At 43.6% G+C, this 144179-nt stretch overlaps 1 protein-coding gene across 6 annotated transcripts; it reads left to right on the top strand.

Annotated features, from left to right (window-relative positions):
* Positions 1-51353: 51353 nt before the first annotated feature.
* On the top strand, positions 51354-109653 carry LOC122557524 (uncharacterized). Of its 6 annotated transcripts, none has more exons than XR_006313865.2 (5): positions 51539-51674; positions 63540-63598; positions 99243-99327; positions 105905-106017; positions 109353-109653. XR_006313865.2 is itself a non-coding variant. In XM_087991766.1 (3 exons), the coding sequence occupies exons 1-3, from the start codon at positions 51354-51356 to the stop codon at positions 109388-109390; spliced, it is 444 nt and encodes a 147-aa protein (XP_087847892.1). In that variant the 3' UTR covers positions 109391-109653. The 6 variants fall into 6 exon arrangements, 1 of the variants encoding a protein (XP_087847892.1); XR_015758563.1 differs by lacking the exon at positions 63540-63598 and adding an exon at positions 75992-76089 and having other exon boundaries at positions 51556-51674; XR_015758561.1 differs by lacking the exon at positions 105905-106017.
* Positions 109654-144179: the final 34526 nt, after the last annotated feature.

Below are 144179 nucleotides of genomic sequence, written 5' to 3'. Positions count from 1 at the left end.
AAAATAGTGGGTTGGGGGTGGTGCGCAGGGTGTGACTGATCCTGAATAGAAGATTGGAAAGGATTCCTGATGAAGGGCTTATGCTTGAAATGTTGACTCTCCTGCTCCTTGGTTGCTGACTGATCTGCTGTGCTCTTTCAGCACCACTGGAAAGGATGTTTACCCTTGTGGGTGAGTTCAGGGACACTATTTTAAAATTTGGGGTCACCCTTTGAGGATACAAATGAGGAGAATTTTTCTATCCTATCAGGGGGTTGTGCACATTTGGAACTCCCTGCCTTAAAAGCGAACAGGGGTGGGGCCATTTAATATTTTTAAGATTGAGGCAGACAGGTTCTTGATGGAGGCAAGGAAATCACAGTTATTGGGCCACATAAGAATGTAGAATGCGGAACACAAACAGACAATAGACAATAGACAATAGGTGCAGGAGTAGGCCATTCTGCCCTTCGAGCCTGCACCACCATTCAATATGATCATGGCTGACCTGCCGTGATCGCATTGAATGAGGTAGCAGGTGTGAAGGGTAGAATGGCCTACATCTGTTCCTCTTTTCTACATTTGCACGAGATAAATAACCATATAACTTATTCTTTAATGTGAAGTCTCATCCAAAAGATGGCACTGAAGCATCAGTTGAAGTTAAGGACTCAAGTCCCGGGAATAGAACATAGAACATAGAACAATACAGCACAGAAAAGGCCTTTCGGCCCACGATGTTGTGCCGAACATTTGTCCTAGCTTAAGCACCCATCCATGTACCTATCCAATTGCCGCTTAAAGGTCACCAATGATTCTGACTCTGCCACTCCCACAGGCAGCGCATTCCATGCCCCCACCACTCTCTGGGTAAAGAACCTACCCCTGACATCCCCTTATAAACCTCTATCAAGTCACCCCTCATCCTTCGCCGTTCCAATGAGAAAAGGCCTAGCACTCTCAACCTATCCTCGTACGACCTATTCTCCATTCCAGGCAACATCCTGGTAAATCTTCTCTGCACCCTCTCCAAAGCTTCCACATCTTTCCTAAAGTGAGGCGACTAGAACTGCACACAGTACTTCAAATGTGGCCTAACCAAGGTCCTATACAGCTGCAACATCACTTCACGACTCTTGAATTCAATCTCTCTGCTAATGAACGCTAATACACCATAGGCCTTCTTACAAGCTCTATCCACCTGAGTGGCAACTTTCAAAGATCTATGAACATAGACCCCAAGATCCCTCTGCTCCTCCACCTTACTAAGAACCCTACCGTTAACCCTGTATTCCACATTCTTATTTGTCCTTCCAAAATGGACAACCTCACACTTGACAGGGTTGAACTCCATCTGCCACTCCTCAGCCCAGCTCTGCATCATATCTAAGTCCCTTTGCAGCCGACAACAGCCCTCCTCACTATCCACAGCTCCACCAATCTTCGTATCATCTGCAAATTTACTGACCCACCCTTCGACTCCCTCTTCCAAGTCTTTAATAAAAATTACAAACAGCAGAGGACCCAGAACTGATCCCTGTGGAACTCCACTTGTAACTGAGCTCCAGGCTGAATATTTACCATCTACCACCACTCTCTGACTTCGACCGGTTAGCCAGTTTTCTATCCAACTGGCCAAATTTTCCTCTATCCCATGCCTCCTAACTTTTTGCATAAGCCTACCATGGGGAACCTTATCAAATGCCTTACTAAAATCCATGTACACTACATCCACTGCTCTACCCTCATCCACATGCTTGGTCACCTCCTCAAAGAATTCAATAAGACTTGTAACGCAAGACCTACACCTCACAAATCCGTGCTGGCTGTCCCTAATCAAGCAGTGTCTTTCCAGATACTCATAAATCCTATCCCTCAGTACCCTTTCCATTTCTTTGCCTACCACCGAAGTAAGACTAATTGGCCTGTAATTCCCAGGGTTATCCCTATTCCCTTTTTTGAACAGGGGCACAATATTCGCCACTCTCCAGTCCCCTGGTACCACCCCGTTGACAGTGAAGACGAAAAGATCATTGCCAACGGTTCTGCAATTTCCTCTCTTGCTTCCCACATAATCCTAGGATATATCCCGTCAGGCCCGGGGAACTTGTCTATCCTCAAGTTTTTCAAAATGCCCAACACATCTTCCTTCCTAACAAGTATCTCTTCTAGCTTACCAGTCCATTTCACACTCTCCTCTTCAACAATACGGTCCCTCTTATTTGTAAATACTGAAGAAAAGTACTCATTCAAGACCTCTCCTATCTCTTCCGACTCAATACACAGTCTCCCATTACTGACCTTGATCGGACCTACCCTTGTTCTCGTCATTCTCATGTTTGTCACATACGCATAAAATGCCTTGGGGTTATTCTTGATCCTACCCGCCAAAGAGTTTTCATGCCCTCTCTTAGCTCTCCTAATCCCTTTCTTTAGCTCCCTTCTGGCTATCCTGTATCCCTCCAACGCTCTGTCTGAACCTTGTTTCCTCAACCTTATGTAAGCCTCCTTCTTCCTCTTTACAAGATATTCAACCTCCCTCGTCAACCAAGGTTCCCTCACACGACCATCTCTTTCCTGCCTGACAGGTACATACATATCAAGGACACGTTGTATCTGTTCCTTGAAAAAGTTCCACATTTCCACGACATCCTTCCCTGACAGCCTATGCTCCCAACTTATGCTCCTCAGATCCTGTCTTACAGCATCGTATTTACCCTTCCCCAAATTGTAAAACCTACCCTGTTGCATGCACCTATCTCTCTCCATAACCAAGGTGAAAGTCACAGAATTGTGGTCACCATCACCAAAATGTTCATCCACTAACAAGCCCATCACTTGTCCCGGTTCGTTACCAAGTACCAAATCCAATATGGCCTCCTCTCTGGTCAGACAATCTACATACTGAGTTAGAAAAGCTTCCTGGACACACTGCACAAACACCGCCCCGTCCAATCTACTTGATCTAAAGAGCTTCCAATCAATATTTGGGAAGTTGAAATCGCCCATGACTACGACCCTGTGGCTTCTGCACCTTTCCAAAATCTGTTTCCCAATCTGTTTCTCACATCTCTGCTGCTATTGGGGGGCCTATAGTAAACACCCAACAAGGTGACTGCTCCTTTCCTATTTCTGACTTCAGACCATACTACCTCCAAAGGCAGATCCCCCTCGAACTGCCTTTCTGCAGTCGTTATACCATTTCTAATTAGCAACGCCACCCCCCCCTCCTTTTTTACCACCCTCCCTAATCTTAGGAATAGGACTCAACATCACAGGTATGTACCTAGGAGGTGTGTGTGTGTGTGATCCATGCTGAGTTTTCACTGACACTTGCATTACTACTTGGGTGATTCAATCACCCTTTTCCCAGTGAATGATGCTCACAAACCTGAATGGGGGATGTACATTAAAGACAACCCAAAGCACCTCAAAGCAGCAATTTCCTTCTTAGTAGCATGCAAAACCAGTTATTTCTGCCGTAGGTGAATTTATCAACCTCAAGCTGAGAGATGAATCACCTTACCAGTGAGCTGTGCTCTTTACAAGATCACAGACATCTGAAACCACGTGATCATTTCTTGTACAAGTCCTTGTTACCTGTGTTTTTTTTCAACCAAATATCAGATTAGAACTTTAGTATATGCTGAAAGCACTTACTTGATTGTAGCTGCTGAATTATGAAGGCATAAACCAGGCTGACCTGTATCAAAGTCCCACCATGGTGTCACCCCTCCCGATCACGGTAATCTTCTCCAGTCCCCATAGCTCTCTGAGATCCTGTTCTTTTCCAATTCAAATTTTTGGAGCATCCTACATTCTAATCTCTCCACCATTGGCACCCACGCTTTCAGTGTTTCAATTTCCTTCTGATGTTTTAATGCCTCATTTTCCACCTTTAAGATAGACACTAAAGCCTACATTTTGAAAAAACAATTGGTCACCATTTGATGTGACTCAAATGTGATATTTTGGACTGATAATATGTCGTGTTTGAAATTGACCTTGCGATGTCTGAACACAATAAAGAGGCTATTGAAGTACAACAGTTTCATGTTAGTACACCATTACAGTGCCAAAGGAGCACTGCCATGTTGGAAGTGCGATTTTAAGTTTGAGGAATATAAACACACAAAAAAGGAAGAGATGTCGACCATTCTGCCCCACCAGACTGCCCTGCAATTCAATCAGATCATGGCAGATTGGATTGTTAACTTAAAGCACTTTCCCACCTCATAACCTTTAACCCCTTGACTAAACAAAAATCTAACCGTCTCCACTTTAAAACTATGCAAAGATTCTGTATCCACTGCCTTTTTATTTCAGGAAGGGAGTTCCAATGATTTATGATCCCCCGAAAAAGAATGAAATCTTTCACCTCATTTCCGTTTTAAAACAATGTTTGTTTTTAAACAATGACCCTGCAGGACATTGATTAGGCTCCTTTTGGAATATTGCGTGCAGTTCCAGTCTCCCTGCTATAGGAAGGATGTTGTGAAACTTGGAAGGTTTCAGAAAAGATTTACAAGAATGGTTCCAGGGTTGGAGGGTTTGAGCGAGAGGAAGAGGCTGAATAGTCTGGGGCTGTTTTCCCTGGAATGTTGGAGGCTGAGGGGTGATTGTATAGAAAATCATGAAGGGCATGGATAGGGTAAGTAGACAAGGCTTTTTTTTCCCAGGGTGGAAGGGCCCACAACTAGATGGCATAAGTTTAAGGTGAGAGGGGAAAGATTTAAAAGGGATCGAAGGGGCAGCTTTTTCATGTACAGGATGGATTGAGCTGCCAAAGGAAATGGTGGAGGTTGGTACAATTTCAACTTTCAAAAGGCATCTGGATAGGTATATGAATAGGAAGGGTTTGGAGGGTTATGGGCCAAATACTGCAAATGGGACTAGATTAATTTAGGCTATCTGGTCAGTATGGATGAGTTGGACCAAAGGTTCTGTTTCCATGCTGTACATCTGTATGACTTTATGATTCTAAGTGGCAAGATCTCTCAGAAACTTACGTATCTCAACAAGTTCCATTCTATTCTTTTAACTTCTAACTGATACTAGCCTAGTCGGTCTGACCTATCATAAAAGATAATCCACTTTTTGTAGGTATTAGGCCATTAAACCTTTTTTGTAACACTTCAAATGCAGTCACATCCTTCCTTAAATAAGGTAATAAATATAAGCAGGGTGGAACTGCCTAACATCGTTATGGTCAAAAGGTGTGGCGCTGGGAAAGCATAGCCGGTCAGGCAGCATCCGTGGAGCAGGAGAATCAACAATTCAAGCATGCTCAAAACGTCGACTCACCTACTCCTTGGATGCTGCCTGACCTGCTGTGCTTTTCCAGCGCCATACTTTTTGACTCTGATCTCCAGCATCTCGAGTCCTCACTGATTCTCATCTGATTCGAGTCCTCATCTGATTCTGTGCTGTGAACTTCGCCCAATAGTTCCTCCAAGATTAGTTGTGAATTTCACTGTTTGTTAATTTTCCCAGATGCACTCCGATGTTCAGCGATACACAAATTCAAACAGCAAAGGCAGCAACTGTGCAGATTCTCGTTCTCTCTCTCTCTCTCTCTCTCTCTCTCTATCCTGCACTGTCCTCACCATGTGCTTCCTTTTCTGTTCTTCTCCCTTTTAAACTGCTGTTGTTTTGACTTTTTTTTTCCAAAGTACCAAAACAATGCAACAGAATATAAACCAGTAATTGCTGCTCCTGGAATTCGAGGAAATCACCTCCAACACCAAAAATACCTCAAAAAAAAGGAGCAGCTCTTACAGCCAGAAATTTTAAAGTTGTTTTAAGTCTGTCCAAGAGAATAGCTGCAGTAGTGAGTATAGTGGATTCTTTCTTGATTATATGTTTTTGGAGATAAGTCTCTTGATTAAACTTAAAATATAAGCCATAGCTATTAATTTAACCCAGGGCAGTGTTTGTAGAGGAATAAGATGGTGTTATTTTCTGGGTCTGTAGATTGTGAAGGAACAAAACTGGCCTTTGCAGTGATATGTACTTCTTGTCAGATGTGGGAGTTTAAAGAGAGTTTAAGGGTTACTGCCGATTATATCTGCCATAAACGCTGTTGGATGCGAACCTTATCAGATCGAGTGGATCGGTTGGAGAGACAGAGCGAAGCGATGAGGAATTTGCAACAGCAACAGTATGTGATGGATGGCAGTTATAGGAAGGGGGGAAAGTCTCAGATACAGTCACATAGATGGGTTAACTCCAGGAAGGGTAAGAGAGGTCGGCACCGAGGGCAGGAGTCTTTTGTGGATATACCCATTTCAAACAGGTATGCTGTTTTGGAAAATGTAGGGGGTGATGGATTCTCAGGGGAATAGTACGAACAGCCAAGTTTCTGGTATTGAGACTGGCTCTAATACAATGAGGGGTATGTCGGCTTCCAAGAGATCGATTGTATTAGGGGATTCTGTAGTCAGAGGTACAGACAGACATTTCTGTGGCCAGCAGAGAAAAAGCAGAATGGTGTGTTGTCTCCTTAGTGCCTGGATCAAGGATGTCTCAGAGAGGGTGCAGAATGTTCTCACTAGGGAAAAGGTTGAGACTCTGAAGGGAGACTACAGAGAGTTAGGCAGAAATTTAAAAAGGAGGTCCTCAAGGGTAGTAATATCTGGATTACTCCCAGTGCAACGAGCTAGTGAGGGCAGGAATACGAGGACAGAGCAGATGAATGCATGGTTGAGGAGCTGGTGTATGGGAGAAGGATTCACATTTTAGGATCATTGGAATCTCTTTTGGAGTAGAAGTGACCTGTACAAGAAGGACGGATTGCACCTAAATTGGAAGGGGAGTAATATACTGGCAGGGAAATTTGCTAAAACTGCTTGGGATGATTTAAACTAGTAGGGTGGGGTGATAGGACTCAGGGAGATAGAGAGGAAAGAGATCGAACTGAGATGGATACAGCTGAGAACAGAAGTGAGTCAAACAGTCAGGGCAGGCAGGGACAAGGTAGGACTAATAAATTAAACAGCATTTATTTCAATGCAAGAGGCCTAACAGGAAAGGCAGATGAACTCAGGGCATGGTTAGGAAAATGGGACGGGGATATCATACCAACTACGGAAACATGGCTCAGGGATGTGCAGGACTGGCAGTTTAATGTTCCAGGATACAAATGCTACAGGAAGGATAGAAAGGGAGGCAAGAGAGGAGGGGAAGTGGCATTTTTGATAAGGGATAGCATGACAGCTGTGCTGAGGGAGAATATTCCCGGAAATACATCCAGGGAAGTTATTTGGGTGGAACTGAGAAATAAGAAAGGGATGATCACCTTATTGGGATTGTATTATTGACCTCCCAGTAGTCAGATGGAAATTGAGAAACAAACTTGTAAGGAGATCTCAGCTATCTGTAAGAATAATAGTGTAGTTATGGTAGGGGATTTTAACTTTCCAAACATTGACAGGGACTGCCATAGTTTAAAGGTTTAGATGGAGAGGAATTTCTTAAGTGTGTACAAGACAATTTTCTGATTCAGTATGTGGATGTCCCTACTAGAGAAGGTGCAAAACTTGACCTACTCTTGGGAAATAAGGCAGGGCAGGTGACTGAGGTGTCAGTGGGGGAGCACTTTGGGGCCAGTGACCATAATTCTATTCGTTTTAAAATAGTGATAGAAAAGGATAGACCAGATCTAAAAGTTGAAGTTCTAAGTTGGAGAAAGGCCAATTTTGATGGTATTAGGCAAGAAATTTCGAAAGCTGATTGGAGGCAGATGTTCGCAGGTAAAGGGACGGCTGGAAAATGGGAAGCCTTCAGAAATGAGATAACAAGAATCCAGAGAAAGTATATTCCTGTCAGGGTGAAAGGGAAGGCTGGTAGGTAAAGAGAATGCTGGATGACTAAAGAAATTGAGGGTTTGGTTAAGAAACAGAAGGAAGCATATGTCAGATATAGACAGGATAGATCGAGTGAATCCTTAGAAGAGTATAAAGAAAGTAGGAGTATACTTAAGAGGGAAATCAGGAGGGCAAAAAGGGAACATGAGGTAGCTTTGGCAAATAGAATTAAGGAGAATCCAAAGGGTTTTTATAAATATATTAAGGACAAAAGGGTAACTAGGGAGAGAATAGGGCCCCTCAAAGATCAGCAAGGCGGCCTTTGTGTGGAGCCACAGAAAATGGGGGAGATACTAAATAAATATTTTGCATCAGTATTTACTGTGGAAAAGGATATGGACGATACAGACTGTAGGGAAATAAATTGTGACATCTTGGAAAATGACCAGATTACAGAGTAGCAAGTGTTGGATGCCTTGAAATGGTTAAAGGTGGATAAATCCCCAGGACCTGATCAGAGCTCTGTGGGAAGCTGGAGAAGTGATTGCTGGGCCTCTTGCTGAGATATTTGTATCATCGATAGTCACAGATGAGGTGCTGGAAGACTGGAGGTTGGCAAACGTGGTGCCACTGTTTAAGAAGGGCGGTAAAGACAAGCCAGGGAACTATAGACCGGTGAGCCTGACCTCGGTGGTGGGCAAGTTGTTGGAGGGAATCCTGAGGGATAGGATATACATCTATTTGGAGAGGCAAGGACTGATTCGGGATAGTCAACATGGTTTGTGCATGGGAAATCATGTCCCACAAACTTAATTCAGTTTTTTGAAGAAGTGACAAAGAAGATTGATGAGGGCAGAGCAGTAGATGTGATCTATATGGACCTCAGTAAGGCGTTCGACAATGTTCCCCATGGGAGACTAATTAGCAAGGTTAGATGTCATGGAATACAGGGAGAACTAGCCATTTGGAAACAGAACTGGCTCAAAGGTAGAAGACAGAGGGTGGTGGTGGAGGGTTGTTTTTCAGACTGGAGGCCTGTGACCAGTGGAGTGCCACAAGGATCGGTGCTGGGCCCTCTACTTTTTGCCATTTACATAAATGATTTGGAGGCGAGCATAAGAGGTACAGTTAGTAAGATAGCAGATGACACCAAAATTGGAGGTGTAGTGGACAGCAAAGAGGGTTAGCTCAGATTACAACAGGATCTGGACCAGATGGGCCAATGGGCTGAGAAGTGGCAGATGGAGTTTAATTCAGATAAATGCGAGGTGCTGCATTTTGGGAAAGCAAATCTTAGTAGGACTTATACACTTAATGGTAAGGTCCTAGGGAGTGTTGCTGAACAAAGAGACCTTAGAGTGCAGGTTCATAGCACCTTGAAAGTGGAGTCGCAGGTAGATAGGATAGTGAAGAAGGTGTTTGGTATGCTTTCCTTTATTGGTCAGAGTATTGAGTACAGGAGTTGGGAGGTCATGTTGATGCTGTACAGGACATTGGTTAGGCCACTGTTGAAATATTGTGTGCAATTCTGGTCTCCTTCCTATCGGAAAGATGTTGTGAAACTTGAAAGGGTCCAGAAAAGATTTACAAGGATGTTGCCAGGGTTGGAGGATCTGAGCTACAGGGAGAGTCTGAACAGGCTGGGACTGTTTTCCCTGGAGCGTCAGAGACTGAGGGGTGACCTTGTAGAGGTTTACAAAATTATGAGGGGCATGGATAGGATAAATAGGCAAAGTCTTTTCCCTGGTGTCGGGGAGTCCAGAACTAGAGGGCATAGGTTTAGGGTGAGAGGGGAAAGATATAAAAGAGACCTAAGGGGAAACTTTTTCACGCCGAGGGTGGTACGTGTATGGAATGAGCTGCCAGAGGAAGTGGTGGAGACTGGTACAATTGCAACATTTAAGAGGCATTTGGATGGGTATATGAATAGGAAGGGTTTGGAGGGATATGGGCCGGGTGCTGGCAGATGGGACTAGATTGGGTTGGGATATCTGGTCGACATGGACGGGTTGGACCAAAGGGTCTGTTTCCATGCCGTATATCTCTATGATTCTATGAATCTATGATCATTGTGGGTCTTTCTGCACTAAATGGACCACGCCAATTTAAGAAGGCAGCTCACCACCGAAGGGGAACTTCAGATGGACAATAAATGTTGTCCCTGCCAGCAATGCCCATATTCTCGTGAATACATTTTTAAAAAATGTGCACAATGCTTCAGATTGGATCTCACCAGTGCCCTATATTGTTGTACTCAGTTCCCTTCATCATAAATGATGACATCCTGTGATCTTTCCTGATTACTTGTTGTATCTGTATATTCAACTCCGGGACGCCCAGATTCCTCTACACCTCTTCAATCTCTCACCATTTGGAAAAGGTGTTACTTTTTTATTCTTTCTGCCGAAATGCACAAATTCTCATTTTCCCATGTTACACTCCATTTACCAGATCTTTGCTCACTTACTTAACATACATCTATCCCTCTCCAGCAAGCTAATGTCCTCTTCATCATACTTTCCTATCTGTATATGTGTCATCAATAAATTTGGCCATCATACCCCATGTTCCCTTCATCCAAGTAATTGGTAGAAATTATAAATAGTTGAGTTCCCACCATCAATTTCTGTGGCAAACCACTTGTTACATCTTGCCAACCATAAAATGACCCTGTTATAATTGCTCTCTGTTTCCTGTTAGACAGCTCACCCTCTGTCCATGCCAGTATTCTATCTCCGACACAATGAGCTTTCGTTTTCCACAATAAGCTTTGATGAGGTGATTTATCAAACACCTTCTGGAAATTTCCCACTGGTTCTCCTTTATCCACAGCACATGTTAGCTCCTCAAAAAACTCCACAGTGGATTGCTCAAACATGATTTTCCTTTCACAAAACCATGTTGACTTTTCCTGATTACCTCAAATTGTTGTAAAAGTCCTACGTAAAGGAAATTCTGAGGAAGAGTCACTCGACCTGAAACGTTTACTCTGAATTCTCTCCAAAAGTGCTGCCAGACCTGCTGAGTTTTTCTAGCAATTTCTGTTTTTGTTTCTGATTTCCAGCATCTGCAGTTCTCTCGGTTCTAATTAAACCAGAATTGAATGCAATATTTCAAAAGTGGCCTAACCAATGTCCTGTACAGCTGTAACATGACATCCCAACTCCTATACTCAATGCTATGACCAATAAAGGCAAGCATACCAAATGCCTTCTTCACTATCCCGCCTACCTGCGACTCTACCCTCAAGGAACTATGAACCTGCACTCCAAGGTCCCTTTGTTCAACAACACTCCCCAGGACACTATCATCAAGTGAAAATACCTGCCCTAATTTGGCTTATGTAAATGCAATGCCTCACATTTATCTAAATTAAACTCTATCTGCCCTGAGTTAACCATCTTCAATGTCTACCACATCACCGATTTTGGTGTCACCTGCAAACTTACTAACCATATCTCTTATGTTCACATTCAAATCATTTATATAAAGGACAAAAAACAGTGGACCCAGCATCGATTCTTGCAGCACACCCCTGGTCACAGGCCTCCAGTCCAAAAACCAACCCTCTACCATACCGTCTGTCTCCTCCCTTCAAGCCAATTCTGTTTCAAAATGGCTAGTTTTCCCTGGATTCCATATGATCTAACATTGCTAACCAATCTACCATGCAGAACCTTGTGGAACACCTTGCTAATGTCTACCACTCTGTCTTTATCGATCCTCTTTGTCTCTTCTTCAAAAAGTTCAATCAAGCTCGTGAGACATGATTTCCCATGCACAAAGCTATGCTGACTATCCCTAACCAGTCCTTGCCTTTACAAATAAATGTATATCCTGTTCCTCAGAATCCCCTCCAATATCTTACCCACCACTGACATCAGGCTCACCAGGTTATAGTACCCTGTCACCAGGTTATAGTACCCTGGCTTTGCCTTACTTCAATAATGGAACCATGTTAGACATTGTTTTGTCTTCTGCATCTCACCTGTGGCTAACGATGAAATTTCTTCTTCACAACATATTTTCATAACTATCTCGGTGTCATCTGTAAATTTAGCTACTCTGTCATCAGTCCCCTCATCTAAGTCATTGATGTAATTTGTAAAGTATTGATAGCTCAGTTTGTAAACTGGCAGAACTCGACTCATCACATCCTGCTAGTTTATGCAGAGTATCTGTTTTCTGCCAGCCAGCCAATCTTATCTCCATGTTGATATGTTACCCTTTACATCATGAACTTTAAATTCCATAGTAAACTTTGAGGTGACACTTTATCAAATGATATCTGAAAATCAGCAGGACACCTATAGGCTCCCCTCATACATCGTGCATGTTATACATTCAATATATTGGTTGAACATGTGTTCCCTTTGATGAAACCACGCTGACACTTCCTATTTGTCTGGGTTTTTCTAGGTACGCCACTATAATTTTTTAAATAATTGATTCCAACAACTTCTCCATGACAGATGCCAAAGTGACTGGCCTATAATTCCATGTTTTCTGCCTCCCTCTTTTCTTGAATAGAAGATGAAACCAAAGCATAAAGTATCTGACTAGATACTTTTTTTAAAGACCGTAAGATGATGTCTAACAGGACACAGGTATTTGTCAGCCTGCAGCTCCAATAATTTACTAACAGCAATTTCTCTGGTGATTGTGATTTTCCTGAGTTTCACCATCTTTTCATTTCCTGATATATCACAGCTTCTGGGATATTTTGTATCCTGTATAGTGAAGACTGATGCAAAATACCTGTTCTATGCATCTTCCACCTCCCTAACTCCCATGATTAAATCTTCAAACTCACTTAATATCAGACTAACATTCACTTTGTTATCCCCTTTCTTCTTTATATGTTAACACAAGTTCCTACTCTCTGTTTCTATGTTTCTGTCTAGCTTTATATTATTCTCATATTTTTGCTTCCTTATTAATGCAATGGTTATTTTTTTCTAAAACTTCTGTCCAATCTTCTGACATCAAATGCAAATGATTAAATAGGCAATAACAAACCTCAGTCTGTGTTAAAGAAAATGTTTACTTGTGTATTCTGTGCTGAATCAATATGTCCTGGGAGTGTTCTTCATTCCTGAAGAAGGGTTATACCCAAATGTCGACTTCTCCACCTCCTGAAGCTGCTTGCTTGTCTACTTAGAATTCTAGCATCTGTAGTTTTTTTTTGTCTGATCATAGCAAATCGAAGGAGAATAGTGAAAGTGCTTTCAGTCATGTTGGTGCAGAGGAACTTGGTGAATGTTGGCCGGGACTTTGGGATATTGCCCACCAGACCATTCACGACAAAAGTCAGTGCTGTTGTATTTTTGGGTTCTTGTGCTAAATAGAGACGTAGAGTTTTTACAGCTTGGAAAAAAGACCTTCAGCCCATCATGTCCACACAGTCCATCAAGCATCTTTCTATTCTAATCCCACTTACCAGCATTTGGCCTGTAGTCTTCTATACTATAGTATTTCAAGCACTCATCTAAATGGTGCTTAAATGTTGAGAGTTTCTGTCCTGACCACCCTTTTAGACGGTGAGGCCCAGATACCCACCACTGTCTGGGTGAAATCTCTTTGAAACCTCCTACTCCTAACCTTCAAACTGTGCCCTCTGCTTATGGGGCCAACAACTGGGGGGAAAGTTTTTCCTTACCTATCTGACTATAGCCCTCATAACTTTGTACTTAATTCAATATAGTCCTGCCTTGGCCTTCTCTGCCCAAAGGAAAATAACCCGTGTCCATCTAGTCTTTCTTCATCGCTGGATCATTCCATACCGGGTAACATCCTGGTGAATCTCCTCTGCACCCTCTCTGGTACAGTCACATCCTTCCTATAGTGTGGTGACTAGAACTACACACAGTACACCAGCTCTGACCTAACCAAAATCCTACACAGCTCTATCATAACCTCCATGCCCTTGCTTTCAATGCCTGAACTAATAAAGGCAAGTATCCCACTTGACTTCTTAACCTCCTTATCTACCTGTCCTGCTGCCTTTAAGGATCTATGGACATACTCACCAAGTTCCTCAGATTCTCTGTACTTCCTAGGGTCTTATATTCACATGTACTCCCTTGTTGTGTTAGTTCCCTGATATAATGCTTAATTTTAGCATCAATCACTTAGTCACATTTTCAGACCACACATCTCTTTAAACCAGCTAACTCAGTAGCCGGGTTACAAACAGCGGCTGTTAATTTGTACATAAGTTAGAAAAAAAATGCATGACAATGTAAAGCAGCCATTTGTATGTACACAAAATGTTTGTTTGTTGGGTCTTTAAAATCCCATCCCTATACGGGATTCCATTTGTAAGTCTGATGTTCTTCGTAAATCAGGGATCCCTCTATAACTTGTAAAACAGTTAGATAAATATGACAAGACTCAAACATTGAGAAGTGAGCTCTGGTTATTGAATTTCAATTCATTTGCATATGTCAGATTAACGATCAGGCTTGTTGTGTGATGAATTTCCTTGTGCTGGAAGCTACAGACATTAACATACAGGACGTTGTTATGTAGGCAAAGGAACCCATACCGCACTCATTGGGAAAGCATTCACAGGCACTACCAATCTCTGCTTCATTCTCCATGGCAGCAACCCGAACGGTCAGAGTCAATCTGACTGCTCTGAGAACTAAGACAGTTAACTGTTCCTGTGGCAGCATCAGACCAATGAGACCACACCCCATCAAAACATAAATTGCTGTTCCTTCTCCAAATCCAGTTTTTTTGGCATTCTAGTCAATACAAAAGTTTCAACTTTATGTCTCCTTTTCACAGCGTTAAGTCAAATGTTTCCACGTGATTTTTCTTGTCTTTTTGTCTTTCTTGGATTCACTCTGTCAGAATGAGCTCAGGCAATCAATCAACATGTCAAATCATTTATTATGAAAAGAGTATCAGTACAAACAGCCTACTGAGAGTACTGGGAATGATTGGTGGATTTGAGCAAAACCAACCTGCCGTTTCCTTTTCTGCTTATGACCCTCTTCTTGCTCGACTTCGTCTGGTGGAAAAGCCACAGTGAGTTCTTCCAGCAGGGTCAGACTTCACGTTATGTTCAGACCCTGATGGTGTTCTCAATAATCTGCTTCCTTAAAGATTGGCCTTTGCTTCTGTCAGGTTGTCACCTGTTCAGGTTTGCTGCTTTAAGTGAAAGATAATGGACCATTAGCAGGTACATTGTCAATTCTCTGTTGGTTGGGCCACGTTCAAAACACAAACAGTCTGAAATCATGATTCGAGTTGTTCAGGGTGATGGGGATGTTAATACTAGTATTAACTACTAATACAAAGGAAACTCAATTATCTGATGGACACGGGTAGGGAGTATTTTGTTCGGTTAATCAAATACCTGATAATTGAATGCCAGTTATTGGGTCGGCCTGGTGGCACAGTGGTTAGCACTGCTGCCTCACAGTGCCAGAGACCTGGGTTCAATTCCCCCCTCCCACTGTGTGGAGTTTGCACATTCTCCCCGTGTCTGCGTGGGTTTCCTCCGGGTGCTCCGGTTTCCTCCCACAGTCCAAAAATGTGCAGGTTAGGTGAATTGGCCATGCTAAATTGCCTTCACATCGGTGAAGGGGTAACTATAGGGGGATGGGTCGGTGTGGACTTGTTGGGCTGAAGGGCCTGTTTTTACACTGTAAGTAATCTAATCATAACATCATTAGCCAAGCATCAGGACCTTCCGATCTTAGTCGAACAATCTGAAATTCAGTTAATCAAATGCTGGATAATCGAGGTCCCTCTGTATAACACAATAAAAGTGTAATTTCAGTCCCTGGGATTCTCAATGAAGCCATTTAATATAAATAAGGAACATAAGACTAGTTTTATTTTATATTTTAAAGAGGCTTAACTGTTCCAGTGCTAAAACTCCACAAACTGCTCACTTCAAACCCTGGTGTGCTGAAAATCAATGACACAGGAATACATTTCTTCATCCGTGTGTCACTTCCTCTAGACTATGGAAAGACAAGGGCAACAGATACATGGGAACACCACCACTTGGAAGTTCCCCTCCAAGCCACTAACCAACTTGACTTGGAAATATATCACTGTTCCGTCACTGTCACTGGGTCAGAAATCAAGAACTCCCGAAAGGCATTTCGGCATCTCTACACCATATGGACTGCAGCAGTTCAAGACAGCAACACCCCACCACTGTCTCAAGGGCAATCAGATGTGGGCAAATACATGCTGGTCTTGTAAATGAGTTAAAAATTTATATCATTCCTGATGAAGGGCTTTTGCCTGAAAAGTTAATTTTCTTGCTCCTCGGATGCTGCCTGACCTGCTGTGCTTTTCCAGCACCACTCTAATCGTGACTCTAATCTCCAGCGTCTGCCGTACCCACTTCTGCCTTAAAAATTTATATGACGTGTTGATAATAGCGAGCAATCAGGTACAAAGATTTTAAGGAAGCATCATAGAGTCAGATGGAAAGAAATTATTCAGTTCATTGCATCTAAGTCAGCACTTTGAGGTAAAAAGTAGCCCCACTATCCTGGCTCATCCCCATGGCTCAAATATGTTTCTCTTTGCAACCATACATCCACTGCGATTTTTTGAAAGCTATTGTTGAATCTGTTTCTATTGGCCTTTCAGGAAATTTGCTAAAGTACTGCTTGGTTAACTGTTTATGATATAAATCTATTGGAAGTGGCTCAGCAGAGATTGATACCCTGGGAATGAATGGGTAGCTTTAATGAGGATAGGTTGGACAGACCAGGTTTGTTTCTACTGGAGTTTCGAGGGATGATTTAGTTGCAATGTATTAGATCATGAAAGGTCTTGACAGATGGACATGGAAAGGATATTGTCAAGATTAGAGTGGTGCTGGAAAAGCACAGCAAGTCAGTCAGCATCTGAGGAGCAGGAAAATCAACGTTTCGGGCAGGAGCCCTTCATCACTCCTGACAAAGAGCTCCTGTCCAAAGTTCAACTTCCCTGCCCCTCAGATGCTGCCTGATCTGCTGTGCTTTGACAGCACCACTCTAATCTTGACTCTGATCTCCATCATCTGCAGTCCTCACTTTTGCCATGGAAAGGATATTGCTGCTTCTGCATAAGTCCAGAATGAAGGTGTGCTTTTTTAAAGTTAAGAGTGACTTTGGAACTCTCTTTGCTACTGAAAGTAAATATGTTTAAAGTAGAGGTCAATTTTAGACAAGATTATTGGATGTAGATGGAAATGTGTAATTTAGATTATAAACTGATCAGACACAATCTTATTGAATGGTGAAACCTGCTTGAAGGGCCGAATAGCCTACTGTTGTTTCTATTTTGTATGTTCACAGTATATGCTACTAAGTTAAAGTGGTTGAGATGTCTGAGTATTGTCTCACTCTGCAATGTTGTTTAAAGAGCACTAGTCAAGTTCGGTGAAGTTTCCTTTCCTGTGGTTTGTTGAGATATTTGTTTGCTAATTGGATGTTCAACATTCAGTTCCTCCTCAACATTCTATTTTGCTGATGTCACCTCTGACTGACTGTTAATTATATCAATGACTTCATCTCAGGTGAACTTGTTTTAAATTCCCACTTGTGCATTGGGTTCATTGAATGAGCAGTACAACTGTAGACCAAAGTACCTTCCCAAGGGGAACGTCCATCCTTCAACCAGAAGTTAGCTCTGGGAGCTTGTACCAATCAGCAATTTTGATATGCATGATTTAATTGAACAAAAGTTATGCTTTATGCCTTTATCCTTTTATTTATCACTTTTAATTTGACAGAAACATTTTGACAGTTAAAATAGTGTTGGGGTAAACTTAGTCATTGGTTTGTCAAAAATTTATATTTGACTTGATAAATTGGGCATGACCCATACAGAGCTGAAAAATGTGTTGCTGGAAAAACGCAGCAGGTCAGGCCGCATCCAAGGAGCAGGAGAACTGACATTTCAGGCATAAGCCCTTCTTCAGGAATAAGGAAGGTGTGCCAAGCAGGCTAAGATAAAAGGTAGGGAGGAGGGACTTGGGGGAGGGGCGTTGGGAATGTGATAGGTGGAAGGAGGTTAAGGTGAGGGTGATAGGCCGGAGAGGGGGTGGGGGCGGAGAGGTCGGGAAGAAGATTGCAGGTCAAGAAGGCGGGTGCTGAGTCCGAGGGTTGGGACTGAGATAAGGTGGGGGGGAGGGGAAATGAGGAAGCTGGAGAAATCTGCATTCATCCCGTGTGGTTGGAGGGTTCCTAGGCGGAAGATGAGATGCTCCTCCTCCAGGCGTCGTGTTGCCATGGTCTGGCGATGGAGGAGGCCAAGGATCTGCCTGTCCTTGGCGGAGTGGGAGGGGGAGTTAAAGTGTTCAGCCACGGGGTGGTTGGGTTGGTTGGTGCAGGTGTCCCAGAGGTGTTCTCTGAAACGTTCCGTAAGTATGCGGCCTGTTTCCCCAATGTAGAGGAGGCCACATCGGGTGCAGCGGATGCAGTAAATTATGTGTGTGGAGGTGCAGGTGAATTTGTGATGGATATGGAAGTATCCATTGGGGCCTTGGAGGGAAGTAAAGGGGGAGGTGTGGGCGCAAGTTTTGCATTTCTTGCGGTTGCAGGGGAAGGTGCTGGGAGTGGAGGTTGGGTTGGTGGGGGGTGTGGACCTGACGAGGGAGTTGCGGAGGGAGTGGTCTTTCCGGAACACTGATAGGGGAGGGGAGGGAAATATATCGCTGGTGGTGGGGTCTGTTTGGAGGTGGCAGAAATGACGACGGATGATACGATGTATCTGGAGGTTGGTGGGGTGGTAGGTGAGGACCAGTGGGGTTCTGTCCTGGTGGCGATTGGAGGGGCGGGGTTCAAGGGCGGAGGAGCGGGAATTGGAGGAGATGTGATGGAGAGCATCGTCAACCACGTCTGAGGGGAAATTGCGGTCTTTGAAGAAGGAGGCCATCTGGGTTGTTCGATATTGGAATTGGTCCTCCTGGGAGCAGAGTCGAAGGAACTGGGAATATGGGATGGCATTTTCATAGGGGGCAGGGGGGGAGGAGGTGTAGTCTAGGTAGCTGTGGGAGTCGGTCAGTTTATAGTAAATGTCCGTGTTGAGTCGGTCGCCTGAGATAGAAATGGAGAGGTCTAGGAAGGGGAGGGAGGAGTCTAAGACGGTCCAGGTAAATTTGAGGTTGGGGTGGAAGGTGTTAGTAAAGTGGATGAACTGTTCAACCTCCTCGTGGGAGCACGAGGTAGCGTCGATACAGTCATCGATGTAGCGTAGGAAAAGGTGCGGGGTGAAGCCAGTGTAGCTGCAGAAGATGGACTGTTCCACATATCCTACGAAGAGGCAGGCATAGCTGGGGCCCATGCGGGTGCCTTTGGTTTGGAGGAAGTGGGAGGATTGGAAAGAGAAGTTGTTCAGAGTGAGGACCAGTTCTGTCAGTCAAAGGAGGGTGTCAGTGGAAGGGTACTGGTTGATTCGACGGGAAAGGAAGAAGCGGAGGGCTTTGAGGCCTTCGTGATGGGGAATGGAGGTGTATAGGGACTGGATGTCCATGGTGAAGATAAGGCGTTGGGGGCCGGGGAAGCGAAAATCATGGAAGAGGTAGAGGGCATGGGTGGTGTCCCGAATGGAGCTGGGGAGTTCTTGGACTAATGGGGACAGGACTGTGTTGAGGTATGCAGAGATGAGTTCGGTGGAGCAGGAGCAGGCTGAGACAATGGGTCGGCTGGGGCAGTCAGGTTTGTGGATTTTGGGCAGGAGGTAGAAACGGGCAGTGCGGGGTTGTGGGACTATGAGGTTAGAGGCGGTGGATGGAAGATCCCCTGAGGTGATGAGGTTATGGATTGTCTGGGAGATGATGGTTCGGTGGTGGGAGGTGGCGTCATGGTCAAGGGGGCAAGGGAGCTGGCGTTTAGCTTCAGCGGTGTAAAGATCGGTGCGCCAAACTATCACCGTGCCTCCTCTGGGACACCCACACCAACCAACCCAACCGCCCCAAGGCTGAACACTTTAACTCCCCCTCGCACTCCACCAAGGACATTCAGGTCCTTGGCTTCCTCCATCGCCAGACCATAGCAACACGACGCCTGGAGGAGGAGCGCCTCATCTTCCGCCTAGGAACCCTCCAACCACACGGGATGAATGCAGATTTCTCCAGCTTCCTCATTTCCCCTCACCCCCACCTTATCTCAGTCCCAACCCTCGGACTCAGCACCGCCTTCTTGACCTGCAATTTTCTTCCCGACCTCTCTGCCCCAACCCCCTCTCCGGCCTATCAGCCTCACCTTAACCTCTTTCCACCTATCGCATTCCCAACGCCCCTTCCCCAAGTCCCTCCTCCCTACCTTTTATCTTAGCCTGCTTGGCACACCTTCCTCATTCCTGAAGAAGGGCTTATGCCCGAAACGTCGGTTCTCCTGCTCCTTGGATGCTGCCTGACCTGCTGCACTTTTCAGCAACACATTTTTCAGCTCTGATCTCCAGCATCTGCAGTCCTCACTTTCTCCCAGGGCCCCATACAGGGCCTGAATTGTTTGTAATTTATTCACAGGATGTGAGCATCATTGACCCGGCCAGAATTCGTTGCCCATGGGGGAGTTAAGAATTAATCATATTGCTGTGTGTCTGGACTCACCAGACCAGGTAAGAATGGCCTGTCCTTCCCTGAAGGACATTAATGAACCAAACAAGTTTTTTTTTCCTCAACAATTGACAATGGTCATCATTAGATTCTTAATTCCAGAATTTTATTGAATTCTGCCATGCTGGGATTTGAACCCAGGTCCCCAGAACATTACCTGGGTCTCTGGATTAACAGTCCGTTAGGCCATCACCTCTCCATGATATGGTCTGCAGTGAGAAACGTGGCAGCATCACATGAGAAATCCAGTCAGGACTATCTCAACGTTGAGAACAACTTGCTGCATCTTTAAAGTAAATTTTTGGCGTCAAGGTGAGATTCTTTCCACGGAGGAAGACGTATTGTTGTATGTTAGCAATCTTTTCCTCATATTTGCTTTGAACAGGCTAGATACCAAGATTTCTTAATATGGAAATCAGAAGCATACTGGATAAAAGGGAGTGAAGGAGTTACATTTTCACACAGAAGGAGGTGCATGTATGGAATGAGCTGCTTGAGGAGGTGATGAAGGTGACAATACTTAAAGGTATCGGGATGGGTATATGAATAAGGTTTAGAGGGATGTAGGTTCAAATGCTGGCAAATGGGACTGGATCAGTTCAGGATATATGGTTGGCATGATTGGGTTGGACCGAAGGGTCTGTTTCCATGCTGTACATCTCTATGACTTCAACTGGCTTGGTTCAAAGGACTTCCATGTCAGATGCCAGGCACCAACATTTCAGGGCATGGTCCATGGTAATTGGCTAAATGCACCCCATAATTCTGGACATTGGCATCCAAAATGTGCCAGCTTTTAAATATCCTCATGGTTGATCTCCAACTCATTGACAGGCTACTTCTGATCTTCAATTCAATCTTCATGGGAGGAGGTGAAGGCTTAGCGATATTATTGCTGGACTGTTAATCCAGAGATCCAGATAATGTTCTGGGGATCTGTGTTCAAAACCTGCCCTGGTAGATGATGGAATTTGAATTCAATAAAAAAAATCTGGAATTAAGAGTCTAATAATAACCATGAACCTATTTCTGGATTAGTGGTGCTGGAAGAGCACAGCAGTTCAGGTAGCATCCGAGGACAGGCAAAATCCGAGGACAGGCAAAATCGACGTTTCGGGCAAAAGCCCTTCATCAGGAATAAAGGCAGTGAGCCTGAAGCATGGAGAGATAAGCTAGAGGAGGGTGGGGGTGGGGAGAGAGTAGCATAGAGTACAATAGGTCAGAGGGGGAGGAGATGAAGGTGATAGCACAGGCAGGAGAGGGTGGAGTGGATAGGTGGAAAAGGAGCTAGGCAAGTCGGACAAGTCCGGACAAGTCAAGGAGACAGTGTTGAGCTGGAGGTTAGAAACTAGGATGAGGGGGGGGAAGGGGAAATGAGGAAGCTGTTGAAGTCCACATTGATGCCCTGGGGTTGAAGTGTTCCGAGGTGGAAGATGAGGCGTTCTTCCTCCAGGCATCTGGTGGTGAGGGAGCGGCGGTGGAGGAGGTCCAGCACCTCCATATCCTCGGCAGAGTGGGAGGGGGAGTTGAAATGTTGGGCCACAGGGCGGTTTGGTTGATTGGTGCGGGTGTCTCGGAGATGTTCCCTGAAGCGCTCTGCTAGGAGGCGCCCAGTCTCCCCGATGTAGAGGGGACCACATCGGGAGCAACGGATACAATAAATGATATTAGTGGAGGTGCAGGTGAAACTTTGATGGATGTGGAAGGCTCCTTTAGGGCCTTGGATGGAGGTGAGGGAGGAGGTGTGGGCACAGGTTTTACAGTTCCTGCAGTGGCAGGGGAAAGTGCCAGGATGGGAGGGTGGGTCATGGGGGGGGGGGACCTGACCAGGTAGTCACGGAGGGAGTGGTCTTTGCGGAAGGCGGAGAGGGGTGGGGAAGGAAATATATCCCTGGTGGTGGGGTCTGTTTGGAGGTGGCGGAAATGTCGGCGGATGATTTGGTTTATGCGAAGGTTGGTAGGGTGGAAGGTGAGCACCAGGAGCGTTCTGTCCTTGTTGCGGTTGGAGGTGTTGGGTCTGAGGGCGGAGGTGCGGGATGTGGACGAGATGCATTGGAGGGCATCTTTAACCACGTGGGAAGGGAAATTGCGGTCTCTAAAGAGGGAGGCCATCTGGTGTGTTCTATGGTGGAACTGGTCCTCCTGGGAGCAGATACGGCGGAGGCGGAGGAATTGGGAATACGGGATGGCATTTTTGCAAGAGATAGGGTGGGAAGAGGTGTAATCCAGGTAGCTGTGGGAGTCGGTGGGTTTGTAAAAAATGTCAGTGTCAAGTCGGTCGTCACTGATGGAGATGGAGAGGTCCAGGAAGGGGAGGGAGGTGTCAGAGATGGTCCAGGTAAATTTAAGGTCAGGGTGGAATGTGTTGGTGAAGTTGATGATATGCTCAACCTCCCCGCGGGAGCACGAGGTGGCGCCAATGCAGTCATCAATGTAGCGGAGGAAGAGGTGGGGAGTGGTGCCGGTGTAATTACAGATCAACTGTTCTATGTAGCCAACAAAGAGACAGGCATAGCTGGGGCCCATACGTGTGCCCATGGCTACCCCTTTGGTCTGGAGGAAGTGGGAGGATTCAAAGGAGAAATTGTTAAGGGTGAGGACCAGTTCGGCCAAACGAACGAGAGTGTCGGTGGAAGGGTACTGTTGGGAACATCTGGAGAGGAAAAAACGGAGGGCTTGGAGGCTCTGGTCATGGCGGATGGAGGTGTAGAGGGATTGGATATCCATTGTGAAGATGAGGCGTTGGGGGCCGGGGAAATGGAGGTGGAGGGCGTGGGTGGTGTCTCGAACGTATGTGGGGAGTTCCTGGACTAGAGGGGATAGGATAGTGTCGAGATAGGTAGAGATGAGTTCAGTGGGGCAGGAGCATGCTGAGACAATGGGTCGGCCAGGGTGGTCAGGCTTGTGGATCTTGGGATGGAGGTAGAACCGGGCAGTGCGGGGTTCCCGGACCATGAGGTTGTAAGCTGTGGGTGGGAGATCTCCTGAGGTGATGAGGTTCTGTATAGTCTGGAAGATGATGGTTTGGTGATGGGGGGTGGGATCATTGTCAAGGGGGCAGTAGGAAGAGGTGTCCTCGAGTTGGCGTTTGGCTTCAGCGATGTAGAGGTCAGTGCGCCAGATTACCACTGCGCCCCCTTTATCCGCTGGCTTGATGGTGAGGTTGGGATTGGAGCAGAGGGATTGGAGGGCTGCGCGTTGTGAGGGTGAGAGGTTGGAGTGGGGGAGGGGGGTTGACAGATTGAGGCGGTTAATGTCCCGGCGGCAGTTGGATATGAAGAGGTCGAGGGCAGGTATTAGGCCAGCGCGGGGTGTCCAGGTGGATGCAGTGCATTGGAGGTTGGCGAAGGGTCCTTGGAAGATGGGCGGGAGTCCTGATTGTGAAAGTAAGCTCGGAGGCGGAGGCGACGGAAGAAGTGTTCGATTGCCAATTGTTGGAAAAACCCATCTGGGTCACTAATGCCCTTTCAGAAAGGAAACTGCCATTCTTAACTAGAACATAGAGCATAGAAAAGTACAGCACAGAACAGGCCCTTTGGCCCACAATTTTGTGCTGAGAATTAATCCTAATGTAAAATAAAATAACTTAACCTATGCACCCTTCAATTCACTGCTGTCTCCGTGCATGTCCAGCACTCGATTAAATGCCCCTAATGACTCTGCTTCTATCACTGCCACTGGCAATGCAGTCCATGCAGTCACAACTTTCTGCATAAAGAACCTTCCTCTGACGTCCCCTCTATACCTTTCTCCTAATATCTTAAAACCATGACCTCTCGTGCCAGTCAATCTTGCCCTGGGAAAAAGTCTCTGGCTGTTGACTCTATTGACCTGGTCTGTTCTATATGTGACTTCAGACCCAGAGCAATGTGGTTGATTCTGAACTGTCCTCTGGGCAATTAGGGATGGGCAATAAATGCTGAGCATGGCCAGCAACACCCTCATCCCATGAATGAATAAAGTAAAAGTTCTGCTCCTTTGTACATAATGGTAGTTCTTATTTTTATGTTGCATCAATCACTGAGACACACATCCAGCTCATACAGTGGACCAGGTTGTGTCTCTGGTCTGTTTGCTTTCTCTCTTAATGCCTGCTCTATTTGAACCTATTTGGATGCACACAATATCCCTGCATTACCTTGGCCTTCAGCCAGGGATACCAGGCTCATGTTATAGCTGCCTTGTGTGCAAACACAAAACCGGAAAACTTGCCCTGCTTGTTAGCCGATCGCGGTCTGGTCATGGGGATAACCTGGGGTCAGGGAGTGCCAGCACAATAATCCCATTACCAGCCAGCAATACCAGTCCAGGAACTTGGACACAGTCAGTCAGGGACTTGGTTCAGTCAAGGTCAGATCCTCTCTGCATGTGGGGGCAGTCAGCCAGCTGCCAGTCTCAATGCCACTGTCCTATTGTGCAATTTTCCTGCTGAAATGAGAGGGTGATAAAAATGGGTGACACAACATGGGTGGCACGGTGGCACAGTGGTTAGCACTGCTGCCTCACAGCGCCTGAGACCCGGGTTCAATTCCCGCCTCAGGCGACTGACTGTGTGGAGTTTGCATGTTCTCCCCGTGTCTGCGTGGGTTTCCTCCGGGTGCTCCGGTTTCCTCCGGGTGCTCCAGTTTCCTCCCACAGTCTAAAGATGTGCAGGCCAGGTGAATTGGCCATGCTAAATTGCCCGTAGTGTTAGGTAAGGAGTAAATGTAGGGGTATGGGTGGGTTGCGCTTCGGTGGGTCGGTGTGGACTTTTTGGGCCGAAGGGCCTGTTTCCACACTGTAATGTAATCTAATCTAATCTAAACTGCAATTGGCACAGGTGGAGGCTGTCCTGAGTGAGTGAGTAGGCAGTGTAGAAGGCATGTAGAATAAAGGTGTCAGAGGTTGTGGTGGGTGACAGTGAGTGGGGAAAGATTTTCCCAGCAATATAGAACAAGAGCCTTAGTGGGATGTGAGTGCAATAACAGAGATAGGTTGAGGGTGAGATGGCAGAGAGAAGATGGTAGCACTTATCCTGGCAGAGTGGAGAAGGACATTGACTTTTTGACATAGCTGGGCATTTCTCCAGAAGGCTGAGACCACACTGACCCAAGCAGCATCCTCGGGTCAGACTGTCATGGTCTGGTATCACTGTGGTCCTGAAGAATAGGATATTGCCAAGTCTACACCACCCCACTCACCAACAGCTCCAGATCCATCTTGACTGGCCTGTCCAAGGCAATTGTCAGGACCTGCGCAGGCTAACATGTTTGTCCGAGTGCACAGTGACCTTTCCAAGATGGTACCAAGAGAGGGAACACCAGCAGTGAGCTGTCCTGGCTATGGAATGTGGTAGAATGGGGATGGAATCAAATGAGGGGGCAGAGTAAATGCTTAATGAGGCAAGTTTGGTAAAATACAGTGGGAGATCTCACCAAGCCTCTTGGCAAGAAACCCTCCATGAAACTCAACAAAACTGATGCTTAGCCAACAAAACTTAAGGTTCAGCAGATTAGCTCTGTTTCTCCCTCCTCAGGCTTTATCAGCCCTTTCTGGTTTTATATCAGATTTCCTGCGCTACAGTATTTTATTGTTACTCTGTCGTAAGACGGTTGGTTATTTATCATACCTTAGGCATGTTAAATAAGTTTTTTTTATTCTTGCTGTTGACAGAGATCCCCAGAGGGGCTGAGAGTTTCCAGAATTTTTCCTCAACTCTTTCAAAGCATTATATAATGAGATGGAGGCAGGATTTTCCCTTGTTAGTCTTGCTAAATTGACACTAAGATTCACTTTTGACATTTCACAAGTGTTAATTGTGCAGTAACTATCTCAGATTGGCCTCACAATGAGGAACGTGTATTGTGCAAATGAATGAACAGTTGGACAGCAGTATTATTTATCGCCAGTCCCTTTCAATGTCTCCTCTCCATGTTCTTCTTCAAGGTATATTGGACGAAGAAGGTTACCTCAGAGTACAACAGGATCTTGATTGGCCAGTGGGCTGAGGAGTGACAGATGGAATTTAATTTAGATAAATGTGAGATGCTGTATTTTGGAAAGCTAATTTAGGGCAGGATTTGTACACTTAATGGTAAGGTATTTGGGAGTGTTGCTGAACAAAGAGACCTTGGAGTGCAGGTTCATAGTTCTTTGCAAGTGGAGTCACAGGTAGATCAGATAATGAAGAAAGTGTTTGGTATGCTTGCCTCTTTTGGTCAGTGCAATGAGTATTGGAGTTGGGAGGTCATGTTGTGGCTGTACAAGACATTGGTTCGGCCACTCTTGGAATATTGTGTGCAATTCTGGTCTCACTGCTATAGGAAGGATGTTGTGAAACTTCAAAGGGTTCAGAAAAGATTTACAAGGATGTTGCCAGGGTTGAAGGGATTGAGCTATCGGGAGAGGTTGAATGGATATTTTCCCTGGAGCGTCAGAAGCCGAGGGGTGACTTTACAGAGGTTTATAAAATCATGAGACAAGTCTTTTTCCAAATGGCGGAGGAGTCCAAAACTAGAGGGCATAGGATTAGGGTGAGAGGGGAAAGATTTAAAAGGGATCTAAGGGGTCATCTTTTCATGCAGATGGTGGTGCATGTATGGAATGAGCTGCCAGAGGAAGTGGTGGAGGCTAGTACAATTACAACATTTAAAAGGCATCTGGATAGGTATATGAATAGGAAGGGTTTAGAGGATATGGGCCAAATGCTGGCAAATGGGACTAGTTTATTTAGGATATCTGGTCGGCTTGGATGGGTTGGACCAAAGGGTCTGTTTCTGTGCTGTATATCCGTATGACTCTCTGACTCTAATTCTTGTTTGAAGACAGGTCTCACCCACAGTGGCATGATCCCAGGAGGAGGCAGGTTATAAATCCACCCTACCCACAATACAATGCAAATCCCATCATGTTAGTACCCATTTGATACACACCAGCCAGTCACCCTCGCCCAATTAACTTGCTTAAATCCTATTACATTTTGAACTTTTCCCATTTCTGAAAAAGTGTCATCGATTTGAATCTTTAACTTTGTTTCTTGAAAAGAAAGTACATCTTGTTGAAACTTTGCATCTTGGACAACCTGCAAGAAATACCAAAGTAAATGGAAAATAATAGTTAAATAGGAAGAAAGCGCGGTTTGGTTGGAAAGTGAACCTTGATTGATTGAGGTGATACCATGCAGAGTATACCAGCCAGATGCTTCTCCATGGCACTAATCATCAGAGTCCATTTGCCAAACAATAAGCACTCTCCTCCCATGAACCACAAATGGTTGAATTGATATTCTTGTAAATTGTCCTGATGAGCGCAAAACAAAAAGCTTTGACAAAATCTATTTTTTATCAGCAATACTCAAGTTCTGCAGTACTAAATGATTATTTGCATTTCCTCAGATGCTGCCTGATTATTTCAAATGTTTTCTGTTTTTTATTTCCAATTTCTAGCAAATTTAGTGCTTTGATTTTGTAAAACAAAAATCAAGATGATTGGGTTATTTGTGACATTGCTGACTGTGATTAGAGACAGAAAAGACTGTAGCTGATCAAATCCAGGGTAGACAAGCAGGATCTGAATAAGGGTTACACCCAAAATGTTGATTTCTCCACCTCCTGATGTTGCCTGGCTTGCCGTGCTCTTCCAGCCTCTTGCTTGCTAATAATAGCACTTTGCTATGAAGAAATTGTTTCCTGTGATTCCGCCAGTAAAACTGTACCATGGTAGAATTCTATCAGCTCTTTTGTGCTTTGGGACATTCTGAAATGAGAAAGGAATTTATCCAAATGCAAGTTTTTAATTTCTCTGTACCTCAACTTTACTTACAAATAGATCTCTAGCTACTTTGTAAATATTCATCACATCATGACCGATAGTAAATTGTATGAGAAAGTTTAGTTTTCCTTTAAGGCTAAATTAACAACGACTCACTGCTTCCATTATTTCAAAAAGGTGTAGTACCTCTTTTAATTCACAAGCTGATTAAACAAGCAGAATTGTTTAGATCTATTTAGAAACATTTTATTCAGCTGAGACATCTTGCTCTGTGCAGCTTAGTATTGTTATTTAATATTGCTATTTAAGTATCAAATTTTTGTTGATCTGTATGAATTGCCTCTGTTTTGGTGCTTATCTCAGAGTAGGTGAACTGAGACATAACATGCTGTACAATTGCATCATTGAGCTCCACATCACCTACGTGTTACAGATCAACAGTGAAAGCTTTCCTGCTTTTTACATGAGACTGCACCCTGCAATTAAACCAGGAGCAGATTATACACACAGGTATGAAGGCAAGAGTTCAACTTATTCCACAGCTTCTCATTTTTAAGAGAAGCTGGATTGAAAAAGGACTATTTTCTGTTTCTCTGTGGTTCACATGCAAATACACCCACATTGTGTTGCAATATGCAGGACATTAAATATGCTTAACATGCTCAGGGCCCTAAATCATTGATTTTATCTTCAAGAACAAATGTTAAAGTTTAAAGTTTTTTCAAGGAGCCAACATAATCAGGGCGAAATGACTGTTGTCTGTGCTGTACCATGATCTGATTCTATCATCCAAAGCCATCGAAACTAAATTTTATGGTCATTAGGCACAGCAGTGACTAATTGTAACTCTGGGAGATGGTGTAAATATATATAAAGAGCTGTTTTTGTAAAACCTGAATGAACTTCTTTTCACTTGAAGTCAGTAGAGACAGCATTGCGCAAGGTGTACATTTGATAATTTGCCCATTCTGTCCCTCACCCAAATTAAAATTCCTACCCACTTTAAGCCAGCCACTCCTCCAACCCCTTCTACATACCCGCTGCAGCACAACCACATAAAAGCAAATGCTGCCTCAGCGGGGTCTGGCACCATCTGTGTAGAGAGAAATGGAGGTAATGTTTAAAGTCTAATGACCCTTCTTCGGAACTTTTCGAGCAGTGGTCAATTTTGACTTTGGTGCGTGGACCATAAGCAGAAGACTTTTATTTATTTTATTAATAAATCAGATGATGTTCTTTAAAAGAGTAGGACAGCTGCTTTACCCACTCCCAGGTTTGACAAATTTGACTTCTTCTCCTCTCTGAGAGGAAGGAAAGTGTGCAGGAAGATGTCATAGGTTCACACCTTAATCCAAAGATGTGAATTTATAAACTTGCTGAATAATGAGGGAATCTCGCACACCTGGAGATGATCAGCTGTGGCCTCATCTGGTTTCAGACAGATGTAAAATAACTCTGTGCATCATTTTGAAAAGAACAGGAGTATTCTCCTCAATGTCCTGCCAATACATCGCCAATTTCATTAGAACCATAGAATCCCTACAGTGCAGAAAGAAGCCATTCAGTCCATTTAATCTGCACCAACCCTCCAAAGAGCATCCCACCCAGACCCCACCCTTTCCCATAACCCCACAATTATTATACCTCATCTATACATCCCCGGACACTACAGCACAACCAATTCACACAAACTGTACATCTTGGACTGCGGGAATAAACAGGGAGAACATGCAAACTCCACTCAGATAGTCATCCCAAGCTGGAATCAAACCTGGGTCCTCAGCGCTGTGAGGCATTAGTGCTAACCACTGCACCATCGTGCTGCCCAGATTAAAGCAGGTTATAGGTCTAAGGTGAGAGGGCATAGGTCTAAGGTGAGAGGAGAAAGGTTGAAAAGGGCCATAAGTGTCAACTTTTTCACAAAGAGGGTGGTGCGTGTAGGGAATGAGCTGCCAGAGGAAGTGGTGGAGAATGGTACAATTACAACATTTAAAAGACATCTGGATGGGTAAATGAATAGGAAGGGTTTAGAGGGATATGGACCAAATGCTGGTGAATGGGACTAGATTAATTTAGAATATCTGGTCAGCTTGGATGAGTTGGACCGAAGGGTCTGTTTCCTTGCTGTACATCTCCATGACTCTATCTGGTCATTTATCTCATTGCCATTTATAGGAGCTGTGCACAAATTGGTGTTATATTTCCTCAGTTACATCAGTGATTCATTCAAAAGTCCTTTATTGATTGCTAATGCTTTGTGATGCCTTAAGGCTGGGGATAGGTGTTACGTAAACCAAATTTTTTTTTTCTCTAATGTTGTCAGCAACCTAGCCATTTGCATTATTCCAAACTTAAATTGCTGTTCCTTTTCTCATAATCACGTTCCCTCATTCTTTTACATTGACTCACACAAGACCGCCCTACATGCCCAACTGATTTCTTCTGTTAAAACAAACATGGATCTTGTCCCACACCCTTTATGTTTATTTAATTGAGAAAGTTTTAACTCCCTAAACCTGTTTTTTAAATGTTATTAATTTGATACATACGTTATCTTTATAATCATTCTTGGAACTTTATCAACTCTATGAAGTTGAGATTGTGCCAGAATTTTATATTTTGAATTCAATGCCGATTACGAGACATGAGCAGCTGGATTAGGGCAACTCCCCAGTGCATTGCCTCAGTACAGATGGGACATGACATTACTGTGAGCATTGCCTGGTGTACTCATCATTAGACCATGCATGCCTATTCCCGTGACTCAAATGGACATCAAAGCTGGCATGTTTGCAGGAAAATGAAGAAATCCACAGACTATATTCTCAATCCAATCAACCAGAGATAAATATAATTACATTGGTTGCTGATGCATTTGGACCATGTGCAAGCTGACAGCTACACTTGCTGACATCTCACTTGTCACTGCACCGTTGGGTAGTTCTTTAGGTTGTGAAGTTTTGTTGAAACGTGTCTGAGTGACATGGTAGTTTCCAACAAGTTTTCCTGCTTTTCCATGAGCAGCCTGGGCTTTACTGTACAGAATGTACAAATTACTTTGTTGACCTATACTTTGTCAGTTTCCTGGTACATTAGTAATCATGCCAAGACAATTAGGACACCCGTTCTATTTGTGGTTAGCTGTCGTGCCTTGTTAGAATTCCATTTTCACTCAATTTAATGATTTATCCTTCAATATGTAATCATATTTCTCATTCACGTTTTGCCTCTCTGTGCCAACCTTATTTAAATTTATTGCCTCAAGTCCATCCATGACAAACTGCACCTCACACACCGAATACTTGTCAGCTTCGAGAGCAAGATTGGCTTCCTACTTGATAAAGCTATTTCTCTTAACACTGAGTCAATGTATGATTTATGCCGAGTGAGGGAGTGATTCCTTTGTAATTGCAAAGATTTTCTTGCATGCTCCCAACAAAAGGAACAAAATCATTACCTGACAAGTGCTGCATAGTATTTGTTCTCAGTTAAGCAAAGAAAGAAATGAATTGCACTTGTATAGTAATTTTTACACTCCAAAGCATCCAAGAATGCGTCACAGACATATCTTTGAACTGTAATCACAGTTGTAATGTAGGGACGATGGCAGCTAATATGCGCACAGCAAGCTCCCACAGATAGCAATGCCGTAATATCGTGTTTTTGCAATGTTGTTCAAAATATTGGCCATGACTCCAGAGTCAACTAACCTGCTCTTCTACAAATAGTGTCACGTGAGAGCCAGATGTCACATTCAAAGGCAGCATCAATATAAATACAACACTGGGCATGTCATTCTGGAATCTGTGTTCAAGGAATTCAACTTGACCCCTGACTCAGAGGTGAGAGTGATATAACTGAGCCATGTTTGTAATGCTCTTGCTGGATTGTCAAAGTATTTCCCCACGGTAACAGGCTTATGGAGATTCTTGGTTTCCTTTCCATGTCCATTCCTGACACCATCACCCCAGGTCAACATTGTCTGAAATACTTGAGAAATTTAACTTGAAAACTCTTGAATTTTCCACCTCAAAGTATGGTTCAACCATCTCAAGTTCTGGTGTCCTCAAACCCACTGGCAATGAAATTGTCCTCAGATGGCACTGGACAAGAGATAGAGACATTTATAGAGTCAGTATGCGTGCTGGATCGCTGTGTGTTTTCACGCTTGTGAGTGTGAGTGGGAGGATGTTAACAGGCGTCTAAATTTTTGCCTTGGGCACAATTAGAAAAGGCTTACTCAACGTTTCAATGAGTGTCTGTTTTTCTGCCAAAAAGGATAAAGTTGATTCTAACTGATAAGTTTCTCAATTCTAGAAACCTACCTTCCTAATTCTACAGAGAATTACAGGGAGCGGTGTGAGGAGGAAGGGAACTAGAGATGACTGGAAGACAGACTCAGCTATCTATTTATTTTGACAGGCTTCATTCAATTGTACTCAGCTCAACCTCGAAATCTGGATTAGTGGTGCTGGAAGAGCACAGCAGTTCAGGCAGCATCCAAGGAGCAGCGAAATCGACTTTTCAGGCAAAAGCCCTTCATCAGGAATAAAGGCAGAGAGCCTGAAGCGTGGAGAGATAAGCTAGAGGAGGGTGGGGGTGGGGAGAAAGTAGCATAGAGTACAATAGGTGAGTGGGGGAGGGGATGAAGATGATAGGTCAGGGAGGAGAGGGTGGAGTGAATAGGTGGAAAAGGAGCTAGGCAGGTAGGACAGTCATGGGGACAGTGCTGAGCTGGAAGTTTGGAACTGGGGTGAGGTGGGGGAAGGGGAAATGAGGAAACTGTTGAAGTCCACATTGATGCCCTGGGGTTGAAGTGTTCCGAGGCGGAAGATGAGGCGTTCTTCTTCCATGCATCTGGTGGTGAGGGAGCGGCGGTGGAGGAGGCCCAGGACCTCCATGTCCTCGGCAGAGTGGGAGGGGAAGTTGAAATGTTGGGCCACGGGGCGGTTTGGTTGATTGGTGCGGGTGTCCCGGAGATGTTCCCTGAAGCGCTCTGCTAGGAGGCGCCCAGTCTCCTCGATGTAGAGGAGACTGCATCGGGAGCAACGGATACAATAAATGATATTAGTGGATGTGCAGGTAAAACTTTGATGGATGTGGAAGGCTCCTTTAGGGCCTTGGATAGAAGTGAGGGAGGAGGTGTGGGCGCAGGTTTTACAGTTCCTGCGGTGGCAGGGGAAGATGCCAGGATGGGAGGGTGGGTTGTAGGGGGGCATGGACCTGACCAGGTAGTCACGGAGAGAACGGTCTTTGCGGAAGGCAGAAAGGGGTGGGAAGGGAAATATATCCCTGGTGGTGGAATCTTTTTGGAGGTGGCGGAAATGTCGGCGGATGATTTGGTTTATGCGAAGGTTGGTAGGGTGGAAGGTGAGCACCAGGGGCATTCTGTCCTTGTTACGGTTGGAGGGGTGGGGTCTGAGGGCGGAGGTTTGGGATGTGGACGAGAAGTGTTGGAGAGCACCTTTACCCATGTGGGCAGGGAAATTGTGGTCTCTAAAGAAGAAGGCCATCTGGTGTGTTCTGTGCTGGAACTGGTCCTCCATTTTTGCAAGAGGTTGGGTGGAAAGAGGTGTAATCCAGGTAGCTGTGGAAGTCGGTGAGTTTGTAAAAAATGTCAGTGGCAAGTCAGTCGTCATTAATGGAGATGGAGGTGTCAGAGATGGTCCAGGTAAATTTAAGGTCAGGGTGGAATGTGTTGGTGAAGTTGATGAATTGCTCAACCTCCTCGCAGGAGCACGAGGTGGCACCAATGCAGTCATCAATGTAGCGGAGGAAGAGGTGGGGAGTGATGCCGGTGTAATTACGGAAGATCAACTGCTCTACGTACCCAACAAAGAGACAGGCATAGCTGGGGCCCATACGTGTGCCCATGGCTACCCCTTTGGTCTGGAGGAAGTGGGAGGATTCGAAGGAGAAATTGTTAAGGGTGAGGGCCAGTTCGGCCAAATGAATGAGAGTGTCGGTGGAAGGGTACGGTTGGGGACGTCTGGAGAGGAAAAAATGGAGGGCTTGGAGGCCCTGATCATGGCGGATGGAGGTGTAGAGGGATTAGATAAACATGGTGAAGATGAGGCGTTGGGGGCTGGGGAAACAGAAATCTTGGAGGAGGTGGAGGGCATGGGTGGTGTCTCGAACATATGTGGGGAGTTCCTGGAGTAGGGGGTATAGGACAGTGTCGAGGTAGGTAGGGATGAGTTCAGTGGGGCAGGAGCATGCTGAGACAATGGGTCGGCCAGGGTGGTCAGGCTTGTGGAACTTGGGATGGAGGTAGAACCGGGCAGTGCGGGGTTCCCGGACTATGAGGTTGGAAGCTGTGGGTGGGAGATCTCCTGAGGTGATGAGATTCTGTATGGTCTGGGAGATGATTGTTTGGTGATGGGGGATGGGGTCATGGTCGAGGGGGCAGTAGGAAGAGGTGTCCTCGAGTTGGCGTTTGGCTTCTGCGGTCAAACTCGAAATCTGACCATATTGACCAGTGTCATTTTTTTTTTTCATTTTAACAATGTAGCACATGACAAATGTTTCTTCATTTGCTTTCTTTTGAGAGGGCGGCTCAGTGGTTAGCACTGTTGCCTCACAGTGCCAGCGGCCCGGGTTCAATTCCCGCCTCAGGTAACTGTCTGTGTGGAGTTTGCACATTCCACCTGTGTCTGCGTGGGTTTCCTCCAACAGTCCAAAGATATGCAGGTCAGGTGAATTGGCCATGCTAAATTGCCCATAGTGTTAGGTGCATTAGTCAGGGGGGAATGGGTCTGGGTGGGCTGCAGTTCAGAGGGTTGGTGTGGAGCCGAAGGGTCTGTTTCCACACTGTAGGGAATCTAATCTAAAAATGGAAGAGGTGATGGTGTAGTGGCAGTGTCTTTGGACTAGTAATCTAGGCTATTGCTCTGGTGACATTAAAAAAAGGTATTTGGTTCTTTAATGTCCTTAAGAAAGGAAAATTTGCCATCCTTTCTGAGTCTAAACCAAACCATGACTTTTGATCCACAGTAATATGGCTGACCTTTCAGTGACCTCTGGAATGGGCACTCGTTCAAGGGTAATTAGGGATGGGCAACACATATTGGCCCTGCCAATAACGCCGACATGAATGAATAAAGAAAACAACTTCTAATGCTATTATACTGCGATTATGTGTGTACAGATCTTCCTGATCAACATTGCAAGAAATTTGGGGCATTTTGTTTTTCTTCAAAGAACCTCTATTTAAGTCCACCCTGCTCTGACAATGCCTCACCCTTTCAGCTGTTCCCTCAGTTCTCGTCATGTCCTCGCTTATTGAAGTTGATGTCTCTTTAAGGGGATGAGGCAGGAAAATGGCGTTGAGTTATGAGATCAGCCATGATCCCATAGAATGACGGAGCAGACTCAATGGGCCAAATGGTTTACATCTGCTCCTATTCTTGATTGCCTTATGGTGAGAAAATATTGAGGAAATTTGATGGGGATGTTCAAAATATGAAAATAGATTACATAGAATAAATAAGGATAAATTGATTCCATAAGCAAAAGGCTAAGTAACCAGACAACCCAGGTGTAGGGTGATTGGCAAGAGGGAAGTTGTTGTGTTCTGGAATACATTGCTTAAAGAGGTGATGGAAGAGGATTCATTGATGTGTTTTGAAAGGAAATTGAATAAATGCTTAATGGGAAATATTTTACTGTTATGGAGGAAGGGCAGTGGGGTGGGACTAATTGAATAGGTCTACTGAAAAGAGCTGGCACAAGAATCATGGGCAAATTAGCCTCCTTCTGTGCTGCATCATTTTATTGAAGGGTAAACTTACTCCATTCATGATGGTCAGCACATGGAGAAGACCCAGTTCAAGATTAAATCAGGCACTTAACGAATGCTTACTTTTTGTTGTGAATTTGGTTAGATGAAACCTGACACTTTGTTAGTCACACTGCCTGGCTCTGAGAGAAGCTGAGAATTCATGAGGTGTGCAGTAATGAGGCGTCATCAGAGTGCCTGAACATGATGTATAATATTGTGAGAGTGATATGGATAGAAGCTGAAGCTCATCAAGAGTTGATAAGAATGTTTGAGTCTGTAATGTTGCCAGAAGAGCTTTTTAAGGAAAGCAATATGGGCTCAAGAAGAAGCACTTGTGAGACTGAAGCTGGAAAGACTAGGAGAAAGTGAGGACTGCAGATGCTGGAGATCAGAGTGGAGAATGTGGCGCTGGAAAAGCTCAACAGGTCAGACAGTATCCGAGGAGTAGGAAAGGTTACATTTTGGGCATAAGCCCTTCTTCAGGAATGTCAAAGCTCGATAGACTCCAACATGTGATAAAACACTAGATAAAGAAAGATGGGCACAGTCGATGAATTATTTTGGATGTGGGATTAGGACAGGAGTTAAACTGTATTGCCAAATGTGAATGGGAATTCAATACAGGTTGTTCTCCTATAACGAGCAATTCGTCAATGTATAATGTGGTATAAGTTTAAGGTGAGAGGGAAAAGATTTAAAAAGGATCTAAGGGGCATCTTTTTCATGCAGTGGGTGGTCCATTAATGGAATGAGAGGGCTAGTACAATTACAACATTTAAAAGGCATCTGGAAGGCTATATGATCACCTTAGGAAGGATTTAGAGATATGGGCCAAATGTTACCAAATAAGACTAGATTAATTTAGGATCACCTGATGAAGGAGCATCGCTCCGAAAGCTAGTGCTTCCAATTAAACCTGTTGGACTATAACCTGTTGGTGTTGTGTGATTTTTAACTTTGTACACCCCAGTCCAACACCGGCATCTCCGAATCATTAATTTAGGATATTTGGGTTGACATGGATGAGTTGGACAGAAAGTTCTGTTACCATCCTGTGTGACTGCCTGACTCTCTAAAGCCTGGGTCCACCATCTACAAGGTACAAATAAGGAGTGTGATGGAATACTCCCCACTTCTCTTTATGATTGTAGCTCTAACAGCAAGACGTTTGACAACAACCAGGACAAAGCAGCCCACATCCGTAAACATCTATTCCCTCCACATCTGATCCTCAGTCATAAAAATGTGTACTATCTACAAGATGCACTGTAGAAATTTTCCAAAAATCCATAGACAGCACTTCCAAACCCATAACCACTTCCTTCAAGAAAGACAAGGGCAGCAAATGCATGAGAATATCATCATCTGCAAATTTCCCTCCAAGCCACTTACCATCCTGACTTGGAAATATATAACTGTCGCTGGGTCAAAATCCTGCATTCCCTCCCTAATGGCATTGTGGGTCAATCTACAGACAGTGGATTGTAGTAGTTCACGAAGACAGCTCACCACCACCTCCTCAAGGGCAATAAAGATGGGCAATGAAAATGCTGGCCAGCCAGCGACACCCACATATAAAATAAAAATATGAATAAAAAAAAGACTTTTATTCAGTCCGTACACAGCAGGAGTAGCAATCAGCTGTGCTATTGTGATGAAGATCGGTAATATATTGTCATTGTTTGAGACCTTGGGTTCTAAAGTGGAAGTATGATGCATAGCTTTATTGTGTATGCTAAAAAAGGAGAGGGCGTAGTTTTAGTTTCATGTTTAAGTTTCTGAGTTTTGATGTTGAAAAATCTCATCTTTGTTCATACATGCATTTTGATGAGAGTTTACAACCTTGGAATAGAACTAGGATTATACAGTTTGAAAAAGAGTGGAGGAGATTTTGGCTGTTGCCTAGCAATAAAATATCTAATGACACAATATCATAGAGAGAAAAAGTTTGTTTCATCAGAGAAGCTGTTAATAGAAATCTCAAAAGCTGTCAGTGCTGGGAAAACTTCCCAAGTTATTTCGAGAAAATTCCAGAAGCAGATTTCTGTGGATGACATGTTGTGTAATAAGTGAGCTGTTTTTGCATTTTGTTTAAGAGTCGCAGAAAGTGATATTAATTTTTAAAAATCTAGTGAATTTGTCAAAACATTGTTATAAATTTGTAGAATCTGTGTGGTAGAGTTGATGAACTACAAAGGATAAAAGACCCTGATTGGAGCTGTGTATAGGCCTCCTCCCAGTAGCCAAAATATCAGGAAGAAAATAAATCAGAGATAGAACGGCATGTGAGAAAGGCACTATGACAATAATCATGGGAGACTTCAACATATAGGGGACCAGGAAAGACAGTTTGGTGGCAGATCTCAAGGAAAGAAAGTCATGGAATGATCTTTGGAGCAGCTTGTGGTATCGCCTGCAAGAGAACAGGCAGTTCTGGATTTGGTGATGTGTAATGAGACAGATTTGATTAGAGAGCTGAAGGTGAAGGAACCCCGAGAGGGTAGTGACCACAGAAATTCCCCTGCAGTTTGAGAGGGAGAAGCTGGAATCAGACATTACAGCATCACAATTGAGTAAACGTAACTACAAAGACATAAGGGAGGAGCTGGCCAGAGTTGATTGGAAGGGGACCCTGGCGGAGCAGACAATGGGGCAGCAATGGTAGGAGTTTCTGGGGGTAATTCAGGAGGCACAGCAGAAACTCATCCCACTGACAAAGAAACATACTAAGGGAAGGACAAGGCTCCCAATGGCTGACAAGGGAAGTCAGGGAGAACAGAAAAGCAAAAGAAAAATCATACAACATAGTGAAGATTAGTGAGGAGTCAGAGGATTGGGAAGTCTTTAAAATCCAGCAGAGGATAACTAAAAAAAGCCATAAAGGGGAGAAGATGAAATATGAAAGTAAGCTAGCTCGTGATAGAAAATTAGATTGCAAAGAGTGTTTTTAAATGTTTAAAAGGCAAAATAGGACTGAGTCAGCATGGCTTCATCAAGGGGAGGTCATGCCTGCCAAATCTGTTAGAATTCTTTGACAAGGTAACAAGCAAGTTCGGCGAAGGAGAGCCAGACGACATGATCTATTTGGATTTATAGAAGAAGTTTGACGTGGTGCTGCACAGGAGGTTACTAAATAAGATGAGAAACCGTGGTGTTAAGGGCAAGGTGTTGCAAGGATAGCGGTTTGGCTGACTGGCAGATGTCAAAAAAGGGTGGAGCTGGAAAAGTACAGCAGATCAGGCAGCATCCGAGGAGCAGGAGAATCGATGTTTTGGGCATAAGGCCTTCATCAGAAACGTCAGAGAGTGGGGATAAAGAAATCTTTTACAATATGGCAGCCAGTGAGTAGTGGAGTTCTGCAGGGGTTAGTGTTGTGACTACAACCATTTACATTATACATTAACAATTTGGATGTAGGAACTGAAGGCATTGTTGCTAAGTTTGCAGATGACAAAAAGATAGGTAGAGGGACAGGTCGTGTTGAGGAAGCGAGGAGGCTGCAGAGGACTTGAACACACTAGGAGAGTGGGCAAAGGAGTGGCAGAGAGAATACAATGAGGGAAAATGTGAGGTTATGCACTTTGGTAGGACAAATAGAGGTGTACACTATTTTCTACATGGGAAAGGCTTCAGAAAGATGAAGCATATAGGGACTTGGAAGTTCTTGTTCAGGATTCTCTTAAGGTTAACATCCACGTTCAGTTGACAGTTAAAATGGCAAAGGCAGTTAAAGTGTTAAATTCAATGTTAGCATTATTTCAAGAGTGCTGGAATACAAGAGCAGAGAAGTACTGCTGGTCTTATAAGGCTCTGTTCAGACTGTGTCAGGAATATTGTGAGAAGTTTGGGCCCCATAGCTAAGGAAGGATGTGTTGGCGTTGGAGAGGGTCCAGAGGAGGTTTACAAGAATTATCCTGGGGCTAAAGGGCTTGTCACATGAGGAGTTAAGAAGGATGGGGGGGGTGATTCTCATTTAAACTTACACAATATTAAGGGGCCTGGAGAGAGTGAACATGGGGAAGATGCTTCCCCTGGTAGGAGAGACTAAGACCCGAAGCCACAGCCTCGGAATGAAGATACCTCCTTTTAGGACGGAGGTGAGAAATATTTTCTGTAGTCCAAGGGGGTGACTTTGTGGAACCCATTACTGCAGAAGGTTATGGAGGCCAAGTCATTGAGCGCATTTAAGAGAGAGATCATTTGGTTCTTGATTGGTAAGGGCATCAAGAGCTACTGTGAGAAGGCAGGAGAATGGAGTTCAGAAATATATCAGCCATGGTCAAATGGCACAGTAGATACAATGGGCCAAATGGCCTAATTCTGCTCCTATATGTTATGGTGCTATGGTCTTGTAGCCCATTAACACTGTTTACTGCTACTATAGGAGACCGGAGCATATTAAAATACTGCAGGCTGAGATGCATAAAAGGTTCATCCAGTACCAGCTTCTAACAGCCTGGATCTGAAGTGTCCAGCCTTGTCAGAATGTTATACATTTCAAAGAGATCCCTGCTCATTCTTCTAAACTTCAGTGATATAGACTCAAACATCTCCTCAATTGATAAACCTGCCATTCCAGAAATTAGACAGGTGAACCTTTATTGCAACCTTTTTATGTTAAGTGTATTTTTTCTTGGGCGAAGAGACCAAAAGAACATACAATACTCCAGATATGTTCTCATCAAGAGTATATATTTCTTTGCTTCTGTATTCAAATATTCTTGCAATGAAGGACAATATATATTTGTCTCCCGAACTGCTTGCTGAACCAAATTCTTGTTTCCAGTGATCAGCTCAAGGACATCCAGGTCCCTTTGTACATCATTGGCAATCACTCGCTAACCAATATAATTGTCCACTTAGAAAATCCTGTGCCATTGGATTCATGGATTCTATGGATCCTTGTGTGGTTGATGAACCTGATCTTAGAGCTATAAGGGAACAGGGAATTCTCTGGGAATTATAGACTGGTCAATAGACAATAGACAATAAACAATAGACAATAGATGCAGGAGTAGGCCATTCAGCCCTTCGAGCCTGCACCGCCATTCAATATAATCATGGCTGATCATTCCTAATCAGTATCCTGTTCCTGCCTTATCTCCATAACCCTTGATTCCACTATCTTTAAGAGCTCTATCCAACTCTTTCTTAAATGAATCCAGAGAGTGGGCCTCCACTGCCCTCTGGGGCAGAGCATTCCACACAGCCACCACTCTCTGGGTGAAGATGTTTCTCCTGAGCTCTGTCCTAAATGGTCTACCCCGTATTTTTAAGCTGTGTCCTCTGGTTCGGCACTCACCCATCAGTGGAAATATGTTTCCTACTGCCAGAGTGTCCAATCCTTTCATAGTCAGTCTTACGTCTGTGGTAAGCAAGGTACTGGAACGGATTCTGAGATAAGATTTATGACTATCTGGAAAAACATAGTTTGAGTAAAGATAGTCAGCATGGCTTTGTGAAGGGCAGGTCATGCCTCATAATCCTTATTTAGTTCTTGGAAATTGTGATGAGACAAGTTGACAACAATCAAGCAGTGAATGTTTTGTATATCGATTTCAGGAAGGCATTTGATAAGGTCCCCCACTGTAGGCTCATTCCGAAAGTTAGGAGGTATGGGAAAAAGGGAAATGTCTTCTATTGGCCAGCCAATTCTGTTTCCAGACAGCAAGTGGTAGTGGATGGAAAGTATTCTGCCTGTAGTGTGGTGACCAGTGGTGTCCCGCAGGGATCTGTTCTTGGGTCTTTGCTCTTTGTACTTTTTATAAATGACTTGAATGAAGAAGTGGAAGGGTGAGTTAGTACATTTGTCAATGACACAAAGGTCGGTGGTGTTGTAAATAGTGTCAAAGGCTGTTGCAGGCTACAGCAAGACATTGACAGGATGCAATGAGAAGTGGCAGATGGGGTTCAACCTGGATGAATGCGAAGTGATTCATTTTGGAAGTTCCAATTTGAATGCTGAATGCAGGGTTAAAGACAGGATTCTTGGCAGCATGGAGGAACAATGGGATCTTGGCGTCCATGTACATGGATCCGTCATAGTTGCTGCCCAAGTGGATAGATTTGTTAAGAAGGCATATGGTGTTTTGGCTTTCATTAACAGGGAGAATGAGTTTAAGAGCTGCGAGGTGTTGCTGCAGCTCTGTAAAACCCTGGTTAGACCATACTTGGAATATTGTGCCCTGTTGTGCTGGGCTCATTATAGGAAGGATATAGATGCTTTAGAGGGAGTGCAGAGGATGTTTACCAGTATGCTGCCTGGATTGGAAAGCTTGTCTTATGAAGAGAGGTTGATTGAGCTATGGCTTTTCACACTGGAGAGAAGAAGGAAGAGAGGTGACTTGATAGAGATGTACAAAGTAACAAGATGCATAGATAGAGTAGATAGCCAGAGACTTTTCCCCAGGGCAGAAATTGCTGTCATAATTTTAAGATGATCAGAGGAAGGTATAGGGGAGATGCCAGAGGAAGGTTCTTTATACAGAGATTGGTGGGTGCATGGAATGCATTGCGAGTGTGGTGTTAGAGTCAGAGACATTAGGGACGTTTCAGTGACTGCTGGACAAGCACATGGATGGCAGTAAGTTGAGGGGTGTGGAGATTAGGTTGATCTTAGTATAAGATGAATGCTCAGCACAACATTGAGGGCTGACGGGCCTGTACTGTGCTGGACTGTTCTATGTTCTATATCTCCCACCACACATTTGGTAGGTGTTTCCAAGAGGTGGAATTGATTCTTGGCTTTGAGATCCCTGGCATTCTTTTCTCTGATTCTTTTTCCATCCTGGCCACTGGATGTTCTCTTCATACAGGAGCTTCTTCTGAGTCAGTTTTTTTCTGAACGAATCTATCACTATTAAAATAATATTCTATCTTTAATTTCTTTCCTGCCAAAGAGCTCAACTTTGCATTTATCCTTGTTTTACTGCATTAGTCATGTATTTACCCATTCACTCAGCTGATGATATCCTCACTAATCACACATGCACCTAGCCTTGTGTTGTCATCGAAATTGGAAATATTACATTTGATTCCCTCATTTAAATTGATGGTATATATTGTGAATAGCTGCAACCAAAGTGTTGATTTGTGTGCGATCCAACTCATCAATGCCTTCTACTCTGAAAATTCCCCAATTATTCCTACTTATTAAAAATTCATTCATGGGATATGGACATAGCCAGGTAAGCGTCCTTCTTGAACTGTTGAGATCCATTTATTGAAGGTAGACCCAGAATGATGTTAGCGAGGGAATCCAGGATTCTGATCCAGCAACACTGAAGGAACGGTGATATGTTTCCTAGTCCGGATGTGAGTGGCTCGGAGAGGAACTTGCAAGGAGTGGTGTTCCCATGCACCTGCTGCCCTTGTCCTTCCAGATGGAAGTGATTGTGGGTTTGGAAGGTTTTGTCTAAGGAGTCTTAATGAATTGTGCAGTTCAACTTGTAGATGGCATGCATTGCTGCTACTGAATGTCAGTGATGGCGAGAGTGAATGCTTATTAAAGAATATAGAACAGTGCAGCGCAGAAACAGGCCCTTTCAGCCCACCACGTCTGTGCTGACTATAATGCCATTCTAAACTAATCCCATCAGCCTGCATTTGGCTCCTATTCCTCTAAACCTTGCCTGTTCATGTGTCTGCCTTAATGCCACATAGATTTTGTTAACCTATCCACATCTATCACCTTCTCAGGCACCTACCACCCTCTGTATAAAAACCTTTTTTCCACACATCTCCTGTATACTTTCTCCCTCTCACATTAAACTTATGTCCCTTAGTATTTGACATTTCCAACCTGGGCAAAAGACTTTGATTATTCATCTTACAACTCAAGTGGGCTACTTTGTCTTGGATGGCATCACATTTCTTGAGTATTGTTGGAGCTTCCCCCATCCAGGCAAGTGGAGAGTATTCCATCACACTCCTGACTTTTGGACAGGAGTTGGGGAGTCAGGGGGTGAGTTATTCATTGCAAATTCTCAGTCTCAAACCTGCTTTTGTAGCCCTTTGGTAACATGACTAGTCCATTTCCGTTTCTGTTTTTTTTGTTTGCTAGCTAATCCAATCCAATACTTTACCACCATCCCCTCTGGGGTGGATTTTGTATAATTATCTCTTATGTGGGACTTCAGCAAAAGCTTTCTGAAAATTCTCATTCATTCTACTCATTACATCCTCAAAACACTCCAGCTGATTTATGCTGACTTTTTATGATTCCATTAGTGCTTCCTAAGTATCCCAGTATCATACCCTTTATTGTAGACTCCAGCATTTTCTCTCCAACTGATGTGAGACTGATCAGACAGTAATTTCCGTGATTTATCCTCCTTACTTTTGTTTTAAACAATGGGGTTAATGTTCGTCACTCTCCAATCTGTGGGATGATGACTGAATTATAGAATTTTGGAAGATGACAACCAATGCATCTGTAGTTTCTCAGGCCACCTCCTTTAGACTCCTGGGATTTTGAATAACAAGCGCTAGTGGTTTATCGGCTTTCAGTCCCATTAAGTTTTCCACCAATTTTTTTGTAATGTATTCATACTTCACAAAATAGCCTTGCATTCCTAGCACTTCTGGGATGTTTTTGAATCTTCTTCTAAGAAGACAGAACAAAAGTAGTTGTTTAATTGTAGGAGCCCTGATGTAGAGTCGAGACTCGAAATTTTAGCTTGCTCTCTCTCCACAGATGTTATATGACCTGCTGTGGTCTCCAGTATTTTTTGTTTTCAGTATTAATTAATTGTTCTGCTATTTCCTTGTTTACTACTACAAATTCAGCCATCTTAGACTGTAAGGTGCCTACATTTGCCTTCATTTATTGACTCATTTTCATATACTTCTAGAAGCTCTTCCAGTCCAAATTTATATTCCTTGCAAGTTTACTCTCTTCCTTTCCTTTAACCCTCTTAATCAGCCTTTGATATTCCTTTGATAAATTCTAAACTGCTCCTAGTCATAGACCATAGAACAGTGCAGTACAGGCCCTTCGGCCGTCAATGTTACGCCAACCTGTGAAACCAATCTGAAGCCCATCTGAAACCTATGCTATTTCATTATCATCTATATTTTTATCCAATGACCATTTAAATGCCCTTAAATTTGGTGACTCTACTACTTTTGCAGGTAGGGCATTCTATGCCGTTACTACTCTCTAAGTAAAGAACCTACCTCAGACGTCTGTCCAATATCTATCACCCCTCATTTAAAGCTATGTCCTCTCATGCTAGCTATCACTGTCCACCCTTACTAATCCTCTGATCATCTTGTGCGTCTCAATTAAGTCACCTCTCAACCTTTTTCTCTCTAATGATAACAGCCTCAAGTCCCTCAACCTTTCCTCATAAGACCTTCCCACTATACCAGGCAACATCCTGGTAAATCTGCTCTGCACACCTTCCTATGCTTCCACATTCTTCCTCTAATGCGGTGACCAGAACTGTATGCAATACTCCACGTGCAGCCACACCAGAGTTTTGTACAGCTGCAGCATGACCTCATGGCTCTGAAACTCAATCCCTCCACCAATAAAAGCTAACACACTGTATGCCTTCTTAAGAACCCTATCAGCCTATGCACATGAACACCAAGATCCTCTGCTCATCCACACTACCAAGAATCTTACCATTAGCCCAGTACTTTCTGTCCCTGTTACTCCTTCCAAAGTGAATCAGCTTACACCTTTCCGTATTAAACTCCATTTGCTACCTCTCAGCCCAGCTCTGCAACTTATCTATGCCCCTGTGTAACTTGCAACATCCTTCCGCACTGTCCACAGCTCCATCGACATTAGCGTCATCTGCAAATTTACTAATCCATTCTTCCATACCTTCATGCAGGTCATTTATAAAAATGACAAACATCAGTGGCACCTAAATAGATCCTTGCATTAAACCACTAGTAATTGAACTCCAGGATGAACATTTCCCTCAACGACCACCCTCTGTCTTCTTACAACTAGCCAATTTCTGATCCAAGTCACTAAATCACCCTCAATCCCATGCCCACCCAGGGGAACTTTATCAAACACTTTACTGAAAGCCATGTACACCGCATCAACTGCTTTACCCTCATCCACTTGTTTGGTCACTTTCTCAAGGAACTCAGTAAGGTTTGTGAGGCACAATCTACTCTTCACAAAACTCTTCTACTCTCCCTAATCAAATTATTCCTTTCTAGATGATTATAAATTCTATCTTATAATCTTTTCCAACATGTTACTCACAACTGAAGTAAGGTTCACTGGTCTATAATTACCAGGGTTGTCTCTACTCCCTTTCTTGAACAAGGAAACAACATTTGCTATCCTCCAGTGTTCTGGCACTATTCCTGTAGACAATGATGACATAAAGATCAAAACCAAAGGTTCTGCAATCTCCTCCCTAGCTTCCCAGAGAATCCTAGGAAAAATATTATTGAGCCCAGGAGACTTATCTATTTTCACACTTTCCAGCATTGCTAACACCTCCTCCTTATGAACCTCAATCCTGTCTAATCTAATAGCCTGTATCTCAGTTCTCCTCAACAACACATTGTCTTTTTCCTGTGTGAACACGGATGAAAAATATTAATTAATGTCTCTCCTATATCCTTGGACTCCACGCACAACTTCCCTCTACTGTCCTTGATCTTACTCCAGTCATTCTTTTATTCCCCTGCCACTGCAGGAACTGTAAAACCTGCACCCACACCTCCTCCTTCACCTCTACCCAAGGCCCTAAAGGAGCCTTCCACATCCATCAAAGATTTACTTGCACATCCACTAATATCATTTATTGTATCCGTTGCTCCCAATGCGGTCTCCTCTACATTGGGGAGACTGGGCGCCTCCTAGCAGAGTGCTTTAGGGAACATCTCCGGGACACACGCACCAATCAACCACACCGCCCCGTGGCCCAACAGTTCAACTCCCCCTCCCACTCTGCCGAGGACATGGAGGTCCTGGGCCTCCCTCACTGCCGCTCCCTCACCACCAGACGCCTGGAGGAAGAATGCCTCATCTTCCACCTCGGAACACTTCAACCCCAGGGCATCAATGTGGACTTCAACATTTTCCTCATTTTCCCTTCCCCCACCTCACCCTAGTTCTAAACTTCCAGCTCAGCACTGTCCCATGACTTGTCCGGACTTGTCCTACCTGCCTATCTCCTTTTCTGCCTATCCACTCCACCCTCTCCTCCCTAACCTATCACCTTCATCCCCTCCCCCACTCACCCATTGTACTCTATGCTACTTTCTCCCCACCCCCACCCTCCTCTAGCTTATCTCTCCATACTTCAGGCTCACTGCCTTTATTCCTGATGAAGGGCTTTTGCCCGAAACGTCAATTTCGAAACTCCTTGGATGCTGCCTGAACTGCTGTGTTCTTCCAGCACCACTAATCCAGAATTCTTTTATTCCTGACATACCAATAGAAAGCTTTAGGGTTTTCCTTGATCCTGCCTGCCAAAGACGTCTCCTGTACCCTTCTGGCTCTTCTTAGCCCTCTCTTTCGGTCCTTCCTGGCTAACTTGTAACTCTCAAGTGCCTGAACTGAGCCTCCATGTTTCATCTTTACATAAGTCTCCTTCTTCCCCTTGACAAGAGATTCAACTTCTTTAGTTAACCACGGCTCCCTCATTCGGCCACTTCCTCCCTGCCTGTTGGGTACATACTGATCAAGGACAAGCAGAAACTGTTCCTTGAACAAGCTCCAAATTTTAATTGTGCCCATCCCCTGCAGTTTTCTTCCCCATTCTATGCATCCTAAATCTTTCCTAATTGCATGATAATTGCCTGTCCCCCAGGTAAAACTCTTGCCCTGCGGTATATACCTATCCTTTTCTATCACTAAAGTAAACATAACCGAATTGTGGTCACTATCACCAAAGTGCTCACCTACCTCCAAATCTAACACACATTGAAATCACAAGCTTTCGAAGCACTGCTCCTTCATCAGGTGAAGTGTCACTTCTGACTTTGATCATCCCAGTCCAACACCAGCAGCTCCACATCAAGTTTAAATTCAGAGCCTTAGCTTTGTATTGGTTTTCCCAGTCCCTATCATGATTACTGTTGTACTCTTGTTACCTGCAACTCTAATTTCCTGCATAATACCATTTCTTATGTCACCACAACAGTATGGAGACCTACAGGCAAATCCTACTGTTTTCACCCCTGGATGCTTTTAGCTCCCCCCAGACTGATTCCACACCTAAATTTCTGGTATCAATGTAATTTTTCATTATTATACCTTTAACAAACAACACCACCCTATTTCCTTTTCCATTTTGCCTGTCCTTCCTGGAGATTGAATACTGGTGGTCACTCAGTTCTCAGCTATGGTACCCAATTATATCCATTTGTGTTGTTAATTCATCTTGCTGTGACTGCTCTGCGCATGCATGTGTAATGCCTTTAGATCTGTCTTTTTGACATTTTTACACATTTGTTCGTACTCTAATCCTATTTGCTGCTAGCCCCTGGTTTGTATACCTTCAAAGTTTGCTTTGTACTTTTCCTTCACTTCCATCTTTGTTTCCCTCACTCTTGTCTCACTGTTCCCATTCCCTGCCACTCTAATGTAAACCTTCAGCCACCATACTAGCGAATGCCCCAGCATGGAGATTGGTCTTGGTCCTTCTAGGGTACAGCCCTCCTTCTGACTAAGGGATAAGAGAATTACCAACTGAGCCACTGCTGACACCATTGTGAGAATGAGGGACGAAGGGTAGTAAGGATAATAAGAAATAAGGGGAGGCAGTAGCCGAGTGGTATTATCACTAGACTATTAATCCAGAGACTGGATTAGTGGTGCTGGAAGAGCACAGCAGTTCAGGCAGCATCCAAGGAGTAGTAAAATCGACGTTTCGGGCAAAAGCCCTTCATCAGGAATACCCAGTTTTTACCTATTAATCCAGAGACCCAGGTAATGTTCTGGGGGCCTGGGTTTGAATCCTGCCATGACAGATGGTGGAATTTGAATTCACTAATAATCTGGAACGTAGAGTCCAATGATGACCATAAGTCATTGCTGACTGTCGAAAAAATCCATCTGGTTCACTAATGTCTTTCAGGAAGGAAATCTGCTATCCTTACCTGGTCTGGCATACACATAACTTCAGACTTAAAGTAATGTGGTTTGACTTGTAACTACCCTCTGGGCAGTTAGTGATGGGCAATACTGGCTTGTCCAGTGACGCCTTCATCCCGTGAATGAATTTTTTAACAAATCTGGCAATTGTCTAACAAAAATAAGTGGTCAGAAATGGAGTGAATTTCTTCACAGTCTTGCCAGCTCATTCACCAGTATTTCAGGGGAAAGAAACCCCTGATAGACAACGTAAGCATACTTAAGCTATATTTTGGGAATGTTGCCATTCTCATTCTGCTGTTCAAACCATGCCAGCACTTCCACCATTCAAGGACCCTGCACTCCTCCAACTCTGACCTCCTGTGCATCCCACAGTTCTATCACTCCACAGTTTACAGCCTTGCCTTCTGGGCTGGAAGCTCTCTCAAAGCATCTCTATTTACATACCCCTCTTTTTTTCTTTCTCCCCTTTACAGAAAACCTACTTCTTCGACTAGATGCTTAGTCATTAGTCCTCTTACAGTAACTCCTTCTTCTTGGTGTCTATGTTTCAACCAATAATGCTTCTGTGTAGCACCTTGAGATACTTTACAATGTTAAAGTAGTATGTAAATGCAAGTAATTATTGTTAAAACAGTGTTGAATATTGCCTTTAGCTATGAGAATTCATTCAAATTAATGCCAGTGAGGAATGAGATGCTGTGTTTTTATTACAAATAGAGTGGATCCCACAAAAACATTGAACAAGACTTGATACAAAACGGCAGGCTGCTATGTTGACAATCAACACCAGTCAGTTTCTACTTTGCGATTATAATCGAGCAATTCCTGGCAATGCACTGACTTTAATTCAACTTATCACTATCCTTCGAAGGTTGATCCATGACTGAAAGTTTTTATCGTTCCTCTGCAGTGAAATAGGTGCAGCTTTTCAACAGTAGCTCAGATAAAGAGACAAACAGTGTTATCCTCATTAGCTCCATTCTGTAGATACGAATGTGGTCACCTGGTGTTACAAGGAACAGGCAGGTGATTAAGATCGTGTGAGCAGGTTCTCCAATAGTCTTGTGGTTGGGTTTTTGTAAGCCAGCACCTGCCGAGAGTGCAACAGGGTCAGTCTAATAAAATTGTTGTCTACTCTTTATGGTTGTGCAAACATTTCTACAATAACCCTGACTAAAAATAGGTTTTGAAGGAACATAGGAGCCATTGAACAAAGCCAGAAGTCACACGACCACCAAGTTATAGTCCAACAGCTTTCTGCTCCTTCATCAGGTGAAGTCTCAATTAAAATAAACCTGGGGTCGTGTGACTTCTGATTTTGTTCACCCTAGTCCAACACAGCTACCTCCACATCATGCAATTGAACTAGACCATGCACTATCTATATTGTAGCTCCTAGTTCCATAATTCTAAATAATATTATTTAACAAAAATCTCGGCAATCTCAGTCTTGAAAGCTCAAAATGATCCTCAGTTTTAACAGTTTTTTGTTGGACAGAGTTTCAAATCTTCACTATATTTTGGATGAATAAGTACTTCCTTAAAAATCACACAATACTATGTTATATTCTAACAGGCTTATTTGGAAGCACTAGCTTTCAAAGTGCTGCTTCTTCAGCAGGTGATTGTGGAACAGGATCATAAAACACAGAATCTTATGATACTCCACAACCACCTGATGAAAGAGCAGCACTCCGAAAGCTAGCGCTTCCAAATAAACCTGTTGCACTACAACCTGGTGTTATGTGATTTTTGTACACCCCATTCCAACACGACATCTCCAAATCACAAGCACTTCCTGACATCACCCCTGAATGACCTGGAACTAATTTTATGCTCCTTTGTTCTGGACTTGTTCCAACACCTATCTAGAGTGAAAATCCCTTAATCGTTTTATGCATCTCAATTAAAACACAAAGTAATCTTCCAGATGCAAAGAAACACAAGCCTATTCCATGAAATTTCCTTGTAATTTAATTATTCAGGTCCCAAAGTGATTCTCGCGGGGAATTGGAGAATGATCCGTGTCTCTAAGGCAGGAAGTTTTGTGTTCAAGTCCACTTGATGGTGAAGGAAAGTGGGTCAGTGTTAGAGCCAAAGATCAAACGACTGCGTTATAAAAAATCGCCAAACAACAATCCCCTAACAATAGTTTGTAGTGTCGCAATCCCTTGCTGTGTTTTTGATCCTTTGGTGGGAGAGGGTGGGTGTGCAATTTTTTGGTAAATATTTACATTGCAGCAAGGGCAACACATTCAAGTAATTTCTAGACAGTGCCCTTGTTTTGACGCATCACCTCGGATTTCAGTTCTCACCTGGGCTGAGTCCAAGTAAAAGTTGGACATTAATTTGCCTCATTTCTAAGCTCCAACTTCCCACATGTCACAACATGCTCTTTTAGAGCTAAACGAAGCTGCGGATATTTCCAGCATACCTGCCTGGTTATCACCTGCTACCTGCTGGAACTGTTCGCGCACTGGGATTGGGCGTAGAGCAGGGCGGGCTGTTTGTGCATGTGTGACCTTCGCCTTTGAAAGATCTCACTCAGTCAATGACGGTTACAGCACAAATCCACGGTTTGCTCAGCTGCAAGACTTGATACCACACCTTGCTAAGACAGAGTGCAGTCTTGCACGTTATCCTTGTGGTCAACCAGCGTGTTTTTCTTTTCTCGCAGAGCACTGCGTTGTGTTTGCACAGGTGAATGAATCTTTTCTATTTCTCTTCCCTTTTCCTTTAACTGAGGAACTTGTAGGGCTGGTTTAACCCAGCATATGTAATCTGTTTTCTCTCTCTCTCTCTCTCTCTGGAAACTGAGTAGGTAATTATGGGGTGTGCATGAACTCCAGCTACAGATTGGGTTGCTCTATTGATGCTTATCAGCTATTGGTGTGAAAGATGACTCTTGTTTCCCCTCAAATTAATGATTATCAGATAGCAACCAAATGAGATCATTAATTCTGTACAGAAAACATCTCAAATGTTTTTTAAATCACTTTATACTGTTGGTATAGAAACCTACTTCAAATGGTTCTGCTTTCAGAGGGTACACTCAATTGTTTGCTCTCTTGTGTAATGCTTTCCCTGTGACAACATAATGTTGAGAGTGCAAAATACAGTGAACTCTCATGGAAGTGTGGAACTGAGTATTAACACAGGGGATGTAAAGGGGAGCTGTTCCGATGCAGCTTGTTGTTCCTCAGGAACATCTAAAAGCACTTCCTCCACTGAATTACTGTGATTGCAATGATTGTTCCACTGGATATTAGTGAAACTTCAAACTCAGGTCGTATTGTACCGTGTACAATTAGGTATTAACCACGACTTAGCAACCAACACTCAGTTCGGAGTTCAACAGTTTAAGGTTCAAGTTCTGCTGGAGTACATGTTCCAGATTAAAATTCTCTCTTCATTACTAAGGGTGTGATGTGCTATCAAAGATGCTGTTTTTCCACTGAGACATTATACTAAGGACCCATTTCCTTGCATTGCTGGGCTTTTAAAAGATCAAGGGAATTCTCCCCTGGCCAACATAAGAACAGTGGCTGACTGGCTGTCTTTTTTCATTTCAAAACTATGCTTTATTCATAAAAATAATCTTTGTGTACATACACAGTGACAGAGGCAGTTCAGGTCTGTAGGGTAGCCTGTGAGAAAACAAGCGAACATTGGAGATTGACTGTATCCAACAAACAAACCAAAGACTATATGTACATATATTTGGGGCAGTGGGGAGAGTCTAATAACTGAGTGGACCCCCATTTATCTTCAGCAGGAAGATCTTCGTCTTTCCCCACTGCACCTTGGCAGTAGCTGCCCAACCTTTAGTGAGTCCCTCAGCACATAGTCCTGGATCTTGGAATGTGCCAGTGTGCAACACTCAGTTGGGGTCAATTCCTCATTCTGGAAGACCAACAAGTTTCGGGCAGACCAAAGAGTGTCCTGCATGGAGTTGATGGTCCCCCAGGCACAGCTGATGTTTATCTTGATACGCGTGCTGGAGAACAAACCGTAGTGTACAGAGTCCTGCGTCATGGAGCTGCTCGGGATGAACCTTGTCACAACCCACTGCACCTCTCTTCAGATTTGCTTTACGTTCCAACGGGAGATGTGTGACAGTCTCTACCCCCTCTCACAGCCACTTCAAGGGCAGCGTGCAGTGTTGCAGACTTACTGGGCGTACAGGAAGGATCTGACAGGGAATGCCCTTCTCACCACTGGCCAAGCGATGTCCTGGTGCTTGTAGAAACGTTCTGGTAATGAAGTGTTCTGCCCAATGATTTTGACAGTCTGCTCAGGGAACAAACCAACAGGTTCCACCCTCTCCTTTTCCCACAGGACTTGAGGATGCTATGTGCTGACCACTTCCTGATGGACTGTTGCCAAAGGTATTTTTCTTTGCAAGTTTCTCCATGAAGGTCAGGTGATACAGAAAGGTCCAATTACATGGAGCATTCAGTGGGAATGAGGCCAGTCCCATCTTTTGCAACACCGGGGACAGGTAGAACCTCAGTTTGTAGTGGCACTTGGTGTTTGCTTACCGAGGGTCTACACAAAGCTACATGCAGCCACACGCAAGTGGCCATCAGGGTGAGGGTTGCATTGGGTACGTTCTTCTCCCCTCCATTATCCATGGAGCCCCTTCAGACACAGTACATCTTGGACCTCCAGATGAAATGGCAGATGGCTCAGGTGACTGCAGTGGTGAAGGTTCTGGGAATGGGACAGACCTGCCCCATGTACAACAACAAGAGAGAGTGCCTCACACTTAGAGAACAGGTTTTTACCTGCAATAGAGAGGGAGTGATATTCCTAAAAGTCCAGTTTCTGTCTCACCTTGGCGATGCACTCCTCCCAAATCTTTGTGCACAGTCTTGCCCCTCTGAACCATGTCCCCAGCATCTTTGGGTAATCTGTCTTGACAGTGAAGGAGATAAAGGATCGGTTGGCCCAATCCCCAAAGAACATAGCTTCACTCTTGCCTCAATTCACCTTGGCTCCTGAGGCCACAGATGCTCATAGGTCTGTGCACTGACAGCAGATCTGAGCAGAAAATAGTGATATTATCCATCGACAGAGAAGCTTTGACTGGCAGGCCTCTGCTGCCTGAATATCCCACCTCTCAGGCTTGTCTCCTTCCCTATAGACTCAGCAGAGGGCTCTTTACAACAAGGCAGGAGAGCGCGTGGGCAGCCCTGCCTAACTCTTGATTAATTAAGAAGCGTTCTGATTCCCACCCATTGATTGGGACTGTATTATTAATGTTAGTGTAGAGCAGTCAGATCCAATTGCAGATTTCCTCCCCAAAGCCCATTTTGGAGAGCACATCCCACATGCAGGTGGGCGATATCCTGTCAAAGGCCTTCTCCTGGTGAAACTGAGGTCCACCCCCCTGTATTGTACATAAGCGAGGCTCTCAGAGAACATCCTGCCCGTCCAGGATAGGATTAGTTAGAGTGAATCACCAATCCTGGAGCAGACCTGACTTGGTTGGCGATGACCTGAAAGGATTTTGTAATCTGTCCTCAGTAATGATATTAGCTGCCAATTTCTAATTTCCTCCTTCTCCCCCTTCTGCTAGTAGATGATGGTGATGATCCCTTTCCTCATGGATACACACATTCTCCCTGCCAGAAACATCCTCTCATACACCTCCAGCAGGTCCTGGCCAATTAAGTCCCAAAGACCTGAATACAAAACAACCTCGATTAGCCAAACGAGACGGGATGGGAGTATTTTGTTCGGACAACTGATTGTTTGGATAACATTTTCACAGGACCTTAAGGTCTTGTTCAGATAATCCGAAATTCAGATAATTGATGTTTGGATAACTGAGGTACAACTCAGCTGGTAGCATCACCTCATTCCCTCCCAGGTGCTGTTGTCTAAGATCTCTGTGTGGAGGACAGGAACAACTGGGAGGCCATGTTGTCTGTGGTCTTTGGGAGTCTGGTACAAAGAGGCTAATTTGCTGTCAGCTCTATTTTAAATTCAAAAATATGCTTTATTCATAAAAATATCTTTATACATTCATAGTCACTAAAGCAGTTTGGTTCGGTACGGTAGGAAGAAACCAGCAAAAATTGGAGTCTGATTCTATATCCAGATTCTGGGTAATCCAAGATGGGAGGATGGGAAACATTTCTTGCTGTAAGAGACTGCTCCTTTTTGAGGTATTTTAGGTGTTGAAAGTGATTTCCTCGAATTCCAGGAGCAGCAGTTACTGCTTTATATGCTGTAGTAATTGTTTTGGAACTTTGAAAAAGAGTTTAAAAAAAAAATTACTTTGAAAAGGGAGAAAGACAGATAAAGGCAGCAAACATATGGTCTCTAAGAGAGAGAGAGAGAAAGAAACCCATACTGCTAACTGACATAGCAGTGAATCTGCACAGTTACTGCTTTTGCTGTTTGAACTCATATATCGCTGGACGCTGGACTGTGTCTAGGAAAACTTCAACAGCGAAATTCACAATTGATCTTGGAGGAACCTGATTGGGAGAAGTCACAGCACAGAAACAGATAAGTGAATAGTTTTAAGTATAGCCTTGCTGTAAATCTACAAGAGTGAGTAGAGTGGGTTCTTCCTTGATTATATGTTTTTATTGGAATGTGGCACTTGATTAAATTTTAAAAATATAAACCGTATGTGCCAGGATCTAGGATGTCGCCGATCGGGTTTACAGGTTTCTGAAGCAGGGAGGGTGAGCAGCCAGAAATCGTGGTACATATTGGCACCAATGATATAGCCAGGAAAGGGATTGAGGATCTGAAAAGTGACATCAGAGAGTTAGGCTGGAAACTGAAGAGCAGGACGAGTAGAGTAGTGATCTCAGGTTTGCTACCGGTGCCACGAGACAGTGAGGTGAGGAACAGACAGCGACTGCAGCTTAACACATGGCTGCGAGGCTGGTGCAGGAGGGAGGGCTTCAGGTACTTAGACCATTGGGATGCCTTCTGTGGAAAGTGGGACCTGTACATGAAGGATGGGTTACACCTGAACAAGAGGGGCACAAATGTCCATGGTTGGGAAATTTGTTTGTGTGGTTTGGGAGGGTTTAAACTAGTTTGGCAGAGGGATGGGAACCAGAGTTACATATCTGAGAGGGAGGTAGTTGTAGATGGGGCAGTGACAGGATGTAATGAATCTATCAGGAACATTTTTCACGTAATAAAACAAAAGGATCGGTTAAAGTGTGTCTGCTTTAATGCAAGGAGTGTCAGAAATAAGAGTGATGAACTTAGAGTACGGATCAGTACTTGGGACTATGATGGTAAAAACAAGGACTGCAGATGCTGGAAACCAGATTCTAGATTAGAGTGGTGCTGGAAAAGCACAGCAGTTCAGGAGGCATCCGAGGAGCAGGGAAATCGATGTTTCGGGCTAAAGCCCTTCATCTGATGAAGGGTTTTTGCCCGAAATGTCGATTTCCCTGCTCCTCGGATGCTTCCTGAACTGCTGTGCTTTTCCAGCACCACTCTAATCTAGAACTTGGGACAATGATATTGTGGCCATAACAGAGATGTGGGTTTCACAGGGGTAGGAATGGTTGCTAGATGTTCCAGGGTTTAGAATGTTTAAAAAGAACAGGGAGAGTGGAAAAAGAGGAGGGGTGTAGCATTGCTAATCAGAGAGTGCATCACAGCTACAGAAATGAAGGTTGTTGAGGAAGGTTTGTCTACTGCGTCAGTATGGGTGGAAGTTAGGAACAGCAAGGGAACAGCCACCGCATTGGGGGGTTTTCTACAGACCCCCTAATAGCAGTAGGGAGACCGAAGAACTCATAGGCCGGCAGATTTCGGAAGAATGATGATGTAGCAGGGTTGTTGTTATGGGTCACTTCAACTTTCTCACTATTGACTGGAACCTTCTTAGTGCAGATGGTTTGGATAGAGCCTTTTTTGTCAGGTGTGTTCAGGAGGGTTTCTTTACTCATTATTGACAGGACGAGGAGGGGAGAGGCTATTTTGGATTTGGTGCTCAGCAATGAGCCAGGACAGGTGTCAGATCTTGGCGTGGGAGAACAGTTTGGAGACAGTGACCATGACTGCCTCACATTTACCATAGCCATGGAGAGGGAAAGGAGCAGGTACCGAGGGAAGATATTTAATTGGGGAAAAGGAAATTATGACACGATCAGACAGGAGTTGGGAAGTACAGACTGGGAGCAATTGTTCCACAGAAAGCGCACAGCAGACATGTGGAGACTATTTAAGGAGCAGTTGTTGCGAGTGATGCACAAATTTGTTCATCTGAGACAGGTAAGAAGGGGTAAGATTAAGGAGCTTTGGATGATGAGAACAGAGGACCTTCTTGTCAAAAGGAAGAAGGCAGCTTCGTAAAGTGGAGGAAGCAAGGATCTAGCACAGCATTAGAGGATTACAGGCTTGCTAGAAAGGAGCTCAGAAATGGACTGAGGAGAGCCAGGAGGGGGCACGAGAAAGGCTTGGCAGGAAGGATTAGAGAGAACCCAAAGGCATTTTACTCATAAGTGAGAAATAAGAGAATGATCAGGGAGAAGGTAGGCCCGGTCAGAGATAGCATAGGGAACTTGTGTGTGGAGTCTGAGCAGATAGGGGAAATCCTAAATGAGTTTTTTTGCTTTGGTTTTCACTAAGGAAAGGGATCTTGTTATGAATGAGAATTTGCGGAGCTGGGAAACAGACTTGAACAGATGAAGATTGATGAAGCTGATGTGCTGGACATTTGGCAAACATTAAGATTGATAGGTCCCCAAGATCAGCACAGAGTTATCCTAGACTGCTCCAGGAAGTGAGAAAGGAGTTCGCTGGCAAAGACCTTTGCTTCCTCACTCTCCACAGGAGTCGTACCGGAGGATTGGAGGGAGGCGAATGTTGTTCCTCTTTTCAAGAAGGGGAATAGGGAAATCCCAGGCAATTACAGACCAGTCAGTCTTACGTCTGTGGTCAGCAAAGTGTTGGAAAGAATTCTGAGGGATAGGATTATGACTATTTGGAAAAGCATAGGCGTGGCTCTGTAAGGCGCAGGTCATGCCTCACAAATTTTATTGAGTTCTTTGAGGAGGTGATGAGACAGGTCAATGAAGGTTGAGCGGTGGATGTGGTGTGTGTGGACTTCAGCAAGGCATTTGGTAAGGTTCCCCATGGTAGGCTCATTCATAAAGTTAGGAGGTATGGGATACAGGGAGATTTGGCTCTCTGGATTCAGACTTGGTTGACTGACAGAAGGCAGAGAGTGGTTGTAGATGGAAAGTATTCTGCCTCGAGGTCAGTGGTGAGTGGGGTCTTATAGGGCTATGTTCTTGGGCATCTGCTCTTTGTAGTTTTTATAAATGACTTGGATGAGGAGGTTAGGGGGTGGGTTAGTAAATTCGTAGATGACACAAAGGTTGGAGGTGCTCTTGATAGTATTGAGGGCTATTTCAGGCTGCAGTGTGACATAGACAGGATGCAGAGCTGGGCTGAGAAATGGCAGATGGAGTTCAACCTGGATAAATGTGAACTTATGCATTTTCAAACAAGTATGCTGTTTTGGAAAATGTAGGGGGTGATGGACTTTCAGGGGAATGTAGCATGAACAGCCAAGTTTCTGGTATCAAAACTGGCTCTAATGTAATTAGGGGAACATTGGATTCAAAGCGATTAATTGTGTTAGGGGAGTCTCAAGTCAGGGGCACAGACAGACGTTTTTGCGGCCAGCAGCGAAAAATCAGAATGGTGTGTTGCCTCCCTGATGCCAGGATGAAGGATGTCTCAGAGAGTGTGCAGAATGTTCTCAGAGGGGAGAGGGACCAGCAGGAGGTCATTGTACTTATTGGCACATGGGAAGGGAAAAGGATGAGATTCTGAAGGGAGAATATAATAAGTTAGACAGAAATTTAGAAAAGACGTCCTCGAGGGTAGTAATACCTGGATTACTCCTGGTGATACAACCTAGTGAGGGTAGGAATAGGAGGATAAAGCAGACAAATGTGTGGCTGAGGAGCTGGTGTATGGCAGAAGGATTCATATTTTTGCATCATTGGAATCCCTTCTGGGGTAGAAGTGACAAGAAGGATGGATTGCACCTGAATTGGAAGGGGACTAATATACTGGAAGGGAGACTTGCGAGAGCTGCTCTGGAGGATTTAAATGAGTAAAGTGGGGGTGGGATCCAGGGAGATAGTGAAAAAAGAGATCAATCTGAGACTGGTACAGTTGGGAAAAGAAGTGAGTCAAACAGTCAGGGCAGGCAGGGACAAAGCAACGAACAAGATAGAGAATGTGGTTCTGGAAAAGCACAGTCAGTCAAGCAGCATGCAAGGAACAGGAGAATTGACGTTTTGGGCATAAGCCCTTCATAAGGAGGAGGGGGAGTGGTGTTTTTGATAAGGAATACCATTATAGCTGTACTTAGGGAGGATATTCACGGAAATACATCCTGCAAAGTTATTTGGGTGGAACTGAGAAATAAGAAAGACATGATCACCTTATTGGGATTGTATTGTAGACCTCCTAATAGTCAGAGGGAAATTGAGAAACAAATTTGTAAAGAGATTAGATTATATTAGATTAGATTAGATTACTTACAGCATGGAAACAGGCCCTTCAGCCCAACAAGTCCACAATGACCCGCTGAAGCGCAACCCAACCAGACCCATTACCCGACATTTACCCCTTCACCTAACACTACTGGCAATTTAACGTGGCCAATTCACCTAACCTGCACATTTTTGGACTGTGGGAGGAAACTGGAACACCCGGAGGAAACCCACGCAGACACAGTTATCTGTAAGAATAATAGGGTAGTTGTGGTAGGGGATTACAACTTTCCAAACACAGACTGGGACTGCCATAGTGTTAAGGGTTTAGCTGGAGAGAAATTTGGTAAGTGTGTACAAGAAAATTTTCTGATTCAGTATGTGGATGTACCGACGAGAGAAGGTGCAAAACTTGACCAACTCTTGGGAAATAAGGCAGGGCAGGTGACTGAGGTGTCAGTGGGAGAGCACTTTGGGGCCAGCGACCATAATTCTATTCGTTTTAAAATAGTGATGGAAAAGGATAGACCAGATCTAAAAGTTGAAGTTCTAAATTGGAGAAAGGCCAATTTTGACGGTTATTAGGCAAGAACTTTCAAAAGCTGATTGGGCGCAGATGTTCTCAAGTAAAGGGACAGCTGGAAAATGGGAAGCCTTCAGAAATGAGATAATGAGAGTCCAGAGAAAGTATATTCCTGTTAGGGTGAAAGGGAAGGCTGGTAGGTATAGGGAATGTTGGATGACTAAAGAAATTGAGGTCTTGGTTAAGAAAAAGAAGGAAGCATATGTAAGGTATAGTCAGAAGAGATCAAGTGAATCCTGAGAAGAGTATAAAGGCAGCAGGAGTATACTCCAGAGGGAAATCAGGAGGGCAAAAAGGGGACATGTGAGAGCTTTGACAAATAGGGTTAGGGAGAATCCGAAGGGTTTTTACAAATATATTAAGGACAAAAGGGTAACTACGGAGCAAACAGGGCCCCTCAATGATCAGCAAGGCGGCCTTTGTGTTGAGCTGCTGGACATGGGGGAGATACTAAACGAGTATTTTGCATCAGTGTTTACTGTGGAGAAGGACATGGAAGATTACAGAGGAGGAAGTGCTGGATGTCTTGAAATGGGTAAAGGTGGATAAATCCCCAGGACCTGATCAGGTGTACCCTCGAACTCTGTGGGGAGCCAGGGAAGTGATTGCTGGGCCCCTTGCTGAGATATTTGTATCATTGATGTGCCAGAAGACTGGAGGTTGGCGAACATGTTACCATTATTTAAGAAAGTTGGTAAAGACAAGCCAGGGAATTGTAGACTGATGAGTCTGATGTCAGTGGTGGAAAATGTGGTGCTGGAAAAACACAGCAGGTCAGGCAGCATCCGAGGAGCAGGAGAATCAACATTTTAGGCATAAGCCCTTCTTCAGGAATGAAGCTGGTGTGCCAAGCGGGCTGAGATAAAAGATAGGGGTGAGGGAATTTGGGGGAGGGGCGCTGGGAATACGATAGGTGGAAGGAGGTGAGGGTCAGGGTGATAGGCCAGAGAGGGGGAGGGGGCGGAGAGGTCAGGAAGAAGATTGCATGTCAAGAGGGCAGTGCTGAATCCGGGGGTTGGGACTGAGATAAGGTGGGGAGAGGGGAAATGAGGAAGCTGGAGAAATCTACATTCATCCTGTGTGGTTGGAGGGTTCCTAGGTGGAAGATGAGGCGCTCTTCTCCAGGCGTCTTGTGGTCAGGGTCTGGCGATGGAGGAGGCCAAGGACCTGCATGTCCTTAGCGGAGTGGGAGGGGGAGTTAAAGTGTTCAGCAATGGGATGGTTGGGTTGGTTGGTGCGGGTGTCCCAGAGGTGTTCCCTGAAACATTCCGCAAGTAGGCGGACTGTCTCCCCAATGTAGAGGAGACCACATCGGGTGCAACGGATACAGTAAATGATGTGTGTGGAGGTGCAGGTGAATTTATCTCAGCCCACTTGGCACACCAGCCTCATTTCTGAAGAAGAGCTTATGCCCGAAACATCGATTCTCCTGCTCATCGGATGCTGCCTGGCCTGCTGTGTTTTTCCAGCACCACATTTTTCAACTCTAGTCTCCAGCGTCTGCAGTACTCACTTTCTCCTCCCTAATGTCAGTGGTGGGCAAGTTGTTGGAGGGAATCCTGAGGGACGTATTTAGAAAGACAAGGACTGATTAGGCATTGTCAACATGGCTTTGTGCATGGGAAATCATGTCTAATGAACTTGATTGAGTTTTTTGAAAAAGTAACAAAGAGGATTAATGAGGGTAGAGCAGTGGATGTTATCTATATGGACTTCAGTAAGGCATTTGATAAGGTTGCCCATGGGAGACTGGTTTGCAAGGTTAGATCTCACGGAACATAGGGAGAACTAGCTATTTGGATACAGAACTGGCTCAAAGATCAAAAACAGAGGATGGTGGTGGAAGGCTGTTTTTCAGACTGGAGGCCTGTGACCAGTGGAGTGCCACAAGGATTGGGGCAGGGTCCACTACATTTTTTTCATTTATATAAATGATTTGGATATGATCATGGGAGGTATAGTTAGTAATTATGCAGATGACACCAAAACTGGAGGTGTAGTGGACAGTGAAGAAGGTTACTTCAGATTGCAATGAGATCTTGATCAGATGGGCCAATGGGCTGAGCAGTGGCAGATGGAGTTTAATTCAGATAAATGCAAGGTGCTGCATTTTGGGAAAGCAAATCTAGTAGGACTTATACACTTAATGGTAAGGTCCTAGGGAGTGTTGCTGAACAAAGAGACCTTGGAATGCAGGTTCATAGCTCCTTGAAAGTAGAGTTGCAGGTAGATAGGATAGTGAGGAAGGCGTTTGGTATGCTTCCCTTTATTGGTCAGCGTATTGACTATAGGAGTTGAGAAGTCATGTTGCGGCTGTACAGGACATTGGTTAGGCCACTGTTGGAATATTGTGTGCAATTCTGGTCTCTTTCCTATCAGAAAGATGTTGTGAAACTTGACAGAGTTCAGAAAAGATTTACAAGGATGTTGCCAGGGTTGGAGGATCTGAGCTACAGGGAGAGGCTGAATAGTCTGGCGCTGTTTTCCCTGGAACATTGGAGGCTGAGGGGTGACCTTATAGAGATTTATAAAATCATGAGGGACATGGATAGGATAAATGGACAAAGTCTTTTCCCTGGAGTCGGTGAGTCCAGAACAAGAGGGCATAGGTTTAGGGTGAGAGGGGCAAGATATAAAAGAGACCTAAGGGACAACTTTTTCACACAGAAGGTGGTACGTGTATGGAATGAGCTACCAGAGGATGTGGTGGAGGCTGGTACAATTGCAACATTTAAAAGGCATCTGGATGGGTATATGAATAGGAAGGGTTTGGAGGGATCTGGTCTGCGTGCTGGCAGGTGGGACTAGGTTGGGTTGGGATATCTGGTCGGCATGGCTGAGTTGGACCGAAGGGTCTGTTTCCATGCTGTACATCTCTATGACTATGACTCTAAATAAACCAAAGGTATTTCTTAGTCGTACAAGACTTTGTTTACACGTAGTTCAGGCATCAGAAGGGTCCAATAAGTGAACAAACAACATCTAAGTTAGGCAGAAAGATGTCAGACAGTGGTCTTTCCCCACTGTGACTTGCCGGCAGCTGCCCCAGGCTGTAGTGTGTCTCAGCATATAGTCCTGGACCTTGGAATGTGCCAGTCTATAACACTTGGTGGAGGTCAACTCTTTGTTCTGGAAGACCAACAAGTTTTGGGCAGACCAAAGAGTGTCTTTCACTGAGCTGATGATCCCCCAGACACAGTCAATGTTTGTCTCAATGTGTGTCCCGGGGAACAGAATGTAGAGCACAGAGTCCCACATCACAGAGCTGCTGGGGACAAATCTCAACAAAAGCCACTGCATCTTTCTTCAGACCTCCCTCACCTGCTTTACGCTCTGTCCAAAGTCAAAATCACCCTTATTGACAATAATCCAAACTTTAGCACATACTGTCATCTCGTCCAGTCACATTGAGTCTGAGCATTGCCAATTGGGATATTTTGCAAGTTGTAATTTTTTAAAAATACATTTCTCATGCTTTTACAGAGTTTCAAATGAAGAAAAAAGTTCATAAACTGAAAGATCCACAGACACCAGTAACAGTGGTTAGTGCTGAATTATTCAAACCTTCAATTGCATCACTCGATTCCATTTGCTCTAATGTTCCTGCAGCATCTAAAACAGATTCCATTGACCCAGTGATGGCAGGAGCTGATGAAATCACTGCTAATCATCCTGAATAGCTGGCCCCAGCCGTGCTGCTGATTCTATCAGCGTTGCTGCATTTGCAAGATAAAGTGGAATCTACGGGTGGTATATCTTCACACTTAAATGCCTTCACTTTCCTTCCGCTTTGAGACTAAATCTGACCATGTGTAGATTTCAAACTTAAAAATCCATACACAAAAAAATCAAGTAAGGGAGACCTTCACTCACTTAAGTAACTATATCCATGATTGCATGCAAGTTTTTAGTTTCTGCTCTGTCTCGTGGAATAAAAGGCACATGGCTTTTCTGCAACACGTCACCCGTGCATAAAAGTTGAAGAGTTGACTGTTCGGTAGGTCCAACAGGATATCACCTTTCACTGTTCCCTTCTGTTTAATCTCATTTCTTGGCGTTGACCCATTCATAATCCAGTCATCATTGTTCATGGGTCAAAATCTTGGAATCCTTTCCTGGAAGCACACAACCTCAAGGCACACAACCTTTGTGAAGTGCTACTGGGAAAACACAGGAAATGTTGGAGAAACTCAGCAAGTCAGGCCACATCAGTGGAGAGAAAACAGAGTTAATGTTTCGAGTCCCTTCTTCAGAACTGAAAGGTGTTTGAAAATAGATTCCTTTTTATACTTTTAACAGGGCAGAGGGCAGATGGTATAGAGATCCACTGCAAAGGACAAATAGGTTGTATGTGATGATGTATAAAGTGATGTAAGATGGGTACAAATTAAGTTGTTAAAGAGAAATAAAAGGTCTTTTCTATCAAGTGCAAAGTAAACAAGACACAAATATGATTCAGCTGTGGGCTGGGGAAGAGAGTGTGCAAGAAAAATGGTCAATAGACATACTGCAATTTACCTTGCAGACTGAGGTGAGGATGAATTTCTTCTGTCAGAGGGTTGTGAGTCTTTGGAACTCATTGCCCCAGAGAGCTGTGGGGGCAGAGTCCTTGTGTATATTTAAGACTGAGATGGATAGATTCTCGATCAGTCGGGGAATTAACGGTCATGGAGAAAGGGCAGGAAAGTGGACATGAGAAGTGTTGGACCAGCCATGATCCTCTTGAATGGGGTTGCAGGCTCAAGGGGCTGAATGGCCTACTTCCATTCCTATTTTGTATGGTCTTGTGGTCCAGCTTCTAAAGTTGTGGAAATCAATATTGAGACCTCAAGGCTGTAAAGTGCCTAAGTGGAAAATGAGGTGTTGATCCTCAAACTTGTGTTTCACTGGAACAGTGCAGCCAGTTCCAGGAAGTGAAAATGGGTCTTGTCAGTGATGGCCACATCCTGACATTGAATATGAAAATGATTGAAATGGCAATATTGATCAATGCATGGCCCAGGAATGCTCTCGAATAGTTTTGCCCTGCACACAACACTTCCATGAGAAAATTAATCTTGGATTGAAACAGGTAAAAAAGAGTAACCATGTTTTTGGCTTCAAGGGCTTTTTTGAGATGCCATGTCATTGAAGTTTTGAAAGCCTTTTGTCATGAAATCCATGTAGCTATTTATTGCTGGAATATTAATAAAGAAAGAGAGAAATAAAGACTTGCATTTACCTTTCATAACCAGAGGATGTCTTAAATTTCTTCACAGTCAATTTCCTCCCACAAAAAGATTTATAAGGATTCTTGGAAGGTTTGAGCTATTGGGAGAAGCTGAATAGGCTGGGGCTATTTTCCCTGGAGCGTTTGAGGCTGAGGGGTGAACTTATAGAAGTTTATAAAATCATGAGGGGCATGGATAAGGTAAATAGACAAGGTCTTTTCCTGGTTTGAGTTAGTCCAGAACTAGAGAGCATAGGTTTATTGTGACAGGGGAATGATTTAAAAGGTTCCTTGTGGGGGTAACGTTTTCACACAGAGGGTGGTGCATATATGGAGTGAACTGCCAGAGGAGGTGGTGGAGGCAGGTACAATTCCAACATTTAAAAGGATCTGGATGGCTTTATGAATTAGGAGTGTTTAGAGGGATATGGGACTAGATTAATTTAGGATATCTGGTTGGCATGGATGAGTTGGATGGAAGAGTCTGTTTCATTCCTGTACATCTCTATGGCTCTATTCTTGGACCAAGAATTCATGGCTTCCAAAACAATGTTAAGAACATCATTAAAATGTGATTGTTTGTGTGCTGCCAAGAAAATAGGCTCACTCTTGTTTCTAAACCTCACCCCTTTATGCAATCCCTGGCTTCCATTTAATGTCGATACACACAAGTTGCGTTTTGGTATGAGATATGAAGTGGCGTCAGACAAGCGGTATTATTGATGGACTGTTAATCCAGAGACCCAGGTAATGTTCTGGGAACCCCAGCCTGAATCCTACCATGGCAGATGGCAGACTTTGAATTTAATAAAAATCTGGAATATGGAGTCTAATGATGACCATGAAACCATTGCCAATTGTCAGAAAATCTCATCAGGTTCACTAATGTTCTTTAGGGAAGGAAACTGCCTTCCATAACAGGTCTGGTCTAAATGTGACTTGAGACCCATAGCAGTGGGGGGTTGACTCTGAACTGCTTTCTGGGAAATTATGGGTGGAAAATAAATGCTGGCTTAGCCAGTGATACTGATATCTTGTGAATGAATAAAAAAAATTAACAAACATTGAGATTCGCTAGTATACAGGAATGTTAAATTTATATACATTTTGGTCTGACCACTTTTGGAATGCTGTCAACTACTCTAATCCACGTATGACAAATAGGATCATGAGGTGCTGAAGCAGGTATGAAAAACATTCACTTGGATGATACCCGAACTCAGAAGTTACGAATCTCAGTGATAATTAAACAGGCTAGCACCTTTTTCTCCAGAGAAATGATGATCTTAAATACATCCTTAAAGAAAGGGCTTGACAGGGTGCATGTAAACAGAAATCTTTCATTTTTTGTCGTGATCTGCAATCAGAAGTCGTAAATAGCAGATCACTACAAAAAAGTCCAATAAGGAACTCAGAAGAAACTTTGCAATCCAAAGTGTATTGCAAATGTGGGACTCACTACTAAAGACTGTAATTGAAATGTTCAATGTAGATAAACATACTGGGAATTTAAATAGATACACAAGGGAGAGAGGAAGAGAAGGTCATGCTGCTGTTGTAGAGAGAGGGAGAAGTTCATGTGGAGTAGAAACATCAGACTAGACCACTTGCCCTGTTTCTGTGCAATACCTTGTGTGTCATTCCATGTAACAGAATGCTGACAACTTTCCAGGAATGATATCCCTTTTTTTCTCTCAAAAAGGGAAACTATTGAAGTGTGCTGTCTCTCTGTCTCTCTCTCTCTCTTTCACCTAGAGGTGGGCCTATGCTGTAATTACACACTGACAGTGAAGAGCTTTTGTCCTCGATCGTGGCCAACTTGGGAAATGCGGCTTGTTAAATTTGTCACAGCTTATTTAATTACACAAATGAAGAAGCAACCACACAGCAGCTTCTCACAGCCCGTTGTCCCTTGGGGTGGTGGGGGTGGGGGGTGGGTGGGGGGAAGATTGCGGAGATGTTAAAGCCAGCTAAATCTATTTCCTGATTGCTGCAGGCTCAGACAAATTGTTCCCCAGGGAACAGAAGAGAATTGGTTATGAATCTTTTGTCTTGCCAAGGGAGATTAGAGGCTGCACACTGTTAAAACTGCAGCGCCTCCCACTGCCATTACAAACTTCCGTCTCTGAGTCTGCAATCACCTGATTATTACTTCATCATCCAGTCAGCTGACACTTTTAGATGTCAAAGCTTACAGCTGGGATCAGGGTCAGGGGTCCAAGAACATTCCAGACCATTCTACCAATACCCAACTTTCTTGCACTCAGGTATGATACTCCCTCACCACCCTCTGATCTTTCAAACCATCACCTACCCAATGATTGAGAGTCCCATTACTCCCCACACACAGCTCTCACAATCTCCATAACCACACCCAATACCCTCATTGCACAAGGCACCTGATACACTCCCCAACTCCACCACCCCTCCTTGTTATCCACATTAACATAAGCCCCCTCTCTGGACTCCATATTTGATCATGGGCCCTGCACACAGTCCCCAATGACCTTTATTTGAGTAACATCTTGTGGACCTCCTGACACCTGAAATAGCTTGCTAAAGATTAAATGGTTAAAGGGCAATCTCTTCCAACCTGGTGACTTTTGAAAAGGTTTTTCTGCAAGTGCAGTCAGAATGAGGAGCGAAAGCATTCACGGATTCACCACCACGTGTCTCATCTCAATGTCAGATATAAGCACGTAGAGGAAATTTACAAGGATGTGACCACAAATGAGAGGCAAAAGAATCACAAAAAAACCCAAATAAGCTGTGGCTCTGGAAAAAAGAAAACTGAGGTGTGGATGACAGAAGCCTTAAAGATTATGATGATGTTTGATAGGGTAAGTATGGACAGGATGCAAAGAATCCAGAAATGGGAGCCATGAATAAAAGGCCAACATGAATAAAACTGATAGGGAATTCAGGAGAAATATGTTTGCTCAGAGAATGGTGAAAATGTTTAGCATGATCGGGTAAATAGCAGGCTTACATTAAAGGGGAAACTGGATAAGTACATGATGGAGAAAGAACAGAAAAAGATGCTGATAGAATATGATAAAGTGAGAGAAGTGTCAACTATGGAAGAGACACTGACCCACACTAAATAAAAACTGCATGATGAATGGTAGGGCCTGAAGGAGTGAACTGGAACAGAGGGATCTTGGAGTCCAGGTGCACGGTTCTCTGAAAGTGGACTCACAGGTAGACTGGGCAGAGAGGAAGGCTTTTGCCACACTGGCCTTCATCAGTTAGGATAGGAGGACATTGTATTCTTTTGCTATAAATTCTGTGTCTTATGGTGTTATTCTCCATAGCCACCTGATGAACGAGCAGCACTCCAAAAGCTAGTGCTTCCAATTAAACCTGTTGGACTATAACCTGGTGTTGTGTGAGTTTTAACTTCATCAGACAGGGCATTGAGTATAGAAGTTGGGAAATTATGTTGCAGTTATACAGGATATTGGTGAGGCCGCACTTGGAGTATTGTGCTCAGTTATGGGTCACTTTGTTAAAGAAAGGGTGTTATTAAACTGGAAAGAGTGCAGAAGAAATTTACAAGGATCTTGCCTGGAATCAATGGTCTGAGTTATAGGGAGAGGTTGGACAAGCAAGGACCTTTTTCTTTCAGAGACTGAGTGGGGATCCTATAGAAGTGTATAAGATCATGAAAGGCCTGGATATGGTGAATGCACTCAGTCTTTTTCCCAGCTTTGGGGAGTTGAGGAATAGAGGGCATCAGTTTAAGGTTAGAGGGGAAAGAATAAAAGGGAACCTGAGGGGCAACTTTTTACACAAAAGGTGGTACGCATGTGGAATGAGCCGCCTGCAGAAATGGTTGAGGCGGGTACATTAACAACATTTAAAAGGCATTTGGACAAATACATGGATAGGAAAGGTTTAGAAGGATGTGGGCCAAGTGCAGGGTTAGCGTGGGTGGATATTTTGGTCGGCATGGACCAGTTTGGCCAAAGGACCTGTCTCCATGCTATAGGACTCTATGACTCTAAGACTCTGTGATTCCAACTGTGGATGCTGGCTATCAGAAACATAAGCTGAACTTAGTGGATAAATTCAGCGGATCTGGTAGCACCAGCGGTAAGAAATCAGAGTTAACATTTCAGGTTGAGCGACCCTTCCTTGGAACCGATGGTAGCTAGGAAAATGGGATTTTCCTATTTTCCATTTTCCTAGATCCCATCAGTTCTGAAGAAGGGACACTTGATCTGAAATGTTACCTCTGAATTCTCTCCACAGATGCTGCCAGACCTGCTGAGCTTATCCAGCAATTTCTATTTTTGTCACTGAGAGGCACTAGTTGTATGGAATGTCCCATTTCTGTGCTGTAGATTTAAGGTCAAGTGGGGTGTCATGGTCTGTTTTTGTCTCTAGAGTGACTGTTTCCTAAACTCTTGGCCATCGCCTTTGCTTTTGTTGAGGAGAAGCCTGATATGGAGAATGGGGCATGAAGCTCAGGCCTTGGTCTCGTTTGTGACTTGACAGCAGCATGGGCTGGACCAACTGGGTGACTGACCTGCTCTCTCTACCTGAGTCTTGGTCAAGTGAAACATCCACAGATGGTCTCATGAGCTCAAAGTGCTTTGAAAATAAACGTTACATCAGTTTTCCTTAACCTGCAGACGAAACTATAGACCAGAAAACATCTTTAGATGATGTTAGTGGACAAACTTCTCCATCTGAAATTTAAATGTGGAATTTTTTTTTACATTCATTCTTGTGGTGTGGGTATCACTGGCAAGGTGAGGGCATTATTTATCCATTCCTTGTTGCACTGTAAAATTGTTTGAACAGAAACTATCACAGAAAACATTCAAAGTCAACTACCTTGCTGTGGGTCTGGAGAAACGTGCAGACCTACACTAGCTCAGGACAGTGGGTTTCTTTGGCTAAAGGACTTTGGTAAACCAATTGGGTTTTTATGATAACCCCTCTGTTTTTGATCACTTATATGAATGTGAGCTTTTTAACTTTCCAATTCTCAAAGTACCCATAATGAGACTTGTGTTTGTACTTGCTGGATTAACAGTCTATAAGTTAATACTGCCACTAAATTAGCAGATAGAGAAATGTGTGCAAATATATCTCTATTCATTCATTAATATCATAATGCTAATTGGTGGGCTCAAATTGCAGTTAATAACATTACAATGCTAGCTTTCTTTACTCATTATACTGCTGTATCCTTATTTGTTTATATTTGAAGTTCAGCTTTTGTGTAATGTATTTTGCATGAACAGGATTATTTCCGCTTAACAACACTCTCACCTTTGAGTCAGAAGGTCAGGAGTTCTACTCCAGACTTTAAATATACTCTTAACTGAAACTCCAGTGCAGTGCAGAGGATATGCTGCACTGTCAGGGGTACCAGCTTTAGGGTGAGTCATTAAGCTGCCAGTTCAAGTGGATGTAAAAGGTCCCCTAGCATTATTTCAAACAGGAGCATGGGAGCTCTCCCCAGTGTCCCAGACAATATTCAAAAACAGATTAATTGGCCATTTGTTTATAGGGGCTTGTTCTGTGGAAATCGGCTGATGTATTTGCCCTTTGAGAACAATGATTGCACTTGAGAAAGTAATTCAATGTATATGAACTGCTTTGTGAAATGCATTAATTCTACTTTAATGCTTCTCTAAATGTAGTTGACAAAATGTCATCAATGTTAAAGTCATTGTTGGTAAAGACATGAAAATCCAACCTTAATGGCATTTAAATAAAGCATAATAACTGCTGTCTTTGTACTTGGCTTAACTGTTGGCACGCTGTTAGCTTTCTCTTGCCTTAAAAGCCACAGCTCGCCTGACAATATTCCATGGACACATGAGTCACTGGAGAGAGATCAAAAATCAGATCTTGAATTGTTACCATTTTCTGAATGTTAATTTCTAAATACCTGAATTCTCTCACTCAGCAAATAATCCCACTGTGTCACCAAAATGATGTTCCAAACTACTCATTCTCTCAATCTTCTGTTTTACTGCTGAAGTTAGACTGGGTTATTATAAAGTCTAGATTAGAGTGATGCTGGAAAGACACAGCAAGTCAGGCAGCATCAAAGGAGCTGGAAAATGGACATTTAAGGGTTCCTGCCTGAAACGTTGATTTTCCTATTCCTCGGATGCTGCCTGACCTGCTGTGCTTTTCCAGCACCATTCTGATCTTGACTCTAATCTCACTTTCGCCAGGGTTATCATAAATTCCACCAATACAGTTGACCTTTCCCGCTTTTGATGTTCTGTCCTGTTTTGATTTTGGCAGAAGACTACAGAGTATCAGAGAAGTGTAACCCGTGCTTGTGTGAACTCATAGTCACAGAGGGTCAAAGAGTCCTACAGTACGGAGACTGGCCCTTTGGCCCAAACTGTGCATGCTGACCAAAATATCCACCCAGGCTAGCCCTGCACTTGGCCCATATCCTTCTAATCCTTTCCTATCAATATATTTGTCCAAATGCCTTTTAAATATTGTAAATGTTCCCACTTCAACGGCTTTCGCTGGGTGCTCATTCCATATGCGCACCACCCTCTGTGTAAAAAAAGTTGCCCCTCAGGTTCCCTTTCGATCTTTCCCCTCTAACCTTAAAGTGATGCCCTCTCATCCTCAATTCCCCAGCCCTGGGAAAAAGACAGTGCATTCACCGTATCTATGCCTCTCATGATCTTATCCACGTTGACTTGCTCTCCCCTCAGTCTCCTACGCTCTAAAGATAAAAAAGTCCTAGCTTGTCCAACCTCTCCCTATAACTCAGACCATTAATTCCAGGCAACATCTTGTAAATTTCTTCTTTCCAGTTTAATAACATCCTTCCTATAACAAGGGGACCAAAACTGAACACAATACTCTAAATGCAGCCTCGCCAACATCCTGTAAAACTGCAACATAACTTCCCAACGTCTATACACAATGCCCTGGCTGTTGAAGGTCAGTGTGCCAAAGGCTACCTTCACTGCCCTGTCTACCTGTGAGTCCACTTTCAGAGAAACGTGAATCTGAACTCCAAGGTCCCTCTGTTTCACTACACTCCTTAAGGTCCTACCATTCACCATGAAACACCTATCTTGTTTTGACTTTCCAAAATGCAAGACCTCACACTTATCTATATTAAACACCATTTGCCATTTCTTAGTCCACTTCCCCAGCTGATCAAGGTCCTGCTGCAATTTCTGATAACCTTCCTCACTGTCCACGATACCTCCTATTTTAGTGTCATCTGCAAACTTGCTAATCATTCCTTATACATTCTCATCCAAATCATTGCTATAGATAACAAACAGCAATGGACCCAGCACTGACCTGAGGCACTCTACTAGTCACAGGCATCCAGTCTGACAAGTATCCTTCCACTATTACCCTCTGCTTCCTACCATCAAGCCGATTGAGTATCCAATTTGCCAACTCACAATGGATTTCTTGTGGTCAAACCTTCCAGAGCAGCCTATCATGTGGAGCCTTAGCTGAAAAATGTGTTGCTGGAAAAGTGCAGCAGGTCAGGCAGCATCCAAGGTGCAAGAGAATCGACGTTTCGGGCATAATCTTCCTTGGATGCTGCCTGATCTGCTGCGCTTTTCCAGCAACACATTTTTCAGCTCTGATCTCCAGCATCTGCAGTCCTCACTTTCTCCATGTGGAGCCTTATCAAAGGCCTTGTTGAAATCCATATAGACTCTATCTACTGTCCTGCCATTATTAACCTTCCTGGTCACTTCATCAAAGAACTCTAACAAATTTGTGAGGCATGATCTCCCAAGCACAAAGTCATGCTGGCTATTCCTAATCAAACTCTGTCTTTCCAAATGCATGTATATCTTATCTTTCAGAATCTTTTCAAGTAAGTTATCTACCACAGATGTTAGGCTTACTAGTCCATAGTTCCCAGATTTTTCTATGAGTCCTTCTTGAATGCGCACACAACACTCGCTACCCTCCAACCTTCTGGGACCTCACTCGTGGCTAACGATGGTGCAAAAATATCAGCCAGAGCCCCCCACATTTTCTTCTCTAGCCTCTTGCAGTGTTCTCGGATATATCTGGTCAGGACCCCAGGAGATTTATCCACCTTCATACATTCTAGTACACCCAACACCTTCTCTACTGTGATATGGACTATCCCCAAGACATGATCACTAACTTCTCCAAGTTCCCCAGTCTTCATGTCTTTCTCCATGGTAAGCATAGAGGAGAAATATTCAATGAGGACCTCGCCCATCTTCTGCAGTTCTCTACATACATATTCACTTTGGTCCTTGAGGGGCCCTATTCTTTCTCTAGTTATTCTTTTTCCTTTAATATACTTAAAAAGAACCTCTTTGCATTCACCCTAATCTAAGCCAAGGCTTGTGTCTCCTTTTCACCCTCCTGATTTCCTTCTTCAGTAAACTCCTATATCCTCGATCTACCTCCTGGGATTCCTTGATCCCAGCTGGCTGTACCTGAGCCATGCCTCATTCTTTATTTCTGGTCAAAGCCTCAATATCTCTTGTCTTCCAGGGTTCCCTATTCCTGCCAACCTTGCTCTTCAACCTCACAGGAACACAGAGACTTTGAACTCTAGCTATCTCATTTTTAAAGGCCTGAGGTCCCTTTGCCTGCAAACAAGCTATTCCAATCAACCCCTGCACAAACTCCTGTCTAATTCCATCAAAATTCACCTTGTCCCAGTTTAGAACTTGAACCTGTGAAACAGTTTTGTCGATCACCATAACTATTTTAAAATTAATAGAACTATGATCATTGGTCCCAATGTGCTCCCCCACTGTCACCTCACTCCTCTGTCCGTCTCTATTTCCCAAGAGGAGGTTGAATTTTGCCCATTCCCAAGTAGGACCCTCTATATACTGCTTGTGAAAACCCTTCTGAGTGCATTTAACAAATTCCAACACATCTAAGCTCTTAACGCTCTGGCAGTCCCAGTCTGTGTTAGGAAAATTAAAATGCCTTATTATGACAGCCTTTTGCTCCTGCAAGTCTCCCCAGTCTCCCTGCATGTTTGTTCCTCTAATTCCCGTTGACTATTTGGGGGCCTATAGCACTCTTTGATTCAATTCATAAATTTCAAAGTAAACATTCTCTAACTCAGTTACAGACAGATGGATATCCTTAGAAGTCAAATTTGTTCCTAGAATGCAGGTAGAGACCATTCAGTCCATCAAGTCTGCACCAACCCTCCAAACAGCATCCTACACACACTCCCACTTTGTCCCTGTAACCCCACATGGCCAATTCACCCAACTTGCACATCTTTGGACTTTGGGAGGAAACTGGAGCACTCAGTGGAAACCCACACAGACACAGGAAGAACATGCAAATTCCACACAGACAGTTACCCAAGGCTGGAATCAAATCCAACTCCCTTACACAGTGAGGCAAGCTGTGGTCACCACTGTACCACCATGCCAGTCCTGGAAATTAGTAAAACGGATGGTGAGGTACAGATGATGTTTCATAACAAGAAATAAAATTTCCAAGGTGCATTCACTTCATACAAAAAAATCTCCCAATTTCAAAACATTGACATTTAACAAGAGTTGAAAAAGAGAATTAAGCATGTAAATCCTCTTGTATTTGTCATTGATTACAGGCCAAAGAAATCTTACTTTTAAGATAGTTACATAATACACCTCAAAGGGACACAAAGAGCAGAAAGAAAGCTAATTTCATTCTCAAGTGGTGGGAAGGCTGTTCATGGCTATAGAATGTAAAATAAAGTAGCCAGTAGTCAAAGTACAATGTTCATTTTATTTTGAAACTGATCTCTCCTCTTTGCAGCATCTCTCTCCTCTTCCTCCTGGTAACCTCTGTCTTTCTCTCTCTCTCACTCACTCTCTCTCTCTCACTCTCTCTGCCACTCTCTCCTGCAGCCCTTCCTCTGACTCCAAGACAAGAAAGGTGGTCAATTCCCTGTAAAGACTGTCCCACCTCCCTCTGCCTGGCCTGGTGCAGCTCCACGTGTAGGCTTTTCTGTGAGGGTCCTCTCCCCACTGCTTCCTCCCACTGCCGTCCCCTGTCCCTCTTTAGTCAGGGCCACAGCATTTGCCCCGTGTCCCTGGAACCCTCTTCAATGAAACATGTGTGATGCTTTCTGTGACCTGCCCATTCACAGTTAGCACGTGCCATGTACTACAACTGGCCACGTGCAGTGCCCAATCTGGTATTTTGAGAAATTGTTCCATTCTACAACACGTTTCATGCTATTTTAGAATATCTATGAGTAAATCGCAACCAATTAAATCTTTTTGAACCATTTTCTTAGTTATAATGTAGAAAACACAGCAGTGAATCTCAGCATTTCAAACTCTCACAGAAAGCATTGAACCAACCCTTCAATTATCTGTTTATCGATGACATTGTCTGATGGATAAATATAAGAACCTCCTTCCTGTCCTTCAAAATTGTAGACTGTACAAAACCATAATATTTATCCTGCACCTGAGAGGGTTGACAGAACCCCCAGATTAATTCCCCATCCAAAAGACGCATTTTTAGTCATTCAATACTCTCCCATTTTGGCTTTGGAGTGTCAGACTGGATTGTCTTGCTGTCTCTAGACATGTACACTCAACCCCCTGTTCCAGAGGCATGATTGCTTCTACTGAGCTAACACTCAGTGTCCTGAATATAGTTTTCTTGTAGTGGTAAGAGAATATTGCATTTATATTTCTGTTATGTTGAAATTTCAAACCTTTCAGTAGTCTATGTTTTGCATGTCTTTCAGACTGATCAGTCTCTGTTATGTAGCTATTTCCGTATATTCATCTCAGACAGTGTACCTGTCAGATGATCCTTCTGTCCTCATGTCTAACCAGTGCACAGGTAATTTTCCTTGTTATCTTTCACCAGTTGAATGTGCCAGTGCTTGTTAGCTATGCATTCCAAATCATTCAACAATAATTTTAATTGTAATTATCTACACAAGTGACCAAGGTTAATTTGTTTTATAAGTTGGTCAATTAGCATCTGTTGTTAGCTCAGGCATTTCACAGTGTAAACTCCGAAATCATCTGTTCAGGTTTGATACTGGCAATTCTCACTGAGGACTCCTCAACAGCATCACTTAAAGTAACTTAAAATATTATTTTTATAAATCATTTGTATTTTACAATATTACCTCTTTGTTCAAGTTGAATATTTTTTGATTGCACTTTTGCTCATCATTTGTATAAATGAGTTGGATGAGAATATAAGGGCTGGTTAGTAAGTTTGCCAAAAATTGGTGGTGTAGTGCACAGTGGAGTAGGTTCTCTAAGATTACAAAGAGATCTGGAGCAATTCGGTCAATGGGCTGAGGAGTGACAGATGGAGTTTAATTTGGCTAAATGCCAGATATTGCATTTTGATAAAACAAAAAAAGACAGGACTTATACACTTAAAAAGTAGGGCCTGGCTCGGTGTTGTAGAACAGACAGACCAAGGGATCCAAGTATTTAATTCTTTGAAATTTGCATCACAGGTAGACAGGGTGGTTAAGAAGGTGTTTAGCATGCTTGCCTTCATCACTCAGACCTTTTGAGTAAAGGAGTTGGGACATCATGTTGAGATTGTACAGGATATTGGTGAGGCCTCTTCTGGAATATTCTGTAAAGTTCTGGTCTTGTTGTTACAGGAAGGATATTATTAACCTGGAGAGGTGAACAAGATGTTGCTGGGAATGGAGGATTTGAGTTATGGGGAAAGGCTGGATTGTTTGGGAATTTTTCCACTGGAGCGTAGGACATTGAGGGATGACCTTATGGAGGGTTATATAATCATGAGGGGCACAGACAATGTGAATAGCAAAGATCTTTTTCCTAAGGTGGGGGTGTTCAAACATAGGGGACATATTTTTAATTTGAGAGGAGAAAGATTTAAAAAGGACATGAGGGGCGTTTTTTACATGGAGAGTGGTTTCAAGTCTATTTATAGCAACATCATTCACTGACACCTATACATGCCACTTCTTCTGTCACCACATGTTCTGATTGGCTGATAAAAGAAACAAAAAATTCTGACACCACATAAAGAGACTTTCAATAAAAATGCAGAAGGTCAATCAAAGTATATCAAAGCGCTTCGTCTGACAACTTTCCCTTGGGAAGCTGAAGGCAAAATCAAATTTTTAACGTGCGTTAAATTATTGAATTCACAATATCTGTTACAACTTGTCTGCAAAATGGTTTTGAGCAGCTTTATTTGCTTTGGGATATCCTGAAGTAATGTTGTTGCTAAATACAAAAGTTTCTTTCTCTATATTTGCTGCTATCTATCTGCTGGAAAGGCCACCGTAGTCTTACCAGACCATAACGCTGCTATCTATTCGAGAGAGGGGCAACTGATGATGGTTTAACCTGAAGGTCACAATACCTCAAGCAAGGGAGAGGTCGAGGATGAGAGTCCATTGTAGTAATCTCAGCCAGTGTAGAAAGTGAATCTGCACTGTTGACATCACTGTATGAAAGCCAGTCCAAAACATCTCAACCTCCAGATGCTGCCTGGCTTGCTGTGTTGTTCCAGCCTCTTGCTTGTCTATTTTGGATTCCAGCATCTGCAGTTCTTTTGTCTTTCACCTGAGCTAACCATCCCCATATTTACCTGTCTGTCTCTCTGTCTGTCTATCGATCTATCTGTGTCCACCTACCTGTCCATCTGCCTGTCGATCTGCCTGCCTCTCTATCTGTCTGTCTGTCTATCTCTCTCTGTCTCTCTATCTAAATGTCTACCTGCCTGTCTATCTGTCTATCTATCTATCTATCTATTTGTGTCGGTCTGTCTACCTGTCTATCTGTCTGTCTATCTGTTTGTCGATCTGTCTGTCTATCTGTCTGTCTGCCTGCCTGTCTATCTGTCTGTCTCTGTCTCTCTGTCTGTCTATCTGGCTGGCTGTCTATTTATCTGCATCTATCTATCTATCTATCTGTCTGTCTGTCCATCTATCTGTGCCCATCTGTCTGTCTACCAGACTGTCTGTCTGTCTGACTGTGTCTGCATCTATCTGTCTCTCTATCATTCTGTCCATCTGTCTATCTGTCTATCTCCCTGTCTGTTCCTCTATCCAACTATCTGTCTATCTGTCTGTCTGTCTATCTGCCTCTATCTGACTATCTGTCTATCTGTCTCTATATGTCTGTCTGTCTATCTGCCTCTATCTGACTATCGGTCTATCTGTCTGTCTGTCTCTCTATCTGACTATCTGTCTCTCTGTCTCTATATGTCTGTCTGTCTATCTGCCTCTATCTGACTATCTGTCTATCTGTCTGTCTGTCTCTCTATCTGACTATCTGTCTCTCTGTCTCTATATGTCTGTCTGTCTATCTGCGTCTCTATCTGAGTATTTGTCTATCTGTCTGTCTGTCTATCTGTCTATCTATCTACCTGTGTGCGTCTGTTTGTCTATCAGAATGTCTGCGTGTGCCTCTCTGTCTGTTTCTCTATCTGACTATCTCTCTATCTGTTTATCTATGTTTGTCTGACTGTCTGTCTATCTGTCTCTCTGTCTGTCTATCTGTCATCTATCTGTCTGTCTGTCTCTCTATTTGACTATCTGTCTGTCTCTCTGTCTATTTGTTTGTCTATCTGTCTCTTTAACTGTTTGTCTATCTCTCTATCTGACTATCTGTCTATCTGTCTCTCTATCTGAATAGCTACGAGCTAGTGAGGGCAGGAATAGGAGGATAGAGCAGATGAATGCATGGCTGAGGAGCTGGTGTATGGGAGAAGGATTCATATTTTTGGATCATTGGAATCTCTTTTGGGGTAGAAGTGACCTGTACAAGAATGGCAGATTGCACCTAAATTGGAAGGGGACTAATATATTGGCAGGGAAATTTGCTAGAACTGTTTGGGAGGATTTGAACTAGAAAGGTGGGGGATGGGACCCAGGGAGATAGTGAGATGGATACAGCTGAGAACAGAAGTGAGTCAAACAGTCAGGGCAGACAGGGACAAGGTAGGACTAATAAATTAAACTGCACTTATTTCAATGCAAGGGGCCTAACTGGAACATAGAACATAGAAGAATACAGCGCAGTACAGGCCCTTTGGCCCTCGATGTTGCGCCGATCCAAGCCCACCTAACCACACTAGCCCACTATCCTCCATATGCCTATCCAATGCCCGCTTAAATGCCCATAATGAGGCAGAGTCCACCACTGCTAATGGCAGGGCATTCCATGAACTCACGACTCGCTGAGTAAAGAACCTACCCCTAACATCTGTCCTATACCTACCACCCCTTAATTTAAAGTTATGCCCCCTCGTAATAGCTGACTCCATACGTGGAAAAAGGTTCTCATGGTCAACCCTATCTAAACCCCTAATCATCTTGTACACCTCTATCAAGTCACCCCTAAACCTTCTTTTCTCCAATGAAAACAACCCCAAGTGCCTCAGCCTTTCCTCATACGATCTTCCTACCATACCAGGCAACATCCTGGTAAACCTCCTCTGCACCCGTTCCAGTACCTCCACATCCTTCCTATAGTATGGCGACCAAAACTGCACACAATACTCCAGATGCGGCCGCACCAGAGTCTTATACAACTGCAACATGACCTCAGGACTCCGGAACTCAATTCCTCTACCAATAAAAGCCAGTACGCCATATGCCTTCTTCACCGCACTATTTACCTCGGTGAAAAGGCAGATGAACTCAGGGCATGGTCAGGAAAATGGGACTGGGATATCATAGCAATTACAGAAACATGGCTCAGGGATGGGCAGGACTGGCAGCTTAATGTTTCAGGATACAAATGCTACAGCAAGGATAGAAAGGGAGGCAAGAGAGGAGGGGGAGTTCACGTTTTCGATAAGGGATAGCATTACAGCTGTGCTGAGGGAGGGTATTCCCGGAAATATATCCAGAGAAATTATTTGGGAGGAACTGAGAAATTAGAAAGGGATGATCACCTTATTGGGATTGTATTATAGACCCCCTAATAGTCAGAGAGAAATTGAGAAACAAATTTGTAAGGAGATCTCAGCTATCTGTAAGAATAATAGGGTAGTTATAATAGGGGATTTTAACTTTTCAAACATTGACTGGGACTGCCATAGTGTTAAAGGTTTAAATGGAGAGGAATTTCTTAAGTGTATACAAGACAATTTTCTGATTCAGTATGTGCATGTACCTACTAGAGAAGGTGCAAAACTTGACCTACTCTTGGGAAATAAGGCAGGACAGGTGACTGAGGTGTCAGTGGGGGAGCACTTTGTGGCCAGCGACCATAATTCTATTCATTTTCAAATAGTGATGGAAAAGGATAGACCAGATCTAAAAGTTGAAGCTCTAAACTGGAGAAAGGCCAATTTTGACGGTATTAGGCAAGAACATTCGAAAGCTGATTGGAGGCAGATGTTCGCAGGTAAAGGGACGGCTAGAAAATGGGAAGCTTTCAGAAATGAGATAACAAGAATCCAGAGAAGGTATATTCCTGTCAGGGTGAAAGGGAAGGCTGGTAGGTATAGTGAATGCTGGATGACTAAAGAAATTGAGGGTTTGGTTAAGAAAAAGAAGGAAGCATATGTCAGATAGATTGAGTGAATCCTTAGAAGAGTATAAAGGAAGTAGGAGTATACTTAAGAGGGAAATCATGTCTCACAAACTTGATTCAGTTTTTTGAAGAAGTAACAAAGAGGATTGATGAGGGCAGAGCAGTAGATGTGATCTATATGGACTTCAGTAACGCGTTCGACAAAGTTCCCCATGGGAGACTAATTAGCAAGGTTAGATTAGATTCGATTAGATTACTTACAGTGTGAAAACAGGCCCTTTGGCCCAACAAGTCCACACCGACCCGCCGAAGCGCAACCCACCCATACCCAGACATTTACTCCTTACCTAATACTACGGGCAATTTAGCATGGCCAATTCACCTAACCTGCACATCTTTGGACTGTGGGAGGAAACCGGAGCACCCGGAGGAAACCCACGCAGACACGGGGAGAATGTGCAAACTCCACACAGTCAGTCGCCTGAGTCGGGAATTGAACCCGGGCCTCTGGCGCTGTGAGGCAGCAGAGCTAACCACTGTGCCACCGTGCCGCCCACAGGGAGAACTAGCCTTTTGGATGCAGAACTGGATCGCAGGTAGAAGACAGAGGGTGGTGGTGGAGGGTTGTTTTTCAGACTGGAGGCCTGTGACCAGTGGAGTGCCACAAGGATCGGTGCTGGGTCCTCTACTTTTTGTCATTTACATAAATGATTTGGATGTGAGCATAAGAGGTACAGTTGGTAAGTTTGCAAATGACACCGAAATTGGAGGTGTAGTGGACAGCGAAGAGGGTTACCTCAGATTACAACAGGATCTGGACCAGATGGGCAAATGGGCTGAGAAGTGGTTGATGGAGTTTAATTTAGATAAATGCGAGGTGCTGCATTTTGGGAAAGCAAATCTCAGCTGGACTTGTACACTTAATGGTAAGGTCCGAGGGAGTGTTGCTGAACAAAGAGACCTTGGAGTGCACATTCATAGCTCCTTGAAAGTGGAGTCGCAGGTAGATAGGATAGTGAAGAAGGCGTTTGGTATGCTTTCCTTTATTGGTCAGAGTATTGAGTACAGGAGTTGGGAGGTCATGTTGCAGCTGTACAGGACATTGGTTAGGCCACTGTTGGAATATTGCATGCAATTCTGGTCTCCTTCCTATTGGAAAGATGCTGTGAAATTTGAAAAGGTTCAGAAAAGATTTACAAGGATGTTGCCAGGGTTGGAGGATTTGAGCTACAGGGAGAGGCTGAACAGGCTGGGGCTGTTTTCCCTGGAGCGTTGGAGGTTGAGGGGTGACCTTATAGAGGTTTACAAAATTATGAGGTGCATGGATTGGATAAATGGACAAAGTCTTTTCCCTGGGGTCGGGGAGTCCAGAACTAGAGGGCATAGGTTTAGAGTGAGAGGGGAAAGATATAAAAGAGACCTAAGGGGCAACGTTTTCATGCAGAGCATGGTACGTGTATGGAATGAGCTGCCAGAGGATGTGGTGGAGGCTGGTACAATTGCAACATTTAAGAGACATTTCGATGGGTATATGAATAGGACGGGTTTGGAGGATTATGGGCTGGGTGCTGGCAGGTGGGACTAGATTGGGTTGGGATATCTGGTCGGCATGGATGGGTTGGACCAAAGGGTCTGTTTCCATGCTGTACATCTCTATGACTCTCTGTCTGTCTATATATCTGTCTGTCTGTTTGTCTATCTATTTGCCCGTCTTTCTACCTGTCTGTCTGTATGTCTATCTGTCTATTTGTCTGTCTATTTGTCTGTCTATTTGTCTGTCTGTCTATCTGTCTGTCTATCTGTCTGTCTATTTGCCTGTCTATTTGTCTATCTGTCTGTTTGACTGTCTATCTGTCTATCTATCTGTCCCTCTATGTAGCTGTTTGTCTTTCTATCTGTCTGTCTGTCTATATATCTGTCTGTCTGTTTGTCAGTCTGTCTATCTGTCTGTCAGTCTATTTATCTGCCTGTCTCAATGTCTATCTGTCTGTCTATCTGTCTATTTGTCTATCTATATGTCTGTCTATCTGTCTGTTTGAGTATCTGTCCATCTGGCTATCAGTTTGTTTGACTGTCTATCTGTCTGTATATTTGTCTATTTGTCCGCCTGTCTATCTGTCTGTTTGACTGTCTATCTGTCTGACTGTCTATCTGTCTATTTGTCTGTCTGTCTGTCTGGCTATCTGTCTATCTGTCTGCCTATCTGTCTGTCCCTCTGTCATAAAACATAGAACTTAGAACAATACATTGCAGAACAGGACATTCGGCCCTCGATGTTGCATTGACTCGTGAACTAATCTAAGCCCATCACCCTACACTATCCCCTCATCATCCATGTGCTTATCTAAGGATTGTTTGAATCTCCCTAATGTGGCTGAGTTGACTACATTGGCAGGCAGGGCATTCCACACCCTTACCACTCTCTGAGTGAAGAACCTGCCTCTGATATCTGTATTAAATCTATCACCCCTCAATTTGTAGTTGTGCCCCCTCGTACATGCTGACATCATCATCCTCGGAAAAAGACTTTCACTATCTACCCTATCTAATCCTCTGATCATCTTGTATGTCTCTATCAAATCCCCTCTTAGCCTTCTTCTTTCCAGTGAGAACAGACCCAGGTCTCTCAGCCTTTCTTCATAAGACCTTCCCTCCAGACTAGGCAACATCCTGGTAAATCTCCTCTGTACCTTTTCCAAAGCTTCCACATCCTTCCTGTAATGGCGCGACCAGAACTGTACACATTATTCCAATTGCGGCCGCACTAACGTTTTGTATATTTGCAGCATGACATTATGGCTTCAGAACCCAATTCCTCTACCAATAAAACCTAACACAACGTATGCCTCATTAACAGAACTATCAACCTGGGTGACAACTTTCAGGGATCTGTGTACATGGACTCCAAGATTCCTCTGCACATCCACACTACCAAGATTCTTTCCATTGACCAGTATTCTGCCTTCCTGTTGTTTTTCCCAAAGTGAATCACCTCACATTTATCTACATTAAACTCCGTTTGCCATCTCTCAGCCCAGTTCTGCAGTTCATCCAAGTCCCCCTCCCAACCTGCAATATTCTTCCACACCGTCCACTATTCCACCAACTTTAGTGTCATCTGCAAACTTACTAACCCATCCACCTGTGCCTGCGTCCAAGTCAGTTCTAAAAATGACAAACAGCAGTGGTCCCAAAACAGATCCTTGTGGCACACCACTGGTAACCGGACTCCAGGCTGAATAGTTTCCATCAACCACCACTCACTGCCTTCTTACAGAAAGCCAGTTTCTAATCCAAACTGCTAAATCACCCTTAATCCCATGCCTCTGCATTTTCTCCCAACAACCTACCGTGTGGAACCTTATCAAATGCTCTACTGAAGTCCATGAACACCTAGTCAATTGCCCTACCCTCATCCACATGCTTGGTCACCTTCTCAAAAAACTCACTGAGGTTTGTGTGACATGACCTGCCCTTGACGAAACCATTTTGACTATCTGAAATCAAATTGTTGCTAACTAGATGATTATAAATTCTATCTCTTATAATCCTTTCCAGAACCTTTCCTACAACAGAAGTAAGGCTCACTGGTCTATAATTACCTGGGTCATCTCTACTGCCCTTCTTGAACAAGGGCACAATATTTTCAATCCTCCAATCCTGTGGTACTAAAACTGTAGACAATCACGACACAAAAATCAAAGCCAAAGGCTCCAACACCTCCTCCCTCACTTCCCAGAGAATCCTCAGATAATTCCCATCCGGCCCAGGGGACTTGTCCACTTTCACTCCTTCTAGAATTGATAACACCTGTTTGTAAGTAACCTCAATCCTTTCTAGTCTAATATCTCGTATCTCATTCTTCTCCTCTACAATATTCTCCTTTTCCTGAGTGAAAATAGATGAGAAATATTCTCTTAGCATGTCTCTGATCTCCACAGGATCCACACAAAACTTCCCACTTCTGTCTTTGACTGGCCCTATTCCTACCCTATTCATCCTTTTATTCCTCACATACCTATAGAAAACTTTAGAGTTCTCCTTTATTCTAACTGCTAAAGACAGCTAATGTCCTCTCTTTGCTATTCTTAACGCTGTCTATAAATCCTTCCTAGCTAATCTGTAATTCTCCATCGCCTCATCTGAACCATCTCATCTCATCATCACATACGCCTCCTTCTTCTGCTAAACAAGAGATGCAATTTCTGTAGCAAACCATGGTTCCCTTACCTTATTGCTTCCTCCCTGCCTGACAGGGACATACCTATCAAGGACATGAAATGTCTCTTCCTTTCAACCCTTGCCCTTCCCCCATCGATAACTCTTGCCCTATGGCATGTACCTATCCCTTTCCATCATTCAAGTAAACATAACCGAATTATGGTCATTCTCTCCAAACTGCTCACTACAAACACCTGGCCTGGTTCATTACCAAACACCAGATCCAGTGTGGCCCCCCATCTTGTTGGCCCTTTGACATACAGTGTCAGGAAACCCTCCTGCACACATTGGATTAAAAACTGATCCATCCGGCATACTAGAGCATTTCCAGTCAATGTTGGGGAAGTTAAAGTCCCCCATAATGACCACCCTGCTCCTTTCACTCTTATCCAGAATCATTTTGCTGATCCTCTCCTCCACATCTGTAGAACTCTGCAGAGGCCTATAAAAAAACTCCCAGCAGTGTGACCTCTCCGCTCCTGTTTCTAACCTCAGCCCATACCATCTCAGCAGACAAGTCCTCATCAAAGGTCCTTTCAGCCATCGTTATACTGTCCTTGACAAACAAAGTCACACCTCCCCCTCTTTTACTGCCTTCCCTGTTCTTAATGAAAGATCTAAACCCTGGAACCTGCAATATCCATTCCTCACCCTGCTGTATCCATGTCTCTGAAATGGCCACAACATCGAAGACCCAGTTACCTATCTATGCGACAAGCTCACCTACCTTATTGCAGATACACCTGGCGTTGAAGTAGACACACTTCAAACCAGCTTGCTGTCTGCCAGCACATTCCTGTGACCGTGAAATCCTGTCCCTGTCCTCCCTACTCTCATCCTCCTGTGCACTGGAACTATACCTCAGGTTCTCATCCCCTGCTGAGCTAGTTTAAACCCTCCCGAATAGCACGAGCAAATTTCCCACCCAGGATATTAGTAGCCCTCTGGTTCAAGTGAAGATCGTCCTGTTTATAGAGGTCCCACATTCCCCAGAATGAGCCCCAATTATCCTTGTACCTGAAATCCTCCCTCCTGCACGAATCCTGCAGCCACATGTTCAGCTGATATCTCTCCCTATTCCTTGCCTCGCTATCACGTGGTACGGGTAACAAACCAGGAATAACAAAGAATCTGGGGTAATCCAAGATGGAGGATGGGAAAAATTTCTAGCTGTAACAATTGCTCCTTGTTTGAGGTATTTTAGATGCTGGAGGTGATTTTCTTGAATTCCAGGAGCAGCAATTACTGTTTTATATGCTGTTGCATTGTTTTGGAACTTTGGGAAAAACAGCAGTTTTAAAAGGGAGAAGAGCAGACAAAGGAAGCATATGGTGAGGACAGTGCAGGAGAGAGAGAAAGAAACCCACATTGCTAACTGACAGAGTTAGCAGTTACTGCTTTTGCTGTGGAATTCATGAATCACTGGACACTGGAGTGCGTCTGGGAAAATTGAAAAACAGTGAAATTCGCAACTAGATTAGATTACTTACAGTGTGGAAACAGGCCCTTCGGCCCAACAAGTCCACACTGACCCACTCCCCTACACCTAACACTACGGGCAATTTAGAATGGCCAATTCACCTAACCTGCACATTTTTGGATTGTGGGAGAAAACCGGAGCAAACCACACAGACACAGGGAGAATGTGCAAACTCCATACAGAGAGTCGCCTGAGGCAGGAATTGAACCCGGGTCTCTGGTGCTGTAAGGTAGCAGTGCTAACCACCATGCCACCCACTTGGAGGAGCCTGTTTGGAGAGGTCACAGCACAGAAACAGATAAGTGGATGTTTTAAGTGTGGTCTTAAAATAAGTCTGCAGTAGTGAATAGAGTGGGTTCTTTCTTAATTATATGTTTAATTGAGCTACGTCTCTTGATTAAACTTAAAAAAAAAGCCATAAGTATTAATTTAACCTGGAGCAGTCTTTTGTAGAGGAATAAAACGGTGTTAATTTCTGGGTCTGTAGATTGGAAAAGAGCAAAAATAGCCTTTAGTAGAGTGATTTGCTCTTCTTGTTGGATGTGAGAGTTTTGGGAGAATTTACGGGTTACTGAGGATTACATCTGCAATAAACACTGTTGGTTGCGAATCCTATCAAATTGAATGGATCGGTTGGAGTGGCAGTTAGAAGCAATGAGGAATTTACACAAGTAAGGAGGTGTGATGGATGGCAGTTACAGGAAGGGGGGCAAGTCTCAGATACAGTCACACAGATGAGTTAACTTCAGGAAAGGTAAGAGAGATAGGCAGGTAGTGCAGGAGTCTTCTGTGGCTATCCCCATTTCAAACAAGTATACTGTTTTGGAAAATGTAGGGGGTGATGGATTCTCCCTGGGGGAACGTAGCATGAACAGCCAGGTTTCTGGTATTAAGACTGACCATAATGTAATGAGAGGTATGTTGGGTTCCAAGTGATCAATTGTCTTAGGGGACTCTCTAGTCCGAGGTACAGACAAACGTTTCTATGGCCAGCAGCGAAAAATCAGAATGGTGTGTTGCTGCCCTGGTGCCAGGATCAAGGATGTCTCAGAGAGGGTGCAGAATGTTCTCACGGGGGAGAGGGGCCAGGAAGAGGTCATTGTCCACATTGAAACCAACGATATAGGAAGGGAAAAGGTTGAGATTCTGAAGTGAGATTACAGAGAGTTAGGCAGGAATTTAAAAAAGTGGTTCTCAAACGTTGTAATATCTGGATTACTCCCAGTGCTATGAGCTAGTGAGGGCAGGAATAGGAGGATAGAGCAGATGAATGCATGGCTGAGGAGCTGAAGTATGGGAGAAGTATTCACATTTTTGGATCATTGGAAGCTATTTTGTGGTAGAAGTGACCTGTACAAGAAGGACGGATTGCATCTAAATTGGAAGGGGACTAATATACTGGCAGGGAAATTTCCTAAAGCTGCTTGTGATGATTTAAACTAGCAAGGTGGGGGATAGGACTCAGGGAGATAGACAGGAAAGATTTCAATCTGAGACTGGTACAGTTGCGAACAAAGGTAAGTCAAACAGTCAGGGCAGGCAGGGACAAAGCAGAGAACAAGGTAGGACTGATAAATTAAACTGCATTTATTTCAATGCAAGAGGCCTAACAGAGAAGGCAGATGAACTCAGGGCATGGTCAGGAACATGGGACTGGGATATCATAGCAGTTACAGAAACATGGCTCAGGGATGGACAGGACTGGCAGCTTAATGTTCCAGGTTACAAATGTTACAGGAAGGATAGAAAGGGAGGCAAGAGAGGAGGGGGAGTGGCGTTTTTGATAAGGGATAGCATTACAGCTGTACTGAGGGAGGATATTCCTGGAAATACATCCAGGAAAGTTATTTGGGTGGAACTGAGAAATAAGAAAGGGATGATCACCTTATTGGGACTGTATTATAGACCCCCTAATAGTCAGAGGGAAATTGAGAAACAAACTTGTAAGGAGATCTCAGCTATCTGTAAAAATAATATAGTGGTTATGGTAGGGGATTTAAATTTTCCAAACATAGACTTAGACTGCCACAGTGTTAAGGGGTTAGATGGAGAGGAATTTGTTAAGTATGTACAAGACAATTTTCTGATTCAGTATGTGGATGTACCTACTAGAGAAGGTGCAAAACTTGTCCTACTCTTGGGAAATAAGGCAGGGCAGGTGACTGAGGTGTCAGTGGGAGAGCACTTTGTGGCTTAATTCTATTCGTTTTCAAATAGTGATGGAAAAGGATACGCCAGGTCTAAAAATTGAAATTCTAAATTGGAAGAACACTAACTTTGACGGTATAACACAAGAACTTTCAAAAGCTGGGTGCAATGTTCGCAGGTAAAGGGACGGCTGGAAAATGGGAAGCATTCAGAAATGAGATAATGAGAGTCGAGAGACAGTATTTTCCTGTTAGGGTGAAAGGAAAGGCTGGTAGGTGCAGGGAATGCTGGATGACTAAAAAAATTGAGGTTTTGGTTAAGAAAAAGAAGGAAGCATATGCCCAGTATGGACAGGATAATCGAGTGAATCCTGAGAAGAGGATAAAAGCAATAGGAGTATACTTAAGAGGGAAATAAGGAGGGCAAAACGGGGACATGGGATAGCGTTGGCAAATTAAGTTAAGGAGAATCCAATGGGTTTTTACAAATACATTAAGGACAAAAGGATAATTAGGGAGAGAATAGGGCCCCTCAAAGATCAGCAAGGCGGCCTTTGTGTGGAGCCACAAGAGATGGGGGAAATACTAAATGAGTATTTTACATCAATATTTACTGTGGAAAAGGACATGGAAGATATAGAATGTAGGGAAACAGATGGTGACATCTTGAAAAATGTCCATATTACAGAGAAGGAAGTGCTAGATGTCTTGAAACACATAAAAGTGGATAAATCCACAGGACCTGATCAAATGTACCCTAGAACTCTGTGGGATGCTAGGGAAGTGATTGCTGGGCCTCTTGCTGAGATATTTGTATCATTGATAGTCACAGGTGAGGTGTCAGAAGACTGGAGATTGGCAAATGTGGTGCCACTGTTTAAGAAAGGTGGTAAGGACAAGCCAGGGAACTATAGACCAGTGAGCCTGATGTCGGTGGTGGACAAGTTGTTGGGGGGAATCCTGAGGGACACGATGTACATGTATTTGGAAAGGCAAGGACTAATTAGGGATAGTCAACATGGCTTTGTGCGTGGGAAATCATATCTCACAAACTTGATTGAGTGTTTTGAGGAAGTAACAAAGAGGATTGATGAGGGCAGAACGGTGGACGTGATCTGTATGGATTTCAGTAAGGCATTCGACAAGGTTCCCCATGGGAGACTGATTTGCAAGGTTAGATCTCTTGGAATACAGAGGGAATTAGCCATTTGGAAACAGAACTGGCCCAAAGGCAGAAGACAGAGAGTGGTGGTGGAGGGTTGTTTTTCAGACTGGAGGCCTGTGACCAGTGGTGTGCCACAAGGATCTGTGCTGGGGCCAATACTTTTCATCATTTATATTACCGATCTGGATGTGAGCATAAAAGGTATAGTTAGTAAATTTGCAGATGACAAAAAAAATTGCAGTTGTAGTGGACAGCGAAGAAGGTTACATCAGATTACAACTGGATCTTGATCAGATGGGCAAGTGGGCTGAGAAGTGGCAGATGGAGTTTAATTTATATAAATGCGAGGTGCTGCATTTTGGGAAAGCAAATCTTAGCAGGACTTATACACTTAATGGTAAGGTCCTCGGGAGTGTTGCTCAACAAAGAGACCTTGGTGTACAAGTTCATAGCTTCTTAAAAGTGGAGTCACAGGTAGATAGGATGGTGAGGAACGCGTTTGGTATGCTTTCTTTTATTGATTAGAGTATTGAGGTCATGTTGCAGCTGTACAGGACATTGGTTAGGCCACTGTTGGAATATTGCATGCAATTCTGGTCTCCTTCCTATTGGAAAGATGTTGTGAAACTTGAAAGGGTTCAGGAAGGATTTACAAGGATGTTGCCAGGGTTGGAGGATCTGAGCTACAGGGAGAGGCTGAACAGGCTGGGGCTGTTTTCCCTGGAGCGTCGGAGGCTGAGGGGTGACCTTATAGAGGTTTACAAAATTATGAGGGGCATGGATAGGGTAAATAGGCTAAGTCTTTTCCCTGGGGTGGGGGAGTCCAGAACCAGAGGGCATAGGTTTAGGATGAGAGAGGAAAGATATAAAAGAGACTTAAGGGGCAACATTTTGACGCAGAGCATGGTACATGTATGGAATGAGCTGCCAGAGGAAGTGGTGGAGGCTTGCACAATTTCAGCATTAACAAGGCATTTGGATGGATATAGAAATAGGAAAGGTTTGGAGAGATATGGGCCAGGTGCTGGCAGGTGGGACTAAATTGGATTGGGATATCTGGTTGGCATGGACAAGTTGGACCGAAGGGTCTGTTTACGTGCTGTACATCTCTATGACTCTATTGCTCTAGCTTTCAGCTTCCACCCTCCTAAAATCCTGCCTTACATCCCTATCCCTCTTTCTACCTATGTCGGTGGTACTTACGTGGACCATGACTTGGGGCTAGTCACCCACTCCTTTGAAGACCCCAAAGACACGATCCGAGATATCACAGATCCTGGCACCTGGGAGGCAACACACCGAATGTGAGTCTCTTTTGTTCCCAACAAACCCTCTACCTGACCTTCTAACTATTGAGTTGCTAATGACTAACACTCTCCTACTTTCCCTCCTTTCCTTCTGTGCAACAGGGTTGGACTCTGCGCCAGAGACCTGCACCCAACTGCATGCCCCCGATAAGTCGTCCCCCACAATGGTATCCCAAAACAGTATACTTGTTGTTCAGGGGAACGACCACAGGGGACCCCTGCACTGACTGTTTTGTCCCCCTTCTAACAGTCACCCAGCTTTCTTCATGCTTCGCAGTAACTACTTCCCTGTAACTCTTACCTATCGCAACCTCTGCTTCCTGAATGATCTGAAGTTCATCCAGTCTATCTGTTGAACTACCATTACAAAGAGGCCACACACAATTTCTAAAACTCAGTTAACATTTGAGTTTCTTTTCCAACCATTATTATTTTGCAAGCTGAGGGGAAGAATGAACTACACCTTTACTGTGAAAAAAGATACACCCATCTCCTGTATACAGCCTCATTTCAACTGCAAACTGCTCCCTCCACAGGCTCGATCAGTTATCATGTTTGTTTGGAAAGAGAATTGGGAATAAATCTACGTATGTTTCTTTTTAAAATACGATTGAGGCTTCATTGAAAACTAACATGAAAATGTGTTCTTTTTCAAGCAGTGAGACAGTTTCCTGAATGGAATGAGGGAAAAGATGGAGTGACATAAAGAGACTGAGGATGACGGCACTAGCCCTGCATTATTTTCTTTGCAGTTCAAATATGGAACATTTTCCATTGGGTTGGATTTGAAAGCTGCTCATCATGGTTATGTCCAAAGCAGTGTGGCCCACCTAAATCACTGGTGCGGTCCCAGCACCAGCATCAGCTAAAGTGTAAGAGCAGAAGGGGCTGATGTGGGATTCATGGCGAAAGTGAGGATTGCAGATGCTGGAGATCAGAGTCAAGATTAGATGATGGTGGAAAAGCACAGCAGGTCAGGCAGTATCCGAGGAGCAGGAAAATCCGGAATGAAGGGCTCCTGCCCGAAACATCGATGTTCCTGCTCCTCGGATGCTGCCTGACCTGCTGTAGGATTCCAGGCATTCAGTGGCAAAGTGCTAATCAGGCTCAGGAATGAGCCATTGATGCCCATTATCACTGAGCCCACTGAACCCACTGCAAATCACTCATGATTCAGGGATTAAGTGGTTACCATTGAGTTTGTCCATGTACTTTGAAGGCAAACTGGAATGAATAATTGCAATGGTAGTGATAAACATGGACTATAGAATTTTAACTTCCACCATCTGATTGCCATATTAGAGGCATTTTGTGTACCAAAACATTTTTTTTTAAGAGGAAGAAGAATGGACATAAAATGGCTGCATTGGTCATTTGCCCACACATTGTAAGAGGTAGCATAAAACCATATCAGAAAAATAAAACCATTTGCACTGAAATTGCAATATTTATCCTATGACCTCATGTCAAGAAATTCACAGCTTCCATTCAATTCACATATGTAAAGTAATTTCACATACTGGGAGATCAAAGATTTACCTCCCAGTTAGACAGCTTGGAAAGAAGTTGGAGTTTGACTCGGGAATGCACGCTGAACTATATTTCAGCAGCTGCTTTTGAACACAAGAGCAGAGAGAAGAAAAACAAATTTCTGATAACAGGGTCAGAACTCTCCTTCCTCTGTTTCACTCCCATCACTGAAAAATGCACTGAATGAAAAGCAACTTAGGAAAACAAGCATTCACCTACAGGGTATGCTACTGCTCAGATATAAGTCAATAATTTACTAACTGCTTCCCCATGCTTGATTAAACCGCATAGCCTTACTTCCCCTTGCACATGCCATACTTTTATAAACATTATTACCCAGGTTTGTCTATGTGTTTGATGTCATATGTTTGTTACTTTTTCTCAGGAGTACTGGACAGTAAAATTTCACTTTCCTTCATTGACAAGGAAATATTGGCAATTGGCTTCTTTGGTTTCTAGTGAATTGTGTTTTAATTGAAATGTGACAGCTTTGTGCACAAATAAAATTGTTGTCACTAACTGAGAGGAGGGATGGAGATGGTGAACTGGCTAAACTGGCAGGCAAGCCTTTAATATCCCTAATATGTGAAAGTATAGTTAACTAAGCACACAGTAAACAGTCTCAGCATTGTCACATTGTAACTGTATATCCTTTATTATTGTAGTTGTTGCTTGAAGTTTGTAAAACTGCAGCTGGGAGGGCTACCTGCCCCATTGAAATGTACAACATTATTTCTGTCCATTTTAAAAATTCATTTGTGGGATGTGGGTGTTGCTAGCTAAGCCAGTATTTATTGCCCATGCCAAGTTGTCCTTGAGCAGGTGGGGGTGAGCTGCCTTCTTCTACCACTGCAGTCCACCTGCTGTGGGTTGACCCACAATGCCACTGGGGAGGGAATGCTCAGATTTTGACCCAGACTGTGGGACTGGGTCACTTCACTCAGCCTGCAGCACAAAGCTTGCAATACTTTTAGTAATGAGGGCAAGAATTTCACAGCGTCAGCATCAGTTTTCACTGCACCTAGCATTTTCCAATTGTCACTGAAAGACTTAGAATCCCTTGCTCATTAACCAACATAAAGAAGAAACTGGGAATTCCTGACCATCCACAGTACAGGTTATTAGTAGGACACAAGAGGGAAACACATTTGAATGTTTGCTCTCTTTCTCTGCCTCAATTAATGAGCATTTCAATCAGGATCAGGACTCATTCAAAGGATGGAAATGAATATTTACTGAGGTAACAAGGGCTCTTGCAGCAAGTGGCAACGCAGGACCTGCATTGATTTAACTGCTTCAAAAGCTGTTAATTTTAAATTGTTGTGTCTGCACTATCACAAAGTTGGAATCACCGCGTTGTAAGACTGCATCTGTTTTGCATTCAAAATAATCCTCTAGCCAGGGCCTCTTTGACTGAAGGTCATCATCCCATTGAGATAACCAGCTGAGAGTTTGGTGTCACAAACCTTGGGCAGCAATGGACACTACAGCTGCCCTTTTAAATCTCACACATTGTAATAATGGGCATGACCTGACTAACTTACAACTTTAAAATTATTTTAATTTTTTTAATTCCCAGGCTGTTGGCATTGATGGCTATGCCAATGTTTATTGTACATCCCAATTTTCCCAGAGGGCAGCTAAGAGTCAAACACATTGCTGTGGGTCTGGAGCCACATGTAGGCCAGACCAGGTAAGAACAGCAGTTTGCTTCCTGAAAGGTCATCAGTGAATCAAAGGGGACTGGTCAGCTCAGGTGGTTGGATGCTGACTGTTTAATTCCCACCTCGGCTGAAGGATTCTCCTATTCAATGTCTCCCCTCAACTAAGGCTACGTGATCCTTGGGTTAAACCACCACTGGTTGTCTGTTTGTAATGAGAGATCAGCTCTATAGTCTGGACTACGATGGCTTTGCCTTTGATGAACCAGATAGGTTTTTCCCCAACACTTATCATTAGCATCTTCATTCACTTTTATTGAATTCAAATTCCACCATCTGACATGGCAGGATTCAAACCTGATCCCCCTAGGTTTCTGGATTAATAATCCACAAGTTAGATCATTAGGCCATTGCCTCCCCATTACCTCACATACATTGCTCCTCAATCCCACCTCCTGACCTAAATGGGTTTCTCAGCCTCTTCCCTATTCTCCGACCCTAGTGTCAGAGTTCCCTCAGATCTTTGTTGACTGCACGGAAAAATGGCTTCCTTTTGTGATGTAAACATCCCTGAGTCTTTGAGTCTCACATGTCCACCTTCCCACTCTTGTGGCTACTCTCAGTAAGAAATAAGAAATCAATCAGGGTGGCACGTTGGCTCAGTGGTTAGCACTGTTACCTCATAGTGCCAGGACCCAGGTTTGATTCCAGCCTTGGATGAATATCTGTGTTCAATTTGTGTGTTCTCTTTGTGTCTGCACAGGTTTCCTCCCACAGTCTGAGGATGTGCAAGCTAGGGGGAGTAGCCATAGGAAATGCAGGGATAGGGTAGGGAGTAGGTCTGGTTGGAATGCTGTTTGGAGGGTCAGTGTGGACTTGTTGAGCCAAATGGCCTACTTTCACACGGGAGGGATTCTATGAACAATAATTCAAACCTATCCCGTGGGAAATCAGTCCTTTAAAGAAGGAAATCTGCTGTCCTTACCCTGTCTGGCCTACACATGACTCCACAACAATGGGATTGACTCTTAGTAAGCCAATCAGTTCAAGGGCATGAAGGGAGTGGGAGACAAATGCTGGCCTTGCCATGATACTCTCAACCTATGAAAGAACAAAGAAGAATTGCAAAGCTTAGGGAAAAGCAACCAGCCCCTCTTTAGATTGATTTGATGGATATTATTGGAGCCAAGATCCTGCTGAGAGTTTGGAGCCAAGGATAACAAAGAATGAGGCAAAGATCAAAAGGTTAATGTTATGAAGAAATTGTCACATTTTTTTCCCCTGGCAGGGTTAGATTGAGAGCAAACGTATGGAGGATTTCAAAATTATCAAATGTTTGGAGGTGACAAGGAATGAGAAGTTGTTTGGCTGATTCTTGGATTGATTACAAGAGAATACAAATCTATAAAGAGTATAAGGAGAAGGTTTTTATTTTCACTCAGAGAATTGTTGTAATATGACATATGCTGTCAGTCGCAGCACAGGCGATTATATCATTGACTCCAGATTAACTATTTGGAAAGGGAAGAAAACAAAAAGAAAGGGGGATAGGACAGGGAGATAGGATTAGAGTAGACAGTTCTTACCAAGGTCGGCGAAAGTGAGGACTGCAGATGCTGGAGATTAGAGTCAAAGAGTGTGTTGCTGGAAAAGCACAGCATGTCAGGCAGCATCCAACGAACAGGAGAATCAATGTTTCAGGCAAAAGCCTTTCATCAGGAAGGGCTCATCATCTTACCAAGATACCATGTCCATAGCAGATCTGTGATGAAGGGGTATTCTAAATGCTGTTTGGCTTAGTTTTCACTGGGCAAGAGGACTTAAAATCATCCTCAAGATTTTGAATGCTCCAGGGGTGATATGATGGGATTCGTGTAGTCCTTGATCCTATCCAATGCTGGAAAATGGATGATGGCACATTGGCATCTCCATTTACCACCCTTCCAATTGAACAATGAGGCTCAAAACAAAAGCTGCCCCACATTTGCAGAATCACTGCTCTGCAACTCCCACTTGTAAAAAGAACAATAACAAGAAGATATAGATTTAAAATGACTTGCAAAAGAAGGAAGGGTGATAGGAGAAAAAAGAAACTCTTTTACACAGCGAGGTATTCAAGACAGGATTCATTGATGATTTGGAGAGAAATACTATGCTAATGTATCAGGGAAAATCAGGAGATTAGCTCTAGGTGACTGTTCGTTTGAAGAGCTAGTGCAAGGACAATGGGCCAAATGGCCTCTTTCTGCACTGTAACAATTCTGTGATCCTGTCATTCTGAATAGTTAGAGTATGGGATGGAATCTGATTGAGGCATTCAAGAGGACATTGGGTGATTACTTGTACAGACATAGCGTGCAAGCATATAGGGAAAAAACAGGAAATAGGCACCTAGTAGTAATGCTTGATTGAGGATCTGGTGCATTCATAATGGGCTAAATGGTCTCATTCTCCACTACATCAATTCTGCAATTCTATAACACAGCCACTATACTGAGGGTAACAGAATGGTTACAGAAATGATGGAGGCTACTCAGTCTATCGAGTCCATTGTGGTCCTGTGTCTGGAATAACTTGTAGGCCAAGCCAGGTAAGAATGGCAGTTTCTGTCCCTGAAGGGCATCAGTTAATGAGATGGGTTTTTGTTTTGGAGAATTGACAATAGATTCATTGAATTAGATTTATTGCATTCAAATTCTGCTATTTACTATGGTGGGATTTGAACCTATTTCTCCAGAACACTGGCATAGTAAAACTACCACTAGGCCATCACCTCCCTTTCAAGCATTGCTGTGCCCACCTTTCCCCTGTAGTTTTATCAATTCATTGCCTTCTGGTACTTATTCCAGTCCCTACTGAAATTTGTGATTCAACCTGTGCCCACCACACTCTCAGACATTACATTTCAAATCATTTTCATTGACTGCATTAAAAAATACTTGCTCCTTTTTTTTTGCCATTTACCTTTTTGCAATGCCCTCTGATTCTCAACTCCTTCACCCGTGGGTATAGTAACTCTCCTGCCTGGTCTATATAGAAAGCTCCTGAATTTGAACATCTCTGTCAAATCTTCTCCCAATGATAAGATAAAGAAACTGCCTGTGATTCAGGAAGCTCACATATATCAGCTAGCAATTGTGTATAATGGCACAGAATAATATCGCAGTTTCAGATTAAATATTGTACATCTGAGGCTAGGCATTGATTATTGAATTATCTATTATTTCCCAGTGCATGAGCTTGTAATAATCAAAAGTATTTTACTTCATTCCAACTAAATGTGCTTGAAATATTTATTTATCAGTCCTGGAATTGGAAAGATAATAAAACGATAAGACATAAGGGCAGAGGTAGGCCATTCAGCCCATCAAGTCACCTCTGCCATTTGATATGATCATAACTGATCCTCAACTTCACCCTCCTGTCTCTTCCCAATAAATCCCCAATTCCCTGACTTGTTAAAAATCTTTTGATATCAGCTTTGAATACAGACAGACCCCAGGTTGTGAACAAATTGCGTTCTGGAGACCGTTTGCAAGTCCATCTGTATGCAAGTCAGAACAGAGTGCAGGAAAATGGAAAACTGCTGTTTGTAAGCACAGGAATTTTTTTTTGTCAGGTGTTTAAAATTATATCTCCATATTGCGTCTTGTCCATAGGTATGAACATTCATAACATCCCTGAAGAAGGTCTTATGCCCGAAACGTCGATTCTCCTGTTCCCTGGATGCTGCCTGACCTGCTGCGCTTTTCCAGCAACACATTTTCAGCTCTGATCTCCAGCATCTGCAGACCTCACTTTCTCCTCCATGAACATTCATAAGTTGGACATTTGTAAACGGGGTTCCTGTATAGTTAATGACCCATCTTTGACAACCTTCTGCAGTAGAGAATTCCAAAGATTCATCACCCTGTCAGAGAAGCAATTCCCCATCATCTTTGTCCTCACTGGATGACCCTTTCTTGTGAGATTATGCCCTTTTAGTCTTAGAATGTCCTACAAGAGAACATAACCTTTTTATCAAGTCCCATCAAGTTCTCTAAGAATTTTGTGTGTTTCAGTCAAGTCTCCTATCATTCCTCTGAGCTCCAAAGACTACAAGCCCAAACTATTCAACTTCTTCTCTCACCCCAGTGCAGCACTTAGTTGGATGTGTCAACTTACCAACAAGATCGTCAATTGAGGCTCCCTCTGGTGGTTGAAGTACAGGATGCAATTTTTCCAACATTTTGGATTTCCTTTATCACCGAATACCATCAAAACAACTCATTTGTTTGATTTCCTAGCATCCTGCCACACCAGTTTATTCTTCCTGCTCCCAATAGCGACTGAACTTCATCAATCTTCCCAAGGAAGTGAATGGCACTATATAAGTGAAAATTCTTTGCTTCTTCATTTTTAAACCTTTCATTCTGGCTTTGATAGATTTCCACCTCCCACCAGCCCTCCCCAGCCCCAAAATATTCATGTAGCAGGCATTATACTGAGTGCATCAGTTGCAATCTGTTAACAAAGCCACTGTCAATCAGAATATACTACAATTGAAATATGCCTTTTATTATGGGACAAACTCATTCAGCAACTTGACCGCTGAATTCAATGTCTTAACACATGTTGCCACAAACGCCTTGGCATTTACAACAGGGTCAACAACTGTGAAGGGCAAGGGCCAAGACAGTCTACAGGCTCCGAACTTTGAATATGTCATTTCTCAGCTGCTTTTGTGTCTTAAAATATGCTCCGCATCCAATGACTTTTATTACATCTCTAATTATTTCTTTCTGTGCTCTCAATTAAAGATAAAACACAATATCCTGTTGACTTTGCCATAAATTTGGTTAATTCCCATAAGGGTAAAGTGGCATAATGAATATAAATATGCAAACAGATTTTAACTATTTTTTTCATTTGATACAATGAAAAATTAACAGAATATTTCCCTGCTTACCTTTCAGCATAACAGTAATCCATTCTCTTTTTCATAATGCAGGGTAGTGTCCCTGTCTCTGGTTTGCTGGATTTGAGTTCCAGTCCAGGACATGACAGCTGTGGGAGGTGTGCTTCTACTATGGCAGGTGAGTTGCTTGTCAGCCTGTAAACTCTTCCAGTACACCTGGCGGCAGGGGGTAAGAGCGGAGGAGCTCCCTGGTCAGCTGTCCTGCAGAAGGCATTGACCAAACTCACGGTTGCATTTCACCCAGAAACATGGGCCAATCCCATGGATGTCCATCAGAAAAGAGGACATGAGCAAAGACAGAATGAAACAGGTATTAAGACCATCAGAAGTAGGACATTCAGTCCATCAATGCTGTTCGGCTGTTCAATGAAGTCACAGCGGATCTGATAATCGTCAAATCGAATTCTCTTATTTATTCTCACACTGTTTGATTCCCTTACTTTTTAAAGATCTGTTTTAGAGTCATAGAGTCATAGAGATGTACAGCATGGAAACAGACCCTTCGGTCCAACCCATCCATGCCAACCAGATATCCCAACCCAATCTAGTCCCACCTGCCAGCACCCGGCCCATATCCCTCCAAACACTTCCTGTCCATATACCCATCTAAATGCCTCTTAAATGTTGCAATTGTACCAGCCTCCACCACTTTCTATGGCAGCTCATTCCACACACATACCACCCTCTGAGTGAAAAAGTTACCCCTTAGGTCTCCTTTATATCTTTCCCCTCTCAACCTAAACCTATGCCTTCTAGTTATAGACTCCCGACCTCAGGGAAAAGACTTTGCCTGTTTACCCTATCCATGCCCCTCATAATTTTGTAAACCTCCAACACTACAGGAAAAACAGCCCTAGCCTGTTCAAGCCTCTCCCTATAGCTCAAATCCTTCAACCCTGGCAACATCCTTTAAATCTTTCCTGAACCCTTTCAAGTTTCACAACATCTTTCCAATAGGAAGGAGACCAGAATTGCAGGCAATATTCCAACAGTGGCCTATCCAATGTCCTGAGCAGCCACAACATGACCTCCCAACTCCTGTACTCAATACTCTGACCAATAAAAGAAAGTATACCAAACGCCGTCTTCCCTATCCTATCTACCTGCGACTCCACTTTCAAGGAGCTACAAACGTGCACTCCAAAGTCTCTTTGTTCAGCAACACTCCCTAGGACCTTACCATTAAGTGTATAAGTCCTGCTAAGATTTGCTTTCCCAAAATGCAACACCTCGCATTTATCTGAATTAAACTCCGTCTGCCACTTCTCAGCCCATTGGCCCATCTGGTCAAGATCCTGTTGTAATCTGAGGTAACCCTCTTCGCTGTCCACTACACCTCCAATTTTGGTGTCATTTGCAAACTTACTAACTGTACCTCTTATCCCACATCCAAATCATTTATGTAAATGACAAAAAGTAGAGGACCCAGCACCGATCCTTGTGGCACTCCACTGGTCACAGGCCCCAGTCTGAAAAACAACCCACCACCACCACCCTCTGTCTTCTACCTTTGAGCCAGTTCTGTATCCAAATGGCTAGTTCTCCCTGTATTCCATGAGATCTAACTTGCTAATCAGTCTCCCATGGAGAACCTTATTGAATGCCTTACTGAAGCCCATATAGATCACATCTACTGCTCTGCCCTTATCAATCCTCTTTGTTACTTCCTCAATAAACTCAATCAAGTTTGTGAGACATGATTTTCCACGCACAAAGCCATGTTGACGATCCCTAATCAGTCCTTGCTTTTCCAAATACATGTACGTCGTGTCCCTCGGGATTCCCTCCAACAACTTGCCCACCACCGAGGTCAGGCTCATTTGGCTGTAGTTCCTTGGCTTGTCCTTACCACCCTTCTAAAACAGTGGCACCACGTTAGCCAACCCCCCAGTCTTCCGGCATCTCACCTGTGACTATCGATGATACAAATATCTCAGCAAGAGGCCCAGCAATTACTTCCCTAGCTTCCCACAGAGCTCTTGGGTACACCTGATCAGATCCTGGGGATTTATCCACCTTTACCCGTTTCAAGACATCCAGCATTTCCTCCTCTGTAATATGGACACTTTGCAAGATGTCACCATCCATTTCCCTACAGTCTGTGTCTTCCATATCCTTTTCCACAGTAAATACTGATGCAAAATACTCATTTAGTATCTTCCCCATTTTCTGCGGCTCCACACAAAGGCTGCCTTGCTGATCTTTGAGGGACCCTATTCTCTCCCTAGTTACCCTTTTGTCTTTTATGTATTTGTAAAAACTCTTTGGATTCTCCTTAATTCTATTTGCCAAAGCTATCTCATGTTCCCTTTTTGCCCTCCTGATTTCTCTCTTAAGTATATTCCTACTTCCTTTATACTCTTCTAAGGATTCACTCGATCTATCCTGTCTATACCTTACATATGCTTCCTTCATTTTCTTAACCAAACCCTCAATTTCTTTAGTCATCAATCATTCCCTATACCTACCAGCCTTCCCTTTCACCCTAACAGGAATATACTTTCTCTGGATTCTCGTTATCTCATTTCTGAAGGCTTCCCATTTTCCAGCCGTCCCTTTACCTGCAAACATCTGCACCCAATCAGCTTTCGAAAGTTCTTGCCTATTACCGTCAAAATTGGCCTTTCTCCAATTTAGAACTTCAACTTTTAGATCTGGTCTATCCTTTTCCTGTCTTCCTGAACATATTGAATCACTCAGCCTTGACAGTCCTCTGCGGTAAAGAATTCCACCGATTCACTACACTGAGTGAAGAAACTCCTCATCGTCTCGCTCTTAAATGTGCGGCCCCTAGTTCTGCGATTATAACCTTTGGCCCTGGACACTTCTACTCTGGACTTCAACAGTATTTTACCCCCAGGCATCTTGTGCAGATTGCCATCAACAGCTGCCGACTAGCATCGACACACAACAAGATGCTCAGAAAACTGCCAACACCACCACTTTTACAAGCTGGATGACCATTCACTTTGTACCTTAAAAGTGTTTATCGCATTCAGTGTCAGATTCCATGCATTTATTAATATAAATCATATCACTAATAATTAAACAGCAGTATTTCTGACATCCTTGATATATCCAATTATTTTGTCAGCCGCAGGTTTTGGAAGGAAGTATTTCAGAAGTTATTCCAATTGGAGGAAGAGTGCATGCATACTCAACAACAAAGTCTTAGAGTTTTGGTCTGTACTGACATATAGTTAGCATATATTTGGTATAGCTCTGGAGTCAGGATACAATACGAACAGAGGAGAAGTGGGATGACACTTTCAGAGACATAACTCTCCATAATTTTTAATTCCAGGGTCTTTTTCAGATCTTGATGTTTGATTTAAGTAGTTTGAACAGGGGGAGGCAATGTTCTAATGGTATCATCACTAAATTATTAGTGCAGAGACCCCAGGTAATGTTCTGGTGACACGGGTTCAAATTCCAGAAATTGAATTCAGTAACAACCTGGAATTAAGCGTCTAATGATAACTATTGTCAGGAAAACCCATCTAGTTCATTTATATCCTTTAGGGAAGGAAACTGCCATTCTTACATCATCTGGCCCATATGTGCCTCTACATCTATGGCAATATGGTTTATCCTTAACTTACTCTTAATGGAAATTCAGAATGGGCAATAAATGCTGGCCTGGCCAGCGATACCCACATACTGCCAATGAATTAAGTAAATCATGAGTGCATATGAGAACCCACTTCACAAGGACCTTGTAATTGTTTGTGATCAGACATAATCAAATAGAATGGCAGGATACGTTCAACAGGATATCATGTGCAAACAATCATAAAAATATAAAATTATTTATGATGAAGAATATTTTATGTTCTATTCTGTGTTTGAAGGATAAATAAAGACTTTTATTCAGTTAATCTCATTGTAAATATCTGATTTATCAAGAAAGAACCTTGAACGTTTGGATGCAGCTTTTACCTGCTTTCTGAATCGACAGCTTGCACATGAAGTCGAAAGCTAGACAACCAGAATAATTTGCAGATAGAAACATAGAAAGCAGCAGAGTAAGCCACAGAATCATAGATTCATATAGCATAGAGACAGGCCCTTCGGCCCACCATGACCAACAAACACCAAAGTATTCTAATCTCATTTACCTGCACTTGGTCCATAGCCTACTATGCCCTAACATTTTATGTGCTCATACAGATGTTTTTTCAATGTTGTAAGAGTACTTGCCTCCACATCTTCTCAGGCAGCATGTTCTATACTTCTACCACTCTCTGAGTGAAATGATTTTCTTCAGATCACCCTCAAAACCATTTGCTCCTCAAGTTGAACATAAGACCTTCTGCTCTTCGACATATAGAACATAGAACATAGAACATAGAAGAATACAGCGCAGTACAGGCCCTTGGGCCCTCGATGTTGCGCCGATCCAAGCCCACCTAAAACTACACTAACCCACTATCCTCCATATACCTATCCAATGCCCTCTTAAATGCCCATAAAGAGGGAGAGTCCACCACTGTTACTGGCAGGGCATTCCATGAACTAACGACTCGCTGAGTGAAGAACCTACCCCTAACATCAGTCCTATATCTACCCCCCCTTAATTTAAAGCTATGCCCCCTTGTAATACCCGACTCAATACGCGGGAAAAGGTTCATACTGTCGACCCTATCTAACCCCCTAATCATCTTGTACACCTCAATCAAGTCACCCCTAAACCTTCTTTTCTCTAGTGAAAACAGCCCCAAGTGCCTCAGTCTTTCCTCATACGATTTTCCTTCCATACCAGGCAACATCCTGGTAAACCTCCTCTGCACCCGTTCCAATGCCTCCACATCCTTCCTATAGTATGGCGACCAAAACTGCACACAATATTCCAGATGCGGCCGTACCAGAGTCTTATACAACTGCATCATGACCTCAGGACTCCGGAACTCAATTCCTCTACCAATAAAAGCCAGTACGCCATATGCCTTCCTCACCGCACTATTTACCTGGGTGGCAACTTTCAGAGATCTGTGTACATGGACACCAAGATCCCTCTGCTCATCCACACTACCAAGTATCCGACCATTAGCCCAGTACCCCATCTTTTTGTTATTCTTCCCAAAGTGAATCACCTCGCACTTAGCTACATTGAATTCCATCTGCCACCTTTCTGCCCAGCTCTGCAGCTTCTCTATATCCTGCTGTAACCTGCCACATCCTTCCTCACTGTCAACAACTCCTCCGACTTTCGTGTCATCCGCAAACTTGCTCACCCAACCTTCTAACCCCTCTTCCAGGTCATTTATAAAAATGACAAACAGCAATGGTCCCAAAACAGATCCTTGCGGAACACCGCTAGTGACGGCACTCCATGAAGAAACTTTGCCATCAACTACTACCCTCTGTCTTCTTCCATCCAGCCAATTCCTAATCCAAACCTCCAACTCACCCTCAATGCCATATCTCCGTATTTTCTGCAGTAGCCTACCATGGGGAACCTTATCAAACGCCTTACTAAAATCCATATATACCACATCTACCGCTTTCCCCTCATCAACCTCCTTCGTCACCTTTTCAAAGAATTCAATAAGGTTTGTGAGGCACGACTTGCCCTTCACAAAACCATGCTGACTATCCTTGATCACATTATTCCTATCTAGATGTGCATAAATCCTATCCCTTACAATTCTCTCTAAGACTTTGCCCACAACAGAAGTGAGACTCACCGGCCTATAGTTACTAGGGCTATCCCTACTCCCCTTTTTGAACAAGGGAACCACATTTGCTATCCTCCAGTCTTCTGGGACTACTCCTGTAGACAAAGAGGACATAAAAATCAAGGCCAATGGCTCTGCAATCTCCTCCCTTGCTTCCCAGAGAATCCTAGGATAAATGCCATCAGGCCCAGGGGACTTATCTATTTTCACCTTTTCCAGGATTTCCAACACCTCTTCTCTACATACCTCAAAGCCATCCATTCTACTTATTTGTGCCTCAGTATTCTCATCGACAACAATGCCCTGTTCCTGAGTGAATACTGAAGAAAAGTATTCATTCAGTGTCTCCCCAATCTCTTCCGCCTCCACACGCAACTTCCCCCTACTATCCTTGACTGGACCTATTCCTACCCTAGTCATTCTTTTATTCCTAACATACCTATAGAAAGCCTTAGGGTTTTCCCTAATCCTATCTACTAAGGACCTTTCATGTCCCCTCCTTGCTGCTTTTAGCTCTCATGGAAAGAGATTCTCATGAACTACTCTGTCTATGTCTCTCATAATTTTGTTTACCTGAATCTGATGCCCCATCAGTTTTCTTTGCTCCAGGGAAAACAAACCCAGCCTAACCCATCTCTCCTCATAATTGAGATCCTATGTCCCATTTGGTCCTTCAAGCCTGGTCTACTATTCAATATGATCATGGCTGATTATCCAACTCAATACTGTGTTCCAGATTTCACCCTGTACTCTTTGATCCCTTTAGCTCTCAGAGCTATATCTAACTCCTTTTTGAAAACATTCAAAGTTTTGCCCTTAATCGCTTTCTGTGGCAAAGAATTCCTCAGGCTCACTACTCTGGATCAAGAAATTTCTCCTCATCTCGGTCCTAAGTGACCTTAGATTGTGCCCACTGGTTCTGGACTCCCTGGTCATCCTACCTGCATATATCATGTCTAGTCCTGTTAGAATTTTATAGGTTTTTATGAGATATCCCTCTCACTCTTCTAAACTTAGGAATATAGTCCTAATGGATCCAGTCTGTCTTCATACATCAGTCCTGCCATCCCAAGAATCAATCTGGGAAACCTTTGTTGCAGTCCCTCCATCACCAGAACTTCCTTCCTCAGGTAAGGATACCCAAACTGCCCATGCTACTCATGGTGTGGTCTCACCTAGGCACTATATAATTGCAGCAAGATATCCCTGCTCCTGTACTCAAATCTTCTCGCTATGAAGGCCAAGATACCACAGACATTTCTCATCACCTACTGCACCTGCATGCTTACTTGCAGAGACTAGAGTACAAGGACATCCAGACTCCTTGCACATTCCCCTTTCTGAATTTGTAACCATTCAGGTAATAATCTGCCTTCCTGTTTGTGCTACTCAAGTGGGTAACTCCACATTTATCGACATCATATTCAGTCTGCCATTCATTTTCCAATTCACTGAACCTGTCCAAACAACTGACAGGAGAACACTCTCTCCGGTCCATCCAGCCTGTATACTCAGCATATTAATTCATCCATTCTCTACTTCCCTCCTGAAACCATGGGCTCACTTGGGAAAATCGAAAGCCCAGATCAAAACACAGAAATGTTGATGAACAAAATCTGCCAAGTTTCACTCTTCCTGCTCCAAATCCTTCTCCCCCCACTCCTACTATTCCACACAATCAACAGATTACCATTACCACGCCAGGGAATTTCTCTGGCCTTGATGGTTCAATCCAGAATCAATTTTCTTTAACTTACACCCCTAGCATTTCAAGAGAAATGATGTGATGCTTGTTGCTGTTGGCTAGTGTTCATGCTCTGTTTCAGACTGGGAGGACTGATCAGATTTTTTTTAAAGAGTCTGAGAGACATAGAGATGTACAGTATGGAAACAGACCCTTCGGTCCAACTCATCCATGCTGACCAGATATCCTAAATTAATCTAGTCCCACTTACCAGCATTTGGCCCATATCCCTCTAAACCCTTCATATTCACATACCTATCCAGATGCCTTTTAAAATGTTTTAATTGTATCTTGTTGAAATATTTCAACAAGCACTGCAGTGAGCAATAAAATAGCACAGAACTGACGGGATGTTGATTGGTTAATGAGTGAAGTCTTATTGGTTAAAATACAGCAGGGAGATTATACTAATTAGAAGATGACTAACAAGTTTTGAGTGAAGTCTTATTGGTTAAGATACAGCAGGGAGATTATACTAATTAGAAGATGACTAACAAGTTTTGTTTCAATTTAAACCAGGCAGGTTGAATCTACTCAGTCAAACATTGCCATGAGGATGTAGCACATACTGTCTGTCACCTACTTTGTTGAGTTGAAACAGCCACAATGTGTGTACATCTTCTTTCTGTTTGCAAAGAACTCCTTTGCATTGGTATTCCTGCAAATTGTCCTGATGAGGCCAAGACATAAAGATGTGTACTGTTTCAGCAACATTGAAGATGCTATATATCAATGCAATTGCTGTTGATCATAGACTCATAGAAACGTAGAGATGTACAGCATAGAACAGACCCTTCGGTCTAACCTGTCCATGCTGACCAGATATCCCAACCCAATCTAGTCCCACCTGCCAGCACCCGGCCCATATCCCTCCAAACCCATCAATAAGCTTCATTATATAATTTCTTCCTGCTTGTGAAAGGGACAATCATACCTATTTGCTATAGAGAAGTGGACTTAGCTAATCCCTTTAACATGGTATCCTTAGTACCACTACCAGCGATAATACAGACTACGGCAATAAATTATATCAACTAGCCTGAATTGGTGCAGCCCCAACCACACTCAAGCAGCTTTACACCATCCCGGACAAAGCTGTCCATTTGATTGGCACCACATCCATCAGCATTGACTCCCTCGACCACTGACACTCAGTAGCAGCAGTCTGTGCTATCTACAGGAGACTTTTCAGAAATTCACCAAAAATCCTCAGACAGCACCTTCAAAACCCACAACCACTTCCATCTGAAAGGACAAGGATAGCAGATTCATGGGAATACCACCACCTGCAAATTCCCATCCAAACCACTCATCATCCTGACTTGGAAATATATCGTCATTCCTTCAGTTTCGTTGTGTCAAAATCCGTGAATTCCCTGCCTTATGGCAAGTGGGTCTATCTACAGCACATGAACATTCTAAGTTCAAATAAGCAGCTCAACCCCACCTTCTTAATTTGGAGGTGCCTGTGTTGGACTGGGGTATACAAAGTTAAAAATCACACAAGTTTATAGTCCAACAGGTTTATTTGGAAGCACTAGCTTTTGGAGCACTGCTCCTTCATCAGATGGTTTTGTGCACCTGATGAAGGAGTAGTGCTTCAAAAGCCAGTGCCACCTTCTAAAGTGCGACTAGGGAGTTGCAATAATTGCTGGCCTAGCCAATGATATCCAATTCCCATGAGTAAATAAAAAAAATGTTAAAGGGGATTGACACCTTGATGTAGAAAGGATGCTTCCTCAAATGAGACAATCTAGAATGAGAGGTCATAGTTTTAAGATGGGGGTAGCAGATTTAAAGTAGAATTGGGGGTAAGTTACTTCTATCAAAGGATCATGGATCTGAGAAAGATCAGCCACAATCATATTGAATGTTGGAGCAGACTTGAGGGGCTGAATTGCCTACTCCTGCTCATAGATCTTATGTTCTTATATTCTAATATGATGATGTACAACATGCCATCTTGCAAGTGGCAGAGATGTAACATCATGCTGCCATTTCATTGATTTGCAAAGTATAAAATGAAGGATATTGAAGTGTAAAGATCCCTCCTCCTGACTAAGCTGGGGGTCCTGAGTGGTACTGAGTGGTTATTTCATTCCATACTATTTATTGCTAATTTCTCACATTGTGTGAAAAAGTAACAACAAATTGCAGTTATATAAAACATAATGAAATATTCCAAGATAAGTCACAGGAGCCTAATCAAACTAAATCTGCCATCAAGCTGCACGAGGGGATATTAGGACAGGTAATCAAAAGCTCAGCGAAAGCGATAGAAATCAAGGAATATCTGAAAAAAAAGCCAGAGAAGAGGATAGGTTTAAGGAGAAACTTTAATTGTTTCCAGCCCAGACAGTTAAACGTATGGCTATCCATAGTACAGGAAATAAAATCAGAATTGCACAAGAGGCCATAGTTAAAGGAGCACATGGACAAGCTATACAAGAGATTCAGTGCAATAAAACCTTGCATGGATTGAAAACAAGTATGTGAGTTGCTGATCAGGAACCAATTTAGTACAAGAGTGATGGATGAACAGACTGCATTGTGACTGTGATTCAGTAAAGAATGGGGAATTCAGCCAATTCATGCCTCAATGAATAGTGCCAAGATAAATCTTGGGAAAATGGAACTACAGGAAACCAACCATTGAAAATGTTGAAATGCAAAGCAGGCATTAAATATTTTGAACATGTTCCATTTGTTTCTCATTTATAGACCATGCCTGCACTTGCAAAACCCAGCATCTACCATAAAATGAACTCCATGATGGCGTAGCATTTGCTGAATACTCTTGAGCATGCATATGTCTGCAATAAATTTAAGAAAATCAATCACGCTCATAATGTTACTTATTTTCACTTCCTAGAAACAACACATATTTCTACCTAGAAACCAGTTCTCTGCAAACAAAAGGAATATGTTCAAGTAATTCACCTTTTGCAAATTAGCCAGACCCCATTGCTTCCAATTGCTTTCTCCGTAGCAACACTTTGACCAATCAAGGTCAATGTGCCAACCAATCAAAATCCGTACAGCTGTTGCATAAATTTTTGGGATCATTTGAAATTTGGCACTCTTGAAGTTGGCTTGATGATTTCAAGGTGGAAAGCCTCAACAAAATTGCCTTTCTTTTCAGTAATTTTCAGGTTTGGTACCACCAACTGATGTTACATAGAAACATAAAGACTAACAACATAGATATGGACCACTCAACCCATCATGTCTTTGAAACATCTATCAATTAATCCCTCTCTCCTGCTCCCATAGCATTGCTTTTTTTTGTGGATTTTCACTATTCGTTTGTGAATGTTTCCATTGAGCCTGTTTCCAACGACCTTTCAAGCAGCACATTCCAGATCACAATATGCAGTGCGTTCATGCAAATACATGAACTTGGAAGAGGAGTGGGCCATTCAGCCCCTCAAGACATAACGAAAAAATGATCATTCTTCAAGATTCTCCCTACCACTTGGCCATCTGCCCAAATATGTATCACTACAGTGTTAAACATAGACACATCAAGTTCTTGTAAAGCACCTTGAGAGGTTTTACTGCATCAAGGATGTCATGTAAGTGAGAGCAAAAGACAAGTTCTAAGCTCATAATGACCCATTTGAAAACTTGAATTAAAATGCATAAAAGGGAAAACGTACGCCTCATGAAGCTGATTGTGAGATTTCCGATCATGGTGTGTATATAAAAAAAAGTTCATTCAACATTCTTTAGGGAAGGAAATTTGTTGTCTTTATTCACTCTAGGATCCGAGTCCACAACAACTTCATTAATTCTGAAGAGTCTGGGATGTAGCCTGGAAAGAGAACTAGATTATATGGGCCAATGGGCTGAGGAGTGGCAGATGGAGTTTAAGTTAGATAAATGTGAGGTGCTACATTTTGGAAAGACAAATGAAGGAAGGACTTATGCACTCAATAATAAGGTTCTGGGGAGTGTTGCTGAACAGAGGTACCTTGGAATGCAAGTTCAAAGTTCTTTGAAAGTGGAGTTGCAGGTAGATAGGATAGTGAAAAAGGTGTTTGGTATGCTTTCCTTTATTGGTTGGTGCATTGAGAGGTGTATGTTGTGGCTTGACAGGACATTGGTTAGGCCAGTTTTGGAATGTTGCATGCAGTTCTGGCCTCCCTGCTAGAGAAAGGATGTTGTGAAACTTGAAAGGGTTCAGAAAAGATTTACAAGAATGTTGCCAGGTTTGGAAGGTTTGTGCTATGGGGAGAGGCTGAATAGGCTGGGGCTGTTTTCCCTGGAGCGTCAGAGGCTGAGGAGTGACTTTATAGAGGTTTATAGATAGGGTGAATAGCCAAGGTCTTTTCCTGAGGGTGGGGGAGTCCAAAACTAAAGGGTATAGTTTAAGGTGAGAGGAGAAAGATTTAAAAGTGACCTAAGAGGTAACGTTTTCACCCAGAGGGTGGTGTGTGTATGGAACAAGCTGCCAAAGCAGGTGTGGAGGTTAGTACAATTATAACAGTCAAAAGGCATCTGGATGGGTATATGAATAAGAAGGGTTGAGAGGGATATGTGCCAATGTTGATTAATTTAGGATATCTGGTAGGTATGGACTATTAACTGGATTATTAGTCCATTGATATGATCACAACATCACAGCCCCCATTTCATCCTGCAGGTATCATCCCTAATAGTACTTAAGTATTAAGCACACTTTTCAAACTGGAAAAGGAGGCAGAGTTTAGTTGCGAGAAGTTTGTAAGGATTTTATCAGCTGTCTTCCTATTCAATGCACTCTATTGGTGTTTGATGAACAATTTAAGCTTCATCAGTCTTTATTATTAGATTTTCATTAGCAGATTTTAAATATTTGCATAGCACTCATTAAATTGCAATTATATTTTGTGATTCAATTGAACTGAGAAAGTTATCATTTTTTTTGTGGAGCTTTTGTCGCGAGTTTCCGTGACAGGTAGAAGTCTCTTTGAAACTGATGATTTTGTGAACAATGGAAGAAAGGTAAATAAAATTGATTGCATTGTGCAGATAAAAAAAAACATCTTTCATGGTGCGCTTCCACAGTTGGATGGGAACTTTGAGAGTGGTCGCAAGTGAACTACTGCCACATTAGATGTGGAGATTCATACTTTATAGCTTTCTGCTACATTAAACTAATTTCATGCTTAGATGCGCTTAAAAAAAGAGTAGCGCATGTGAGCGATGAAACAATAGTTTATTAAAACATTTGGCATTATTAAGCACTTATGAGCATACTTTCGAAATCTCTTCCATCAAAACCAATAGTTTAGTAAGCGCTCCCCTTCATAAAAGTGATGCATTATTAACGGTACAAGCTCAGAACTAAAGGAGTTTTTCACAAAAATACTAATAATGCCATCAAATTAATCGTGAGGGAAAACGAAAGGTTCCTTTTGTAACCCATCATGTGCCTGCCCCTTTTCCAAGACATTTATTTCTCCTCCATCTTTCCACGTCAGCCGATGCTCTGAAAAGTGATTCGTTTCTATTAAAAAAAGAAACGCTGAAAAATCCTGATTTTTTTTTAAAAAAAATTTGCATTCCCACCAAGCCTAGAGGTAGGAGACATTTCTTGTCTTTAACGTTAATTCCACCCCCTCCCCAGGACGTGGGGTCGATAACTTGAACCTTGGGTTTGAAATTAGCTTTCAGTGTTTTGAACAAAGACTCAGTGTCTGAGTAACCAGGACACGGTTTGGACATGAAGGTTTTGACAAACCGCGCAACAGTAATATTTGTAAATAAAATCTTTAATATGTTTTTTGGGGGGAAAAAACACTTCTGTCGAAGTGGAGGAATTGTAGCCTTTTTGTCTTTTTATTTATTTGTGTGAGATGCGAGAAATAAGCTTACCAGCAACAGTTCACCCACCCAGCTTCCCCCCTCCCCGCCCCCTTTAAACTCCATTGGATTCTTTTAATGTGCGATTAGTGAATAAAAAGCGGCACTTGGTCTGTTCACGCGCTTCTGAATAATGCATACGGGAGAAAGCAAATAGCAGGGGGAGTTAAAAACGCTGTCAGCTGCTTCCCCACAATAGGCAGCTCTCCGAGCAAGACACGAGTTTATCAGTGAGCTGTCAGTCGGAGGAGTTTGGGAAGCGTGGGACTGGGAGTGAGACACCAGCTGGTGATGGTGCAGTGAACCGAGCATAGCATTCACACACCATGTCAACTTTTGGAGACACAGAGGGAGGGAGGGAGAGAGAGAAAGAAATCATCACTGGTTCCGTTCAAAATCCAGCCTCGGAGGAAGAAAGGAAATTAAAAACAGTATAAACACTTGTATTTATTTACCCCTGAGTCAAAACAAAACAAAACTCAGTTTAAATGGAAAACTTTTGTTTTGAAACGAATTCTTCCTAGATTTCAAAGCCACCGTCTTCCCTTTTAATTTCCAATTTGGCTGAAAATCTAAAATGTAATTTCAGTTTAATTTTCTCTAAACCCATAACATTCCATTGGTTTGCTGCTTGAGTTTTATGTTCTCTCCTTGACAAGTGCTTTGGGTTAAAAGCAAAAAAATGTTGCAACTTCTTGCTTCCAGGAGTCACTGAGGTTTCTCTGCTCAAGGTAAGGCCTCCCTTTTTACCCTAGCACCAGCCATTAGTTGCTGCAGGGGTTCGAGAGATGTGACTATGTTGTTGCAGAAGGGAAAGAACAGTACGACTTGGAAATGAAGCTGGAGCTCCATTCTGAGGAACCAAGGAACAGAGGATTTTGTTTTGTTAGTCTTTTGCTCAGGGAGGTGTCTGACATAAAGCCAAGTATTGCTGGCAATGCCAGAAAGTGAATTCCACCGATGGTGAATAAAAATATCAGCAGACCCACATTGTGTGTATCCCTTTTCAGGATAACCTCATATTGAAATAAAAACTAAACACTATGGATTGTGGAAAGTTGAAATAGAAACAGCTGGAGAAACACAACAGGTCTGGAGGTGTACAGACAAACCGAGTAAATGTTTTCGGGCTGAACTGACTTCTTCAGAACCAACATTGTTTGGTTCATTGCTGTCTGGTGTCCAGACCCAATGATGTGGAAGTCTTCACTACATGAAATGGTTGGGCACAAAGCATTGTATGTTTTCAAGAAGGAGTTTGGTCTGGTTCTTAGGTCTAAAGGGTATGGAGAGAAAATGGGAACAGGGCACTGAGCTGGATGATCAGCCATGATAATGTTGAATGGTGGAGCAGTCTCAATGGGCCGAATGGTGTACTGCTGATCCTGTTTTGTGTTTCTGCGTACACTTTGAAGGAATTGTCCAGGTAGCAGCTCTGCCTCAGCAGAAAGCAGCAGCCACTGTCAAATATAAAGGGTCAACAAACGATGTTCTCTCTTCATGTCCAGCAGATAAGGATGGTGCTGAGGCTACAACTCTGCTGAGCACTGGCTCACATTCTTCATCAATCCAACATCACCCCACATCGGGCAATGCCTGGCCCAGCTTCGTACTTTGCGCTCACAGAATCACAGAATTGATTTGAACATTGCAGAGAGAGGTCATTTCGCCCGTCACATCTGCAGTAATTCTCAGTCTGAGTTTTGTGACTCAATATCCTTCACCTGCCTTTTCCATGTAACACTATTCAATTTATCCAATGGTCCCTTGACTGCCTTAATTGAACCTAACTTCAACACATTTCCAGGCAGGGCATTCCATACCCTAACTGTTCATTGTGTGAAAACTGTTTTTCTCATATAGAGTCATACAGCATGGCAACAGACCATTCAATCAAACTCGTCCATCATGACCAGGTTTCCCAAATTAAATTCATCCCATTTGCCTGTGTTTGACCCATATCCCTCAAAACCATTTTTCTATTCATGTACCTATCCAAATGTCTTGTAAATGTCGCAACTGTATCTGCACCTACCACGTTACCTACCACAAGTAATATCCCAAAAATTCAAGAGTGGGGGCAGAGCACCAAAGAGAAAGTGCTAGAAAAACTGAATGGCCGGAAGGTGCATAAATCACCGGGACCAGATGGACTACACCTCAAAGTTCTAAGGGAGATGACTGAAGAGATAGTGGAGGTGTTAGTGGTGATTTTTCAGGAATTGCTAGAATCAGGAAGGGCCCCAGAAGACTGAAATATCACCACCATGACACCCTTGTTTATAAAGGAAATAAGGCAAAAGATGGAAAACTACAGACCAATTAGCCTGACCTTGGTTGTGGGTAAAATTCTAGAATCCATTGTGAAAGATGAGATTTCTGAATACTTGCAAGTGCTTGGTAAAATAAGGCAGAGTCAGCATGGTTTCATCAAGGGGAGGTCATGTCTGACAGATCCATTGGAATTCTTTGAGGAAGTAACGAGATCAAGGAGAGCCAATGGATGTTATCTACCTGTACTTCAAGAAGGCCTTTAACAATGTGTATCACAGGAGGTTACTGAGTAAGATAAGAGCCCATGGTGTTAGAGGCAAGGTGCTAGCATGGGTAGAAACTTGACTGTCTGGTAATGATAAAAGGGTCCTTCCCTGGATGGCAGCCCATGACAAGTGGTGTTCTGTAAGGGTCAGTGTTGGACCACAACTTTTCACTTTATACATTAATGATCTAGTGAAAGAACTGAGGACATTCTGGTTATGTTTGCAGATGATACAAAGATGGGTAGAGGGACATGTGGCATTGAGGAGGTGGAAAGATTTCAGAAGGATTTGGACAGGTTCAGAGAGTGGGCAAAGAAGTGGCAGACGCAGTACAACATGGGAAAGTGTGAAGTAATGCACCTTGGGAGGAAGAATAGAGGCATGCATTATTTTCTAAATGGGGAGAAAATTCAGAAGTCTGAAGTGCAGAGATTTGGGAGTTCTAGTCCAGAATTCTCTCAAGTTAAACTTACAGGTTGAGTCAGTAGTAAGGAAGGCAAATGCAATGATGGCATTTATTTTGAGAGGACTTGAATATAAAGGCAGGGATGTACTTCTGAAGTTCTATAAGGCTCTGGTCAGACCATATATGGAGTATTGTTTGCAGTTTTGTGCCCCATACCTGAGGAAGGATGTATTGGCTTTGGCACGTTTTCAGAGGAGGTTGACGAGAATGGTCCCAGGAATGAAAAGTTTAGCATATGAGGAATGTTTGAGGACTCTGAGTCTATATTCTATGGCGTTTAGAAGGATGAAGGGGGATTTAATTGAAACATACAGAATGCTGAATGGCCTGGATAGAGAGTAGATGTTGGAAAGATGTTTCCATTGGTAGGAGAGACTAGGATCCGAGAGCATAGCCTTACAGTAAAGGGAAGACCCTTTAGAACAGAGATAGGGAGAGACTTCTTCAGCCAGAGAGTGGTGAATCTATGGAATTCATTGTCACAGAAGGCTGTGGAGGCCAGATCATTGACCATATTTAAGACTGAGATAGATAGGTTCTTGAGAATCAAGAGGATCAAGGGTTACAGGGAGAAAGTGGGAGAATGAGGTTGAAAAATTTATCAGCCATTGACTGGTGGAGCAGATTCAATGGGCTGAATGGTCTACTTTCTGCTCCTATGTCATATGGTCTTATGGTCTTTCTCGGGCAATTCATTCCACACACAAACAGCCCTGTGTGTGAAAAAAGTAACCCTCAGATCCCTTTTAAATGTTTCTCCTCTCACCTTAAAAATATGCCCCCTAGTTTTGAACTCACCCAGCCTAGGAAAAGACCTTTAATATTCACCTTAACTATGCCCTTCATGATTTTATAAACCTCTATAAGATCACCCCTCAACCTTCCACACTACAGGGAAGAATGTCCCAACTATCCAGCCTCTGCTTATAACTGAAATCTTCCATTCCTGGCAGCAGTCTTGTAAATCTTTTCTGACACTCTGCAATTTAAAATTATCCAAAAGTGGCCTCACCAATGTCCTGTACAACCTCAACATAGAACATACAACATAGAAGAATACAGCGCAGTACAGGCCCTTCGGCCTTCGATGTTGCGCCGATCCAAGCCCACCTAATCTACACTAGCCCACTATCCTCCATATGCCTATCCAATGCCCGCTTAAATGCCCATAATGAGGGAGAGTCCACCACTGCTACTGGCAGGGCATTCCATGAACTCACGACTCGCTGAGTAAAGAACCTACCCCTAATATCTGTCCTATACCTACCCCCCCTTAATTTAAAGCTATGCTCCCTTGTAATAGCTGACTCCATACGAGGAAAAAGATTCTCACTGTCGACCCTATCTAAACCCCTAATCATCTTATACACCTCTATCAAGTCACCCCTAAACCTTCTTTTCTCCAATGAAAACAACCCCAAGTGCCGCAGCCTTTCCTCATACGATCTTTCTACCATACCAGGCAACATCCTGGTAAACCTCCTCTGCACCCGTTCCAGTGCCTCCACATCCTTCCTATAGTATGGCGACCAAAACTGCACACAATACTCCAGATGTGGCCGCACCAGAGTCTTATACAACTGCAACATGACCTCAGTACTCCGGAACTCAATTCCTCTACCAATAAAAGCCAGTACGCCATATGCCTTCTTCACCGCACTATTTACCTGGGTGGCAACTTTCAAAGATTTGTGTACATGGACACCAAGATCCCTCTGCTCATCCACACTACCAAGTATCCAACCGTTAGCCCAGTACCCCATCTTTTTATTACTCTTACCAAAGTGAATCACCTCACACTTAGCTACATTGAACTCCATTTGCCACCTTTCTGCCCAGTTCTGCAGCTTATCTATATCCCACTGTAACCTGCCACATCCTTCCTCACTGTCAACAACTCCTCCGACTTTCGTATCATCCGCAAACTTGCTCACCCAACTTTCTAACCCTTCCTCCAGGTCATTTATAAAAATGACAAACAGCAATGGTCCCAAAACAGATCCTTGCGGAACACCGCTAGTGACGGCACTCCAAGATGAACCTTTACCATCAACTACTACCCTCTGTCTTCTTCCAGCCAGCCAACTCCTAATCCAAACCTCCAACTCACCCTCAATGCCATACCTCCATATTTTTTGCAGTAGTCTACCATGGGGAACCTTATCAAACGCCTTACTAAAATCCATATACACCACATCTACTGCTTTCCCCTCGTCCACCTCCTTAGTCACCTTCTCAAAGAATTCAATAAGGTTTGTGAGGCACGACCTGCCCTTCACAAAACCATGCTGACTATCCTTGATCACATTATTCCTATCCAGATGTTCATAAATCCTATCCCTTACAATTCTCTCTAAGATTTTGCCCACAACAGAAGTGAGACTCACCGGCCTATAGTTACTAGGGTTATCCCTACTCCCCTTCTTGAACAAGGGAACCACATTTGCTAGCCTCCAATCTTCTGGCACTACTCCTGTAGACAACGAGGACATAAAAATCAAGGCCAATGGCTTTGCAATCTCCTCCCTTGCTTCCCAGAGAATCCTAGGATAAATGCCATCAGGCCCAGGGGACTTATCTATTTTCACCCTTTCCAGAATTTCCAACACCTCTTCTCTACATACCTCAAAGCCATCCATTCTACTTAATTGTGACTCAGTACTCACATTGACAACAATGTCCTGTTCCTGATTGAATACTGACGAAAAGTATTCATTCAGTGTCTCCCCAGTCTCTTCAGCCTCCACACGCATTTTCCCACTACGATCCTTGACTGGACCTATTCCTACCCTAGTCATTCTTTTATTCCTGACATACCTATAGAAAGCCTTAGGGTTTTCCCTAATCCTACCAACTAAGGACCTTTCATGTCCTCTCCTTGCTGCTCTTAGCTCTCTCTTCAGGTCCTTCCTGGCTACCTTATAACTCTCAATCGCCCCAATTGAACCTTCACGCCTCATCTTTACATAGGCCACCCTCTTCCATTTAACAAGGGATTCCAATTCCTTATTAAACCACGGCTCCCTCACACGACCCTTTCCTCCCTGCCTGACGGGCACATACTTATCAAGGACACTCAATAGTTGCTCCTTGAACAAGCTCCACATATCAATTACACCCTTGCCTTGAAGCTTACTTTTCCAGGCCACGCATCCTAAGTCATGCCTCACAGCATCATAATTTCCCTGCCCCCATCTATAACTCTTGCCCTGTAGTGCACACTTATCCCTCTCCATCACTAGAGTAAAGGTCACCGAATTGTGGTCACTGTCCCCAAAGTGCTCACCTACCTCTAATTCTAACACCTGGCCTGGTTCATTACCCAGAACCAAATCCAGTATGGCCTCACCTCTTGTTGGCCTATCTACATATTGTGTCAGGAAACCCTCCTGCACAAATTGGACAAACACTGACCCATCTAACGAACTTGAGCTATAGCTTTCCCAATTAATGTCAGGAAAGTTAAAGTCCCCCATAACAACCACCCTATTACTTTCACTCTTCTCTTGAATCATCCTCGCAATCCTTTCTTCTACATTTCTAGGACTATTAGGAGGCCTGTAAAAAACTCCTAACAGGGTGAGCTCACCTTTCCTATTCCTAACCTTTGCCCAAACTACCTCAGATGGCGAGTCTTCATCCATCGTCCTTTCCACAGCTGTAATACTATCTTTGACAAGCAATGCCACACCTCCCCCTCTTTTACCCCCACCTCTGACCCTACTAAAACATTTAAACCCTGGAACCTGCAACAGCCAATCCTGTCCCTGTTCTACCCATGTCTCCGTAATAGCCACAACATCGAAGTCCCAGGTACCAACCCACGCTGCAAGTTCACCTACCTTATTTCGTATACTTCTTGCATTGAAGTATACACACTTCAAACCACTTTCCTGTTTACAGGCACCCTCCTTTGAAATTGATGCCATGTTCCTAACCTCCCTACACTCCAGGTCCTGCACTCTAAAGCTACAGTCTGGGTTCCCATGCCCCTGCAGAGTTAGTTTAAACCCCCCCCAAGAGCACTAGCAAACCTCCCACCAAGGATACTGGTGCCCCTCAGGTTCAGGTGTAGACCATCCTGTTTATAGAGGTCCCACCTTCCCCAGAAAGAACCCCAGTTATCCAAATACCGGAATCCCTCCCTCCTGCACCATCCCTGTAGCCACGCATTTAACTGTTCTCTCTCCCTATTCCTCGACTCTCTATCACGTGGCACGGGTAACAAACCAGAGACAACAACTCTGTTCATTCTAACTCTGAGCTTCCAACCTAGCTCCCTGAAAGTCTGCCTAACATCCTCAGTGCTCCTCCTACCTATGTCATTGGTGCCAATGTGGACCACGACTTCGGGCTGCTCCCCCTCCCCCTTAAGGACCCGGAAAACACGATCAGAGACATCACGTACCCTTGCACCTGGGAGGCAACATACCAAACGTGAGTCTCTCTCGTTCCCACAAAACCTCCTATCTGTGCCCCAAACTATCGAGTCCCCAATTAGTATTGCTCTGCTCTTCTCCACCCTTCCCTTCTGAGTAACGGGGACAGGCTCCGTGCCAGAGGCCTGAGCCCCGTTACTTGCCCCTGGTAAGTCATCCCCCCCACAAGTATCCAAAACGGTATACTTGTTCTTGAGGGGAACGGCCGCAGGGGGTCCCTGCACTGGCTGCTTCCTCCCAGTCCCCCTCACTGTCACCCATCTATCTGCCATCTTTGGAGTTACTACTTCCCTAAAGCTCCGATCTATGACCCCCTCTGCCTCCCGAATGATCCTAAGTTCATCCAACTCCAGCTCCAGTTCCCTAACACGGTCTTGGAGGAGCTGGAGATGGGTGCACTTCCTGCAAGTGTTTTCAGCAGGGACGTCCATGGCATCCCTCACCTCAAACATGTTGCAAGAGGAACATTGCACTGCCTTCACTGCCATCCCTCTGAAAGTAACCTTTTGTAAAAAAAAACTGGGTCTAAAGAATACAACAAGCAAAATGCAGCACTTACCACAACGGGTCTTATTATTTAGGTTAGAGGAGGAGGGCGGGTGGGAGACACTACCTCTGTAGTGCCTCGGGTTCTTCTCCTGCGCGCTTTTAAAGGGAAAAAAAAACCTACCCGGCTGCCCCTCCGGTCTTCGTCACTTCCCCCTGCTGCTCCCGCTCTTTCTGTAAAGAGAGAAAAAAACACCGCTGCCCGCTACAGGTAAGTAATTTTAAAACAAACTGTCTTACCTTAGCTGCTGCTCGCACTCAAAGTGACCGTTGGCGTCGAAGGGTGAGTATTTATACTCACTGCTTTCCTTCCCGGCTGCCCCTCCGGTCTTCGTCACTTCCCCCTGCTGCTCCCGCTCTTTTTGTAAAGAGAGAAAAAAAAAACATCGCTGCCCGCTACCAGTAAGTAATTTTAAAACAAACTGTCTTACCTTAGCTGCTGCTCGCACTCAAAGTCACTCATGATGTCCTAACTCCTATACTCAATAGTCTGAGCAATGAAGGCAAGTCTGCTAAACGTTTTCTTAACCACCATGTCTCCTCGTGATAAAACTTTCAAAGAACTATGTACCTGAACCCCGAGGTATCTCTGTTCAACAATGCTACGCAGGGCCGTACCGTTAACTGTATAAATCCTGTCCTTGTTTGTTTTACCAAAACGTAACACCTCACGTTTCTCCAAATTAAATTTCATCTGCCTCCACAGACCAATGGCCCAATTGGTCAAGATCCCTTTGTAATCTTAGATAACCTTCTTCACTGTCAACTATACCAATGATTTGGGTGACATCTGCAAACCTATTCACCATGCCTCCTAGGATGTCATCCAAATCATTTATACAAATTACAAACAGAAGTGGATCCAACACCGATTTCTGCAGAATACCGTTGGTCATAGGCCTCCAGTCCAAAAAATAATTCTCCACCAGAACCCTGTGTCTCCTACCGTCAAGCCAATTTTGTACCCAATTTTACTAATTAGTCTACCATGTGGAACCTTGTCAAAGGCTTTATTAGTGGTAGACAACATCTACCACTCTGCCCTCATCAATCTTTTTGATTACATCCTCAAAGAAAATCAATCAAGTTTGTGAGGTACAATTTCCCACACACAAAACGACACTGACTATCTCTAATCAGTCCTTGTCTCTCAAATGTATGTAAATCCTATCTCTCAGAATACATTCCAACAACTTACCCACCACTGATGTCAAATTCACAGGTCTATATTTCCCAGGCTTCTCCTTACAGTCTTTCTTAAATTAGCAACCCTCCAGTCTTCCAGCACCTCACCTGTGGCTGTGGATAATACAGATATATCTACTGGGTCCCCACTATTCCTTCCCTAACTTCCCATAACATCCTGGAATACGCTTGAGCAAATCCTGAGATTTATTCACGTTTACATTTTTTAAGACCTCCAGCACTTCCTCTCCTGTAATGTGAACTATTTTAAGTTATCGATATTTATGTCCCTGAGTTCCCTAGCCTCCAATCTTTCTCCACGGTAAAAACTGGTGTGAAATATGCCCTTTTTACCTTCCTGATTTCCCTCTTAAGAATGCCCTTATTCCTGTTATACTCTTTAAGAGATTTAGTTGACTCCAATTGTTTATATCTAATACATAACTCCTGCCTATTCATGACCAGAGCCTCAATATCTTTAATTGGAAGCACTAGCTTTCGGAGCACTGGTCCTTCATCAGGTGGTTGTAGTGGTCCGAAAGCTAATGCTTCCAATTAAACCTGTTGGACTATAACCTGGTGTTGTCTGATTTTTAACTTTGTACACCCCAGTCCAACACCGGCTTCTCCAAATCTCAATATCTTTGTTCATCCATTCTTCTCTACTCTCACCAGCCTTACCCTTCACTTTAACAAGAACACAATGCCTCTGAACTGTTGTTATCTCACTTTTGAAACCCTCCTAATTGCCAGTTATCCTCTTACCTATGAACAATCTATTCCAATCAACTCTTAAAAGTTCCTTTCTCATACTATCAAAATTTGCTTTACACCAATTAAGAAATTTAACTTACATGCAAGGTGTATCCTTTTCATAACTAATTTAAAACTAATAGAAATATGATCACTGGTCCCAAAATGATCCCCCATTAACACTTCAGTCACTTGCCCAGTCTTATTTCCCAAGAGAAGTCAAGTTTTGCTCCTTCTGTGGTAGGCACATTTACAAATTGACAAAGGAAATTTTCTTGAACAAATTTAACAAATTTCTTACCATTTAAACCTTTAACACTTTCGCAGTCCCAGTCTATGTTTGGAAAGCTAAAATCCCCTACTGTTACAATCCGATTATCCTTACTTATAGAACATTGAACAGCACAGAACAGGCCCTTAGTCCCACAGTGTTGTGCCGAGATTTAATCCAAATGTAAAATATAGTAACTTAACCTATGCACACCTCAACTCACTGCTATCCATGTGCATGTCCAACAGTCGCTTAAATGTCCCCAATGACTTCACTTCCACCACCTCAGCTGGCAACACATTCCATGCATTCACAACTCTCTGCGTAAACAACCTACCTCTGATGTCTCCTTAATACCTTCCTCCTAATATCTTCAAACTATGACTTCTCATACCAGTCAATCCTGCCCTGGGGAAAAGTCTCTGGCTATTGACTCTATCTATTCCTCTCATTATTTTGTACACCTCAGTTAGGTCTCCTCTCTTCCTCCTTCTCTCCAGAGAGAAATGTCCGAGCTTATTCAACCTTTCTTCATAAGGCAAGCCCTCCAGTCCAGGTAGCATCCTGGTAAACCTTCTTTGCACCCTCTCCAAAGCCTCTGTATCTTTCCTATAGTAGGGCGAACAGGACTGGACACAATATTCCAAGTGTGGTCTCACCAGGGACACGTAGAGCTGCAGCAAAACCCCACGGCTCTTAAACTCGATACCTCTGTTAATGAAAGCCAAAACACCATATGCTTTCTTAACAACTCGATCCACTTGGGTGGCAACTTTGAGGGATCTATGTACTTGCACACCCAGATCCCTCTGTTCCTCCACACTGCTAAGAATCCTGTCTTTAATCCTATATTCAACATTCGAGTTCGACCTTCCAAAATGCATCACTTCACATTTACTCAGGTTGAACTCCATCTGCCATTTCTCAGCCCAGCTCTGCATCCTGTCTATGTCGCGCTGCAGCCTGGAGTAGCCCTCTATACTATCGATGACACCTCCAATCTTTGTGTCATCTGCAAATTTACTAACCCACCCTTAACCTCCTCATCCAAATCATTTATAAAAACTACAAAGAGGAGAGGCCCAAGAACAGAGCCCTGTGGGACCCCACTCAACACTGTCTTCCAGGCAGAATACTTTCCATCTACAACCACTCTCTGCTTTCTGTCAGCCAGCCACTTCTGAATCCTGATAGCCAAATCTCCCTGTATCCCATACTTCCTGACTTTATGAATGAGCCTACCATGGGGAACCCTATCATATGCCTTGCTGAAATCCATATACACCACATCCACTGCTCAACTATCATCGACCTGTCTTGACACCTCCTCAAAGAACTCAATAAAATTTGTGAGGCATGACCTGCCTCTCACAAAAACAATGCTGATTGCCTTTAATCAACTATGCTTTGCCAAATAGTCATAAATCCTGTCCCTCAGAATTCTTTTCACAACTTTGCTGACCACAATGATTGAGATATGTGTGAAGTATCTCTACAAATTATTTTCTTCAATTTCCCTCTGACTACTGGGGGACCGATCATACAATCCCAGTAAGGTGATCAACCCCTTCTTATTTCTGACTTCCACACAAATACATTCACTAGACAATCCCTCAGAAATATCCTAAGTACAGCAATAATATTTTCCTTAATCAAAAACAACATAGTCCCTCCTCTCTTGCCTCCATTTTTATTCTTCCTATACCTTCTAAACCCCAGAACATTGAGCTACCAATCCTGTCCCTCCCTCAGCCATGTTTCTGTAATAGCCATGACACCCAGTCCCATGTTCTCAGACATGCCCTGAGTTCATCAGCCTTACCTGTGAGACACCTTGCATTGAAATAAATGCACATAATTATTCAGAGTTGCCTCATTCTCTGACTTGCTCTTGCCTGCCTTTTCTAATTAACTGCTTTATTTAAAAATTCAGAACCATCATATTTGCTTCTTTAGTAAATTACATTAATCTGTGCCCTCTGTTTCTTTTATGATTGGGAAAAGTTTCTCCCTGTCTATGCTGTTTAGATCCCCTCATGATTTTCAAAGCCTAGACCATAAGACCATAAGACATAGGAGCAGAAATTAAGCCATTCAGCCCATAGAGTCTCCTCCTCCATTCAATCATGGCTGATAAAGTTCTCAAACCCATTCTTCCGCTTTCTCCCCGTAACCTTTGAACCCCTTTACAATCAAGAACCTATCTATCTCCATCTTAAACATATTCAATGACCTGGCTCCACAGTCTTCTGTGGCAATGAATTAAATTCCTTTCAAATCTATTCTTAGCCGTCTCAATGTTGTGGTGGCTACCAATTCTACTATCTATTTAAGCTGCGAATTCCAAATACTCATTATGTTCTGAATCATATCAATTCCACACTGACCCTCCAAACTGCATCCCACTCAGATGTACCACCCTACCCTAACCCTGTAACCCTGCATTTTCCACGGTTAACCCACCACACCTGCACATCCCTGGACACTATGGGTAATTAGCATGTCCAATCTACTTAACCTGCATATCTTTGGACTGTGGGAGGAAACTGGAGCACCTGATGGAAACCCACACAGATGCAGGGAGAATGTGCAAACTCTAGACAGAAAATCACCCGAGGTGGAATTGAACCTGGGCCACTGGTGCTGTGAAGCAGCAGTACTATCCACTGAGATACTGTGCCACTCTGGGCGAAAAAATTATTCCTAAATCCCTCTTGCACAAAAATGTAGTCAGGAAGCTGAGTGAGCGAAATTGATTTGTTTTTGCACTTGTTGGATATTGACATCAAATGGTCATAGAACACACTTGTATAAACATAATCAACAAAATATATCTTTGTCCTCATAATTCACCAACCAGAGACTGCAAATCATCTTCCATTTTGAGTATCTATCTAGATAGAGCACAAGGGAACCAGTTGGGATTTTGTGATAATCTGAAAGCTTTATGGTCACATTTGCTGATACTCCCATTTCAGCACCATTTCTCAGTCAAGTATAAGTAACATTTGTTCTTTCTTCCTTTGTTTAACACTTTAAAATAACTGCACAGCGACCTGATCAAACTATATATGAGACTATTCATACCATACAGGGCCTTGGTCAAACCTTGAATATTGTACTCACCTGCGCAAATGGGATACAAGTCAATTATACAAATGCTGGCATTATTGCTGAAAGGAAGTTTCTAAATCCCAGAGTCGGGGAATGGATTTTGAACAAAGATGCCATGAATTTTTAGTTTTGGCAAGAGACATTTGAGAGATAATCTTAAAGATGATTTTAATTGATTCTTAAAAGTATAGACAAAGTTAAATTGGATTCTTCTCTACAATAAGTGCCAGTATTAGAAGGAAGGAATGTAGATACAAACTAGGACTAGATTCCTTACAGTGTGGAAACAGGTCCACATTGACCCTCTGAAGAGTAACCCACCCAAACATTCCCCTACCCTATATTTTCCCCTGACTAATGCACCTAGCCTACACATCCTGAACACCGTGGGCAATTTAGCATGGCCAATTCACCTGACCTGCACAACTTTGGCCTGTGAGAGGAAACCAGGGCGCCCGGAGGAAACCCACGCAGACACAGGGAGAAAATGCAAACACCACAAAGACAGTCACCCGAGGCTGGAATTGTACCCGGTCCCTGGTGCTGTGAAGTAGTAGTGCCAACCACTGAGCCAACGTGCCACCCCAAAAGAGCCTTTTCTTCTGTAAAAAATTGAAGGAAGTATAGAATAAAATTGTAGACAGAGGAGTAGAGCAGAACACTGGAGCCATTTCCAAACTGTGCCAATCACGTGGTCTGCTCTGTCCCAGATGCTGCAGTGGAGAGCTGAGAGGCTCTCTCTCCATGGGTACTCAAAAAGGGAGATGTTTTACTCTCTTTAGTTGGATGGATTATGAGGACAAAATGCTTTTTTTCCTGAATAGTTACCTAAATGGTTACTTCACAACCTTAACCAGAAGCAAACAATGTCATGTGCAAAGTTTGCAGTGTTTTCTCTTTCTTTCTTATTGATCCTTGGTAAAAGATGGAAAGGAGCCATTCAAACCATTTAGAGACATAGAGTCATAGAGTTATACAATACATCTACGCTGACCAGACATCCCGATCTGATCGAGTCCCATTTGCAGCACTTGGCCCATATCTCTCTGGTCCCTTCCTATTCATGTACCAGTCCAGATGCCTTTTAAATATTGTAATTGTACCAGCCTCCACCACTTCCTCTGGCAGCTCATTTCATACATACACACCCATCAAGTCCTTTTTAAATCTTTGCCTCCTACCTTAAATTTAAGCCCTCAACCCCACCTGAGGGAAGAGACCTTGGCCCAATCAATGCCCCTCATGATTTTATAAACGTCTATAAAGTCGCCCTTCAGCCTCCCATGCTTCAGGGAAAATAGCCCCAGCTTATTCAGCCTCTCCTTGTAGCTCAAACCCTTTTCTGCACCCTTTCAAGTTTTGCAACATCCTTCCAATAGAAGGGAGACTAGACACTATTTTCTGGAAACTGAGCCAAAGTCACAATAAGAACAGGTGAGATGGCACCCCCCAACAGTGCAGTCTTCCCTCAGCATAACTGTCTCTCTCTGCAGTACTCCTCAGTGTAGACCTTCTTCAGTGCAGCTGTCTCTTGGTGCTGTCCTTCCTCATTATTGCCCACTGTTTTTATGAAAATTATTCATGGAGATGGGCATTGCTGGTTGGGACAGCATCTATTACTCTCCCTAGTTGCCCTTCAGAGTGGTGAGCTGCGTTCTTGAACTGCTGCAGTTCATTTGCTGTCCACAGGCTCGCAGTGCCGTGAAGGGGGGATTCCCAGGATCATGACCCAGAGATAATAAAGAAAAGTGATCTATTTCCAAGTCGGGATGGTGAATGGCTTGGAAGGGAACTTGCAGATGGTGGTGTTCCCATGTATCCGCTGCCCTTGTCCTTCCAGATGGAAGTGGTGATGAATTTGGAAGGTGCTGTCTGAGGAGCTTTGGTGAATTCCTGCAGTGCAATGTGTAGACAGCGCTCACTGCTCTTATTGAGTGTCAGTGATGGAGGGAGTGGATGTTTGTGGATGTTATGCAAATCAAGTGGTCTGCTTTGTCCCGGATCGTGTTAAGTTTCTTGAATAGTGTTGGAGCTGCACACATTTAGGCAAGTGGGGAATATTCCAACACAGTTCCGACTTGTGCCTTATAGATGGTGGATAGGCACTGGGGAGTTAGGAGGTGAGTTAATTGCTACAGTCTTCCTGACCTGCTCGTGTAGCCGTTGTATTTATATGGTTAGTTAAGTTCAGTTTCTGGCCAAGAGTAACCCCCAGGATATTAACAGTGGGAGATTCAATGATGGTAACACCATTGAATTTCAAGTGACAATGACAACATTGTCTCCTATTGGAGATGGTCATTGCCTAGCATTTGTGTGGTGTGATTACGACTTACCACTTGACAGCCCAAGCCTGGATATTGTCCAGATTTAGTTGTTTTTGATAATGGGTTGCTGCAGTATCTGAGAAATCACGAATGGTGCTGAACATTGTACAATTATCAGTGAACATCCCCACTTCTGACCTTGTGATGGAGAAAAAGTTATTGATGAAGCAGCTGAAGATGTTTGGCCCTAGGATGTTACCGTGAGAAACACCTGCAGAGATGTCCTGGAGCTGAGATGACTGACCACCAACAACCACAACATCTTCCTGTGTGATAGGTATGACTCCAACCAGCAACGAGTCTTCTCCCTGATTTCCATTGACTCCAGTTTTGCTGGGCTTCCTTGATCCCACATTTAGTCAAATGTGATCTTGATGTCAAGGGTTGTCACTTACACCTCCCCTCTGGAATTCAGCTCTTCTGTCCATACTTGAACCAAGCCTGTAATGAGGTCAGGAGCTGAGTAGCTCTGGAAGAACCCAAACTGGGTGTCACCTGAGCAGGTGCTGCTTGATAGCACTATTGATAACACCTTCCAACAATTTATTGATGCTTGAGAGTAGACTGATAGGGTGGTAATTGGCTGATTTGGATATGTCCTGCTTTTTATGAACACAGCATGCATTTTCCACATTGTTGGGTAATGCCAGTGTTGTAACTGTACTGCAAGAGTTTGGCTAGGAGATCGGCAAGTTCTGGAGCACATGTCTTTAGTACTATTGCCGGAATGTTGTCAGGGCTCATCCCCTTAATAGTGTCCAGTACCTTCAGCCATTTCTTGATTTCATGTGGAGTGAATCAAATTGGCTGAAGTCTGGTATCTGTGATAACGGGGAGTACTGGAGGAGGCCGAGATGGATCATCCATCAAGTCAGGCTGAAGATTGCTGCAAGTGCTTTAGCCTTATCTTTCACACTGAAGTGCTGGGTTCCCCCATCGTTGAGGATAAGGATATTTGTTTCTCCATTGAAAACAACAAATGCTGGCCTAACCAGAGGCACGCACATATACTATGAAAGGATAAAACACACTTGAAAGAAAGGTGAAAAAATTGAGTTGAGATACAGATCAGTGGTGATCTGACTGAATGGCAGAGAACTGGCTCAAGGTTTTGATAGGCTCCTCCTCAGAGAACCATAGAGCTATTATGGCACAGAAGGAGGTCATTCGGCCCATTGTGCCTGCACCTGTTCTATTACATCATGCTAATTTTCTTTTATCCACATATCCCAGGACACCATTTCTATCCAAACAATCATCCAATGCTCCTCTTGAATGACTCAGTTGAACTTACTTTTCCACATTTCCAGGGAATACATTCCAAACCCTAACTGCTTCTTGTACGAAAGGTCTGCATCACCTTTAGTTCTTTTGCACATCACTAAATCTACACCCGTTCATTTTGTTTTTGTTTTGAGTGGGACCAGTTTCTCGATATCTACCCCATTTAGTCTGCACAAGGTTTGAAAAACCTTTCTTAAATGTTCTCTCAGCTTTCCTTTCTCCAAGGAGAACAGTCCCAAATTCTTCAATCTATCCTCATTACTGCAGTTTACTATTCCTGGAAGCATCCTTGTAAATTGCTTCTGCACTCTGTCCAGCGCATTCACGTCTTTCCAATAATGTGATACTCAAAACTGTACACAATGCTGAGGTTCAGCACATGTTTTGTACAAATTCAATATCACCTCCTTGCTGTTGTATTCTACGCCCCTATTAATAAAGCCAAGAACATTGTATGCTTTATTAACTGCTTTCTCCTGCCACCTTCAATGATCTGTGCACATACAGCCCTCGGTCTCTCTGCTCATTTTTTAGAATTTTATCCTTTATTTAGTTCCACAAGTCAATACTAATTGGATGCATTCCAGGAGGTAGATATTTTTCAACAACCTACCTGGGGGAGAACCCTAAACCGTCTGACCTGGAGGTAGAGGCACTAACATTGTGCTCTCAGAACCCTCCTATTTTGAATCTTCTGTTATGTAATAAGATGGAAAAATTAATTGGGATGCACACAGCCTCTTCCAATTACGCATTACTAATTATTTTCCATTGTTTTTTATAACCTATCGAACAGCTTTTACTCTGTTCATAGATTTTTGTTCAATATGTCAACTGTAATGGTACAGGGTGAAATTTTGGCATCTGGAACTCCTGAAGCTCCATCTAGTGATAAACACATGAAGCTGTTGGGAATTCAATCCATGTTTTTCATCTGGATCAGTCCCAGATGTAGCTTTGTGACACTGTTTTTAGAGTCGAGAGTGTGGTGCTGGAAAAGCACAGCAGGTCAGGCAGCATCCAAGGAGCAGGAGAATTGACATTTCAGGCATAAGCCTTTCCTCAGGAATGGGGAGGTGACACTGTTTTCACCACATTCACACACTTTTGAGAAAATGCCATGAACACGATGTAGGTTCTCCATATTTTGTAAACCTGATGTGAAAGATCCCATGGCTCAGTTTCCAAGAAGTGTGGGGGGGTTTCTCATCAGTACCACCATCTAACTAAAGCACTCAAGCACAAATAATCTGGTCACTAATTTGGCAATGTGGCATTTATTTTTCTGTGCATAGATTAACAGCCATGTTTTCAATATTACAGCAGTGTCCAGACTTCAACAAAATACACAACTGGGCACAAGCATTTTTCAATGTTCAGGACTTGTGAAAGTCGGGACATAAATGCATTTATTATTCAGATAGGCAATTATCAGTGGGCAAGGGAAATCTCAGAGATTGTCACTCAGACTTAATCAGTTCCTGTTCTCCAGTGAAAGTATTGTTCAACCAGAAAGTCATAGAGGCATAGAGTCATAGAGATGTACAGCATGGAAACAGACCCTTTAGTCCAACCCGTCCATGCCGACCAGATATCCCAACCCAATCTAGTCCCATCTGCCAGCACCCGGCCTATATCCCTCCAAACCCTTCCTATTCATATACCCATCCAAATGCCTTTTAAATGTTGCAATTGTACCAGCCTCCACCACTTCCTCTGGCAGCTCATTCCATACACGTACCACCCTCTGTGTTAAAAAGTTGCCCCTTAGGTATCTTTTATATCTTTCTCCTCTCACCCTAAACCTATGCCCTCTAGTTCTGGACTCCCCCACCCCAGGGAAAAGACTTTGGCTATTTATCCTATCCATGCTCCTCCTAATTTTGTAAACCTCTATAAGGTCACCCCTCAGCCTCCGATGCTCCAGGGAAAACAGTCCCAGCCTGTTCAGCCTTTCCCTATAGCTCAAATCCTCCAACCCTGGCAACATCCTTATAAATCTTTTCTGAACCCTGTCAATTTTCACAACATCTGTCTGATAGGAAGGAGACCAGAATTGCATGCAATATTCCAACAGTGGCCTAACCAATGTCCTGTACAGCTGCAACATGACCTCCCAACTTCTGTACACAATACTCTGACCAATAAAGGAAAGCATACCAAACACCTTCTTCACTATCCTATCTACCTGCAACTCCACTTTCAAGGAGCTATGAACCTGCACTCTAAGGTCTCTTTGTTCAGCAACACTCCCGAGGACCTTACCATTAAGTGTATAAGTCCTGCTAAGATTTGCTTTCCCAAAATGCAGCACCTCGCATTTATCTGAATTAAACTCCATCTTCCACTTCTCTGCCCATTGGCCCATCTGGTCCAGATCCTGTTGTAATCTGAAATAACCTTCTTCTCTGTCCACTACAATTTTGGTGTCATCTGCAAACTTACTAACTATACCTCTTATGTTCACATCCAAATCATTTATGTAAATGGAAAAAAGTAGAGGACCTAGCACCGATCCTTGTGGCACTCCACTGGTCACAGGCCTCCAGTCTGAAAAACAACTTTCCACCACCACCCTCTATCTTCTACCTTTGAGCCAGTTCTGTATCCAAATGGTTAGTTCTCCCTGTATTCCGTGAGACGTAACCTCGTTAACCAGTCTCCCATGGGGAACCTTGTCGAATGCCTTACTGAAGTCCAGATAGATCACATCTATGGCTCTGCCCTCATCAATCTTCAAAAAACACAATCAAGTTTGTGAGACATGATTTCCCACGCACAAAGCCATGTTGACCATCCCTAATCAGTCCTTGCCTTTCCAAATACATGTACATCTGTCCCTCAGGATTCCCTCCAACAACTTGCCCACCACCGACGTCAGGCTCACCGGTCTATAATTCCTGGCTTGTCCTTACCATACTTCTTAAAGAGTGGCACCATGTTAGCCAACCTCCATCTTCCGGCACCTCACCTGTGACTATTGATGATACAAATGTGTCCAGGAATTAATAATGGAGACAAAGGAAATGATTGAGGTGTTGGTCCATGAGCATATAGGAGCAGAATTAGACTATTTGGCTTATAGAGTCGGCTCTGCCCTTTGATCATGGCTGATATGTGTCTCTACCCCATTCTTCTGTTTTCTTCCTGTAACCTTTGATCCCCTTACCAATCAAGAACCTATCTATCTCTACCTTAAATGTACTCAATGACTTGCGGCAATGAGTTCCATAGATTCGCCACCCTCTGGCTGAAGAAATCCCTCCTCATCTCAGTTCTAAAGGCTTATCTCTTCACTCTGAAACTTTGTGTTTGCATCATAATCTTTCCTACTAGTGTCCACTTTATCCAGGAGTCTCAGTATTCTATACGTTTTTAAGCAGATCCCTTTCATCCTCTTAAATACAGATCCAGAGTCCTCAACTGATCCTCATATGACAAGCTCTTTATTCTCTGGATCATTCTTGTAAACCTCCTTTGGACCTCCTCCAAAACCAGGATATTTATAGATATGGGGCCCAAAACTGATCAGAATATTCCAGAACTGACAAGAACTTTATAGGGTCTCAATAGTACACCTCTGCTCTTGTATTCTAGCCCTCTTGAAATGTACGCTGACATAGTATCGACTTTTTAATTGTCAACTGAACCTGCATGTTAATCTTAAAGGATCCTGAACTAATACCCCTCAAATCCATTTGTGCTTAAGATTTCTGAAGCCTTTCCCCATGTAGACAATTATCAATGCCTCTATTCTTCCTATCAAAGTCCATAACCTGACTTTCCCACATTGTATTCCATCTGCCACTTGATTACTCATTAGCCTAGCTTGCCCACTCCCCATCCCTTCATCTATCTTTGTGTCATTCACAAACTGACCAACAATCCCTTCACTTTCTTCATTAATGTATGAAATAAATAATTGGGGTCCAGACTCCAAGAACTGCACTAGTCACTGACTGCCATTGTGAAAAGACCCCTTTTACCCTCACTCTCTGGCTTCTGCCAGTCAGCCTTTCATGCACGCATGCCAGTACCTTGCCCCTAACACATGGGCTCCACAATCTCATCTTTAATAATAGTGTCTAAAATCTCACCAATCACAGAGGTCAGGCTAACTGGTGTGGGTTGGTGACGATTCCCCACGGCACATTCGCCGCCGCTGATTAGCCGCTGCCTGTTCGTCACCAGCGTTTCTCCACTGGGATCGTTTGACCTCTGGAGACTACTCGCCACCGGAAATATACATATGTACTGATTGTTTTCCCTCCCGCCTGTTCTTTCATACTTCTCAGTCCCCTTTATTTATACAACAACATAGTACATAATGATTTTAAAAAAGAGGTGAAATAAGCATCATTTTATTGGTTTATGCATAAAAATGAGTTACAAACACTTGCGTGACGAATCATCCTCAGCAGCCAATGGGCGGTGGCGAAGCGTCCTCAGTGGTGAAAGGGCAGTGGCTAATCGGCGGCGGCAAATCCGCGGCGGCAAATGGTCCCTTCCCGAACTGGTATATAGTTTCCTGTTTTTCTGCCACCCTCTTCTTAAACAGGGGTGTTATATTTGCCATTTTCCAATCATATGGAACTTTCTCTGACTCCAGTGATTCCTGAAAAATCACCACCAATGCCTCCACATTGTCCTTAGCTATGTCCTTCAGAATTTTGGGATGTAGTCCATCTGGTTCAGGTGATTTATTCACCTTCAATTTCCCCAGCATATTCTCCTTAGTGATGGCTACAACACTCGTCTCTGACCCCTGACTCTCTTGAAGTTCAGTTATACTCCTGAAGTTTTCCACTGTCAAGACTGATGCTATTCATTTCCTCTGCTATTTCTTTGTTCCCCACTACTACTTCTCCTGCCTCATTTTCCAGAAGTCAATGTCTACTCTTGACTCTCTCTTACCTTTTAGATATCCAAAAAAAGATTTTTGCGTGCAATATTCTTTTATTTTACTAGTTAAGTCAGGTTTTTTGTGTTTGTCTTCACTGTAACAGAATTAGAAAACTTTCCAAAGGTGCTTGACAGGGAAGCTGAATTTTAAAACAATCACCATTACTAAGGGAAAAGTGCTGGGAAACTGATTAAACCTGTAGGCTACTAAAACCCTTGGGTGTCAGGTGGCCTTCATCTGAGAGTCATGAAAGAAGTGGCTGCAGTGATAGTAGACTCATTGGTCATAATTTTCCAAAAAATCCTTAGATTCTGACAGGTTCCAGCAGATCATCAATAACTAATGGTATTCAGGAAAGGAAGGAAGCAGGAAATTATAGTCCGGTTAGCCTGACAACTGACTAAAGGAAATTTCCAGAGTCCATTATTAAGGAGATTTTAGCAGAATATTTCAACAATCATAACGGAACCAGGTAATGTCAACAAGTTTTGTCAAAGGGAAGTTATATTCACTTCATTTATTTGCATTCTTTGAGGAACTTGCAAGCAAAGTTGAAAAAGGGGAACTTGAAGTTGTGATGTAGTGTTTTCCAAAAAGCATTTGATAAGATGATGTATCAAACATGACTTACTTAAGATAAGTCGAAAATGCATGGGGTTACATATTAGCCCAGTTAAAACATTCCTAACAGCAAATGGCAAGTAGGGTCTTTTTCAGGTTTGCAACTGTAATTGGTGAAGTGTCACAGAAATCTGTGTCAGAGCCTCAGCTATTTACAATTGACTTGGATGAAGGGACTGAATAAATGGGAGCTAAATTTCCCAATAATGCCAAGATAGGCAAGAAAGAAAGTTTAGCTCAAGAGAGGTAAAGAGGCTACAAAGGGATATGAATTGCCACTTGATTGTGCACAACTTGAGTTCTGCTGAGAAAAAGACACTTTTTCAAAGATTTTTGTCTTGAATGTCTCAGAACAATTTGAAAGAATATCACTAAAGGGAAAGTTAAAAATCACACAACACCAGGTTATAGTCCAACAGGTTTAATTGGACTCTCCTGCTCCTCGGATGCTGCTGTGCTTTGCCAGCGCTACACTTTTTGACTCTGATAGAGGTATGCATGGACAATGCAGCAGTTAATGTTGATTGACTGTTAACTATTTTGCTTTGTTTAGAGTTCAAATCAGGCAGAATGACTCCAATTGGTATTGCCCTGAAAATTGAACAAAATATTGGTTTTCCCCTTTATTGGTAATTTATAAAATATCTCGATAAATACGAGATGAAAAGATTCGACAAAATGTTTCTATTTCTGGCATGAGACAACGATATAAATGGGTTAAATGAGTGGAAAAAAAATTGGCAGGTGGAGTTAAAAATGTGCATTTGTTGCTTTGGTAGGAAGACGAGAGAAGCTATGTACTCTTAAGTGGAGTGAGACAACAGAATTCTGTGTCTAGACGAATCTGATTGCCCTTGTATATGAATCACAAAAAGTTAATCCGAAGGTACAGCAGGAGATTAATGGAAAGTACAGCAGGAAGACTAATGGAATGTGAGAACTATTACAAGGTAAATGGAATATAAGACCAGGGAGGTTTTATTGTAATGGTACAGGTCTCGGTGAGGAAACAGCTCAAGTTCCTTGTCCATTTTTGGTTTCCAGATTAAAAAGAACAAAGTAAGACAAAGAGAAAGTTTACAAAGCTCATTTCGAGGATGAAGAGTTTATAGTATGAAGAAACATTGAACAGCTGGGCTTATACTGACTGGAGTTTAGAAGAGTAAGAGCTGGTTTTATTATAACAGACAAGATCTTGAGAGGAATTGATTGGAAGATATAGGGAGGATGTTTCCTCTTAAGGGTGAGACTAGAACAAGAGGTACAATTTAAGAACAAGACAACTCCCTTTTATGGCAGAGATTAGCAGAATTTTCTTCTCTCAAGTAGCCCTGCATTTGTGGAATTCTATTCTTGGAAGTAGTGGAAAATAGGTCATTAAATACATTCAAGGCTGAGTTAGACAGATCTTTCATGGACAAGGCAATCAGTGAAGAAGTTAGGTACCTCCATGCTCATTTGTGTGATACTGTCTTTGCAATGTAGGCTATTGTGCCTGCCCTATCAATGTAGTCTTTCAGTCAGGGTATTGTGTAGTAGACAGCTCTGGTCAATGCTTTAGTATTCTGCTAGTCAATGAAAAGGCTTGAGGAGCTGTCTTGCCTTGGCACAAGTACAACTGGGAAGCTCCAGTTCCTGATCTAGGCTATAGCATGTAGATAATCATCTCCCAAACCTGGGCCAGCTTTTCTGGGGCGAGCCAATAAGCATGTTCCCTTATGGATGGAGCCATTTCTGTATCCACATCTTGTAGGGGTGATGCAGCCCTTAAATAAGGCAGAAGTGAGGACTGCAGAGGCTGGAAACCAGAGTTTAGATTAGAGTGGTGCTGGAAAAGCACAGCAGGTCAGGCAGCATCCAGGGAGCAAGAAAATCGACATTTCGGGCAAAAGCCCTTTATCAGGAGGGCTTTTGCCCGAAACATTGATTTTCCTGCTCCTCAGATGCTACCTGACCTGCTGTGCTAACCCAGCCCTTAAATAAGCCCATTAATACAGTGAGCAGCCTTGCTAATTCTGTTCAGTGCACTGTACCTTGATAGACAAATAAGTAGTTTACGTCTGCAGGTATACCTGTATTGATTAGCTGGGTAATAGTGTGTTCAATATGGGCCCCAGTCATGTCTCCTTCCAATTCATTTCCACTACTACCCTAGTCCTTCCAGCTGATGGCAATAGGATAAACCATTACCTGCTTGCCTCCTTCTCTTGGGGTGGTATGGCTTTATCGTGTTACGTAATGCAACTTTGTTTTTCTCCCCAGTCTGAGTTCTCAGTCACTTCCTCAAACTTCTTGTAAGGGAACCTGGCTTTTAAGGACTCACTTGGAATTGGTAGGAGCACTCACACATAATCTTCTGGCTGGAAATCTCCTGTATAACTGTCTGCCTATTTTCTTACCACTGGTCAGGAAGATTTTCAAGTGTTCTTGACCCACTGCACAAGGTCTCGAGAGTAACTCTTGGATCACTACTATGTGGTTTTTTTAGATTAGATTAGATTACTTACAGTGTGGAAACAGGCCCTTCGGCTCAACATGTCCACACCGACCCGCCGAAGCGTATGCCAGCCAGACCCATACTCCTACATTTAGCCCTTCACCTAACAGTACGGACAATTTAGCATGGTCAATTCACCTAACCTGCACATTTTTGGATTGTGGGAGGAAACCGGAGCACCCGGAGGAAACTCACGCAGACACGGGGAGAATGTGCAAACTCCACACAGAGAGTCGCCTGAGGCGGGAATTGAACCCGGGTCTCTGGCGCTGTGAGGCAGCAGTGCTAACCACTGTGCCACCGTGCCGCCCACCCACTGTGCCGCCCACCCACCGTGCCACCCACATGGTCATGAAGGTCCTTCTGTTTTACAAACAGTAGTTTCAAAGGCCCCTCAGACTTGGCGCTAGTAAATTAATTCAAATGGAGTAAACCCACTGCTCTCTTTGTGAGTTCCCAGTGGCAACCAGGATAAAATTAAATCCTTTCTCTCAGTCATGGGGGTACACATGGCAGTCTACCCAATCTGTGTTAGAATCTTGTGGCACCATCTAAGTGACAGTGGTGATACCTACGGACTTCAGCAGGTTCATGCCCAGGTTACGCATGACTTTCTAGAATATTTTGGATGTAACATTTGGATGGATCTCAGTGGGCAGGTCATACTGATCGAACAGGTGCATCAATTTCCCCACACACTCACAATTACAGTTTGCAAGGGACTGAGAAATGCAGACTAGTGCTCATGGTGGTAATGAAATACTAGTAGCCATCCTATTGTTTTGAGCAGGGATCCCATATAGTTCACTGAAACCTTGCTGAACAGTTGCCCAAAGCTACAGTAATTATAGGTGTAGGTCTCATTGTGGAATGGTTTTTCCCACAACTTAGCAGGTGGGGCAGTTTCAGCAAGACCTTGCTACATCACTGTGGAGCTGTGGCAATAAAATTGTTGGTCGATGCAGACTTGAGTTTTGCATGTCCAGCCATTGGAATTTCATGGACTAGCTGCAATATTACTTCACAGAGCTCAATCATTAGTTTTTTTAAAAATTGCTATGCAGTCAGTGACATGTGAGTTTTGTCTACCAGAGGATCAAGGAAAGGCCATTCAGCCCCTCAGGCCTGTCCCACCAGTTGGTGTTTAGAGCCTATGTTGGTACAAGATGACACTGTGCTCTAATTCTATTTGACAGTGTTCATTCGAATGAACTCTTAAAAATTGTGGCTTGTTACATTTGCACTGACTACGTTATCAAAGTGGTTTTTCAACAGCATCTTCCAGCAAGGTGGTGTCATCAAATTAATCTGGTCTTGCTGACCCAGCCCCAAATATTCCTGATCATTAGGAATTGCCAATGAGGGAATTAGGTTGAGAAGCACTCCACTGACTGGTCTAATCATCAAGCGTTTTCTTTTAACAATAAACCTTTTGGAAAGAATGAAAGGAGTAAATGAGAAGGAAACTCAAGATGGGCATTCATCATCAGCTAGGGAAGTGGACGTAGCATGAGGAAAGAGGGGACGCTGTGGATGCACTATACTTGAGTATCCAGGAGGAATTTGATAAGGTGCCACATCAAATGTTATTCCCCGACTGAGTGTTGCAGATTGGCATACTCCAAAGTCCAGGACTAGGTTCCGAGGGATGCACTAAAGCTTGAGATGCCACAAAGATGCAGTGGGGGAAGACCACCATCTGAGAGCTTACTTCTGAAGTTTATCAAGTGCCAGTTCAGTTGTCAGATCCTCTTGTTGCCTCAATATGTGCAAATACTGTTCTGCATGAGTAAGAAATGCCTTTAGTTTTTGTAACTGCAGGGAATGTTAAATTCCAGTATTGGTTTTTCTTGATATATAAGGATTGTACAGAATTGCTTTTGTACTTGGTGTATGTAAATTTAGATTTTTTTATGATCAAAATATATTTTTGCAATTTAAAAACTGAGTTATTGCAGAAAGGAAAAGCTTTGAGGGTAACGTATTCACATGAATAGATAGTTTTCAAAGTGAGTGGGTGGAGAGCCCCCTCAGTTCACAAGTCTCATTTCTGAGGGAATGAGAGCTCTTGCCCGTAACATTGATTCTGCTGCTTCTCGGATGCTGCCTGACCTGTTATGCTTTTCCAGCGCCACACTCTCAACTCTGATCTCTAACATCTGCAGTCCTCACGCTCTCCTAAATAGACAAGATCTTTACCCTGGGGTGGGGTGGGGGGGTCGAGAACTAGAGCGCATAGTTTTAGGGTGAGAGGGAAAAGATTTAAAAGGGACCTAAAGACCAACTTTTTCATGCAGAGGGTGGTGTGTGTATGGAATGTGTTGCCAGAGGAAGGTGTGAAGGCTGGTACAGTTTTTACATTTAAAAGAAATTTGGATGGGTAAATGAATAGGAAGGGATTAGAGGGATATGGACCAAATACTGGCAAATGGGACTAGATTAATTTAGGATATCTGGTCGGGATGGACAAGTTGGATCAAAGGGTCTATTTCCATGTACACCTATGGCTCTATGATTCTCTGATTCTACTGGAACAGTGTGTGAAGTTCTGGTCCCCACACTGATAGAAGGATGTGGAGGTTTTGGAGAGAGTGCTAAACAGGTTTACGAGTATGTTTCCTGGATTGGAGTGTAATAGCTAGAGTTTTGGAGGCATGGGGTGAACTGACAGAAGTATATAAGATTATGATGGATAGTTGGAGTTTCTTTCCCAGGCTGAAAATGCAAATACCAGGTGGCATAAGTTTAAGATGAGGGTGGAAAAGTTTAAAGGAGATGTGCGAAGCAAGATTTTTATGCAGAGGGCGGTAGGTGCCTGGAATGTGCTGCCAGGAGAGTTGGGAGAAGCAGGTGTGATAGCAAAGGTGAAGAGGAATCTAGACAGACACACGTACAGGTAAGCTATAGAGGGATACAGACCATGTGCAGGTGGATGAGATTAGTTTAGAATGGCATCATGGTCAGTACAGACATAGTGGGCTGAAGGGCCTGTTCTTGTGTTGTACAGTTCCATGTTGTGTAAGATTCCTAGCCTGTGATCTGCCCTTGTAGATTCAGCATTTATATGGCAAGTCCAGTTCATTTTCTGGTCAATGGTAATCCCCCCAGATGCTGATAATGGGGAAATTAGTGATGATGATGTCATTGAACGTGATGGGACAATGTTATTTTCTCTCTTGTTGGAGATGACCCCTCAGACGTGGTTGACGATGCTCTCCACCGCATCTCCTCCACTTCCCGCTCCTCCGCCCTTGAACCCCACCCCTCTAATCACCACCAGGACAGAACCCCACTAGTCCTCACCTACCACCCCAACAACCTCCAGATACATCGGATCATCCTTCGTCATTTCCCCCACCTCCAAACTGACCGCACCACCCAGGATATATTTCCCTCCCCACCCCTATCAGCTTTCCGGAAAGACCACTCCCTCCGTGACTCCCTTGTCAGATCCACACCCCCCACCAACCCAACCTCCACTCCCGGCACCTTCCCCTCCAACCGTAAAAAATGCAAAACTTGCGCCCACACCTCCCCCCTCACTTCCCTCCAAGGTCCCAAGGGATCCTTCAATATCCATCAGAAATTCACCTGCACCTCCACACACATCACTTACTGCATCCGCTGCACCCGATGTGGCCTCCTATACATTGGGGAGACAGGCCGCCTACTTGCGGAACGTTTCAGAGAACACCTCTGGGACACCCGCACCAGCCAACCCAACCGCCCCGTGGCTGAACACTTTAACACCCCCTCCCACTCCACCAAGGACATGCAGGTCCTTGGCCTCCTCCATCGCCAGACCATGGCAACACGACGCCTGGAGGAAGAGCGACTCATCTTCCGCCTAGGAACCCTCCAGCCACAGGGGATGAATGCGGATTTCTCCAGCTTCCTCATTTCCCCTCCCTCCCATCTTATCTCAGTCCCAACCCTCGGACTCAGCACCGCCTTCTTGACCTGCAATCTTCTTCCCGACCTCTCCGCCCCCACCCCCTCTCCGGCCTATCACCCTCACCTTAACCTCCTTCCACCTATCGCATTCCCAACGCCCCTCCCCCAAGTCCCTCCTCCCTACCTTTTATCTTAGCCTGCTTGGCACACCTTCCTCATTCCTGAAGAAGGGCTTATGCCCGAAACATCGATTGTCCTTGGATGCTGCCTGACCTGCTGCGCTTTTCCAGCAACACATCTTTAAGCTGGAGATGAACATTGCCTTGTACTTCAGCCCAGTCAGTGATGCCCATGTCCCATGAATGAATAAAATAAATATTTCACTCAATGAGCCACCTCCTCAATTCAGTTAGACCAAGGCTGAAAATGTGTTGCTGGAAAAGCGCAGCAGGTCAGGCAGCATCCAAGGAGCAGGAGAATCGACGTTTCAGGCATTAGCCCTTCTTCAGGAATGAGGAAAGTGTGCCAAGCAGGCTAAGATAAAAGGTAGGGAGGAGGGACTTGGGGAGGGGCGTTGGAAATGCGATAGGTGGAAGGAGGTTAAGGTGAGGGTGATAAGCCGGAGTGGGGGTGGGGGCAGAGAGGTCAGGAAGAAGATTGCAGGTTAGGAAGGTGGTGCTGAGTTCGAGGGTTGGGACTGAAACAAGGTGGGGGGAGGGGAAATGAGGAAACTGGAGAAATCTGAGTTCATCCCTTGTGGTTGGAGGGTTCCTAGGCGGAAAATGAGGCGCTCTTCCTCCAGCCGTCGTGTTGTTATGGTCTGGCGATGGAGGAGTCAAAGGACCTGCATGTCCTTGGTGGAGTGGGAGGGGGAGTTGAAGTGTTGAGCCACGGGGTGGTTGGGTTGGTTGGTCCGGGTGTCCCAGAGGTGTTCTCTGAAATGTTCCGCAAGTAGGCGGCCTGTCTCCCCAATATAGAGGAGGCCACATCAGGTGCAGCAGATGCAGTAAATGATGTGTGTGGAGGTGCAGGTGAATTTCTGGTGGATATGGAAGGATCCCTTGGGGCCTTGGAGGGAAGTAAGGGGGGGGTGTGGGCGCAAGTTTTGCATTTCTTGCGGTTGCAGCGGAAGGTGCCGGGAGTGGAGGTTGGGTTGGTGGGGGGTGTGGACCTGACAAGGGAGTCACGGAGGGAGTGGTCTTTTCGGAACGCTGATAGGGGAGGGGAGGGAAATATATCCCTAGTGGTGGGGTCCGTTTGGAGGTGGCGGAAATGACGACAGATGATACGATATATATGGAGGTTTTTGAGGTGGTAGGTGAGGACCAGTGGGGTTCTGTCCTGGTGGCGATTGGAGGGGCGGGGTTCAAGGGCGGAGAAGCGGGAAGTGGAGGAGATGCGGTGGAGAGCATCGTCGATCACGTCTGGGGGGAAATTGCGGTCTTTGAAGAAGGAGGCCATCTGGGTTGTTCGGTATTGGAACTGGTCCTCCTGGGAGCAGATGCGGTGGAAACGAAGGAGTTGGTAATATGGGATGGCGTTTTTACGGGGGGCAGGGTGGGAGGAGGTGTAGTCTAGGTAGCTGTGGGAGTCGGTCGGTTTATAGTAAATGTCCGTGTTGATTTGGTCGCCCGAGATAGAAATGGAGAGGTCTAGGAAGGGGAGGGAGGAGTCTGAGACAGTCCAGATAAATTTGAGGTCGGGGTGGAAGGTGTTGGTAAAGTGGATGAACTGTTCAACCTCCTCGTGGGAGCACGAGGCAGTGCCGATACAGTCATCGATGTAGCGGAGGAAAAGGTGGGGGGTGGTGCCAGTGTGGCTGCGGAAGATGGACTGTTCCACATATCCTACGAAGAGGCAGGCATAGCTGGGGCCCATGCGGGTGCCCTTGGCTACTCCTTTGGTTTGGAGGAAGTGGGAGGATTGGAAAGAGAAGTTGTTCAGGATGAGGACCAGTTCAGTCAGTCGAAGGAGGGTGTCAGTGGGAGGGTACTGGTTGGTACAGTGGGAAAGGAAGAAGCAGAGGGCTTTGTGTCCTTCGTGATGGGGGATGGAGGTGTACAGGGACTGGATGTCCATCGTGAAGATAAGGCGTTGGGGACCGGTGAAGCGAAAATCATGGAGGAGGTGGAGGGCGTGGGTGGTGTCCCGAACGTAGGTGGGGAGTTCTTGGACTAAGGGGGACAGGACCGTGTCGACCACGGCCAATCATCTACCTTAACGCCACTTTCCTTCACTATCCACTTATCCCTTGAGTAATCTGCAGAAGTCCATTGATTTCTGTCTCGAACAATAGAGACCCCAGAGCTGTCTGGTAAAGAGAATTCAAAAGATTTGCCACCATCTGAGTGGAGAAACGCCTCCTCTCCTCAATTAGGAATGGTTTACCTAATGTAACGCATTCCAAATGCTGAGACTCATTGTAAGAAAGAAAGACATTTTGTTCACTTCATTTCTGGTTTTTATGCCAATCACTTTGAATCAGTGTCCTCCATTCTCCATCCTTCAACTGTTGAAAACAATTTCGCTGTCCACCCGCTATTTAAACCATTCATGGTTATCATCATTTGTAGTCACATATGAATCAGATCACTCACAAACAAGTGAGTGGTACTTGGTGGCTCTCTGAACGTGTTCAAGTGAAAATTTCAACCGTTGATGGTTTTTCTTTTGCAGTTTGGTTGGCTTCATCATGTCATTCTATCAAATGACATCAAATTCTATCAAAATTATATTATTCCAGATGTATTTCCTGTCTTTGTGCCAGCTCAATTTTCCACTGATCAAAAGAAGTAATCTTGCAGACTTGCTTTTGTCTCTTGGCTGGCAATTACCATCAAAACATGGGTTGGCATCGGAAC

Source organism: Chiloscyllium plagiosum, unplaced genomic scaffold (genome assembly GCF_037043375.1).
Source record: "Chiloscyllium plagiosum isolate Xiang-an unplaced genomic scaffold, Cpla_swu_hap1 HiC_scaffold_11, whole genome shotgun sequence".
Taxonomy (NCBI): domain Eukaryota; kingdom Metazoa; phylum Chordata; class Chondrichthyes; order Orectolobiformes; family Hemiscylliidae; genus Chiloscyllium; species Chiloscyllium plagiosum.
The sequence above is the reverse complement of the archived record's forward strand: the minus strand, read 5'-3'. Positions and strand labels throughout refer to the sequence as shown.

Bases quoted from the DNA above. Each gene is read 5' to 3' on its own strand.
- LOC122557524 (XM_087991766.1), top strand. From the start codon at position 51,354: ATGTCACAACATGCTCTTTTAGAGCTAAACGAAGCTGCGGATATTTCC. The intron at 51,675-99,242 runs GTGAATGAATCT...TTCATAATGCAG, and splicing joins ACTGCGTTGTGTTTGCACAG to GGTAGTGTCCCTGTCTCTGG. The intron at 99,328-109,352 runs GTGAGTTGCTTG...TCTCATTTATAG, and splicing joins GTGTGCTTCTACTATGGCAG to ACCATGCCTGCACTTGCAAA.